The sequence below is a fragment of the Manis javanica genome, chromosome 6 (genome assembly GCF_040802235.1).
Source record: "Manis javanica isolate MJ-LG chromosome 6, MJ_LKY, whole genome shotgun sequence".
In the NCBI taxonomy this organism is placed as follows: domain Eukaryota; kingdom Metazoa; phylum Chordata; class Mammalia; order Pholidota; family Manidae; genus Manis; species Manis javanica.
Window position 1 is genome coordinate 144709172 of NC_133161.1, and position 120680 is coordinate 144829851.

At 49.4% G+C, this 120680-nt stretch overlaps 12 protein-coding genes and 1 pseudogene across 26 annotated transcripts; 6 read left to right on the forward strand and 7 right to left on the reverse strand.

Moving 5' to 3' along the window:
* Positions 1-297: 297 nt before the first annotated feature.
* On the reverse strand, positions 298-9869 carry HINFP (histone H4 transcription factor). Its single transcript, XM_073239626.1, is given in 14 exon segments — positions 298-1000; positions 1003-1048; positions 1050-1093; positions 1095-1299; positions 1806-1930; positions 2025-2163; positions 2269-2389; positions 2477-2554; positions 3089-3241; positions 3422-3533; positions 3775-4004; positions 5449-5639; positions 9521-9646; positions 9752-9869. Coding segments are annotated over 12 exon segments (1620 nt in total). The 5' UTR covers positions 5630-5639; positions 9521-9646; positions 9752-9869; the 3' UTR covers positions 298-814.
* A 1482-nt stretch (positions 9870-11351) lies between these two features.
* On the reverse strand, positions 11352-22123 carry C2CD2L (C2CD2 like). Of its 4 annotated transcripts, none has more exons than XM_036992863.2 (14): positions 21434-22123; positions 19351-19446; positions 18861-18980; positions 18579-18689; positions 18372-18488; positions 18177-18288; positions 17926-18034; positions 17157-17221; positions 16943-17070; positions 16678-16852; positions 15855-15956; positions 15584-15720; positions 15212-15497; positions 11352-14194 (listed from the first exon to the last, which is right to left on the reverse strand). In XM_036992863.2, exons 1-14 carry the CDS (start codon positions 21785-21787, stop codon positions 13983-13985), a joined length of 2124 nt encoding a protein of 707 aa, XP_036848758.1. In that variant the 5' UTR covers positions 21788-22123; the 3' UTR covers positions 11352-13982. The 4 variants fall into 4 exon arrangements, with proteins under 4 accessions (XP_036848758.1, XP_036848757.1, XP_036848756.1 ...); XM_036992862.2 differs by having other exon boundaries at positions 15584-15717; positions 15855-15959; XM_036992861.2 differs by having other exon boundaries at positions 15855-15959.
* Positions 22124-23802: 1679 nt separating this feature from the next.
* LOC108390906 (large ribosomal subunit protein uL5-like) lies at positions 23803-25201 on the forward strand (annotated as a pseudogene).
* Positions 25202-26886: 1685 nt separating this feature from the next.
* DPAGT1 (dolichyl-phosphate N-acetylglucosaminephosphotransferase 1) lies at positions 26887-31712 on the forward strand. 4 transcript variants are annotated; one of them, XM_073239631.1, is made up of 10 exons: positions 26887-26903; positions 27007-27117; positions 27298-27495; positions 27774-27894; positions 28068-28281; positions 28526-28672; positions 29756-29840; positions 30195-30383; positions 30699-30786; positions 30950-31712. In XM_073239631.1, exons 3-10 carry the CDS (start codon positions 27335-27337, stop codon positions 31238-31240), a joined length of 1296 nt encoding a protein of 431 aa, XP_073095732.1. In that variant the 5' UTR covers positions 26887-26903; positions 27007-27117; positions 27298-27334; the 3' UTR covers positions 31241-31712. The 4 variants fall into 4 exon arrangements, with proteins under 4 accessions (XP_073095732.1, XP_017505726.1, XP_073095731.1 ...); XM_017650237.2 differs by lacking the exons at positions 26887-26903; positions 27007-27117 and having other exon boundaries at positions 27125-27495; positions 30950-31105; positions 31182-31712; XM_073239630.1 differs by lacking the exons at positions 26887-26903; positions 27007-27117 and having other exon boundaries at positions 27125-27495.
* A 76-nt stretch (positions 31713-31788) lies between these two features.
* On the forward strand, positions 31789-33709 carry H2AX (H2A.X variant histone). Its single transcript, XM_017650240.3, has 2 exons — positions 31789-31924; positions 32080-33709. The coding sequence occupies exon 2, from the start codon at positions 32508-32510 to the stop codon at positions 32937-32939; it is 432 nt and encodes a 143-aa protein (XP_017505729.1). The 5' UTR covers positions 31789-31924; positions 32080-32507; the 3' UTR covers positions 32940-33709.
* Positions 33710-33927: 218 nt separating this feature from the next.
* On the reverse strand, positions 33928-40887 carry HMBS (hydroxymethylbilane synthase). 4 transcript variants are annotated; one of them, XM_073239632.1, is made up of 14 exons: positions 40777-40887; positions 38368-38421; positions 37959-38031; positions 37546-37595; positions 37407-37462; positions 36931-37008; positions 36651-36728; positions 36452-36527; positions 35583-35696; positions 35334-35372; positions 34973-35092; positions 34694-34747; positions 34463-34549; positions 33928-34375 (listed from the first exon to the last, which is right to left on the reverse strand). In XM_073239632.1, the coding sequence occupies exons 2-14, from the start codon at positions 38401-38403 to the stop codon at positions 34202-34204; spliced, it is 1035 nt and encodes a 344-aa protein (XP_073095733.1). In that variant the 5' UTR covers positions 38404-38421; positions 40777-40887; the 3' UTR covers positions 33928-34201. The 4 variants fall into 4 exon arrangements, with proteins under 4 accessions (XP_073095733.1, XP_017505731.1, XP_017505730.1 ...); XM_017650242.3 differs by lacking the exon at positions 40777-40887 and adding an exon at positions 40531-40662; XM_017650241.3 differs by lacking the exon at positions 40777-40887 and adding an exon at positions 40531-40662 and having other exon boundaries at positions 38368-38424.
* On the reverse strand, positions 40530-51463 carry VPS11 (VPS11 core subunit of CORVET and HOPS complexes). Its single transcript, XM_073239629.1, has 17 exons — positions 51245-51463; positions 50522-50666; positions 50290-50425; positions 49795-49958; positions 48944-49191; positions 48018-48219; positions 47467-47618; positions 46674-46860; positions 46185-46331; positions 45859-46047; positions 45604-45765; positions 45241-45380; positions 44950-45152; positions 44653-44824; positions 42785-43007; positions 40777-42650; positions 40530-40682 (listed from the first exon to the last, which is right to left on the reverse strand). Exons 1-16 carry the CDS (start codon positions 51433-51435, stop codon positions 42486-42488), a joined length of 2826 nt encoding a protein of 941 aa, XP_073095730.1. The 5' UTR covers positions 51436-51463; the 3' UTR covers positions 40530-40682; positions 40777-42485.
* Positions 51464-57244: 5781 nt separating this feature from the next.
* Positions 57245-68443, forward strand: HYOU1 (hypoxia up-regulated 1). Of its 2 annotated transcripts, XM_073239627.1 has the most exons (25): positions 57245-57424; positions 58279-58376; positions 58626-58719; positions 58888-58966; positions 59096-59250; positions 59362-59438; positions 59734-59915; positions 60124-60239; positions 61277-61469; positions 61685-61819; positions 61970-62052; positions 62140-62272; positions 62447-62634; positions 62849-62987; positions 63482-63542; positions 63682-63761; positions 64165-64350; positions 64487-64659; positions 64779-64866; positions 64979-65101; positions 65271-65404; positions 65545-65629; positions 66268-66556; positions 66838-66891; positions 66990-68443. In XM_073239627.1, the coding sequence occupies exons 2-25, from the start codon at positions 58286-58288 to the stop codon at positions 67049-67051; spliced, it is 3000 nt and encodes a 999-aa protein (XP_073095728.1). In that variant the 5' UTR covers positions 57245-57424; positions 58279-58285; the 3' UTR covers positions 67052-68443. The 2 variants fall into 2 exon arrangements, with proteins under 2 accessions (XP_073095728.1, XP_073095729.1); XM_073239628.1 differs by lacking the exon at positions 66838-66891.
* Positions 68444-74073: 5630 nt separating this feature from the next.
* SLC37A4 (solute carrier family 37 member 4) lies at positions 74074-80331 on the forward strand. Of its 2 annotated transcripts, XM_017650246.3 has the most exons (10): positions 74074-74720; positions 75260-75599; positions 76453-76685; positions 76955-77198; positions 77710-77868; positions 78101-78186; positions 78692-78805; positions 78998-79063; positions 79397-79535; positions 79638-80331. In XM_017650246.3, exons 2-10 carry the CDS (start codon positions 75452-75454, stop codon positions 79802-79804), a joined length of 1356 nt encoding a protein of 451 aa, XP_017505735.1. In that variant the 5' UTR covers positions 74074-74720; positions 75260-75451; the 3' UTR covers positions 79805-80331. The 2 variants fall into 2 exon arrangements, with proteins under 2 accessions (XP_017505735.1, XP_017505736.1); XM_017650247.3 differs by lacking the exon at positions 78998-79063 and having other exon boundaries at positions 74075-74720.
* Positions 80332-80996: 665 nt separating this feature from the next.
* On the reverse strand, positions 80997-83811 carry TRAPPC4 (trafficking protein particle complex subunit 4). The gene is made up of 5 exons (XM_073239636.1): positions 83443-83811; positions 83113-83287; positions 82387-82490; positions 81622-81748; positions 80997-81363 (listed from the first exon to the last, which is right to left on the reverse strand). The coding sequence occupies exons 1-5, from the start codon at positions 83615-83617 to the stop codon at positions 81285-81287; spliced, it is 660 nt and encodes a 219-aa protein (XP_073095737.1). The 5' UTR covers positions 83618-83811; the 3' UTR covers positions 80997-81284.
* A 90-nt stretch (positions 83812-83901) lies between these two features.
* RPS25 (ribosomal protein S25) lies at positions 83902-86083 on the forward strand. The gene is made up of 5 exons (XM_073239638.1): positions 83902-84124; positions 84360-84455; positions 84989-85172; positions 85847-85950; positions 86040-86083. The coding sequence occupies exons 1-4, from the start codon at positions 84122-84124 to the stop codon at positions 85939-85941; spliced, it is 378 nt and encodes a 125-aa protein (XP_073095739.1). The 5' UTR covers positions 83902-84121; the 3' UTR covers positions 85942-85950; positions 86040-86083.
* CENATAC (centrosomal AT-AC splicing factor) lies at positions 86051-93242 on the reverse strand. Of its 4 annotated transcripts, XM_073239635.1 has the most exons (11): positions 93001-93239; positions 92700-92863; positions 92193-92291; positions 89575-89641; positions 89437-89499; positions 89034-89098; positions 88777-88882; positions 87792-87822; positions 86557-86646; positions 86349-86481; positions 86051-86260 (listed from the first exon to the last, which is right to left on the reverse strand). In XM_073239635.1, the coding sequence occupies exons 1-11, from the start codon at positions 93118-93120 to the stop codon at positions 86185-86187; spliced, it is 1014 nt and encodes a 337-aa protein (XP_073095736.1). In that variant the 5' UTR covers positions 93121-93239; the 3' UTR covers positions 86051-86184. The 4 variants fall into 4 exon arrangements, 3 of the variants coding, with proteins under 3 accessions (XP_073095736.1, XP_073095735.1, XP_073095734.1); XM_073239634.1 differs by having other exon boundaries at positions 86051-86481; positions 89437-89487; positions 93001-93242; XM_073239633.1 differs by having other exon boundaries at positions 86051-86481; positions 93001-93241.
* Positions 93243-99903: 6661 nt separating this feature from the next.
* Positions 99904-107859, reverse strand: FOXR1 (forkhead box R1; the record flags this gene model as incomplete). Its single annotated transcript, XM_017650205.3, has 5 exons — positions 99904-100252; positions 101112-101338; positions 101574-101824; positions 101922-101996; positions 107556-107859. Coding segments are annotated over 5 exons (1206 nt in total), but the record flags the coding sequence as incomplete, so codon positions are not given.
* Positions 107860-120680: the final 12821 nt, after the last annotated feature.

Sequence of the window (120680 nt, forward strand, 5' to 3'; positions counted from 1 at the left end):
ACTTGTTCTCATCCGGGCTGTGGCTGTGCTCAGGGCTGTCTTCCTGGTATCTTCCGACCCACCCACTCTGCAGCGCCGCCACTGCCCACTTGTGGCCTGTGCCTAGGACTGCCACAGAGATGGCAGATGCTCTAGATATGGAGAAGCTCACCGACGCGGGCGGGGGTAGGCAGGGAACAAGAGAACAGTTAAAAACAAAAGTAAACCCTAGTCCCTAGAAGAGGAACAAGCCTAATTATTCAGCAACTCTCCTGGGCAGCTGTAGCCCCTTATTACCTAGTTAACATAAGAAATGAGTAATAGCCCAAGTGTTTATTACCAAAAACTGTTACACACACACTCAGTGCCTCCAATCCCATCCCTGAGGATAAGCATGAAAGTCCTTGGGGTTGCAGGAGGAACCTTTCAGAGGAAAATGGCTGCCTGACTCACAGTGCCTTGGCTGGCTGTGAGGAAAGGGCCCTTGCAGGAACCAATTACATGTCACACCCCTGGACCTAAGGACGCCTAGAGATGGGAATGGATGCAAGTTACCTAAGGATTTTAATCACTGCTCCATCATGTCCAGGAGATACGGTCAAGCCTATTGGCCCCTCCACAAGAACACACACAACCAGGGGTCCAAAATCCTCAAAGTATCCAAACTCTTCAGGATCCCCACAAATCACGGTCTGTAGAAAAGGGAAGGCCTTCGGGTATGCCAAATGATGCAAGTTGGGTCCAGAGTGGACCACACTGCTACCGGGACCGGGACCGCTGCTAAAGGCATCCATTAGCAAGGGCCACCCACTGGGGGCGCTGCCACCAGCCCAGCTCAAACCCCAGAGCCTTGGGTAGGAATGGTCAGGTTCTGCAGCTTCCATACCATCTGGACTTCTGGCTCCTTGGCTATTTCCTGAAATTTTTCCACAATGACCCGGAGCAGGGCTTGAGGGCTGGGCTGGGGCGCAGGGGATTCTCCTGGGGCTTCGGACCGCACACAGCAGACAATCGCTCGTCTGCTCGCTAGCCTTGGGTATTGGTCTGATTCACCACGTGGGTAATGGAGTGGAGTGTCCTGAGAGGCTGAGAGGGCTGTCCTCTCACCGCCCCCCTCCCTCCTCTTCCTCTTCAGCTTCGTGCTTGGGTCCTGGATCCCCTGACACCGTTTCCAGAAGGATGCCTTGCAGGCCACTCTCACTGAGAGACGCTTCCAGGCCTGACCCCTCTTGGGGCTGCCGCAGCAGCTGCTGGGTCAGCTCGACACTCTCGTAGCGAACCAGCTGCAGCCGCATGTAGCCGTCTTCATGTTCCTTGTACCTGGTGAAGCAGGAGCACAGAGGGCAGCAACGGCAGGCAGGGAGGGTGCAGGAATGGCTTGGGGACTGGCAAGGTAAGGGACGTATACAAGACGGAGGAAGCCCCAGGAATATTAAGTGATGGGCACTGAAGACAAGGTTTTTATTGGAATATACAGAAGACAGAGGGAAGGATCATTACTCAAAATGTAAAATTTTAGGTAGAAACCTGCAAGAGGGAGGGAGGAATGATCTGTTTTGGAGAGTGGGGGTGTCAAAGGATTTATGAGAAGGCCATGGACTGCAGACAGTATCCTTAGGCTCTGGCTACAAGACTTCTGGCACCATTTACTGGAGTTGGCATAGTGCCTTGGATGGCAAAATCAGAAAACTTAACTTTTGCCCCTATTCTCTGGGTTCCTTGATGGAGATGGTGGACATCAAAGCACCATTATATTCAAGGTTTTTAACTTATTGAAAATGTATTTTAAAAAATCTGTGTGAATCTCAGGAAGGGCTGAGACATACCGAAAACGGGGGTGCCCTGAGGGCCACTTGAACTGGTGCTTCTTGCGAAGGTGCATCGTGAGGTTGTTGCCCCTTGTGAAGCACTTGTCACACACGTGACATTTGTACCTTGGCTCTAAATCTCCCTGATGGGGAGGGAAGAGGAGAGAGAATGAGAACAGCTCTTCCTCCCAACTCCCCACACCTCTGCAGCTCTCCCCCATCCCCAGCTCCACTCACTTCATGCACTTTTCGGTAGTGGGACTTGACAGAGCAGAGGGATCGAGCGCTGAAGCTGCAGTTTGCAAAATCACACCTGTATGCTGGCTCCTTGCTATGGGTATCAATGTGCTTCCGAAGGTCAATCAGATTCTTGCAGCTGCCAGGAGAGGTCAGGAGGGTTGGAGGGCATGGGGGGCCCGGGAGGGCATGAGGACCCTGGCACACACAAGTTTGCTGATTTCTGGTCCCTGGCTCCCCTCACCTGTAGTCACAATAGTCACATTTAAAGGGCCGGTCCTCACTGTGGCGAAACCGCATGTGGTTTTGGAGGGAGGATGGCAGCGGACAGGTCATGTCACACAGAGGGCACTTATAGTGGTTCACTGAGAGAAGCAGAGATGAGGCTGTGATCTGCGGGCAAGAGAAACCTGGGAGGGTGGGCGAGGAGGCTCAGCGCTCTGGCTACTCACCATGGTTACGCATGTGGTCCCGCAGCAGCCGCTCTGTGGCAAATCTCTTGGAACAGTGAGAACACTGAAAGCGTTGCTCTGGGGTGGGGCAGGCAGGAAAAAGGGTGGGTTGTGGGGGTGGCAGAGAGGCAGAGAGGAGAGAGCGACCCCAGGGAGGGAACCTTCCAGACAAAAGCGAACCACCCGAGGAGGGAAGGGTAACTTAGAACTATGGATGGACAAAGCATGGTGGAAAGAGCATGGGTCTTGGAGTTGAGAACCTGAATCAGAATCTCGGCTTGACCACTTACTAGCTGTGTGATCTCAGGTAACTGATTTAACCTCTCTGAGCCTCAGTTTCCTCATCTGCAAAAAGGGGGATAAGCCTACCTCATGGGGCTGTTGTGAGGATTCACTGTGGTAAGAGGTACGGCACATGGTAGGCACTGAATAACAATATCTAATGACGCTGAAAATCTGAATGAGCAGAGTCTGGGGCAAGTAACTGAGCCCTAAAGGTAGATGTGGCCATGTTGCATTACCTCCAGTGGCCCCCTTGCTGAGAACAGACCCCCAATTCCCACCCCACCCAGGACAACCTGCACCCGCCCCCCTTCTTCTCTGAGTGCTTACGATCCAATGAGGTCTGGCGACGGATGTGATCGAAGAACTTGGTGTTGTTGGCGAACATGCCCCCGCAGGTGGGGCAGGCCACCACCTTCTCCTGGGTGTGGCTACGGAGGTGCTCACGGAGCTTAGAGCGGCCTTTGAAGGTGCAGGCACAGCCTGGGAGGAAGGCCCCGTGAAGCCACAGACACAAACCCCCCACAGTAGGTTCTGGTACCCCCAGGTCTCTCCAGCCAGCAGCCAACCCTGCCCAGCAGGACCGGTCCCATCCCTAGCTGCCCCAGCCCCTTAGCACTCCTAGGGTCTCTTTAAAAGCCAGCAGTTAACGAATGGCCCTACCTTTCCAGCCACACAGCACCACGTGGTTGTCCTTGCCAAACGCTTGGTAGTCACAGCACAGGGTGTGCGCCTCCACATGCCGATAGAACCACTCAGGATTGTCGAAGGAACTCTGTGCCAGGAGCAACTTGGGGTAAGGCTGAGGGTGGGTGGAGGGACTCTCACCTCCACATGTCCAAAGGGGGCTTCTCAGCTGTCTCCCAAATTGACTTGGTGGGGATAGCAAAGTGCGGGCAGGGAGCTACCCAAAAATGAAAGAGACACACTAGCAGGGGCCTCGGGAACACAGGGTGTCCCTGAGAGAGTCAAGGCATCTTGAGTAAAGATCCCCAGCTTCCTTCTACTCCTACTACCTCACAGTGCTCCCACAGACAGAGGAAGTGATCAGGAATGTCTGGGATGAGGTTGCGGCTCTGGAAATCCAGGACACAGGGGCTGAGTTCGGCCTGGTTCTGCAGGGCCTGCAGCCCCCACTGCTTCAGCTTGGTGTGGTAGCAGTGGAAGTAGACATGGCGGACGAGGTCAGCAGAACTGTCCAGAGAACAAAAGCCACATTCCTGCCACAAGCAGGAGAATTCTTCCTCTGCAGAAAGGGGGTTAGAAAGAAGAGTCGGATACTTTCCGAAGCCCAGCTCTCTTTCCACCTGTGGCACTTTGCAGCAAGTGAGGAGGCTGAACTCTGACCAAATTACCAGGAGTCCACTCAGCAGATACCAATATTTAGTGGCCACCTATTATGTACCAGGCACTGGGGATATAATAACAAGAGAAAAGAGCCCCAGACTTGCCCTTGAATAGCTTTCAGTCAGGGAGACTGACTGAAACTGAATACTCACACGTATAAAAATAAAATGGCAACTAGTCCTAATGTCCACTAAGTGGGGAGGGGGACCTGTGGTACTATAAAATAGTTAACCAGAGGTACTTTGACATAGACAGGGATGTCCTGGAAGTGTCCCTGTGTCGTGATCTGAAGAGTGAGTATCTGTAAACTCGGTGGAGAAGATGTGGGCTAGGCAGAGGGAAATGGGTGTGCAAGGCCTGGTGCCGGAAGCTCGGAGGCTGCAGGTGTGGCTGGTGTGCACTCCTCTGGCCCTGAGTTTCTGCTGTTAGCTGAGCAGATGCTGCCTCCCAACCTGGGACACCTTCCATTCCTTCCCGTCAAACCCTAAGTCGTTCTTCCCCCCATATTCTGCCCAAGACCTGTCTTCTCCAGGAAGGCCCTCAACAATTCCAATTTATTTCCTAGCTCTCTAGCACCTCTCTCTAAGCACCATATTTTCCATGTTTTTAGGGGTTTACTTGTTTTGAAAAGTAGATACTTGAAAAAATATAATAATCCAACTTCTCTTTTGATAAATATTACCTGACTTTCAAAATAATCAATTACAGTTCATAGTTACTAGGCTGAAAACAGCACTTGAGGTGGAGGAAGGAGAGCCACCTCTCTGCTTCCTGTAGAACAGAGGTTTTCAAACTGCTGCGACCTATCGGTGGGTGGGGAAATCAGTTTAGGCAACTGCAAACCACATTTTTTAAAAAAATGATGAGAATAAGATAAAACATTTCAGAGAACATTCAATAAAGGTAAGTACTATTTCAACTATTTTTAACTTTTGTGAATGGGTTTGTAATGTAAAATGTATTCCCCACTGGTGGTTACAGTGGGAAAGAAAAAAAAGAGAGAGAGAAACTACCGGAGTGAAAAAAAGCGGGTTGTCAACTTGTACACATGATCCTCTTACAAAAATAAAATCATTATTTATCTAGTTTATGTATACACATGCAAAGTCAGGAAAATATTCACTAAAGTAATGTCAGGAATTGCCTCCTGACTGCAGGATGGCACTCATTCCATGTATCCTTGTTGGATGAGTTTTCCATATAATGAGTCTACAATGTTTTATAAACAAAGAAAGGCACAGGGAGAAAGTAAACCACATTCTCCCAGGCTGCCTTCTCCCTCTGGGGAAAGGAAGTCAGGTTTCCTCCTTCCCGCAAGCTCTCTGCCCACCCTGCTCCCTTACCCAGCAGGTCCTCTTCCTCCTCCTCCCCGGAGCCGGAGCGGGAGGCGGGCAGATGCTGCTGCAGGTGCTGGGTGATGTGCTCGCAGAACTCCTCCACGGCCCAGCACACAAACGAGCAGGCCCCCCACTCACACTGCAGCTCCAGGTTCTCCTTTCGGGCCACTTTCCCAGGGGTCGACATGGCCTTCAACCTAGAGGAGGATGAAGCCCACGGCTGCAGGATGCCACCCTAGTGCCATGGAAGGGAACAGCTGGGCAGGCAGCCTGCCTAGAACCAGCGGGCATTTTTCCAGCGATGAGAGAAACCCTGTGCTTTTTCAGTAAGGATAGAGTAACAGTTCCTCAAACCCCTGGCAGCTGCCTGGTATTCTTGGGAAGGGAGAACACCAGCTAACATCACTGAGCATGTGCCAGGCACTGAGCTAAGAACCTTAACAGACATTTTCTCATGAAGCTTCAGAGCAACTCGCCAAGAAGGAATGATTCCTACGGAAGGCAAAACAATGCTCAGGTTCAAAGAGAGGGCTTCGGAGAAGGACAGGCTTCAAATCCAAATGCCTGTCAACCACCTACTAGCTGTGTGACCTTGGCCAAGAAACTTCACTCTCCTACCCCTGAATATCCCCATCTTCAAAAAGGGGAAAACAAACCTTTTGGTTTTAACTTCACACTTAACGATATACCAAGTATACTAAAGTATATGCCAATGTACTAAAGACTTTACATTGTGTCACCGAATTACTACCACCACCCTACGAGGTAAGTACTATTTTTAACTTAATTTATAGATAAAGACCTGAGGCTCAGAGGTTAATTGGCTGGCTCAAGGCCGCACACTAGTAGTGTGGTAGGGTCAGGTCAGGCTGACTCCAAAGTCCATATGCTTTCTAATCCACACAGCCTGCAAATGTGGCCAGAAGTTCCTTATTTCTTACTGAGGCCTGCCATTAAGTTCCCCACCAGACTTTTAAAGTGCCATACAATCTGCCTTTGTATAAAAATGTCTGTTAAGCTTCTTAACACTGGAAGAGGCCGTATCTGTCTAGTTGATACCTTAACCTCAGATGTATGCAGGGCTCAGCATGCTTAGACAGTAACAACAGCTGTTGAAGAAAGCAGATTCAAAGACTAAAGGTACTCAGTAAGAATGCGGCAACCTCCAGGCGCTCCCCTGAAGGTTCAGATTCCAGAAGGCTGCAGTTAAGCCTAGTAATCTGCCCTTTCTACCTTAGCACCCCAGTTCTGATGCAGGCAGTTCCAGCAGAGCTTGAGGAACAATAAAAGAACAGTTTCCCTCATTAAAACAAAACACAGGATGGTAGAGAACTCTGCAAGAAAAAGTTCAGAGGGACAGAAGACACTACGAGGCCTGGACTCTGGCCCCCAAGGGTCACCTCCTTCTTGAGGATTCTGATTCTTGCTGCACTAGGGTGGTGGACCCTGGAAGGAAGTGGGACATTGCTCCCTCTGGCCTGTGTGAGACAGGTGGGAATTCTGCAAAAGGCCTTTCCTACCTATTGAGAGGAGAAAACCAGGCAAATACAAAAAAAATAAAACCTTCATGCCTCCAAGCACAAGAGCCTACTATACCTAACTGCTTACCAGAGAAACCCTTTTCAGTCCACAGCCTTTGCCCCTCCTCAGAAAAGCCAGTCACCTTTGACACTCTGGGTGTACCTAGGGTTGCTGGGCTGCTCCTGGACTAACAGTGAAGTACTATTAGGAGAAAACGGTGACTATTTTTGTAATGTTGGGGTAGGGAAAGGTTTCCTAATTCAGACCTACCATCCCAAACTTCCTCTGACTCTACTACCTACAGAATCAAGTCCACTTAGTATGGCAGGCAAGGCTCTGCTCCAATGGGCCTCAACTTTCTTCTCCCGAAGTGGGGTAAGGGAACTAACATGTACGGAGGGTCTATCACCTGTCAGCCCTGTCATGAGTCCTCTTCCAAACTTCATTTCATTTGGTATAGGAGCCCTGATTCTAACCCAACAAGTATGCTCTTCCCCGCACACTGTGCTGTTTCTCTGGCTTCTCTCTTGTCCATTCATTCCCTCTTCCTCTCTGATCCAATCATCTTCATCCCTAAACATACCACCTACTCCTAAAACCCTGTACCTAGCAACTTCTTCTCACCCTTCAAGCCCAAATGTCCCCTCTTTGGTGAGCCCTTCCCCAGTTTATCCAGGTACAGCTGGAATATCCAACCACCTGTCCCCCTCACACCCTGTACACACTTCATTACAACGGAATGGAATGTCTGTCTCCCCTAGACCAGAAAGGGGGTTAGAAAGGGGGTTAGAAAGGGTTGGGACCATCACCTCATTACTTCCCATTTCTGGCATTAGCACAGAGCTTTGTACTCTCTGGGTACTCAGTAAATGTCAGGATACAATCACATTCCAGGAATCCTTCCTAAACTATCCCACCCCTCAGGTTACTTTACCTTTGCCTCTTGGTTTTACGGCAGGCACAGCTACCACCTGAAAATCTCAACCCTATTTGTATGCTGCCCATGGTCACTCACAGTCATTGTGTGTTCTATTCTCATATATCCAACTGGGCAATATTAGCTGCTGATGAGCAGAAACTATATGACATCTGTCTGTGTCCCAGGACTCTGCTCAAATATTCTAAACACAGGCTTGTTGCTATACTGGTTAAGGCCCAAAAGGCAAGCTGTCCAGATGTCTGAAATGATTTGGAACTTAGGCAAAGATCTCTGAATCTCTCTTTCACTGTCCCCCATCCTTCTTACTTTCTTTCCCTGGGCCCTGCTTGTTTCTACACCAGGGAGCTGTGACACAGACTATCCAGTCACTGCTCCCCTTTCTGTGGGCAAGGAAAGCAAGTGAGGCAGCTTACATACTGGAGGCTGCACTGGACCAGTTGTCAGAAGACCTGGGTTTAAGTTTCTTGTCTCGATTAGTTTGCTCTGCCTAGAATATAACAAAACCCGTTAAGCCTCTACCATATTTCAAGCGCTGTTCTAAGTATTTTATATGTATAAAAACTCATTAACAACAATCCTATTGAGGCTAAGTACCATTATCATCGCACTTCACAGATAAGATGGGCCCAGATAGGTTAAGTCATTTACCCCAAGGTCACAAAGCTAGGCTGTGATGGAGAAGTAATTCAAAGCCAGGGAGATTGGCTCCATTTTCCTCCTACATCTGCCTGTCGTACCTCTCCTTGTCTGATTCCCTACCCCCATAGAGATTGTCTCTGTATGCATAATACCCAAAACAGCTTCCTCTGATAAGCTGTGAGCTCCTAGAAAGCCTCGCCTGTGTCCTGTTCAGTTCAGTGTTGCAGGACCAACACACACCTACTACAAGCCCTTTTAAGGTAGATCTAAAGTTTATTATTTTATTTTTGGAAAAATCACCTAGCTTCTCTGAACCTGTTTTCTTAAATGTAAAATGGGTTATCTAATGTCATAGCAACAAGTGATGGAGTCAACGGATTGGTTGGAAAGCTCCAACATTTACTAGCTATGACCTTAGGAAACTTACTTAAGCCTCAGTTTCCCATGTAGCATTAGAATAATTATGCCTGTCTCACTGAACGGATTTATGGACTAAACTAGATAATGGATATTAAAATTCTTAGCATAACACCGCAAGAACTCAGCAAGTGTTAGCTATTTGTTTCCTTGTTTCTGAAGCATGAATTCTACAAAAACGTCAACAAAAGGACAACCCGAGGGATTCCTAACACTATTTTAAAACCAGGAGTCAGAGGAAGACACAATTAGCAAACACATAAGAGCAAAAATAGTACCACAAGGGACCGAGTGCACCCTGAGTGGGGTTCAAGAGGGACTCAGGTCCGGAACCTTCTAAGGGCTCACAATTTGGTCGAAGTGCTAAGACTCTGATGTGTGACTACAACGACCAAAACAAAGCGCCCGGAGAGGGAAATGAGGACAGAAGTCCCAGTAGGCAGGCGAAGCAGGAACGGCCTGTCCCTAGAGGTGGGGACCGGGCCCCTAGGAGAAAAGGTAGCAGACCGTCTAGGGGGGGAAAACCCTGTCGCTGCCCCGCAGGCCTTCCGGAGTCCTTACCCCTAAGGCGTGGAGGTGACCGTCTCTCTGCCGCAGCGAAGGCCCAGACGAGCGGGCCCAGGGAGGGTCGAGTCGGGGTTGGGGGCCGGGGGCACTGCGGGCGCCAGGCAGACCAGAGTGGCTGAGCTGCAAGAAAAACCGTCGCGAAAATGACTGGCGCGAAGCCCGGTCTCGGCGGCCTGCCCAGAGCGCCCCCCGTCGCGACGCAGCCAAGCCGGTACCCCAGCTTACCGACCCTCGCTCCCGGGTCCCGGCTGCCCTCTCCCCACCTCGGACCATCTCCGGGAGGGCGCCTGAGCGACGGCTAGCGACAGCCAATCGCCGCTCTCGGATGCCCCTAACAGCCAATGGCCTCTGTGACTGACGGAACCCGTGCGCGACCAAAACACGGAAGGGGCGGGAATAGGGGGCGGCGGGCTGCGGGGAAAGGTAGTACTGCTGGCGCCGCGGGGCTCCCGGCGAGGCGCAGGCGGGAATCCCAAGGGCCCGAGTTTTTCCAACTGCGCAGGCTCGGTGCTCGTTTTCCCCCCCCCACCCACTCGCAACACACACACCCGGGCACCCGCAGGACCGGCGCTGGTCGCCCTAACCCTCTTGCAATTTACTGCGTCAGCTGTCCGCGTGGGTGGCGATGGGATGAGGAGGCGTGCGAGTCTGGTTGCCCACAGCTGCCCGCCCGGCTCGGCCCAGACCGGGGTATACCACCTCTATCCTTCACCCTCTTCATTTTATTTCTTAAATACCGATATTCCCCGCCGTCCTCCCCCACGCCTGTGCTTCCTCTGTGACCAGGCTCAGTGAACCAGGTCATCATCCATCCACTACGTCAAATCAAAAACGGGCAGCCATCCCTGATTGCCAAGCCCTGTGAATTCTACCTCCGTTTAAACACAGGCTCTCCCCAATTCATCCCGCGTTCTTAATCGTCAACGCCCCTTTCTAGTCTAACGACGACGTCCAGCCCAGACGTCTACGTGAACCTGATTCCATTGTGTGCTCTTGCTTCCCTCGAAACCATTCTCCACGCAGCACTCAACGTGATTTTTTTACTAAGAGAAGATCCGATCACCCTGCTTTAAACACTCAAACGGGATTCTGTTGCTCTCAGGACAAAAGCCCAAAACCATGCTGAGGCTTTCTAGACCCTTCAGCATCTGGGCCCTGCGTACTTCAACCGTGTCTTGAGTCCTTCTCAACTTCACTTTCGGCTAGTCCAGCCCCGAATCTCTTTGTTTCTCCACCATACCTAGCCTCCTTCTCCCTGTCCTGCCTTCTACTTGCCGTTTCCTCTGCCTGGAACAATCTTCCCCCTCTCCCCTCCCACATATATATTTGACTGATTCCTACTCATTCTTCTGGTCTCAGTGAAGATATGTCTTTTTCCAAGAAGTTGACATCCCTTCCCTGTATTTCCCCATGACAGCTCTATCATGTTGTACCGCATTTGCCTGTTTACTTGTCTGAATTCCCACCAGACTTGGTTGAGTGAAGAAGGGCAGGGATTGTAAGTGATCTTCACCTTTATAAACCCAGCCAGCCTAGTGGCTGAAACTCAGTAAGGATTCCAGGCAAATTTGTTAAATGAATTATGTGCCTTACATTCATTGGAATTGGTATATATCTTACTGTTATATTTGTCTGTATTTTCTAACCTAAACACAAGCCCATATAACTTACAGAGTCAGGAAACACATTAAATGTTTGATATAAATAAAATGAAATTAAAGACACCGTTAAGAATAGTAAAATCAAGTTCGTGTATGAAGTTTGTTACTAACAACAGTGAATTACAGCTTTGTCCCTATTTTAAAATAGGAGTTTCAAAACGTAATTCAAAAGTAACAAAAATATGTTCTCACTTTTATTCATTCAAAAGTACAGTTATATTAATACTTCGCAAAATGCCAACCTTATTCTAATTCATATTTACACCACTGGAGATAGCTTTTAGCTTTAATTTAGCAATTTTATGGAAAAAAAAAAGTCATTCACAGAACAGTGTAGAATCAAACGATATTTTACAGAGCAAAAATTTCAGAATAGCTCTGGGATCCACACATATGTTTCCAGAATTTGAGACAGTGTCTGTCTAGCATAGTGCACTTCCATCTCAATCTGCTTCTCTTGAAAACAGACCACAATTTTGGCTGGATAATTCAGATGTATCCTGAGATTTGTTCTTTAAAAGCTGCCACGAAGACTTAAAGTATAATTCATACTTATCAAGAGCTGTGAATATCTTCTGAAAGTATAAAGTGGATAAAATTGATTATATTTTGTAGTTCATTTAAAATTCCCAATTTTTGACATGTGATCAGGCTCTTTACTACAAAATATGCAATTCCATTGCTCTCTGGGCAGCTCAGCAAAGGAAGCTGTGTACAACTTCCAGTTACCATTCACTCAATCCACAGGTCCAGTGGGAATCTGGATACCTGCCCTCTCAACAAAAGTTTCCTGTGAAATTTCAAGTTCGGTGTGTTTGGCTATCTGGTTATATAAACTGCTCCTCTGTGAACCACTGAGTTGCATTTCTCAGATCAGGTGAAATAGCCTGATAAATCTCTGAGTTTTCATGACCTAGAGTTGAGCATACTGCTATATACAAATAACCAAAAACCCATACCCTGCCACTTTCTGAATATCCCATACTCTGTGACTGGCATGAAGAGAAGCATGGGGGAATATCAACAATTCATGCCACCCACACAAAGGCATGTACCCTGATTCCCCTGTGATGTAGGTGAGTCACAGTGGCAAGGCTGGAAGTGACCTGAATGATTATCTAGGCCACCCTTGTAGAGATGAGGAAGGTGAGGTCCAGAAAGGAGAAGTGGTCACTTGGTGTGTCTGTGACGCACTCAGGTTTTGTGTTCCTGGTCCAGTGCTGTCTGACATCCTGCAGCAGCCTGCCTGGTACACGTCCTGTGTAAGGTCCGAGAGCACAGGAACGAGGGACAGAGAGTTTGCTAGTATCCATACTCCCTGAAACTTGCCCACATTTAGGAATGAGACTTTTTATTATGATGAAACCCTTGTAAGACTTCCCCTTCCCAATGTGGCTCTTCTGAGGCAACTGTTCACATTATTCAGCACTGACTATATGCCAGCAGAGTTCTAAGAGCTTTCCTCATTTACTTCTCGCCCATAGCCGAATTATAGCGATTATAATCCACAGTCCCTATTTTACAGATGAGAAAACTGAGGCACTCTGAGGTTATATAACTTGCCCAAGGTCACACAGGTAGTTGGGTTGAGACTGAAATCCAGGCAGTCTAGATCCAGAGGCCATGCTCTGGCCTCCATTCTATCCTGGAAGGAGCAGCCCATTCAAGAAAGGGAAATGAAGATGCTGTACTAGCCCACTGACTTCTTTTCCTGATTGACTTCTTCTGCTACAACTTCCCCCTCTAAAGACTCTTGCTCTCCCATACTCTCCCTTCATGTCCCTTCCCCTCTGCAGGAACTTAGCAGATCCAGTATGTGTATCACCTACACCACATCACTATCTGGGCCCCCGTCTCTGAACCGCCCACTGTCAATGCCACAGCCTTGCTGATCACTCACCTTTCCAAGGATAGCCAGTTGTCCAGTTTATAAACTCCAATTTGACTTTAATTTAATAAATTAAATTCCAAGCCATCACACAGCAATGGACATCATCATCTCCTAACATACAGAGGTGCGGCCCTGCTTTTGCTCCATCATCAATCATCACACAGTCTTTAAATAAAGCCCCTAAAGCCATCTCTGTGGAAGGCTTCCCACCAAGCTCCTGGCTCCCTCCTTCCAAAAGAGCCACTGCTCACAGAGAAGGCATCAAGTACAAAAATGGTAATAAAGAGGGAGGGCAGGATAAGGAGCATGAGGGGAGGCAAGGAGGTGGGGAGTACCTGCCCCCCATCCCGGGCACCGGCCCGGCTTCCTGTGAGCTGCCAGTGTCCTCAGAGGCAGACATAGGTGCTGGTCGCAGTGGGGACCTGAGGGAGGCATGGGAACTCCGTTCCAAAGGGAACTGCCTACCCTCCTGCGACAGGAAAGAAGGGTCACCTGGGAGACACCCTCTCTCACCTGTTCACTGAGGGTCCTAGATCACACGTATAAATAGAAAAGAGAATAAATAAGGGAGGAAGGATCAGCTGAGGAGCTGAGCACCCTGGGACTCCCCTGCAGGGCCAGTGTCAATAGCAGGCAACCGGTTCTGAGGAATGCCCACACATGCCAAGAGAGAGCCCCCCTCTTCCTCCCAGCCACCCACTCCCTCTTCTATGTCCTCAGCACAGGTGCCCGCCTCTCGTGTGCTTCCCGTTGCAAGTTCCCTTCCAACGGGCCCCACAGCCCAGGGCAGACAGGACTTGCCTGGCCCAGGCTATTGGGAACCCAGGAGGGGAATGGAAGGGGATGTGTGCAATGGGCAGAGAGGACTCCCGCCCATTCCTAGTTCTGGAGGCGAGGAGGGCCCTCAGAGCTGGGGGCTAGGGTTGCCATTGGCCTTGGGTTTGGATTTGAAGGAAAAGCGCTTGATGAGGCGGCGAGAAAAGCTGCCGGCCTTCTTCCGGACACTGGGCGCGGCTGTCGTGTTGGAGAGGTCGTCATGTGACTGGCTCAGGCCGGCTTCCTTCTGCCGGGGCTTCCGCCGGAAGATGAGCTTCGTGCCACTGCGCAGGAAACTCACTGTGGGAGAAGAGGGGAGGCTGAGGCAGAGAAGAGGGGAGCAGCAGGGATGGGGCAGGGTGGGGGGCAGACAGAGGACCAGGGATGGAGGATCGAAGACGTGGAACAGAACAGTCCCTGGGCCTGGAATCCAGGCATCCTTAGGAAAGAAAGTGGAGACAAAACATGCCCTTCATCCTTCCTAAGGAAAACTGGTGGTGCTCATGGGATTCTGGGCGCACTCTCGACCAGTGCCCCTGAGGGGGAATATCAGGGGGCCAGCTGTTCTGTAAGGTCAGACTGATGATTGGGCCACTTCACTGTGGAAAGGCAAGGGCTAAGCAGAAGGTGTTCCTAAAGCCTATAAAGCCTTGGAGGGACAAAGTGGGTTGACAGCAGCTCATCGGCCAAATTCCAGGATGGGAGCAGGAAGCAGTTTGGAATACTCCAAAGAGGTAAATTCAGGAGCAGTCTACTAAGAAAGGTGCTTATACAACAGGCTTTGGACTCGGGTATCTCATTATCCCAAGAGGTGATACAGGCTTAAATCATAATTAGATAAGTACATTTGTGGTTGACAGACTCATTGGCAGAGTGATGAAAATGAGGGCAAGCCTCCCATTCTTAGACATGTCAAGTGCCACAGCCATCCACGGACTATGCTCGAGGGACACTTCTAGGTGGGCCCAGGGGAGGATTCCTCATACCCAGGGGAGAGGGTACAGGATGAAAGGGAAGGAAAAAAAGAAGAAAAAGAGAAGTAAGATCTTTAGACCCAGGAAGAAAGAAAAATGGAGGTAAAGGTAAATAGCTCGGCATCCCTTCCTATCACCCATGCCTGTCAGATCCAAGCCAGGACCTGAGGCATCAGGTTCTCCCTCCTGACTCTAGGATGCCTGAAACAGGCTAGGAATGGTGACGATCCCTTGTGGGGGGAGAAAGGTAAATTGGCTTGTGGCTCCCATGACCCTGAGTGTCCAGCAGGACCCAGGTCAGGATACTGGATATAGGGGGAGGAGGCTACTAATGTCTCCCCACCTTTGTGGTCCTTGAGGCTGCGGGTCTCCAGGGCACCAGTAGACCCTGTTTCCGACTCGACATCATCCACAGATGGCCTCTCGGAAATGTCCGAACGTGTCGTCTCATCTGCTTCCTGAACACTCGTAGGGCTGGAGAGGGCATCTAGAGGTCCTGGGGACGTGGCTGGTGGGTCTGAGGGAGGGGAAGAGGGACCTCCGCTGGTCCCTGCCTCATCCTGCAGTGAGGTTTCCAGGGATGCTGCATAGCCCAGGGACAGTGCCAATTCGTCCTGAGCAACAGGCACCTGGCAGGAGTGACACGTTTTAATGGGCAGGAGTGACCCATTAGGGTTTTCTCCTACCCCAGCTCATCCGCCCAGAGTGCTGTTACCTTGGAAACACCAGAGATGATGAGAGTGCTACGCTTGGTGGGCGTCTTCCTGGCGGCCCGCCCGCTCGGCTCAGTCAGCTGGCGGATCGCTGTCTCCGCTACAGGGTCCAAGCCGTTGGAAAGGTGGCTCTCCCCTGCTGGGAGTACAGAGGATGGGTAACTCCTTCCCGACTCCTTCTTGGACTTCGTCTCCTGGGCCCCACCCAAAGCGGTTTTTGCTTCTGGTGCCCTGATGCCAACCAGCACTCACACTTCCCAATTCCCCACTCACGGCTGCTGCTGTGGGAGGCACTGCTAGGGCCGCTGCTCTCACTCAGCACGGTTGTTGTCTTCTCAGTCACCTCCACCTTGGACGGGGAGCGGGAGGGGGAGTCTGCTGGGTGGGGGAGGGTCAGTGAGCTGGGGGTGCTTCAGTGTGGCCCCCCCACCCCTACCGTCTTTGTTGAGATGCAGATTTCAGTTGACTCAGAGACCAGGGGTGACTAAGGCATGATTAGTCATGGGGGTGATTAAGATGTCATGGGAACAAAAAGACACAATTGGAACCAATGGGAGTGTGGGAAAGTGCCATAGGGTCCGCTGAGGCTGTGGGAAGATGCCATGAAAATATTGAGTGTGCACAGAGGCACAGAGGTCCACAAGAGGTACGGGGAATTCCATGGGATCCCTGGTGATGGGAGCGATATCCTGGGGGGGGGGCCCTAGGAGTGGGAGAAGTACCACGGAGGCCACTGGGTTTGGTGGAGGGGCCCCAAGGGTGCTGGCGGCTTGAGGCAAGAGGGAGGGACAATTAGGCACTCGGGGCTGGGGAAAAGGAAGGGAAGAGACCTGTGAAGAGACAGAAGGGGACATGCGGAAGTGGCAGGGCAAGGGTCCTGAATGAGGGGCCGGTAGATCCAGGGGGAAGAGGGAGGGACAGTTGAGGAAATGGAGGGATATAAGGGAAAGTTTGAGAGAGACAAAGAGAATGAGGAAGATGTGGCTAGAAAATGGGGAGTTGGAATTAGGGCTTTCCTTGGCTTTTCCCTGTCCTGCCAAGAATCTGTAGTCAGGAGCCCTGGGTAGAGCTGGCCTCCCAGGCTCCTCCTCTTTACCTAATTTGCCATCTACACGGGGCCGGGACTGGACGGTGGTGACCGTGGTGACAATGGTGCCATCGGGCATGATGGTCCGGTCCAGCTCAATCTTCTTGGTAGGTGTGATGCTGGGGCGTGGAGTGGAGGGGGTGGGAGTGCCCAGGCTCCGGGGGGAGCCCTCCTCATACTGAAGCTGCCAAGGGGTGGAAGAGCAAAAGGGTAGGGCCTCAAAGGCTGCCCTTCCCCTCGTCCTCCCGTCTTCCCCCAGGGGTCGGCTTCTCACCTCCACTGCTATGGTGGCCGCCAGTCCCAGGCCTTTCCCTGGCCCAGGGGTGAGTGGGCATACCTGTCTTCGGGACAGTGGTCTGGAAGGGGAGCCCACAGACAGGGTGGCCTGGCCCAAGACTTCAGCTGGGGAAAGGGCGGCATGGTGAGCTAGGCCCATGACCAGGCCCGGCTTGGCACCCACCCGGAGGTGCTTCCTGCCCCAGACTCACTGTCTCCACAGCTGCCGCTCCTCAGCACTTTGAGGGTCAGCTCCCGGCTCTGGGGGCCCAGATCCCTGTAGCCAAGAGGAGGGGCGGCAGGAAGGAAGAAGATTAGCAAACTGAGTCCCCCCAAGTTGATCATGGGCCAAAAGCAGAGAGAGATGTGCATAAGTAAGATGGAACAACTGCTCCAATCAGATTAATTCCTGCCTTCCAAACACTCCCTCTTCCCGAGAGAATGGGACAGGGCTTAAGTAGAGATGATGCTCCCCAGTGGAGCATTCAAGTCCCCCCGTGGTGCTCCCCACCCTGCTTTCCCCATGTCTCTCTCCATGTCAAATTGCCCTCTTTCTTTTGCTCAAGCTATTCCCTCTGCCAACACTTTCCTCTCACACTCTGTTGAAATCCTACTCTCACTCTAAGGTGTGATTTAAATGCCACCTCGTCTACGAAGCCTACTCCGATCCTTAGCCCCTATGAGAATTAATCTCTCCAGCTAGGTGCTCCCACGACACCTTACGTAAACCTTCTCTGGAGCACTTCTATCATCTTCTCTATGTACATCTGCCTCTGCCTGGAGAACTGGGAACAACTCAGGAGTAGGGGTGTCTCCTCGTCATGTTTGTATCCCCAGGACCTAGGCCAGGGCCTGGCACACAATAGGCGTTCACACCAAGGTTTACTGAAAACAGTCTGATTCATGCCAGGGTGATGCTGACAGTTTGTTCCTCAGTCTGCCCAAGAGAGTAGGGGTGGGGACAGGGGAGTCGCTCCTTACAATGCCAGGTCCTCGGTCCACTCCACCTGGGGACCAGCCTTCACGGGCTTGGTCCACTTCTGCTGCATGGGGTCGTCGAGCTCAGCTACACAACACAGTTCCCCAGGGCCTGTGATGAACCAGAAATTTTAAAAAGCTCAGATCAAAGACAGGAAGCCACTCAGGAATAGGGAGGCTGTGCCTGTGGCAGAGGGGCAGGCAGCACCTGCGACCAGGACTTCGGCAGTCTCCCAGCTGCCTCCAGCTCTCACCTTCCAGCTCACTTCCCAGGTGGGATGCCTGAAGCTGCCGCAGGAATAACCGGGTCAATCTGGGCATGGCTGGCTGGGCCTGAGCCACCATGGGTGGCTTCTCACTGGGTAACTATGAGAAGGAGGAGGTAAAAAGAACAAAAGTGTCCCAGGGACAGCATGCACGCCAACTGTTTGCTTCAGGCACCTACTCACCAGGCCTCCCGGGGCAGAGCAGGCCTTGAGGCTGACCATCATGGCGGGCTGGGTGCTGACTATGGCGTCCCTGATCAGTTCCTCAATAGTGGAGAGCTCCACTTGCTCCTCACCTCTCTGCATGGAGAAGAGAACAAAGAGGTGGCAGCCCCCAGAACTGCCAACCTCCCCTGCTCTGCCTCTCCTCTCCCAGCCCTGCTCCCTTACCTCCCTGGCCTGCAGCTTGGGAAGCACCGTCAGGCTGAGATCGGGGCGGTCAGTGAAGGCCCAGGATACAAGCAGCCCCTCATCAGGGATCTCCTCCAAGCTGACTTCCAACTGGGGACAAGGGACAAAGGGATTGGGCTGACTGGTCCCAACTACTACTCCTACTTCTCTCAACTCCCCAGGACCCTCCGTTCCAAATTCCATCCCAGAGAAACCGACCGGGAAAGGCTGAGGCAACGGGACCACCCCTTGCCCAACTCAGCTTCCTACATCCCCATCCACCTGTGTTAGTGGCAGTGTCAGAGTGACGTGGTAGGTCTCCATGGAGACGGCAGCGGGGGACTGCTGGGTCACAGAGACTGGGAACATCACCTCCTCAGCCAAGAGCTGGCAATGCAGCACCTGAGGCCAGCGAGGGATGGAGGCAAGGAGGGTGAGGCGTGACTGAAGGAAGGGTGCTCATCCCTGCCTTGCCCTTAGCAGACCCCACCCCATTCAGTTTTCCTGGGACTTCACTTTCTCAGCATCACAAACCCATAGGAGAATCTAATAAAAGTCAAACACTTCTCTCCAGAAACAGATACACACACGTATACTACATTTTGCATGTAACTCTAGTGGGATTCTCAGACCTCCTGAAGCCAATCCTTAGATCCCTAAGGCATTCAAAGACTTCAGGTTCACAGACTTCAGAGAAGCCCCAGACTAAAGGGAACTCTTGGGATCAGATCCACTCAGGCCTTAAAGAAGGCAGTGCCCATCAGACCCTTACCATGGTGTGTTCTGATTGGTCTACACAGGTCACATGGCTAATGTTGGCTCTGGGCGGGAGTTGAGGCACCTCCTCAAAGGCGATTTGGATGGAACTCTGAGGGAGCAACATGGGCATAGGATCAGGTCTCTAGAGCTTCCTACTGCAGGGCTGCCCTACTCAGTTGCTGGCTGGGCCCTGGCATTGCAGAGGACTCAGCTGTAGGTTGGCTTCCGGCCCCTCCTTGGCTCAGGGCTTTCCGACAGGGAGTGTTCTCCTCCAGCCATGCCTCTCCAGGGACCTGCAGCTGCTCGGGACAACGGGGGCGCTAGACCACTTCCGAACCGAGATCACCTTGATTCCTCCTGGAATACCCTCTCCTCCCTCCACCTTCCTCTTCATTCCCCACTCTACCCCCAAAGAAAGTTGTGCATAGAAAGACAATAATGATGATGTTGTTTGCCACCTATATGTAATAGCTGGGCAGAGACACAGTGAGCTATGGCTGAAAGTGGTAGGGACACTATATTCACGGCAAGAGCTGGAGAAACGAGACTAAGCCTTCCAGACAAATAGGATGTGGAGGTACAAGAGTGCAACTCTATTCATATTTTTGGAAATAAAGACTAGCTCAGCATGGCCTTGGGGAACTTTACCAGAGGGACTGGGAAGAAAAGAAAAGCAAGCTCAGAGAACTCAGGAGTCCAGGGACCTGCGTAATTCTGCAAGGTAGACAGCAGGGTTGTGTTAGGGAGCAGAAAACTGCCCTGTTTAGGTCTTGAAAGAGCTTCCTAATTCTTCCACCACAGTGGATGCAACCTACTGCAGGCCCATCTGGAGAGCAGGATGGGAGGAAGAATTGAGAAGCAGGCACAGACAGCTAGTAGCTCTTCCGTGGGTCGTGGGATGGAGGAAGCAAATCCATGGGGCTCATTTGCCTGCCAAACCAGGAGAAGCCAACTTTTGTTGCTGTCTTACTCCAAACCCAGGACCAGAGATAAGGGGAGATGGATGCTTGGAACCCCAATCTCCCCACCCCCTGCAAGGGAGGCCAATGTCCAGCTGAGTCAGCCATCCTAGGGAGTCACTCCTGACCCAGGGACAAGGTACAGGAAGAGCTGGGTGGAGGGGTGAGTTCAAGGTGTAGACTAACAGATGCCAATCTAGCTTTCTGCTGGCCAGCTGGCAGGGGAGACAGAGCAACTTCTTGTGTGGCCACTTCTGCTTCCAGGCATCAGAGGAGCTAGCTGGTAGAGCAAAAGCCCTCAGACTAGTGGTAGCTGTAAATGGAGAACCCTCTGAACCAAGGGGCTGATGGACTGTGATGGCAAAGAGAGATTACTGAGTCAGGATGGGAGGGGACCCCATGAGAGGGCAGCCTCTACCTCCCACCCCACCTCAGTCTTATGACCATGCTTCCTGCCCCACTTCCTGGGAGACCAGATGCCCGTGGTGCAATGGAAGGAAGTAGGCTGGGCTGGTTTGTGACTGACCCTCAAGGGGCAGCAGCTTCATGCTCATCTACTGGGAAGGGCATGGATTGTCGGTCTGCTCTCCACCTGCACACCTTTCCCTTGAAACATACACTGCAAGCATCATGAAGGATGTGTTAGACTGTAGCAGTGGAAATACTGAGGGGTTTAGGGGGCGTGTAATTCAGGCTCCTTGGGAATATGTCTGATGACACCAAGGATTTGAGGCATCAAATATTAAAGGGTGTGGCGGCATGAGGACCAAGCAAATTCCTTATGCAGGTGCACAGGTCTCCCTCCTACCCTCCCTCCCCCAACACAACCAACACAAGGTTAGGCGGAAGTGCCCTCAGGCACAGGGATTAGCGTTGCTATGAGAACAGCAACTTGTGCCTGGATTTGGAGCCAGAGAGTACCTTGATCACAAGAATAGAATATTGAGGACACAGCAGGATTTCTACAACCTTCAGCCTCACCTGCACTCTTTTCTCTGACCCCAGAGAGGAAGCAAGCCATGGGTTTCCCCAGGTGGTCCCCATGCCTGCCCATGCAGCCCTCCTGGCTTGAGCAGTCCCTCCTCTGGAAGGAAGGGCTTAGTGAGGGGACTACCTAGGTGTCCCTGTCCAACTCACCCCGTCCCTGCAGGCCTGCTCATTCAGCGCTCGCACCCAAGCCCGCTGCCAGTTCTCCCGGAAAGACTTGAAGGCGAAGAGCGACGCCAGGAGGCCCCGGACGCCTGGCTCCTCGGGGGCTCCGGCCCGAGACGGCCGAAACCGCAGCAGCGAGCGCCACACGCCCAGCTCCCGCAGGGGGCCCCCGGGCTCGGCAGCGAAGGCGGGTCCCGGGCGCCGGCTCCGGTGGGCCCGTACCAGCCACAAGCCCCGGGCATACTGCAACAGCCAGCCCAACACCGTGAGCACCGAGGCGGCGAACAGGATCAGCAGGGCCGCCCAGCCCACGTCCCGCTGCACCCAGCCCAGATCCATGCTCCGCGCGGGCTCCGGTCCCGGCTCGGCCTCAGCCGCTGCCCCGGGGGAGCATGGCCCGGGCGGGCCGCGGGGCGGAGGCGGGCTCCCCCGGGGCTGGGCGTGCGGGCTAGGGGTCTTTCCGGGACTGGGTGCCCGGGACTAGTGGATGCCACGGATCGATGAGAAGACTCCTGCACGTTCGCGACGCCGGGGTCCCTCTCCGTGGCCCGGGTCCCTCCTCGGTTGACCTGGCAGTCCGACTAGGGTGAGTCGCCGGCCAGAGCCAGACTCCTCCCACGGCTTGAGCTCCGCCAGACCTCGTCTGCAGAGGCGCGGGGGCTCGCGGACCGGCACCGGCTCCGGAAGGGCTGCGTGCGCAGAACTGACACTGACAACACGGCCGGCGCACCGCCCCCACCCGCCCTTAAAGGAGCCGCACCCGCGCGGGGCGGGGCTTGGGCTTTGGCGCCGGAGAGGGGCGGGAGGACCACGCGCGAGGGAAGGAGGTTCTGGGATTGATAACAGGCAGCACCTATGGCCACCACGCCCATGCTGGAGTCGGGGTAGTACCCCTTCCCCGAGGTCACGGCAAGAGTGGGCAAGGGTAACTTCGCCCACCGGAGATGCCGCTTCTGCCTTCCTCTTAGATATCTATCGTTTGGCTATCTGTGGGGTTCAGGGGGTGACCCTGTGGATATTATCGCCCCCTTCTCGAAACAGCCCTAGGCTCAACAGCTTCTTAGTTCCCATTTCCTGACCCAAGGTAGGCCCTGGGTGAGTAGGTGCAGAGAATCCCTCCTAGAGAGAAGTGCCTGGCCGAGATGAGCTGACACCCACCACAGAGAAAGAGGCACCCAACCTGGTAGAGGTTGAGAGTAGATTAGGAATATTAAATCTCTTCCACCCCCCTTCCCAAAGGAGCTAGGGCCCAGGAACACCCAACTAACTTCCTCGCTCGCTCGTGTGGGTTTGTTCTGGAGATACTTCCCAACCCTGGGGCTGCTTCTGTTTTTAAAAATAATATATTTCCATAGTAACAGCTCCTGCTTAGGGAGCACGTGTTGAGGGGGTGGTGATGAGGAAGGAGCTGGCAGCCTAGCACAGGACTATCCATAGATGCAGCCAGAAGACCCTACCATCCAAATAGGTGACATCCTGAGAAGCACCCCCAGAATGATATTGGTACTTCCCTTTTCCTAGATTTAAGGGAGTGGATTCCATCCCTATAGGACAGGGGCTTGTTATTGCTTTCCGGAGAAATTGCAGGGAAATCCTGCAAAAGGATTCAAAGGAATCCCCATTCCCCCAAGAGGCTTTTCTTTTCCACATGTATTTGGCAAAGTCTTCAGCACACAGTCCCTTCCTTAGGTAAACAGGGGAACATTCAAATCTCTCCCAGATCTGTCCAGTAGTCTGAGGAATGAATACATTGGAGTAAACAATACCTTCCCAAGTGTGGGGTTGCAGAGATTGGGAGAACCTGCCAGGTGAGCGACAAGGTGCCAGAGCCAGAGGGGGCGGGAGGGTAGCCTGCAGCATCCCTGGATTTTACTGCAAAGAATGATGGATGCAGGGGTGACGGGGTAATCTTGCTATAGCCCTGCCTGTGCATCATCACTGGACTCCAAAAACAATGGAAGATTCTTAAGAGTGTATGTTTCTAACCTTTACGGAAGGAGAAAACATGAAATGGAGGGAGGAGAGGTCAGGGTCAGCATGCAGGGATGCAGGAGGATGCAGTCAGTGGACAGAGCAGCTAGGGCTCGGGGAGCAGGTTACGTGGGAAGTTGTCCAGAAGAGCACTCTGCTCCCAAGAGTGCTTCCTCAGGAACCTCCCCCGGCCTCCCAGGGATCTCATTTCTCTGTGTTCCTGGATTTCCTTCTTCAGCTCCTTCACTGAGCACTCGGTCCTGTGCTGCAGATACTGCTGCACGGTTCAGTCTTACACGAGTCTCCCTAGTTAGTCTCCCCAGTCTTCCTTCTACTTGCTATTTACACCTCTAGCATTTATTTCATTCGGCCTTACAGTCTCACTGGTCGTTTCTACATCGATGTTCGTGCTCACCGGGAAGCTGTTTAAGAGTGGGGCCCCACTGTTCTCCACCATGGCGGATCAAGGTCAAAAGGAGAATCCCATGTAGGAATTTCACATCCACGGGGTCTGCCTCAACATCTGTGTTGGAGAGAGTGGAGACAGACTGACTCCGGACAGCCAAGGTGCTGGAGCAGCTCACAAGCCAGACCCCGGTGTTTTCAAAAGCTCAGTAGACCGTGAGGTCCTTCAGCATCAGGAGTGATGAAAAGATTGACATCCACTGCATAGTCCGAGAGGTCAAGGCAGAAGAAATAATGGAAAAAGGTCTAACGGTGTGGAAGTATGAGTTAAGAAAAAAATAACTTTTCAGATACTGGAAACTTTGGTTTGGGGATCCAGGAACACATTGATCTGGGGACCAAATAGGACCTGAACATTGGTATCTGCAGCCTGGACTTACATGTGGTGCTGGGTAGGCCAGTTTCAGCATCGCAGACAAGAAGCGCAGGACAGGCTGCACTGGAGCTAAACACAGAGTCAGCAAAGAGAAGGCCATGCCTATATGATAGGATCATCCTTCCTGGAAAATCAATACTCATTTCTATCCAAAAGGCCAATAAAAAGTTTTCAATCAAATGTTCAAAACAAAACAAAAACAGTGGGTACCTGTCCTACTCATCTCTCTTCCCTCCTTCAACAAAGGTGCTTTATAATATGCTGAAGTAGACTCCTTGGGGGAAACTGCATTTATGTCACTTTGTGTCCCCATAGTACTTAAATTTCCCATGACACAATAGGGATTTTACAAATTCTTTATAATTGTCTAACAAAAAATATTCCATTGTATATGTAACCACTAAGAATTTCTATATTGTTCCCATCTTTAGAAAATTCATTCATTTCAGCCCAATGGAATGGGTGATACTGGAGCTTGCTTTCACCTAACAACTTTTGACACACTTACAGGGGAAAGGCAGGAAAAAAAGAGTAACTCAACTGCCTGGAAAGAGCCCCAGATATGGTAATACAAGTATCATAGCCTCCGACTATACAAAGCTGTCTCATGGGTTTTCTAGGCACTGTGAAACCGTTCTGGAACAGGTTGGTTGGGCAGTCAGACTTACTCTCGTGCCTTGGTCTCGCTCTCTGTGAGGCACTCCTACTGGGAGATGCACATCTCAGACACTGTCTTCTCAGCCCAAGAAACCGGCAGAACCCAGTGACAACACACCTGGTCTATAAGTCACAGGACCAGTCTCAGTGTTCAGGCAAATGTTTTGAACTTTTACCAGAAAAGACAAAATTGCAAGTGTAGCCAAGTCATGTGTGTGTTTGTTTCTCCTGATAGTCTGACAATCAACTGGACATTTGTTATCATGGAAACAAAAACATTCAGATTATATGACAAGTTATCTAAGTAACCATGTTCTGATGGTAATGTACACTGGATGATGAATCCCTAGTGCTGCGTCTTTGAAGAAGTTCCCCCCCACTCCAGTGCAGGGAAGAGCTGATGATATCTGGATAAGAAAGAGACAGAAGTTCCCAATACGAGGCTGGGAAGGAAGATGTATTAGGATTGACCTCCAAATAAAAAAGGAAATAGATACAGACTGTCCCTCAGGTCTCCAGGGAGTCTCAGCCTGCTCCTGATCAACAAGATAATCCATGCAGGCTCCTCTGGGGCTCCCACAAGCTCCTCGTTGCCACCTGCTCCTGGAGTCTCACTTGCCCTTCCACTCTTACCACCTGCTGAAATCTTTGGAGATTATACTCTTCTGCAGTGTCCTCTCACTTCCCCTGGTTGCAACTAATTGCTCTCTGCAGGTGCTCCTAGTGTCCTACTTACCTCTTTCAGACCCAGATTCATCATGTGTGATGATACCTTGCAGACAGATTTCTGTGTGTCCTTAGCCCCATGAGAACACCCTGTGGAAAAAAAACACTTGCCTCTAGGGAGTTTCCAGTCTGAGAGGCACAAATGTGCGCGCGCGCACACACACACACACACACACACACACACACACACACACACGGAAAAATAATACCTGTGGGATAATAAATACTGAAAAATTAGTGGAACACTATCAAGTAAATTACTGGAATTACCTTATATATTTGTAAAGTATATTTTATACATATGTGTTTTTTTTTATTAGAGCCGTCTCCAAATAGAAGGGGTATTTCACACATGGTTTTGAGAGACAGGAGGGACTATCTTTGGCCTAAAAAAGTCAACCAGACCCTGACTCCTAGAGCAAGTCATTTTTGAAAGACTGGACGAAGTGTCAAGACACTTGAGTCGTCTCTGAACTCCCTGGTCGTGATTCCCTCTCTGAAGAAAGTAAATTATTTGCCAGAGAACGTGTGGATGAACGAAAGAGAATGAAGATATTGGTGAAACTGTTCCTTGCAAGGAAACAGGTGCTAAGCCAAAGGCACCTGGAATAAGAAACCTGCCTGGGGGTTCTTCCGGCTCACAGGAAGCCATGTGTGGGCCTGATCTCCTGCTTCCTTAGCTCTTTCCAAGGCCTCAAGCCTCACGTCCTCGGTTTGGGAGCTTAGCACAAAGCAGTGACCCAGGACGGAGGAAGGTCATGTACCGGGTTAAATCCAAAACCTGGGGACACTCCCAGCCCCGTCAGTGGGGAAGTGCGCCTCTGGGTTGCCCGGCAACTAGCTACTACTGCAGGTGCAGAAGACGAAGGAAAAGGACCTGGATCAAAGACAAGAAAACCCTTAGAGTGAGAGGGGCTTTTCAAGTGTCTACGCTTCAGAGTTCACATCATCTTTTAAATCGTAACTGCGTTTCCGGGAACTGAGTAGTGTTTACCTTGACTTCCAACTACATTAGCAACACGTTTTCTTACAAGCTAGCGCTGCTCCTTGTCCTTGTCCCTCATTCCCTCCCCGCGCGCTCCCAGTGGCCATCTTCCCGGCTCCAGGGGCATCCGAGTAAACTCAGGCTACTGGCCCTTTAAACGTGACCGGGGGCGGCCTACCCCGCTGAAACTGACGTGGAACCCGGAGTGGTCGGCCTCAGACACGTGGTACGGGAGGCGTTCATCTTGGAACTGGGCAAGGAGTTTTTCCGCCTCGGTCTGTACGTTTTTAATACGATGTTAGGAAAATACCCGCTTTAGTTTGTCATTCTTTAATTGCTTTTCTAATACTCTCGTGATAACTCAACCCTCCAATATAGGATGTGGTTCAAAATAGCACGTCCCAGCTCGGATGCCCTTATTAAAAATGGTTGCCGCCGCCTTCTACAAGGACAATTGCTCCGCTAACCTGATCCGGGAGGAAACAGTGGGTAGGCAAATACAGTGGGGCAGAGCCGAGGTTACTTTGCAGAGGCTCCCGGGAGCCCCGGGGGCGGTTCCTGTCAGAGTTGTTGGGATTTGCTTGGACTGGTGTGGAAAGACCCAGCCTGTGGGGAGCGGCCACTCCTTGCTGCAGAGGGCTAAAGGTTTCTGCCCACCTTGCCTGTTAGCTAGGGAGGCGGCCGAGCAGGGCCCTGGCCGGGCACTATGTGGGCCTTCCCGGAATTCCCGATGCCGCTGCTGGTGAATTTGATCGGCTCGCTGCTGGGGTTTGTGGCCACAGTCACTCTCATCCCCGCCTTCCGTGGCCACTTCATCGCCGCGCGCCTCTGTGGCCAGGACCTCAACAAATCCGGCCGGCAGCAAATGTGAGTGGCAGCACATGGGTCCCGGGCAGGGCGGGGACGGTGCCTGGAAGGCTGGACTGGGCGCAGAGACGGAAGGGAGCGATCAGCCTGACTTTGCGAGGTGAAGGGCAGAAGCGGTTAGCATTGGGCACGAGGATGGGGGCCGGGGGGAGGGAAGGGACACTCGGATGCATTAGGGACGCCAGCCGTGGTGGTGCCCTTTGCCCGCGCCCCAGGGAGGTTTCTGTACTGCCTGCCCCAGGGAGTGACACGCCCCCTCTCCTCCTACTCCTTCACAGCCCAGAGTCTCAGGGAGTGATCAGCGGTGCTGTTTTCCTTATCATTCTCTTCTGCTTCATCCCGTTCCCTTTCCTGAACTGCTTTGTGGAGGAGCAGTGTAAGACCTTCCCCCACCATGAAGTAAGTGGCTGACTGGGGGCACTTGCCTGTGGCTGGGGGCCGGGAGTTCCCTGAGCGAGTTGGGGTTACTTGGGTTTGGGGGTAGAGGCTGAAGAACGAACAAAAAGGAGTTCTTGAAAGGAAAGGTGAGGTGGGAGCGGGCTGGAGCGGTAACCTGCCCGAGCCTCCCCCAGTTTGTGGCCCTGATAGGTGCACTCCTTGCCATCTGCTGCATGATTTTCCTGGGCTTTGCGGATGATGTACTGAACCTGCGCTGGCGCCACAAGCTGCTGCTGCCCACCGCTGCCTCACTACCTCTTCTCATGGTCTATTTTACCAATTTTGGCAATACCACCATTGTGGTGCCCAAGCCCTTCCGTCCCCTTCTTGGTCTACATCTGGACTTGGGTGAGTAGCCCTGTAGCGGTCCCTGTAGCGCCACTTCAGGGCACCCTTTCCCCGTGAGATAGCCAGCACAGCATCCTTCCCGGTGCTCCACATTTTCCTCCAAATGTCCCACTTTTGTCCTGTATCTTTCCCTTGGCCCTTCACCCTATCCTCTGTCCTCACCGCTTTTCTTAAAGGAACAATATCTGTAAATCCTCATTCTCTTAGTGGCACTGCTTCTTTTCTTACTGCCTTCTCACTCCAGGCATCCTGTACTATGTCTACATGGGGCTGCTGGCAGTGTTCTGTACCAATGCCATCAATATCCTAGCAGGAATTAATGGCCTAGAGGCTGGCCAGTCGCTAGTTATTTCTGCTTCCATCATTGTCTTCAACCTGGTGGAGCTGGAAGGTAGGTGGGATTGGGGGTAGGGAGAAAAGAGAAGTCTGAGTGTTATGCAAATTGCTTGATACCTGGCTTTGGCAAATTCAGAAAAAAAGCAGTATTTGAGTAATTATAGACCATAAGGGAAGCTATGTACTGTGCAACTAACAACTAAGATTTTTTACATGTGAAAAAGAAAAAAAGCAGCCCTATCACTTATAATTGGATTGGCACTAAAAGTGATCTTCTCCTGTTGAACATAAACAATTGCACAGACCCTAAAATCAGACACAGTCCCTCTGTGACCATGATAGAGTGAAACAAAACCCATGCCCCTTCATAATCAAGTCTGAGCTTAGGCAAAACCACAGGGACACTGTGCACCCCACAGAAATGACCAAGGTACCCCTCTTCTGGTTAACATGAGTGATCTGCTTCCTTCTGGAACTCAGTTCCTCCTGCTTCTCAGATAAGAACTACTGAGATGCTCAATCGTAGAATTATTGCTGCCGAAGCACCCAATCCAGGCAAAACTCTGAACCTTTGCATCCTCAGAATCACTTCAAACAAATCCTATAACATGTCTTCCCAACATCCCTTTACTGAGGCATCCCATGGTTCCCCATAGTGTATGGTCTCCAAAATCTCCCTTGTTACAAGTCAACAAACTGAGCTCTGACTGGAGGTATGTTTCTGGTGGTCTTTGACTGATAGACCTCAATGAGTGCTTATCAAAGCTAAGCATTTTAAAAAACATTATCTCATTTAAATCATCAGCCGTATTTTTTACAGATAGGAAAACCGAGGGCTAGAGAAGTTAAATGTGTTATGTTAAGTTCACACAGGAAGTAAAGCTGGTATTCAAACCTAGGTCTGAATGGTCTAAGCCAAATTTAAGTGAGTAACTAGTTTAGGAAAGGGTCATGAAAGAGGTGGAATATTGGGAATTGCCTTGGTGAGACATAGAAGAGGTAGTGGGTTCTTAAATGAGACTTGGGAGGGATGGACCCTATAGCTTGGTACAGAACTTAAGAGAAAGACAAAAATAGGACCAAAATACACAGGGCAAGTGGCCACCAACCTCTCCCTCTTTCTCTTTCCCCTGCCAAGGTGACTATCGGGATGATCATGTCTTTTCCCTCTACTTCATGACACCCTTTTTTTTCACCACCCTGGGACTGCTCTACCATAACTGGTAAGTAGGCCTGTGGGTAGGGGGACAACTGTTGGAACGTGTGACAAGTATGGTCCTGATCACGACCTCTCTCCTCCTGGAGAGGCCAAAGCTCTGCATCCCTATGATGATCGTTTTCCGGGTTGGTAATATTCTTAAATTGCTTTCTACCCAACTGTAGTGGGGCCAGGTGCTGTGGAACCTCTGGGAATAGATGAATTCAGGGCGTTGGGTCCTGGAGAATTGCTAAGAGAGCTGGAGTCTCCTCTGAGCCAGAACTAGGGTCAGGGTTAATCTAGTGCCCAGAGTGTGTGATGAGAGAGAAAGGATTGGTAATGCCTCTTGCTCCTGGCTCAGATCCTCTCCTCCACACAGGTACCCATCACGGGTGTTTGTGGGAGATACCTTCTGTTACTTTGCTGGCATGACCTTTGCCGTGGTGGGCATCTTGGGACACTTCAGCAAGACCATGCTACTCTTCTTCATGCCCCAGGTGTTCAACTTCCTCTACTCACTGCCTCAGCTCCTGCATATCATTCCCTGCCCTCGCCACCGTATGCCCAGGTAGCTGCTTTGGGGCTTGAAAGGGACATGGTAGCCTTTTCGCTTGGGATGCATAAAGCTAGCCTTGTATATCTGCTGTGCACAGAGAGTGGGCCCAAAGAAGGGCTAACTTTCCATGTGGTTAGCCCTTTGTAACTACAGAGCACATCTACTGACATAATCTCATTCAGTGCTCACAGCTGCTCTGATGATCACACCACAGTAAGCCAGAAACAGCTCAGTGACTCCACATTCAGTGCCCTTCCTATCAATTAATCACGGCAAGGAGAGTTCATTGAGTAGTGACCCTCACATAAAGCTCTCTTCCCCCCGCAGACTCAATACCAAGACAGGCAAACTGGAGATGAGCTATTCCAAGTTCAAGACCAAGAGCCTCTCTTTTTTGGGCACCTTTATTCTAAAGGTAACAGGGTAACGAGGTAAGGCTCTAGGCCACCATCCTGAATTCAGGGAATGGGGAACCTAGGCCTGCATCAGGTCCAGGGGGAGTTTGGAAGCATTAAGCAGATCCCTGTTCCCAAAGCATGGGTCTTAGCTGAAGTTCTCTCCACTTCTGGCCGTTTCAGGTAGCAGAGAGCCTTCAGCTAGTGACAGTGCGCCAGGGTGGGGATGAGGACAGCGCTGTCACTGAGTGTAACAACATGACCCTCATCAATTTGCTGCTGAAAGCCTTTGGGCCCATGCATGAGAGAAACCTGACACTGCTCCTGCTGCTGCTACAGGTGTGGCTGGGGAGGAGTTTACCCTGCTTGTCTCCTTTTTTCCGTGGTTCTGACTGCAGTCCATTTCTCCTTGCAGACCCTGGGCAGTGCTGTCGCCTTCTCCATTCGGTACCAGCTTGTCCGACTCTTCTATGATGTCTGAGTCCTTTGATCATTGCCCTTCACTTCACAGTCTCCAGGGTTCCTGACTCAGGCCGATCCCTTTCTGGACCAAGACTGCCTCCTGGCCCAGGCCTCTTCCACCCTTCATGTCCTCCAGATTTGGTCCTCGGCATTCCATTGCTCCCATGATACCGATATTTTGGGCCTTTCTTGCCCGTCTAATGACTATTGATTGGCCTTTGCCTATTGCTTTCTTCAAGTTGCTGCTTTCCCTCTCCAACCCTCTCTGCACCCTCCTGAGGTGGGATTCACAGCTTTTGTGCAGTTATCCACAACCCTACTCTCAAGGAATATGTTGGGCCCAGGGACAGAACTCTGGCTGGGGATAGACACACAGGCTCAAAGATGACTTGACATTTGATTATAAATTAGGGATTCTGATTATGGAATGGAGAAGACCAGGGAGCCAGGTGCTCCCAGTGGTGACAATAAAGTGTTGCCTTTTTCTTGTTGTTCTTGTAGGTGTATTTACTATAGGGGCATTTTAGGGTGGATTGGGTTGGTGGAGGCACCTCCCAGGAGGATGCCGATCTCTGCCCCATCCTTTTTCTTCCAGTACACTGGGCCCCGTCTAGCAAGAAGTGAACAGAAAGAATGGAGACGATAAATATTGAAATCCTGATACTTCAGGTGGCATGGAGGGCCGTAAGATTGGAGGTACCTGTTCTCTTGTATGGGATTGAACTTTTAGGGGGTCTCATTTTCTTCCCTTTTTCGTTCTTCCCTTGCCAAATTAAGAGAAGGGAGTAGGGAATGACCAGACTTGGGGGGCCGAGTTGTAATGTTAACCCCCTTTCTTTTAAAAATCCCAGGCCACACATATTTCCCAGAGGCTCTTGAGGTGGCTTCAAACTTCACCCGCTTTGGCTTCCGGTTCTGGTCTCCGTCTGTGGCGTTTAAATCTCGCGCGCTTCACATGGATTGGCTACATCAGGGAGTGTTTGGCTTCCTGCCCGCGGCCACCCTTCCTCGCCTTTTTCCCCGGGCAAAAGGTTTTCAAATTTGACCAATCGGCGAGCACGCTCCCTCAGTGGAGGCGCGTTACCGAAGGGTTAACCGCAACCAACCGGAGGCGGGTATTAGAGAAAAGAGCCAATCAGACGGGCGCGGGGGTGTGCCCTGGGGGGCTTATAAGGGCAGCACTCGGGCGCGCGCGGTAGCAGTTGGACTGCGGCGATCGGTCGTGCGTTGGTGGTAATTTCTGCTGATTGGTCTTCACACCCCTTCTACCTCGGGCAGTATGTCGGGCCGCGGCAAGACTGGCGGCAAGGCCCGCGCCAAGGCCAAATCGCGGTCGTCGCGCGCCGGCCTCCAGTTCCCAGTGGGCCGGGTGCACCGGCTGCTGCGAAAGGGTCACTACGCCGAGCGGGTCGGCGCCGGGGCGCCGGTGTACCTGGCGGCGGTACTCGAGTACCTCACGGCCGAGATCTTGGAGCTGGCGGGCAACGCGGCCCGCGACAACAAGAAGACGCGCATCATCCCCCGCCACCTGCAGCTGGCCATCCGCAACGACGAGGAGCTCAACAAGCTGCTGGGCGGCGTGACGATCGCCCAGGGAGGCGTCCTCCCCAATATCCAGGCCGTGCTGCTGCCCAAGAAGACCAGCGCCACCGTGGGGCCGAAGGCGCCCGCGGGCGGTAAGAAGGCCACCCAGAGCTCCCAGGAGTACTGAGCGGCGTCCCCGCCGCCCCCGGCCGCCCGCCCTTCCTATGCCACCACAAAGGCCCTTTTAAGGGCCACTGCAGCCTTCACGGAAAGAGCTGGGCCTGGACCACTCGGGGCCCGGGACGGGCGGCCTCGGCGCTCCCTCCCTCGGGCTGCCGCGGCCGCCCCTTCCCGCCGCAGGCCCCGCGGCCGCTTCCTTTCCGCGGAGGGCGGGGGCTGGGGGCGCGGCCGCCCTCGTGACTCAGCCGCCCTGCTCTCGGGACTGCTGACGGGCTGCGGAGACGCCGCGGCACCTCCCGGAAGAGTGGCGGGCCGCTCCGAGGCAGGGCCGGCCCCGAGCGTGAGTGGGCGCCGCCGGCCGCCGGCGTCTGCTGCCGCTTCCGCGGCGTGGTGCTTAGGCCGGTGCATTGCGGACGTACGCTGAGCGCCAGGCTTTGGCGGGAGAGGAACCCTCCACTTGGTTGGCCCTGGCGCCCCCTTTGCTGCCAAGCCCCGGGGCTTTCGCAGCGCGCGCGGCCGCCTGAGGAGGGGCGCGGGCCCGAGGCCGATCGGCAGCCAGGCCCCCGGGCCTACCCCCTCGCCCCGTTTCCCTTCCAGCAGCTCACCTGGCACGCCCAGCACCGAGGTACCAGCACAAGCCCGTTGCCCGCTGTCCGGACTGAGCCTATGTTGGCCTCCGAACTGGAATTTTGCAGCTATCTTACCCAAGACTTGTTCCTTAGGTATTGGGGAGTTTCAGAGGGACTAATTTTGTTTATTAAAGGTTTTTTTTTTTAATGTGTCTGTTTTCATTTTGGAAGAGTTGCAGGATTCACGGCTTTGTAGACTCCCTGAGGGGAGGGGGAGGGGGAGTATCTGCTGTAAGAATCTGTAGTTAACTAGAGGGGCGAGTCAGGATTTTAAGATTAAGACTTGACATTACCTGGGAGACTATTGGGTTTAGCAGTAAATGCTTTTGTGCTTGTCCTTAGCTTTACTGCAACCACACACAAATCTACTTAAGAGCCGGTTTATTGGTAGAATTGGTTTACATTCAAACAGCTGTGGCTTGGGCTTTTTCTCTAACGAGATGACACCCCCTTGCCCCACCTACTGCAGAAGCAAGGCAGTCACCAAGGCCGCAAAGGCCAGGCAAGTCCTGGAAGTCTGACCCTGCAGTTCAGTCCCCTGGAGCAACCACCTCTGAGTTAGCAGTGAGAACGGGGCCCTGGGGGCTGGGGCGCAGGCCTGGGACAATGGTAACCCTGGCACCTGTGCCCCACACCCCAGTTAGTGGGCATCATTAAGTTGCCGTGCAACATCTAGGATGTTCTTGGCTCCTTTGTTCAGCAACAAATTGGCCAAGCTGATGCCCAGGTTCTCAGCAGCCAACTGGGCTTCTCGTGGAATTTTTCGGGCAGTGATGCCCACCAGCTGTGGGTTATCCTCAGGGCCATCTTCATGCTGGGCAAGGGAAGGGGGCAGAACTCAGTGAGCTGGAAGGGGAGGTAACACCCAGGTTTCTTTCTTGCCCTCTCCCTCACTCAGCACCTGGGCAGGGACCTGGATGGTGGTCTGCATGGTCTCCTGCATGCTATCTGAGCCATCGAGACTCCACACTCCTCCAGTCAGGTACAGCTGGGAAAGAAAAGCTGCCTAAGCATCTTCCGAGAGGGAAACGCGTAGGAACCCAAGCCCTCCTTGTTGGCAACTCAGGATGCACAGGGAGATACACCACAGTCCACCCGTCCCCCGCCCTCCCACCCATCTTCTCTGGCTTACCTGCCCCTCCTTCAGAGTTGTGTGCACTGCTACTGGGACACTGCAGCCTCCTTCCTGCAAGAAGAAGCTCCCCCTGTGAACGCCAAGGACTCAACAACAAACTGTGGCCCTCAGTGATACCAGACCCCCTGAAAACAACTGAAAAGTAGGCAGGGGCCTTGAACTGGGTCCTGTCCATACATTCAAGGATGAGTTACCTCTATAAACAGCATGAGTTTGAGAAAACTGCCCACCACCCTTCCCAACTCCCCGAGGCTCCACCCCTCCACAGGTGCCTACCAGGTGCCTTAGGAAGGCCCGTTCAGCAATGCAGCAAAGCAGAGTCTCAGGATCATGCAACACACCCACCAGATCCAAGATGTCTTGGTCCTTGGCTCGGACTTCCACACCCAGGGCCCCCTAATGGAAAAACAGCCTATAATATCAGACCAGATCTTTCCCCAACAAATGGAGCTAAGGATGGGAACTAGCCCACTTCCATCTCCCAGGACCTTTTGGGCAGAAGCCCCCCGCAAGACCTGCCCCTCCTTGGAAATGTTCATGCTGGGAGAAGCAGATGCAGAAGGCATGTGACTAGCTTTTTGTTTGAGATCAGAAAAAAATGGGCACATCAATACATGGCTTCTCTGGTCAAACATACCTGACCCACAGCATACATGCATTCCTCTGGGCGCAGGATCTGTGGGGGCAGAACAGGCAGTCAGAAGGGTGGACCCGGGGCTTCCTTAACAAAGTCTGGGTAGGCAAAAGTGAGTCTGACCTCTGATCCCCAATCTTCCCAGCCTGGGACTCATTTCCAGCTCATCATTTTAGAGGCAGGGTGTTCCAAAAACAGAATACAGGCAGGAAAGGGATGATTAACTGGGGAGGGAGTAGAGGCAAGCCCTACCTGCCCCACCCGGTTATGCCAGCCCATGCGCTGCAGGCCAGCTGCGGCCAGGATGATGGCACTGAACTCCTGCAGCTCATCCAGCTTCCGAAGCCGCGTGTTGAGATTCCCTCGCTGTGGAGAGATGCTAAGGACCACAAGCGCTGTGCAGTCTGGAGCCCCATGCTGTTCTCTGCCGGAGTCCTTCTCTGGCTATCTGATCATCATTCAGTTTTCAGCTTAATGATAACAGCTAACACTTAGTTCATACTTATTACATGCCAGACATTGTTCTAAAGTGCTTACCATGTCAGTTCATTTAATTTTCACAATCTTATGAGGTAGGTATTATTATTGCCTTCATTTTACATATGAGGAAAATGATACAGAGGGGTTAAATAACTTGCCCAAGGTTACAAGACTTCTTAGAAGCCCTCCCTGACTCCTGAATCTGTCCAGCTAGAAGCTGTCAGAGAATTCCCTATTTTGAGCATTAGAGCACTTTGCACATGCTACTGTGCACATTTTATTTTATACTGTACTATGAAATAAAAATGGAGGCACTCTCCATCCCCCTGACACTGAAGTAATCATTGCTCAGTATCACTCTGTATTATCGATGCCTGTCTGTTTCCAGGAAAAAAAAAGTAAACTATGTAAGTAGGGACAATGTTGCTCTTGCTCACCATTATCCCTAGTGCCAGGCACTTGCTTGGGGCTAAGAAAATATGAAAGGATTATGAATGGATGGATGGGTAGGTAGACGGGAGGACAGACAGTCCACTGGCCCCACAGCCTGCTTCCTCTGGAAGCACCGTCCACTCTCATGACTCCCAGGGCCCTTGACCTCAGCTCCCTCCTTGGCTGCTACCCCTTCTCTAAAAGGATACAATACTCTTGAACTCCAGATGTGGGAACTTTCTCTGCAGCTGGGCTGCTCTCCGCAGGGAGCTGGTTCCCACCACGCTGCTCAGAGACGTTCAGAGTGAGGCCCCAGCCTAGGCTGTCCCTATTCCCTTCTCTTCCCACTCCTCCCAAACCCCCACCTTCTGGGAATCCTACCAAAACGCCTGGTCAGGCCCCACTCACCTCTTCTCTGGCAAAGTTTCTAGGGTCTTCCCCACAAACTTGGGGTGAAAGACAACAGCATCGTAGGGATTCTCCCGCCTAGGGGCGGAGGGAAGGGGAAGATCTCCGTTCAGGTCACTTCCCGGCTCTCTTGAAGGCCAACTAACTCGCATTTTCTGGGTTTCCTGCCTCGCTGGACGCTCCTCAGGGCAGGGGAGACAGCCCTGGAGGCGGAGAGTCCAGTCCCAGGGGAAAGCAGAGGCAAGCATGGCGCCTGCCCCCTGCCTCTCAGGACTCTTACTTGCAGATGGCTCCAATGGTGAAGCCCGGGGGAAGCACCGTGGGCAGGTCCTTCAGGGAGTGAACGACCAGGTCTACTCTAGAGACGTGGGAGACGGAGACAAGGAGAAGGGGTCTGAGCAGCAGGTCCCCCTCCTCTCCACCTACTCCCCTTCCTATTTCAGTGGTGAAACCAAGAGCAGTTCCTGAAGCAGGCCTTTCAGAGGCCCGGGGACTCAGAGACCCACTCACCTCCTATCCTGTCCCCCACCAACTCCCCAACAGCATCCTCCAAACCTCTGGACCTGCACCCTGGGTAGCCAGATGGTTCAGAACTAGATCACTTTCCTTCTCTGAGGCCTAAAAAACCCACATATGAGCCCCCCTCTAGCCTATCCAAGGGTCTAAGCCCAACAGTCTGGCTGATACCCAGGTCAGATCACACTGGGTCCCAGCAAGAGACTGGGAAGGGGCCACACTCTCCTGTCTTCCACTTACTCATTCTTTTCCAGAGCATGTTCCAGCTCCTTGGTAAACAGGCTCTTCTCTCCGATCTGCCAGGCAAGAAAAAGCCTCAGAGTGAACCTCCTGAGAGAGGGAAAGGAGCGGGAAAGGGTTGGAGGAGAAATGCTGTTACCTTAGAGAGCGCAGTATCGAGAATCTTGTCTCCTGTGGTGGACATAGCAACTGAGGAGAGAGTCAGTCAGTCAGGCACTCATTGATCATAACTTCCTGAGCACTGTGCTAAGATTAATGGTGGGCACAGAGGCACAAAGCCTTAGTCTGTACCCTCTAGGCATGTACGATCTAACAGGAAGACCAGACACACTCATAAAAAGATCCAAGGCAGAGATGTTAACTACCAAGCTAGCCCATGCCGACAGAGCTGGAGGTCTTCAGAGGAAAGGGTCCTCCAAACCAGGGACGGCCAAGAATTCTCAGGAGCAATGGGCCCAGGCTTTGGTCCTGGGCAAAGCCAGAAATGCTGTGTTCTCCTCTCCAGTGAGCAAAAACTCCCCATTAGCTTTCAATCCTGCCCAGAAAACTCACTGATTTCAAACTGCAGGCCTGGGTATAAGGCTTTCAGGGCTGCCACCACACTGTCCGTCTGTATGTGAGCCAGCTGGGGGCAGAAATTTGGATTAGTCCTGTTGTTCCTTGGCCATTACCCGGAGATGAGACCTTTACAGGGTCAGGTTCATCCCAAAGGGGCTGGAATCCCTTCGAATTCAAGGCAAGGGGTCCAGCCTGGGAATCCTCTGCACCCCAACAACTTCCCCAGCCCAGGGATATCTGGCCACAGAAGGCAATCTGCCATTTGGCATGGGACCTAACACCCAGCCACCCCATCTCCTCCATCCCTGAGGTGCTGGGAACTGATCCTCTGGGTCCCGCAACTTATAATACCGTGAGCACAGAACTCTTCCCACAACCCACCACAGCCAGGACCTACACTCACCTGGCTTTTGCGGGTACCCACGCGAATCACTCTCATGTTTGGGCTGTTTTCTTCCTGCTGAAAAAGTCCCAGGTCACAGTCCCCTCTGTTCCCTGTGTTTCTCAACACCTTGTCCAAGAACCAGAATTACCAACTTGTAAGAAAGGAACCTCAGACCCTGACCTATGGCTCAGTGTGGGCATATATTCCAAGACTAGTTCCTTTACCTTCCTTAGTACCTTCTGCCCTCTTCACAGATCCAGAGACACAGAGCCCAGAGGGAAGTGACAGTAGGACCTGCTGTCACTGCAGCAATCTGGATACTGAGCCCTGAAGACCACCCTGCCAAAGCAGAGGGAGTGCTGCACAGTCAGGTGGGTGAAGAGATAAGGCCCATCAGCCCAGCCACAGGGAAGGTGCGGCCTGCTGCAGACGCAGGCACGGCAGCTGGGGCCATACAGGGGGACTTGTGCTGAGTCACTAAGGACGAGTTCAGCATTCACAAGACAGCAGGCATTGCAGAAAGCTTCAGGTGCAGAAAGCCACCCAGATGCCAAGAGCTACCCCAGAGCTGCCACACTGTGTATCCCCTAGTCTGGCTGGAATGTACACATTAAAGGCTGGGGTCAACAGATCTGATGTACAGCCCTGCTCAGCCTCTTGGCTGGGGGACCCTGAGAACAGCATCCCGCCAGTACCTATTTATTCATCTAAACAATGAAAACATTTGGACGCAAGTATCATCTGCCTCTGATGATCTGGAGACTAAAAGGCTTAGCGGCATAATGTCCATTCACCAACATTACTGCACCAGGTTTCACCAAGTCAAAGGGACATGCCTCTTCCTCCTGCCAGGGTACCTTGAACAAAGGTATTCAGTGCCAAGCAGGTAGAATTGGGTTCTTCAGTCTGAGGTCCTATTTCTTTGCAGATTAGACAGCAGCCACTGTAGATACTGTTCATTTTCCCTCTTCTGGGATCTTCATCCCACAGAGTTCTTTTGCAGGCAGCAATCTGGGCCCTCAGGTGCTGGAGGAAGTGACAGCTGACTGCTCTTAGACTCTAGTTTGCTCCACTGCTATCACTTCAGTAAACAGACCCTGGGGACCCTGAGAAAATTAGGCTAGGCCTGAAATGCTAGACATGGCCACTGAAATTCTATGACAGGGAGCCCAAAAAGAGGATTCTAATGTCCCCGAAACTGCTAGTTTCAAAAAATCTCTTAATTGCATTGATTCAGCACATTTTCAAATCAAATTGTTTCATTAAAAATTTGTTAAGCATGTGTATGCTAGAGCTAATTCTTTTAATCTTCGTAACAACCTATCAGGTAGAAAGGACAGGCACCTTTAGGACCATGTTACAGAAGAAAAGTCTGGCTCTGAGGAGTGAAGTGACTTGCCCAGAGGCACACGGCTAGTAATGGTCACAAGCTGGAACTAGAATGCAGATCTTCCTACTCCTAGTCCAGTGCTTGGGAACGCCTGCAGTGGCAAGGAATCCCTCTCACCAGCTCGCTGGGGAACGAGAGATAAGCAGCTGCTTCATCTCTTTTCTTATCTCGGGCTGGCAGGGGCCTCCATTAGCTCTATAGTTTGCATCTGCAGAAGCCCAGAGCTCCGGGCAGGCTTCGAATAGGAAGGCTCAAGGTAATAACTCAGTGGTGTGTCTCAGCTGGGGACTTCGACAGTAAGCTGGGGCAGGGTGACCGCTAAAACAGGCAAAGGGGAGGTGTTTGTGTGCATTTCGGAGACTTGGGGGTATGCGCTCCTCTCTGGATCCAAAGTGGAACATATTCCCGAAGGGGCCGAATCCCACTTCGGCCCAGTCTTGTGTGAAAGGATCCGGGAATAGCACGTCGTTTTGCGTAGAACTTTCCCGGGCTGGGTCACGCTATCTAGACCGGTGGATGCCAGGCCTGGCGGAATCCCACCCAGATGCCCGCACAGATGAGGGTTTGAAACCGTCCCTCCACTCTTAACCCCACCCCCACCCCTCAGAGATTTCTCCTGTGCCTCCTAAGCAATACAGCTACTGGCCCTTTAAATACTACTCCGACCAAAAAAAAAAAAAAGACAGGTAGTCGTTCCGACCAATAGAAGACGGAGGGTAGCAACCTGGGGCCAATCGTTGCCCCGCTAGTCCGGAAGACCAAGTTGCGAAGGGCACCGGCTCGGAACTCACCGCCGTTGGGGCCACGTTGCCGCTACCAGACATGACTGTGCTTAGGGAGTAGACCAGAGGCTGCAGCCAAGGTCCTCCGGGATCCGGAGAGGCAGGATCCAGCCCCGAGCACCGCGTGCCCAAGCTCTTCCTGCAGCCTCGGACTGCGGCATCTGCCAAGGGCCCTAAGTCACTTCCGGTGCCCGCCCCCAAAGGAGAGGCACCTCCCCCTGGGCGGGAATTGGAATGACAGCGAAGACTACTCACACTACAGCCCGATTCCCAAGCTGACGCAGGACGCTGGGTTCCCGTTTGCCCGGTCTTCCTGGCTTGAGACCCAGTCCTACCCACCGTTCATTTCTTTTACCATACCTTGTCCTGAGCCAAGAATACTGATGGTCAATAGCTAAGATAGGCTCTCCTGATTTACCCACGAGGTCCTAGTCCAGTCCCTTCCTCCCACCACCCCAGTGGATAGTCAGTTAAGCCAAAGTTAGCAGTGCCCAAGAGGAAAAGGATATCAACCCTAAAATGATGCGTTGGAAGTAAAGAGTCCTTGAGCAACTTGCCCTAACCCCCCCAAACTGGATTCAATATCTCTACAAATAAGAGAACTGCTCCAGAAAGCAAGTCATCCTGAATTCTATAGCGTTGTCCCCTGAACAGTGGCACAAGCAATTGGTGCAGCTCATGCGGTACTTCCTTTGCTCTATTAGAACTTAGCTCTGCTACAACCCTGAAGTAGGCACCATTTCTGTAAATGAGGAAACTGGTTTTAGAGATGAAAGGTCATGTCTAAAGACAAATAACTGTTAAGTGGGGGGGTACCAACACATTATTGTTAGTGGAAAAAGTGCTTGTTAGAAACAGTGCGTTAGCCTCTAACGTTACTATGTATTGCACCCATACGCAACTATACAAAGCACCGGGGCGTCCATTCACTCCTTAGGCCTTCATAATAGCTATACAGGAAAGGTATTATCTATAATTCCTAATGTAACTAGGAGCCACACTTAGGTCAGCTGATCCAAGTCTGTACTCAGTACTAACAGTGTATTCTGCTTCTATATACTAATTAAGCCACAATGTACAAGTGACATTCAGTTAACCCCACAGGAGCAATTATCTGACAGGCAATGTAACCCAAATTACCCCTAGACATTTAGTAACACAAACCTCACCTGACAACTTCAAAGAGGGAGTGAAATACTTCAATAAAGGCTCTTTTACCCTGCTTATCTCCTAATCCTGAACAGAGCACACACTAACCTACCCACTATGAAGGCAGACTTCAGGCCGAGGTTCCTTGCCACAATCTGCCTCCTGCTTGAATACTGTCCAAACAGAACTATAGAGATCAGCCAGGCTAAAGAGCAGGTGGTGTTTGGAGGACCTCAGTCCAGGCTGCTCTTAGAACCTGGGCATTAAGTCTTCTGCAGAGATTTTTCAGTAAATTGGACTCAACTAGATGCCATAAGTCCCATCCATTACTGGAATGAGGTCGCATCAACATGACTTTAAAGAACTCTGCAGGCAGGGAAGTGGAGCTCTAGGAAGGCAGAGGGTAAGCAGTACATTTTGCACAGTTAAGAATCACCAGTTAAGTCCCAGAATAAATCCTTTAACCCCCAAATCACGTTCTTTTATTTATAGACTCTGGGAGCAAGGACCCAAGCACAGCCTGGTGCTCTTGGGATACAGAATAATGCAGCTATTGTCCACACTCAGAGGTTCCTGAGGCGCCCTCCTCCACTGTCTGGAATTATCTACACTGCTCAAAAAGTTAACAGGAGAATGGTAGGCTGGCCAAAGGAGGAGGCAGGAAAAGAAAGCCCCATTTAGTCCTGAGGGCGATGGCATCAGATCAGGGTGGAGTTCTGGGCATGCCTCCCTGACTCCTGTGCAAGAGTCCTGCCTCTGTCCCACTGTGTCCCCTCTGCTATGTCTCCATTATCACACCCCTTCCTACAAGCAGCTTAAGTGCCCCTCCTGGAGTGCATGAGCAGGTCCCGCTGCAGCCCAGTCTCCAGGCTTGCTGTCAGCCTGGCAGTGGGAGGGTCGGTCAGCAGAGTCAATTTGTTGAAGACACCTCGGCCAAAGTAGTCAGCAATTACAGAGAAGCTGTCATTGGAGCACTTGAGCTGCAGGGAAGGAGGAGAGAAGAGGAATCAGAAGTGAAGTGCTCATTTCCTAAACGAAGAGGAAGAAAGGAAACAAGCCCCCCAGGGCTCCCGTGACTCTGTTGAGTGGGGTCCACATCTATCCCACATCCCACCTGGTGCTGAAACTGATCATGGAGATCCCGTTTCTGTTCCTGGGCCCGGATCATATCCATGACCTTCCGGTTTTCGGGGAGGCAGGTGGGGCAGTCAGCATCACTTTCTGAGTAGCTCTCAAAGCAGTGCTGGTGGAAGGAGTGGCCGCAGAGAAAGTGGACTGAGGGCAACTCCAAGGCACTGTTACAGATGCTGCACTTGGTCTTCTGGAAAATCTTCGGACTACAGACAAGGGAGACAAAGGAGTGGCAAACAGTGTGGACAGGGTCAAGAACCAAGTGGGGACAGAGGCAGCTGCAGTCGAGGAAGGACAGGTTCCTGTTAAGGGACTTCAAGGCCCTGTTCTTGCCACCTAAAAGGGGCCAAATAAGGACACAGGCCCCGGGTCTGCAGTGAGTCTCAGCTTGCTCCCACCAGGTCGAACTGACCCAAGGGGGTATTCTTTTTCTCTTTCAATTTTCACAATTGCGACCAAATTGTTTCTCAGATCTTTACTCAGACATAACCCTTCCCATGGGGACTTTCCTGGCCACCTCATAAATTACACACACTCCTCACCCTATTCTCAGTTAATTTTCTCCTTAGAACCTACCACAGAAGATAACATTTTGCTTATTTAACATGTTTACAATCTGTCTCTACTTCTACAATGTAAGTTCCATAAAGCAGGGCTTTTTGTGCTGTTAAGAACAGTGCTTGGGACATAATAGGGGCTCAGTAAACATTTGTGGAATAAAGAAATTGTTCTCTACTAAGTATTTTACAATGTTGATGGCAGATTAAGACTTTAGAAATTAATGTTTACTATCAATATTTCTACCTTATCCACTTTCTATATTTTCTAAAGCAAAATTTTTCTGGATGGCTTCCAACCACAAAATAAATGTGTTTAGAAAAAGTAAAATACAGGCATATACAGCATACCTCACTTAATTACACTTCACTATTGTGCTTTGCAGATATTGGTTATTTTTTTTTTGTTTTTTACAAATTGAAGGTTTGCATCAAGCAAGTCTATGGGTGTTATTTTTCCAATAGCATCTGCTCACTTCATGAACATTTGCTCACATTTTGGTAATTCTTGCAACATTTCAAACTTTTTCATCACAGTGTTTGTTACGGTCATCTGTGATCAGAGATCTCTGATGTTACTACTGTGTGTGTTCTGACAGCTCCGCCAACCGGCTGTTCCCTATCTTCACCCTCTCCTTGGGCCTCTCTATCCCTGGAGACACAACAATATTGAAACGAGGCCAATTACTAACCCTGCCATGGCTCACAGTGTTCGACTGGAAGGAAAAATCAACTAATGTGGCAAACTTCATTACTGTCTTATTGTAATAAATTGTCACAGCCACCTGACCTTCAGCAACTGCCACCCTGATCAGTCAGCAGCCATCAACATGGAAGCAAGACTCCACCAGCCAGACGACGGACTTGCTGAAAGCTCAGCTGGTAGTTAGCATTGTTTTAGCAACCAAGTATTCTTAAGTTTAGGTATGTACATTATTTTTTAGACATAATACTATTGCACACCTGAGAAATTACAGGATAACATATATACAGCTTTATATGCACTAGGAAACCAAAAAATTCATTTGACTCCTTTATTGTGACCTTCGCAGTAGTCTCGAACCACAACCTCTCTGAAGTGTGCCTGTACAGAAAAAAAAGTATCTACTACAAGATAATGTCCTCCAAGCCCAGCAAATGATGATCTATGCACTAAAGCGTCCTGTGGAATTCCTCCGTTCAAGCAGATCTCCAAGAATGAAACGCTCCAACACCTCTATGAAAAGTACTTAGTGACACCCTGCGAGGAATAAGGTGATCCGCGGCCCCCTCCACATATCCGGACGCCCAGTACCTCGCCTTGAGCTCCTGGATCTCCTGGCGGATGCGGGTGGTCTCCTCTCGGTACCGCCGGACCTGGAGCTCATCCTGTGCAATCTGCTGGCTCTGTTTCTGCAGTTTTTGGACCAGGTAGTCCCGGATGACAGACAGGGTGGCTGTGGAGTTGTGGGCCAGGGTCTGCACCACTGAGATCGGGGTCCAGAAGGAAACAGGACAATGAGCAAGCACTACCCTGGACAAAGCTGAAGGGCCCCTGTCCCAGGGCTCGGCTGTCAGCAGCCTGCACTCACCACCCTGACCTCCCAGATACCTAGAAGGGGTGGCATGAGGTTCTTGCTCTCGATGTGCTTAAGCACAGCCGCGACGTACTCCTTGCAGTCCTCCTCCTTGCGGGCAAAGTAGCTGAGTGCCTGTTCCCACAGGGAGGGCTCCTGCTCCCCATGGCGCTCACAGACGGTGACCACCTGCGGGTACTGCTCGTGCTGCATGTGGTAATGCATGATCTGCTGGAACCTGCAGCCAGGGCAAGGCACACCTCAGAAGGGCCCCTGGGAAGCTGCTCGGATCCTTCCCCCTTCCCAGAAATTCCCCGGACTCTTACAGCTTCCCCTGTTCATAGAGGTACAGGACTCCATCCTGGAAGTCATGCATCTGGCAGAGGACAAGGGCCTTGTCAAAGACATCGCAAAAGCGGCCACTCTTCAGCAGGGAGATGGCCTCTGCGTGAAGCTTCTCTTTGACCTAGGGAAGGAGGAGAGCTGCTGGACACAAGGGAAAAACCGCAAGTCTCTTGGAACAAGGCAAGTCAACCACCTTCCTTTAGCCCAATTCCCTCTTCACTGAGGACCATTTAGCCCCCTAGGGTGAGGTGTTTTTAGTCTAAAAAATGCAGCAAAAGGCAGATACAAAAGATGGAGGAACTGTTTTTCCTCCAGCACGTCTTGCGGCTCCTGCCAGGCCTCACGTGTGGGTCCCTCTCATGGGCCCAGTTCTGCAGTCGTAGCTCTAGGAGCGTGTCATAGATGCCCTGCGGTGAGTCTGGCTGCACTTCACTCATGTGCTCTAGGAAAGCTTTCAGCTCTCGTGGGTTGTTGGCAAAGATGGGGATGAACTCCTCTGAGTTGGCCTGGGGGGAGAGAGGAGGCTGAGTGGGCTTGATGCTCACGAGGCCCCGAAGGTGATCCCTGTGGTCCAAAAGCCATTTCCCCTGAGGCCTCACCCTGCAGCCTGGAGACTCCCTATCGCCTTGGCCTTCGAGGCTAGGCTGATAGTCAGTACAAAGTCCCTTCAGCAACTGGGTTGTCTGCTCTGGTATATGGTGCATGAGGATCTTGCCATAGCGTTTCATGTTGCTCTCTGCCTGCTCAAAAGGCAGCTTGCCGATGTACTGAAGAGCTTCCTGATAATTCTGTGGAGAGGTGAGGGGCAGAATAAGCACATACCCCTGCCTCACCCGCCAGGAAGTACCTGTACCACTGTGCCATTCCAGGGATGTCCTGAACAAGAACCAGGTCCTGCCTGAGTCAAGAGTCCCTGATGTCCCACCTTGATGTCCTCTAGCTGGATCTTCAAGTACCACTCATGATGTGCATGGTTCTCAGCCAAATAGAGGGCATGGGAGTAGTAGCCAGCCTGCCGGAGCACCTTGATGGCTGTTTCCACATCAAAGTGGACTTCACTTTCACTCTTTGTCTGCCAAGGAAACATCAGACGAAATCATTCACAGAGGGATTGTAGATTGGGAAGGGAAAGGAAACATGCATTTAATTCTAAGACCAGATTTTTAAGATAGTAATAAAGTCCATGCTTTAGAAAAACATTGTATTATCCAGCTTCCCAAAGTTTCTAAGAGCCAGTGTCTTCCTCTGCCCCTACTATTAGAGGGACTCCTGTGAAGACACAGGACTCTCCCAGGGCTAGTTCCCTGGGCTTCGATACCATGGGAAGTCCTGGCACCATAAAACAAGGGCCCTGGGGGGGCCTCCTCCTCCTCAGGGCGACCCGGAGGGAACGCCCACCACCACCACCCTGCACCTTGATGAACTCCTCCAGCTTCGAGCTGTCCTTGAGCTTGGTATAGCAGTTGAGCAGCAGGGTGGTGTGGTCAGCGTTGGCCAGAGATTGCCGGTGCAGGGTCTGAAGATAGGCAGTCAGGTTGTGGATGCGCTGGGCATCCAGGAACTTGCGGATCACATAGGACGGCTCCAACTTTCCAATGGTTCTAGGGAGACACATGCATCAAAGAGCATCTGGCTCAGAGTACTTCTCAAACTTTCGTGTGCATAGGAATTGCTGGCAGATCTTCTTAAAATGCAAACTCTGCTTTGGCAGGTGTGGGGTGAAGCCTGAGACTGCATTTCCAACAAAGTGCCAAGGGATGTTCATGTTACCACACTGGACCACATGAGCAGCAGGGCGCCAGAGCTTAAACTTAGCTGAGAACAGGAATCCTAGAGAGACTGGTAAAGAGGCTAGACAGGTTCCTAAAACCCTTTATTAGGGCAGACAATTCCAAGAACTAGTGCCAAGGAGAGAAAGAGTGGAAGCAAGAGATGAATATTCTTTTCCCTTTAAAACATCAGGTCAAAATGGATATTCACAAAGGCCAAGCTAAAGTTTAAAATAATGGGTACTCATCAAGTGCATCCTGGTCATGTAATATTTTTGACTCTAAATATTCCCTTTTCAGTAAGGTATGGTGTCTTTTCCCTTTAGGCATCATGGTTCCTGCAGTTTCTGGTAGAGTTCACCCGACCCCAAGGTTTTAGCCTATCTGGCTGCCTGGCCCTGCTCTCTGAGCTGTATCCTAAAGAGCCTCGAGACTGACCGGATATACTGCTGGACAGCTCCGTCATGATTGCCCTTGCTGTAGAGATGGTCCCCATACTGCATGAAGATCTGGGCCAGCCCATCACTGTCCAGGTGCTGGCTCTTGGCCAGGTTAATCGCCATTTCAAATAGATTCTTCTTAAACAACATCTGGATGGGGAGAGAGATTAGAAAATTGGTAGCAACAGTCCTGAGAAAACACCTTCCCAGAATATACCCACAACACACAAGCCACAGAGTCCCCAAGTTCTGATCTGCCTAGATCATAGGGTGAGACCTCTCAGATTCCCCCAAGACCAATATCACCTCCCCTACAAGGCTGTCTGCAGACACAGTGGACCTTGACAGTGAGCTCAGGCTCCCAGCCATTACTTCCCTCTAAGGCCTCACCCCAGGCAACCTGCCTTGTAAATTGTACCCTAAGTTGAGCTGAGTTCAGGCTGTGGTCCAGAGGGAAGGAGACACCCTGGCCTGGGAAGACTTGGAGAGCCTGTTCCTACAGCTGCATCTGGGTGCCTGTGGCCAGCTCTGGGAACCTGGTGGCCTTGCCTCCAGTTTGGTCTGGGTGTCCTTCTCCTGCAGTGCGTGGACCCGCCCATCCCGCGTCAGCACGTACAGGGAGCCCCACTCAGCAAGCACATCCACTACGTCCTCAAAGACGGCGCTATAAGCTATGAACTTGTTGCACAGGTCATAAATGTTGAGAATCTGCTTGTCGGAGTTCTGTGAGTCCCTGCTGGTGAACTCTGACCTGTGTGGGAAAGAAAAAGCACCTGAAATTTGTATCACCTCTCTCTCAACTCTCCTTTATTTCCTTTCCCATGACAACTTTGGTGCTGCCCGTTCCACCCAGAACAAACCACTTCCTTGGCCCCTCTAGGAGCTCATCCCATAACACCCAGCATTGTGCTGATAGCTGTAAGAAGAGAATGTACAGACCTGACCTTAATCTTCAGGATCCTGTAATTAACATACACAACAGATTTAAAAATTAAATATACATTCAAACATCCATTCATTTAACAAATAATTAGTGGCTGGTGTATGTAAGACACTGTGCTTAGAAATGAATGAAAAGGAACTAAGATCTGACATGGGTGACTTCCATCTTGCAGAAGACCCTGCTGTCCCTTCCTGGTGGCTCGGAGGAAAAATACTGTGTCCTTCCCTTGCCAATTTCTATACTACTCAGTCCCTGGTTCCTCTGCCCAATTTATTTTGACCAAAGAGTAAAAAACCAATATCAGGCCTTAAATTCACTAGAGCATTCTAGAGCACCAGGGCTGCTCATCAAATTTCTGCAGCAAAACACACTTTTCAGTAAAAATATTTTAAATGAGTTCATGTGTAAGCACAACCTACATAAAACCAGAGTAGGAAACTGACAGGATCTAGGCATTAGGATTTTAAAATCAGTATAATTCTGAGGAAAAGTCTAGCCCCCTCTCCCTTTCCCTTCTCCCTCGAGTCCTTACTTGGGGGAAACCTTCCGGTCACGAGAGACAACGACAAGGTAGCCTCTAAACCAGTGGGCAATGAGTTTATGGCCCTCAAACGCAAAACAGGGTCCACGTTCATCAGGCTGGTACAAGTAGACACACTCATCCCCAGCCACTATGAACTGCAGGTCCTGAGAAGGGTCGCTGAGGGCTGAACAGTGCAGGCCACAACCATGGGTGTCCAACTCCACACGAGGGTAGTCCTTTCCAGAAACTATGTAGGACTGTGAAAATTAAGAAAGGGATTAACAGACTGCCTTTGAGGAAGTGGCATCTAAGCCTTCCCAAAGAAGTTCCCATCTCCATACCTGCTCTCTCTTAACTCTTACCACCCTACGACTTTCCCTGGCTGCTTGCCTTCTCCACTAGCCATCACCCATCTATTAAATACATAAGCAGGGACCACATTGTCTTCATCTGTGTATACTATCACTACCTACTACAGAAATCTTGCATATAAGGGAAACGCAATCATCTTTTACTGTTTTATCAAAAAGCTGCTCCTTGGGGGGGAAAAAAAACTACTTCTAAGAGTAGACTGTTAACACATTAGGAGCTCCAGAAACCAGAGAAGTAAAGCAACTTGTCCAATGTCACTCAACAAGTTGTTGGAAAAAATTCACATCTTTTATCACAAGCCCAGAGTCTTTTCCTAAGTCTAACTCTTCCCAGTCTCCTAAGTGAAGAAATAAAATATTAAGCTGGGCAAATGAATCAAGGTTATATGATAAAAAATTTTAAAATTCTCCCTCTCTTGGCAGTTCCTTCCACTAGTCCCCTGAGAAGCCTTTCCTGCCTGCCCCTAATAGTGGAGACCTCGATCTTACCTGAACATTCTCAGTTGTCACAACAAACAAGTGAGTTGTCTTTCCTGCTTGGCGAAAGGCCAGTCCAGTAACAGGATAGTTGCCCTTGTGCAAAATCTGTGTCTTGCTGTGCCGGTCCCGGGTGATATCTCCTTTGTTCAGTGTAACACTGCCATCGGTGAAACCTTTAGGAGACCAAGAAACAGCACTTCACTGAAGCTGAAAAGGTCAGGAAGCACAGAAGGGGAAAAAGACCATTTGAGGCACTTGTTAGAAGTAACAAGCTTTTTCCTCAAACCCAACTCCTCCAAAGGGTAACGCTGAAGATCAGTACTCGCTGACTCGTTTTCAAAGAACAAAACTAAATGCTTTCCCCTTCCAAATTTTAATATCTAAAAGGCTTCAGTTCAGTACAAAGAGGTCTCATGAAAACAATGAGCTGCCGAAGCAACTCTTGAAAAAAATCTGTAAAGTATCATGGATTGTTAACTTTGCCTTTACCTTCTTTCTGCTTACCAATGGCCATAAAATTGAGATTTTCGTGGACAGTCAAACAAGACACAACAGTTGGCTCTGTTCCTGGTATGGCAGGGAAGATCCGAGTGCAGAGTGGATTGCCACCATCTCTCTTCTCCAAGTTCCAGATCTTTACCTGTGGACAGACCTCAGATATGTGAATGTAGTCACCTCCCCACAACCAACCACTCCCAGGCTTCTGAGTCTTTCCCATCTCTTTCCTAGGACTCACCAGGGGGTTGATGCCCTCTTCATCCTCACCAACAGATGCCAGAATATTGTGCTGCTTCAGCTGGTACAGGTGTGTCACCCGTAGTTTGTAAGCCTGGAAGAATGTAAGCTGTAGGGAGCGGGGCAGGAACCAGATCTGGCCTTCCATATGTGCAGAGTAGTCAAGGAGCCTCCTTTCCAAGGAGACACTTGTATTTACACAAGAACCCAGAGAACAACTAATATACACAGCTTTGAAAATTTTTCCAGGATTTCTCCACATATTATCTCCTGGGGCTCCCCATCGCTGATGAGATTTAAAAAAAGGCCAGTTTAGTGGCAGCAATAGAAAGAACAAAGCAACAAACTCCTGGTCTCGTTTACCTCCTCACCCACAATATGGGGCAGAGGAGATGACACCTTACCTATTCATCTTTTAAAGCCAACTTGCATCCCTTATTTTGATTGATCTTAAAAATAACCTTGCAAAACTGGTATCTTACATTGCTTTTACAGATGAAGAAACTGACCCCAGAGGGGGTAACTAGCTAGCCCAGGACTGCTTTGTTGGCAACACGCAGAAGAAAGGGCTTCCTTCTCTCTCTCCCCTCAGCCCACTGAAGGATGTCTGAGCGCCCATCTAAAGGACAGTAGCACGGTACACGAAGCCCTCTGGCGCACATATTCCATCCCAGCTGGATCTCCTCAGGGATCCGGGGAGGGAATAAACAGCTACAGAGGAAGGATATCTCCAAAGACTAGGCTCCCTCGGCCTGAGTCACAGACAGTGATGCCAGGAGGGAGGCAAAGGAACTTGGAAGTAGCGAGGCCAGACACAGGTGCGGCCCCGGGAGTCGCCCCATCACTGCCCAGCGGCTCCTTCACCAGCTCCTTGTCGAAGAATACGAAACGCCGCCACTGCAGGTAGGCCGCCATCTTGGCCGAAGACCCCACCCCTGGGGGAGGTCACGTGAGACCATCCGCGATCACGTGACCCGGCAGCGCGCAGGAATCTGGGCGCACATGCGCTCTGGAGTAGGGGTGACTGTGCTGGTGGGAGAGCGAGCTGGGGGGCGGGAGGGAGGTTTCCGGCCTGGCTCCTGCTCCAGGGTTGGCGAACTTGCCGATCTGACTGCGCTGGCTAAAATGTTTCTGAAAAGCTGGACCCTTCGCCTCTCTGTTTCTTCCTTTTTTTAAGTGCGCGGGCACTGAGGGATCAAGGAGAGGTCACGCGCTTTGTGAATTGTAATCCCCTGTGCCTAAGTGAATCTCGTGCTACCCTAAGTGAACCAGTGTACATGAAACTGGCTTTTCAGCTGTAGGAGAAATAAAATTAGAAGTTTGTGTCTGTCATCAGATACAAATTATGAACCATAGGCAATATCTTAACATTCAATTCGTGTCCCGCTGTTAGTGTGTGGCACATAATACAGACCTGAAGCATGGTTCTTAGGAGCTGGGAAATACTGATGGGACGGGAATTCCCAAGAACCTGGGCTTTCTTCTTTCGGCAGTGGCAGGGTATAGATCATAAGCAGAACACAGCAAAAGGCCTGGAAGTAGCAGCTCTGAGAACTGAGTGATATGGCAAATGTCTAGATAATACATGGCCATCTACTTATTCCCAGCTCTGGCTAAACCAACCGTTCCGGTGGAAAACTAAGTGTACTGTTTGTGTGCCACAGTGAGCTATGTACAGGAGTGTGGTACAATGTCATTATGAGATAGTATGGGCGCATGATAAAGGGGTCAACTGGTTCGTATTTGTGGGGGCTTTTTGCGTCCTTCCACCACACAGATTTTCAATTTCGGAGTATTTTACTCGTTATTCCAAGCAGCCATAGTCCCCAGAGCAGGGGCTATCTATGTCTTGCTTCCCATAAACCAGGTTTAACAGCCTGGTATGTGCTACATGTTTGGGTGCAGGAATGAACGTGGATGATTTTCCTCTTATCCCCTCATCTCTTCAATCTGGTTGACAGGAAAGGTAATATCCATCTATCTAAAGAGATAAATGATGTGCCACCATCAGGCACACAGATTTCCTGACTTCAGATTTCTTCCCTCTTTACCACACAGGTACTGAAATTGCTTCGGGATCCCAAATCATGGGCAGAAGCACAAATGGGGAGTCAATTTCACCTGCTGAGCTTATGTTCCATACTACTCATTAGAACTGTTAGTGTGTAAGACTGAATACGTTAAAAGAAGCAATATGAAAGAAAAGAGATGTGAAAAGCAGAATGACATCTTTGTTGTTGACTTAAGTGCGCCCCCTCCTGTGCAAGGGCAAAGGCCCAGAGTCTCCCTCTGATGTTTGAACCTGGTCCTGTACCCATTGTGTCTTCTTAGGGATGAAGGTACAAAGATTGGCCTGCCAGAGCGACCCACAGCACCTCTTCAGACTTACTGCCTTCCTGCCTTTTCTCCTTTTGACAGATATGTATTGAGTACTCACTATTCCTGGAATTGAATCATATGCCCACAATATAAATATGAACATGCCATGGCTCTTGCTCCTTAGGGAACTCAACCACCACCATAGAGGACACAGAAAGCACGCACAGTAACCAGCCCTTAATTTTCTGCAGCAAGTTATACCTAAGTTTTCACTTTTCATAGACTCTTCATAGAACCTATCTGCAGAAAGATTATCATCTCTGATGAGAAAGGAGTCTCAAAGAGGTTCAAGTGACTGTTTCAAGGAAAAACATCAGTTCTTTGGAAGTAAAACTGTTGGGGGAGAGGTGTTGTGTGTTTTCCTCAGTTCTTGTCCGCAGTAACAAAGAATTGAAGGTCAGAGACAGTACTGAAGCAGAGTAGAAGTTCCAAGTTACTTAGAAAGTGCACGTGACCTCAGAGAGAGAGGAGGCACTGAAAAGTTGGGTGTTCCCCCTTTTAAGGATTTTTCAGGAATATGAAAACGGGCTACGGGTGGGGACTTAAGTGGCCCCAAATATCTTTGATGAGACATTGTTTCTTATCAGTCCTCTAGGTAATTCTGCAAAATTAGCTTAACACAAGAAATTTACTGCTTTGGTCCCCTCCCAGGATAGCAGCTGCCTGGTTTGAGCATATCAATCAAGACTGTCCTTTTTCCAAAGTGGGCAGTTATTTGTTTGCTAAAGAGTACATTAAGAATCTTTCTTCTTAAACTTCCTGGGTTTTTTCAAAATGCAATTTTGGTTTTAAGGTGGGATCTCCCTGTCTTTATTATGCTGTTTATAGGTGGGCCTCTTAGCAGGCTAGAATAAATCTTACAATGATCTATTGACACAATGAAGACTGGGCTGTGCTCAGATACTTCTCTTTATCTGGGGAATATTCAAACATTCAAGGCCAAGTTGCTCCTGACCTTTTGAGCTTTAATTAACTCATTTACTGAGTCTTTTCTGGTTTTCCAGTTTTAACTGGTTAACCAAGTCCTTTCCAGGGCGCTTTTACTGACCTTATTCTCTTGCCACCCCGCTCATATCTATTTTCCTGCCTAACAAAGTTAGGCAACAACTTCAGTTCCTTGAACCTTTAATCAGCCGGTTTGCTGGGGTTTGCCGGTAGGCTACGCTTGTCAGAACATACACAAAGGTTGGTCTTTTAGTTGTACTGTCTGAATCCAGGAACTGTCAGTATAGTAGGAAGATAAGCAGGTAAACTACACAGAAAATGATTACATGTACAAATTCACTTACAAATTCTGCACACTTAGAACTTGAGTTCTGAAGGGTCTAAAGGTAAAGAAGCAATTCAAATCTTTAGCTTGAAATTAAAGAGATCACAACTCAGAATTAAGAACTGCCTAGCAATGCCCTCTTTTCCCATCCACAAACTGCTGCCCATGAACTTACAGTGGTCATATCTACCGGAACAGAACAGGAACACTTCTTGTTCCAGCTGCAAACTCTTTTTTTGTTTGTATTTTTTTTTTTTTCTCATCTGGCTCTCTAGGTGAAACCCACTGGAAAGTCTGGTTTTTTTCTCTTAGCCCCTGAAAAGGCTAGCAGCAGTTTCCACTTTGGGAGCAAGAAATTCAACCTAAAATGATCCCAGAGCTCTTACAGCACAAGAGAGCCCAGGGCTCCAAAGCTACAGTGAAAAAGGAGAAAGGAGCAATTAGCTGATTATTGATTGTGAAAACCTGGCTTACGAAAGGGAAAGGAAATTCCCCATGAACTTGGCAAAGCACTTACCCAAGCTTTTAACACTGCAGTATGCCCATGTTTTAGTTTTATTTTTCTAGATTGACAACAAAAACAGTAAGAAATTAACAAATGCATATTTGGGGCTTAGGATGTCCCAAGCACTGCGCTAAGCCCCTTACACCCTTTAATTGTATACACCAAACCTGTTAGGCATGTACCAGCATGGCTTTTTTTAATCAAACGTACATTGTAGTGGTTCAATAGTCCCCATCCTCCCAACCCCGCTCCTGCCTACTCCCCTCCCCCTTGGTAACCACTAGTCACTTCTCAGTGTCTACAAGTCTAACAGCACGGCTTTTGTAATGATGTGTAAACTGAGGCTCAGGAAAGCTAACTTGCCTAGGGTCACACAGGTAGGAAGTGGTGGAGTTGAGAGGCAAAACCAGGTCTTGTCAAACTCCAAAGTCCCATACTCTGGGTGCTCAATTTATTATTTTTTACAATACTCAAGTCCATAAATTTGTAAGTCTCAGTGATGTTTGCCCTGATCAACATTGCCCTCAGCTGATGATGTAACTGGCATGGTTTTTAATGCGTGCATATGCCAGGATTAATGTGTCCACTTTAACCTTCTATCAGGTTGGCACATGTCCTGCAAGAAAGCAACTTCTTCCCTTGGGTTCAGCACAGTGGGGATACAGTCCTCAAATGTTATTAACAAGTTACTCCATAGGTAAGAACTAATGGATTCAGCTGCCTTGGTCAACTTAAACCAGATATTGTACAATAAAATTTCCCCAGTTTTACAACTTGTTCTTGTGAAACACTATTCTTCTCTCTGATGGGTGAACACAATAGGTAACTCCCCAGAGCCCTTGCACCTGCTGCACCTCCCACAGGGACAGACACTCAGGTGGAGAAGTGCAGCTGCAGCAAAACTGGGCTCCCACCAACAGTTTTCTGAGGTTGGGAATTCACTTAGCAGCAGGGGACACTGACTTTTTAAATCTCCCAATTTGCAGTCATTCAACAGGTTTTTAGTAACTATTTGTTTCCCAACAGACATATGATTTCTCCAAGGACAAGAAAAGGTCGTCCCCATCCCTGGAATCCCAGCACCTAGCAGTTTGCATATGACAGGGGCCCAGTAAATGTTAAAATGCATATTGTTTGAAATGGAAGGAAAGAATCTACCCTACCAGATAGTTGGCCAAAGTCGAGTCAATTATCAAGAAACAAAAGGTTTCTCTCTAATAAATTGAAATGACAACTAAATATCCATTATTATGACTAAGCAACCCCTATGCTATGGAATGTTCTACAGCAAACAACAAGGTGAATCTTTCTTTACACATTGATACTGAAAATTCTCCAGGACTTGTTAAATAATCAGGAAAAAAAGCAAGTCGCAACAACTGTACATTTTATCATTAAAAAAAAAGTTCCATGTTTCAAGAGACAAATGTTTATATGTAAATACAGCAGAAAAGACCTGGAAGGTTGCACACCATGGTGATAACAGCAGATAACTCCAGAGGAAACAGGTTAAGGATGGTATCAGAGGGAGGTAGCTTTGTCTAGAATGTGTGAATTTTTTTCAAGACTGCATTTGTATATTATTCGTGTAATTTAACTGTTAAAGTTATGCTAATTTCTCTATTTTTTACCAGTTTCTCCACATGAAGACTAAACTACCTTTAAAAGGAAGAAAAATATATCTCTTCCTGGTTCTGCCAGTAGGCCCACCTTCTAAACAGACACCCGACTACTGTCTCCCAAAGCATCATGAAAAATGTAGGGAAAGGAACAGATAAGTGGTGTGTGTGTGTATCTTCTTCAAGGACTATTCCATTTCTACGGGGCTGTAAAGCGGGGAGTGGGGAGCGCCAAATACCTAAGGTGACCTGACGGCAGCAAAGAGAAGGGATTTAACCGAACAATAAGGCGGCGCGGCGCAAACATGATTAACCAATTAAATAAAAGTGTTCTGTATGCAGCGTTTTTCAGATTAGAATATTCTTTCCCATACAAACACGGGTTAGAGGAAGGCGTCCGGGCCAAGTTCCGCCGCTATTACAAGTGTTATCTCCGACCCATCAGCGAACATCCCTTTTGGTGGCTTTAGTTTCCTCCGTGAAACAAAGGGGGGTTGGGGTGGACTGAGCCTGAAACGCAGCCATTCTCTGATTTCAGGCCAAAGCCCAGGGCAGTTTTCGATACCAACCAGCAAGCGAACGTCTCTCCTGCGCGGCTGCGGAGGGGATGCGGGTGCTTCCCACTCCTAGGCCACGGTTCCCCAGGTGACCGGAAGAAGAGCTCCGAGTGCGGGTCGCTCCGGGACGGGTAGTGAAGCAGCCATCGCCGAGGCCAGAAAAGTACCGCGAGCGCACCGGCGCGGCCGCTGAGCCCCCGTGACGTGGTCCAATCCGGGCGCAGCGTCGGCAGTTTTTCCCCCAGCCGGTGGACTGGCCCCTGAGCCTCCTCCCAGGCAGGGGCCGGAGACGGAGGGGAGGCGGGCCTTAGGACGTGGCCCAATGGGAGCGCACGTCAGGGCGGTGGGGGGCGGGGCCTGGCGCGCGGCGCAGGGCCGGCCGGCAGAGGCTCCAATGAGCGCGCGCCGCGTCCGGGGCGGCTGGTGCGCGAGACGCCGCCGAGAGGTTGGTAGCTAATGTAACAGTTTGCAAACCGAGGGGAGTTGTGAAGGGCGCGGGCTGGGGGCGCGCTGCCGACCTCGTGGGTACGTCCGCCGCCGCGTTTGTCCCAGAGCTGTGGCCACCGGAGCGGAGGTAAGAGGTAGCGGGGATGGGGATGGGGATGGCGATGGCGATGCGAGCCGGCCACCCATCCCAGAGGAGGCAGCGTGCTAGCCCGGGGGCGGGTCGGTGGTGGGAGTGAGGGCCGCGCGGACGCTGGTGCGCCTGGCCCCGCAGCTGGGTCCCCGGGGCGCCCCCTCGCCTTAGGGGGAGGTCAGGACCCGTTTCCCGGAGTGGGTGCCACCGCCTGCGTCAGGTTAGGCTTAGGTGAACTCGGGGTACTCGGTTGCCGCCCGGCGTGGAGCCTTACCGTTCCAGGCACAGCGTCTGTATAGACAGCCGGGCGGGGGGTGGGATGGAGAAAGGGGGTGGGCAGGACAATCTGAAGGAATGCTGAGGAGGAGACAGGCCAGGCCCTCTTTCCATCCCAGTCTCCCCAACGTCACCATCTTTCAGTTCCCGTCTAAGCCCGGCCTGGCTTTCACTTGCCAGTGGGGGAGCTCCAGGTGTGGGGAGGTAACTGAGCTCTGGGCGGGGATCCCTGGCCGCACCCCAGGTATCTGATAGTAGGGACAGTGCTCGGGTGTGCCACTTACTGCCTATGCAGTGGAGGGAAGGCTCTGGTCTCCTCCTGTCCTGTTACCTTCCCTGTTTAGGAATGTAACATGCCATGGCTCTTGGATGGACCCCAGGGTCGTTTGTGTGGGCACTTCTGGGGATGAATTAGAGTGCTTGGTCCCTATCAAGAGGGAGGGGAGGAGATGTAGGCTGCTCTGCCCTGGGTACGAAAGGGGTACGTATGGATCTTAGAGCTTCTCAGTTCTGGGATGAGGTTCTGTCTCCTTCATTCAGGACATCCAGTTACAAGTGTTTTTCTCCTCCCCCAGGGGCACTATGGCAGCCACCGGACGGAGGCAGAGACCACGGAGGCAAGCCTGTTGGGCCTTCATGGCTGTGCTCTTGGCAAACCTGCTGGCACTGACTGGTGTGTACTCCAGCAGAGGGATCAAGAAAAGAACAAATGAGTGAATGATGAATGATACATGGTGGGGAGAGGGAATGAGGCTCTCGGTTGGAAACCTCTGGATTCTTGAGTTGCTGAATCCAGTCCATTGTCTTTGTCTTTTGCTCTCTTACCTTTTCCTGGTAAGATGGAAAACTGTGCTCTTTAATTAGAGAAGACTTGGGAAGGTGGGAGAAACGGGGCTAGTTGGTGAATCTGTTTCCCTTTCAGACACGCTGGCAGTGATGTCTGTGGACCTGGGCAGCGAGTCCATGAAGGTGGCAATCGTCAAACCTGGGGTGCCCATGGAAATTGTCTTGAACAAGTGAGGGCGGCCCTAGTGTGAGGGGTGGGGAAGGAGGATGTCTGGCCTTCAAGCTGGTGTGTGTTCTTTGTGATGCCCACAGCCAACTTTTGGCGCCTGAGGGATCGATTGTATGTGGGTGTCTGCACACTGCTGTAGATACCAGGACCCAATGTCTCTTTTCCTCAGGGAATCCCGGAGGAAAACCCCAGTGACTGTGACCCTGAAAGAAAATGAAAGATTCTTTGGAGACAGTGCGGCAAGCATGGTGAGCTAGCAGCCCACCCCTTCTCAGAAGCAGTAGGCAGATGAGAGGACAGATCCCAGTTGCTGATGTAAGACGTAGGCGGTGGGGGCTGGGGAGCCTAATATGCTGCTGCTCCTTTACCTCCTTCAGGCCATCAAGAATCCAAAGGCAACGCTGCGTTACTTCCAGCACCTCCTGGGGAAGCAGGAGGATAACCCCCACGTGGCCCTTTACAGAGCCCGTTTCCCAGAGCACCAGCTAGGCTTTGACCCACAGAGGCGGACTGTGCACTTCCAAGTCAGCCCGTGAGTGCTCTTCTGGGCAGGGCCACCCAGCAGGCCTGACGGGCTCCTCTGGCGCGTGCCCACCGTTGTCCTTGCCTTAATGCCTGGTTTTCCTGCCTCCCCCCGCCCCAGGCAGCTGCAGTTCTCCCCTGAGGAGGTACTCGGCATGGTGCTCAATTACTCCCGATCCCTGGCTGAAGATTTTGCAGGTGAGTGGCCAAGGTGGGCCCGGGGGTGGCCAGGTTCCCTAGGGTCTCAAAGGGGGGCAGTTTTGCCTCCCAGGGAAGGTTTGGCAACGTCTGAAGACATTTTTAGTTGACAACTGGGGAGCTGCTGCTGGCATCTAGTGCGTAGAGACCAGGGTGCTGCGAAATGCCCTGCTATGCATGAGACAGCCCCGCAAAACAGAGTCATCCCGCCCAACATGTCAGTCATGCCGACACTGGGAAACCCTCACCTAAGGTAGAGGCCAGTGGGAACCCTGTTGTGTCATCCTGTCTGCAGAGCAACCCATCAAGGATGCTGTGATCACCGTGCCAGCCTTCTTCAATCAGGCTGAGCGCCGAGCTGTGCTGCAGGCTGCTCGCATGGCCGGCCTCAAGGTGCTGCAGCTTATCAATGACAACACCGCCACTGCCCTCAGCTACGGCGTGTTCCGCCGGAAGGATATCAACACCACTGCCCAAGTGAGCCAGGGAGGAACTTGTGCCCAGACTTGCTGGGATGCTGAGGGTGGGGGCCACTTGGCTTGTTTTGCATCTTGTTTGCATGCCTAACCCTGGACAAAAATGCAGCAACAGCCACCTCTCAGCCACTGTTGCTGCTGCTTGGACGCAGGCAGGCACCCTGGAGCTGGGTAAAGGTCATGTGACAGTGGCCTTGATGTCTCTGCAGAATATCATGTTCTATGACATGGGCGCAGGGAGCACCGTGTGCACCATCGTGACCTACCAGACAGTGAAGACGAAGGAGGCGGGGATACAGCCACAGCTCCAGATCCGGGGAGTAGGGTGAGTGGGTGCCGGAAGGAGGGCCACTGGCTGTCCCACCCTTGGTCGGGGTTCTTTTTGGAGGGGTAACTGCCTCCCTTCCCTGCTCCGTGCAAGACTGCTTTCCTGTTTAAAGTATCACTCATCACGGGTTACCTCTTCCAGAGAACAAAGGGAAGGTGGAGGCAGGGAGGACACTTTGGGGAGCTGGGAAGGCAGGGAACTTCCTGATTTTTTTTTCCTCTTGTCATTTCTAGTTTGGCTGTCACTGCCAATGTCTCACTCCTTGAACCCATTCTTTCCTCTGCATCTTTACTACTCCTGCCCTAGTCCGAGCTGCCATCGCCTCTTGCCTGCAGAATTACAGGAGATCTCCCCGCCGCAGTGTGGCCTCCGTCTGGTTTTCTCCATGTCGTAGCCAGAGGGTTCTTTTCAAAATGCAAACCAGAGTATAACCTGATTCTTGAAAAACCCTTCACGTGCTCCGAACCTTTGCCTTGGCCTGAGCTGCCGTTCCGGTGTGGGCTCTTGACGCCTCGTCCCTGACGCCGAGCCCCTTGCTCTTTGAGCTGCAGCCGTGCTTGTGTTTGGCACACGCGCCACCCTCTCCCCCTCCTCCGAGGCTTTGTACTCTTCCCTCTGTGTAGGATGTTCTTTCCCCTTCTCTTCACCTGGTTAACTCCAGCTCACCCTTCAGGTTTTAGGCATCTCTTCTTCACAGATCTTCCCCTCACATCTCTAAATAGCTAAAATTTCTTACATGTCTGTTCCAATGACATTGTCTGTATAACACGGGGTGGTTCAAATTTCTCATTTGTTACTATTGGATTGCTAGATTGTTTGATTGTAAACTCCTTGAGAAGCAGGGACCCTGTTTTTTTCCTCTCAGTTGCATCCCCAGAGACAGATACGTAGTCAGTGCCCAGTAAGTGCAGCTGAGTGAATGGACCAGTGAACTTACTGTGAGGTGTCAGCTATGTGGGGTGGGTCAAGTTCCTGGTAGCTGAAGGGACCCCAGTATTTCCTCACACTTTTCCCTGTTGCCCTCTCCTGAACAGATTTGACCGCACGTTGGGGGGCCTGGAGATGGAGCTCCGGCTGCGTGAGCACCTGGCTGGGCTTTTCAATGAACAACGCAAGGGCCAGCGAACAAAGGACGTGCGGGAGAACCCCCGTGCCATGGCCAAGCTGCTCCGTGAGGCAAATCGACTCAAAACTGTCCTGAGTGCCAATGCTGACCACATGGCACAGGTGCCCACGTGTGGCTGGCTGGGGGCAAATATTCCCACCCGGGGGTAGAGGGCCCCACCGCCCTGAGCTAGGCTGTGCCTGTGCCTGGTGTGGCGCCTCCCCTCTTCCCATGGCCCCTGCCAAGCACGCAAATTCCCGTTCTGTTGGTTTCTGACCTGCCCACCTGGAGAGTGGGACCTGGGCAAGAACTCTCTCATTTCCTCATCCTCCCCCAGATCGAGGGCCTCATGGATGATGTGGACTTCAAGGCGAAAGTGACTCGAGCAGAGTTTGAAGAGCTGTGTGCAGACTTATTTGAGCGGGTGCCCGGGCCTGTGCGGCAGGCCCTCCAGAGTGCTGAAATGAATCTGGTGAGGGGGGTCCTCAGGTGGGCGCGGGGTGGGAGACAGTGGGGCAGAAGGTGACTAAGCGGCAGGGAGGACGGAGCAGAAGTGGTGAGGGAGGAGCCGGTGCTGAGGAGAGCCGACCAGTACCGTCCATTTCACATTCTTTCTCTGCAGGATGAGATCGAGCAGGTGATCCTGGTGGGTGGGGCCACTCGGGTCCCCAGAGTTCAGGAGGTGCTGCTGAAGGCTGTGGGCAAGTGAGTGGGGGCTGGGGCTCCTGAGCTGGGAGAGGGAGGCCGACGGGGACTCCGGAGAAGACGGGCTGATGCTTGGGACCTCCACAGGGAGGAGCTGGGGAAGAACATCAATGCGGACGAAGCCGCCGCTATGGGGGCTGTGTACCAGGCAGCTGCGCTCAGCAAAGCCTTCAAGGTGAAGCCGTTTGTCGTCCGAGATGCAGTGATCTACCCCATCCTGGTGAGTGAGCCTGTACGATCTGGTGGGGACAGCTCCCTGTACTCCCAGGCGTGACCTGCCCTGCTGTCTGCTCCGGCTTGTCCCTTGGCCTTTCTGCCCACTGATGCCCCCACCCACCCCTACCCCTGGGCCTGCTCTGGTGGTCTAGTGTGCCTCCCTCTGCCTGCTGTGTAGGTGGAGTTCACAAGGGAGGTGGAGGAGGAGCCTGGGGTTCGCAGCCTGAAACATAATAAACGTGTCCTCTTCTCTCGGATGGGGCCCTACCCTCAACGCAAAGTCATTACCTTTAACCGCTACAGCCAAGATTTCAACTTCCACATCAACTATGGTGACCTGGGCTTCCTAGGGCCCGAAGATCTACGGTGAGGGGGTCAGGCAGGATGGGAGCACCGCGAAGGGAGGCTTTGGGGCCCGCAGGGCTGACAAATAGGAAGCAGGCTGTGGGGGTGGGGGTGGGGTGAGCATCTTCTCTAGAGGGTGCTTCCCTCCTCCTGAGGGACATCTCGTGCCAGGAGGCCGTGGGGTCTGGAGCTGGAAGTTCAGTGGGTCCCCCTGAACTGCTCTCTCCTCCACCAGCGTATTTGGCTCCCAGAATCTGACCACAGTGAAGCTGAAAGGGGTGGGTGAGAGCTTCAAGAAGTATCCGGACTACGAGTCCAAGGGCATCAAGGCTCACTTCAACCTGGACGAGAGCGGTGTGCTCAGCCTAGACAGGGTGAGAGGAGGGGGCTCATACTCGTGGCGGGGCTGGGGGTCCTGGGGGCCAGGCCCCACCCCTCTCCAGTAGAGGTTCCACGTGGCACTAGAACCTGAGAAGCGCAAAGGGTTGGGGAATTAGCTCTAAGCAAAGCCAGCCGGGATCTGGTCTGGGCTGTCTCAGGGCCTGCAGGTAGTTGTGGACCATGTAGATTACCGGAAATGGTCCGGAGAGTTAATGTCTTATGGAACATGCTGTGGGGCATAATGGCCTTTTCTGTTGTGAGTGAGGTGCTGGGCTCTGCCGGGAAAGAAAGGAGCATGAGCCTGTCCCCAGGGGGCTTGAGGTCAGAGGGAGTGGAGGTGACTTGATCCAGGAGCTCATAGGAGGAGGCGGGTGACAGCACAGGGCAGCATAGCCGGGAGCCGCGTGTTGTGTGTAAGCAGGCACCCACTCCAGCAGGAAAGGATGGGTTAGCAAAGCATTTCTTCATCCTGAATCCCTGTTGTCAGGTGGAGTCTGTGTTTGAGACACTGGTGGAGGACGGTCCAGAAGAGGAATCTACTCTGACCAGTAAGATGAGTGTGCATATGAGTGTGAGAGAATATGTGTTGGTGCGTTTTGGGGAGGCGGGCGGGCCTTGGCCTTGGGTAGGAGGTGGAGTCGCTACTGTGGTCAGTTCCCTTTGAATCTTGTGCTTTTTTCCTTCTAGAACTTGGCAACACAATCTCCAGCCTGTTTGGAGGTGGTACCACACCAGATAGTAAGGAGAATGGTACTGACACTGTCCAGGTAAGGTCAGGAATGGAGCCAGGGAGCATGGAGAATGGTGTGTGGGGCCAGATAGTGGCAGCAGAGGCAGGGAATTGGGGTGGGCATCCCAGCTGCCTAAGATTTAATAGCCCTTCCCTTCCCCCTTGCCGGCTTAACCATACGCTCCTCTGGACTCTGAGCTGGCCCTGTGCTCAAGCGCCAGTTCCCCTCGTCACCAAGCACTTGTCTTTTGTCCAATGGGCTGCCTGGCCCAAACAGCCGGCTGCCTGTTTCCAGACAGTTGTCAGCTGTCTAGCCCGAGCTGTGGTGTGCGGCCTGCCCCTTCAGAGCAGAGCCTGGGGGTCTGGCGTGACTGAGCCAGTTCTGATTCACAGACTGCTGGTGAGTGTTATCTGTGGGTGTGTCTGTGACTGTTTCCCAGGAGGAAGAGGAAAGCACTGCCGAGAGAAGCAAGGATGAGCCCGGAGAGCAGACTGAGCTCAAGGAGGAGGCTGAGGCCCCAATGGAGGATACATCTCAGCCCCCAACCCCCGAGCCTAAGGATGATGCAGTTCCTGGGGGTGAAAAGGCCACAGAAAAAGAAAATGGGGAAGAGTTTGAGGCCCCGGTGAGCTGCTAAAGCCAGTCTGGACGCGAGGTTAAGGGAGCAGATGCCTGCCTTGTTTCCCAGCCCCTCAAGCCCTGCCACTGGAGAACAGAAGGGCCTAAGCTTTTCCTGACATCCCTATCTTTTTCTCCACCAGAAGCCGAGTGAGAAAAAAGAGGCAGGGTCTGAGGGTGTCCCTCCAGCCCCAGAGGAAGAAAAGAAGCAGAAGCCTGCCCGGAAGCAGAGGGTGGTGGAGGAGATTGGGGTGGAGCTGGCCCTCCTGGACCTGCCAGACCTGCCCGGGGATGAGCTGGCCCGCTCGGCGCAGAAGTGAGTGAAGACCGCAGGCACCTGTGTGCAGGGGCGGAGCCCTGGGCAGGAGGGCCGGCCGACCCAGGGTCAGCATTCAGTGCACCCAGCCCCCGTTCTTGCCTCTCCTTTCCCCTCAGACTTCAGGACTTGACGCTCCGAGACCTAGAGAAGCAGGAACGGGAGAAAGCTGCCAACAGCTTGGAAGCGTTCATCTTTGAGACCCAGGTTGGAGGGCTGGGAGGCACCCCTGCTGTGGGACCGGTGTCTGGACAGGTCGGGCCTGCGGGCCTTGTCCCTGGGACTTGCTGCATGCTCGTTTGTGTGCGCACCTCCCTAGGACAAGCTGTACCAGCCCGAGTACCAGGAAGTGTCCACCGAGGAGCAGCGTGAGGACATCTCTGGGAAACTCAGCGCTGCTTCCACCTGGCTGGAGGACGAGGGCTTTGGGGCCACCACAGGGGTGAGGGGCCTCCCTGGACATGCGAGTGGGATGCGTGTCACTCCTTCCGACCCTGGGGTCAGAGAACATGAGGAGAGCTGGGGGGTGAGGCTGTCAGAAAGGGTACGGGCTGGCTCCAGGATTGTCCTGCCGTCCCTTCAACTTCTCTGCCCACCCCCACCCCCATCAGATGTTGAAGGAGAAGCTGACTGAGCTGAGGAAGCTGTGTTATGGCTTGTTTTTCCGGGTGGAAGAACGAAAGAAGTGGCCCGAGCGTCTCTCTGCCCTCGATAATCTCCTCAACCATTCCAGCATGTTCCTCAAGTGAGCAGCCCCTTCACCCTTTCTCCCTTGTTCAGTCCTGCCAAGCCCACCCACTCTCATTCCTATCAGCTTCTCCTTCCCATACCCACACCCCAGGCCCGTCTTCCTCTGGGGGCTGATTATCTCCTCTTGGCTCCCAGGGGGGCCCAGCTCATCCCAGAGATGGACCAGATCTTCACCGAGGTGGAGATGACAACGTTAGAAAAAGTCATCAACGAGACCTGGGTAATGCCGTACGGGGCACTTAACCTGGTGAGGCATGCAGTGTGGGAGGGGCGGAGACGTGAGACCCAGCAGCCTCTGCCTCCTGGCCTAGTAGTAGGGACGGCAAAGGAGGTCTGTGTTTGAGGCCATGTCTGATTAGTCCCAGACAAAGACAAGGGTCACAGCCATGAGCCATCAGACGGAAGAGCCACAGAGCCCATCCCCGTGATGTTAGAGAAAGCTGCTTTGAGGAGCTGGGACTTGACCTAGACTCAGAAAGTGGGCCAGGGTTTAGACAGGTAAGAAAGACTAATCACGTGAAGCAGAAACTGTTTGGATATGGAAGGGACCTTTTTGAACCAAAGCTTGGAAGTGGAGAGACAGGAAGGGAACATATCAGGAGGTTCTGCTGTGGTCTGTCTGAAGTTATGGGATGTAAGCCAGAGACAGGTAGTTTGGGACTCCCTGTGGAAAGCCTCAGATGCCATTCTGAGGAGTCTCCTCACCCCTTTGGGCTGACCCCCAGGGGGAACAGAGTGTTTTAAGGTCCGAGGGAAGAGCCCGAGGCCAGTCGGGGGAATGTTTCATCAGGGACACACATGTCTGCTCTCTACGGACACACACGGCTAGCTCTGAGCCTGTCCCGGCCTTACCCATAGGCCTGGAAGAATGCAACCATGGCTGAGCAGGCCAAGCTTCCTACCACGGAGAAGCCTGTGCTGCTCTCAAAAGACATCGAGGCCAAGATGATGGCCCTGGACCGCGAGGTGCAGTATCTCCTCAATAAGGCGAAGTTTGCCAAGCCCCGGCCCCGGCCCAAGGACAAGAATGGCACCCGGGCAGAGCCTCCCCTCAATGCCAGTGCCAGTGAGCAGGGGGAGAAGGTCATCCCTCCTCCAGGCCAGACTGAAGATGCAAAGCCCATTTCAGAACCCAAGAAAGAGACCGGTGAGTTGGAGAAACTTATGGGGAATATGGACAACACTTAACCTAGGTGTCAGCAGACTGGCACGCATAGACTGGATGGTGGCTGTAAACGGCCTTTATGTTTTTAGAAGGTTATTTAAAATATGTATATATGTATATATATATATGCAAGGAGATAGAGTGTGGGCCACACTTCTCAAGAATTTACTGCCTGGCTCTTTACAGAAAAGGTTTGCCAACCCTGCCATACATAGTCCCTTCGTCCCTTCTGCAGAGGCTAACCTATTCCTTCCCCAAAGCAGGATCTGAACACACTGACGCCGAACCTCTGGAGTTAGGGCCAGGAGCAGGCGAGAGTGAGTCTGGGGGATACCAGGACGCCCGAAGGATCTGGGGGAACAACCTGCACAGGTGGGTGGTGCCACTGACCTCTGCTCTCCCCACCTCCCAACAGAGTCGGAACAGAAGGAGCAGCCCACAGGACAGAAGCAAACTCTGAAGAATGATGAGCTATAACCCCACCTCCTGTGCCCGTTCACCCCATGCCCTTCTCCTGTCACCTCTATTTATTAAACATCTCGGGTCCGGGGAGGGTGGGTCCTGCCCCTGCCCTCCAAGGCTTCGGTTCCTTTTGTCTCACCAGTGAGTGGAGATGGGGAGGAGGGGAAGGAAGGGGCGGCTCACCAGTTCCTTCTGAAGTCGTTCTGTGGTTAAAACTGAAATTGTTCTGTTCCCGGTCCCACTGCCTGATTCCCTACCCATCCAGGCCCTAATTTGGGAAAAATCACTGTTATGTCTTAATTCTTTGCCGGTGGGTAGATGAGAGAATGGCCGTCAGTGGTTGGCAGACTGGGAGTGGGAAGGGTGTCCCCGGGTGTTCGAGTCTCCAGGCCCCCCTGGTCATTCTTCCCTCCTCTCTTCCACCACGGTCACGCGGGGCCAGCATCTGCAGAGCCTTGGTCTCCAGGTTTGGTTTCTGAGTGCCTATTGATGCTCTTTTTTTCCCAATGTTCTTGCCCTAAAAACCCTCATCCCCATTGATTCCTCTTCCCAGGGGTTTCCTTGGCTTCCTGTTCCAAGTTAGGCAGGTCTCTGCCTCTTGCCCAAGGCCCTGCCATCTGGACTGGCTGAAAAATCTAGATAGATTCCCACTGGCACATTCACCCCTCGCTCGCCAGAATAGGCAGGGAGGAAGTGCTGAAGGGAGTCCAGCCACCTCTATAGGGAGTGAGACGTGGAAACCCGTTAGGGGTCCCACCTGTGGAAACCTTGGCCAGGGAAGCTGCCTGGAGTGGCCGGCTTGGGCTGCCGGCCTGTGCAGACACTGTCAGAATCCACGTGTCCCCAGTGGTGCGGTGCTCTGCATCGCTTTGTCCACCTGCCCTTTCTCCTTTGTTCTGCGCTCCTGGACTTAGCCTTGCCCTTGGCCCCCTGGCCCGTGGGCTGACCACAATGTGCTTTCTACTGTGAGCCCCTGTCCCCAGACCCTAGGAAAGGGAGAGACTGTGGTGTGAATGTAAAAATGCCACCTCACTCTCTGAGGCAGGCCCTGGGGCGCAGGAAGAGGGGACTGGCCTGCCTGCCATTCATGTGCTGCTCTGCCAGGATGGTGCTTTGCACCGCGCTGACGCTGGGGAGCCTGTCCTCCGGTGTTTCCATCTGTAGCAGGAGCCAGGGCTGCCACCCAGCTCCCAGGGCAAGGGGAGCCTGCTTGTGTCTGTCTTTTGTCTTTTTCTCCTCTTTTTTTTTTTTTTGCCACATTGGCAGAAAGACATAAGGGTCCTTCCCATCCTGAACGTTTGAGTTCTTTCACTAGCAGTTGAAGCTGGTTGGACAGGTTTGAGTCAAGTTGTACTTTGCTCCATTGTTAATTGAGAAACTTTCAATAAAATATTCTTTTCTACAGTTTTTGTGCTATGATTTTTTTAATGTGTTTATTTCCTGAATATAAATAATGCCTGTTTACAGTGACTGCAATGGGGTGTGGGGGGTACTCTAGCTCCATCCATGTTGTTGCAAATGGTAGGATTTGTTTTCTTACGGCTGAATAATATTCCATTGTGTATATGACTGCCTTACTCTTTTTTTTTTTTTTTTTGGTATTGTTAATATACAATTACTTAGACAACATAATGGTTACTAGACTCCCCCTATTATCAAGTCCCCCTCACATACCCCATTACAGTCACTGTCCATCTGCATAGCCCATTGCTTTTACACCATCAGTGCAGATGTTAATATTCTTTTTAAAAAAAGGCAAATTACATCTCATTATTTATGAAAATAGGTTTGACCTCCCTGACCCCTTAAAAGATCTTCAGGAGTCCGAAGATGGCACTTTGCACCACCTTAATCCAACTAGGGTTTAAGTGGATTTGATTGGACTGTAGCCTTGGGAAGGTTGATACATGTTTATCCTTCTTCCTAGAGTACAGTCCCTCAGGAGTCCTGACTTAATGCCCAGGCTGGTTTCAGGATGCCTTTGAACTCCAATTCTGTTTTCCCGGACCCAGCAGGCTCCTGAAAGCTGTAATGAGCCTCCCTTCCACTCAGCAGCTTCTTTTGAATTGGCAAATACCTTGAAGATGCAAATACCACCAAATATTGGGCTTACTTCACTGGTTTTCTCTTCACTGGGGATCTTGACTCCTGCGGCAGACTGACTGCAAAAAATAGCTCAATTCTTCATCCACAACCTTTGTAGTGTGGTTTTCAACTCCTCCCATCAAGAGGTAGAGTCCGCTTCCCTGGCCCTGAGATCTTGGGTGGTCTTAGAGCTTTCTTTGGTCATTAGAAGACAGAAGAAGTAATGTTGCATCATTTCAGGAACTAGACCTTCGGAGGCTTACACACTCCAGTTCTGTCTCAGACCTTTGCCCCTAGAATTGCTATGAGAACAACATAAGCTACTTTACTGGAATTTGCAAGACTCCATGTTGCAGAGAGGAGCTGTCTGCTCATCTGGGCCCATCTGAGGCCAGCCAACCACCAGCCAACCCACCTGCTGACTGCGGACACAGCATCTGAGCTTGGTTTGGTTCAGGAGAACTATCCAGCTGACCCAGAGACTTGTGAGCCACAATAAAATGCTTTAAAATGTTTGTATAATATAATGCTTATTGTTTTAAAGTTGTGGGATGATTATTTACATAGTGTTAACTAACTGCAAAAGCTCGTGGATAACTTGATGCTTTGGTAGCTCTCTGATATCTTCACTTATTTTATATTTTTAATGGCTCTTCTATTTGTTATTGGCAGGAGGATTGGTCTGGAACAAGCTAGTTTGACATTACTAGAAGCAAAACGTCCTTGATGACTTACTGTTTTTCCTCTTATTTTCATGAGTCCTCCTTTATCTTTTTAAGGGTATTTAGTATATTGATTTTAACTCCTTGGCCCACCAATCTGCCTTGTCTATTGTAGGCTTTATCTTATATTATAGTTTCTTTTTAAATTGCCTAAACTTTCCTCCTTGAGCTCATACTGCCCTGGAGATATTTGCCTCCCTGGCTGGTGGACTCACAAGGAAGGGAGAACATTCCAGTCCTGGCATGTGCCCCTCCTGATGAATCGGGTTTGTGATGGGAGGAGGGTCTGACATGCACAGCAGAGATTTTTCTGATATTAAAGTTGTACAGAGTAGGGCAGCTCCCTTTGGGGAGCTCTGTTCCCCACTTAGAATCACTTTGCCTTTCAGGTTTTGAGGTGATGGAGTTAAACCAGGATCCAGCCAGTCTGTCTGCCCCTGTGCTGAAAGCTGACAGCCCACACTATCAGCATTCAGTTGGCTGCTGTCTTCTGCCCTTACACAGCAGTAACATGGTCAAGCAGTGGACTGCCCAAAGCGGTGGTCAGGGAGAGTGTGCTGGACACCTAAAAGCTCTCTCCATTTGCAGTTCATGATTCTCTGCCACTCTGGGCTGCCTTCTACCACCTCCTACCACCTCTACTCCAAACACACCAGAACTCTATCATCCATTTTCCAGGAATGCCTCTATATTCTGATGTCAGTGTGACAGGTCCACCACCCTCCCTCCTACTTAAGACTCTGGGTTTGGGTGGGTGCGAGGACCAGCAGCCCTTGTTACTTCTATCTTGTCAGAATAATCTTCATTATTATTATGTTTCAATGTAGTCACATCTATTGTGATTTTCATGGTGATTATTTCAGTTGTTTTTAAGATTGGAAAGTACTTCCTCATCTAGAGACAAATTCATTTGTTTTATTTTCTGAAATAGCACTTTGAATCTATCTGAGGTTTATTCTGTTGTGGGATGTGCAATAGAGATCTCAATTGTTTTTTTCTAAAGAGCTAAACAATTATCTTCCACCTTTTATTTATTAACCCACCCCTCCCTCCATTGATTTGGAATATCTTCCTTATAATAGTTAAAATCATATTTGCAAGAATCTGTTTCAAGTACGTCTTGTTCCTTTTAAAAGCCTGGCTATGCTCAACACCACGTAATTGCCTTAGAAGTGGTAACATTTGGCAGTGGAAACTCTCCTCTTTGTTCTTTTCTTTTTGGCCACGTTTCTTACTGTGAGGCTTATTTCTTCCTTCCCATGATCTTTAGAATCTATTTTTTCCAGTTTTTCAAGAAATCCTAAATGAGATTTTGACTGGAATTGTTTTACAACTCCAAATGAATTTGGACAGGATAGACATTTGACAGTATCAAAACTGTAGTTTCTTTTTCAGCCATGTAGCATGATTTACATTTACTCACATTAGCTTTTATTCCTCCTTGGTAAAGTCTGCCTCGGTTTTCTGGGATGACATCATCTCGTTGCCTTTCCTTACCTTTCTTGGGAAACAGAGTGAGAAGACTAGTGGTGTTTGAGTTCCTACTATGACCTGACCATCAGATGCTTTACAATATTTTCCATTTTTTTTACAGTGTTTTCTCATTTAATTCCCACAGCCATGTTGAGGTGGATTTTATAGTCCATATTTTGTTTGAGGGAACTGAAATGGGAGGAAACAGGGAAATACTTCGCATGACCTGAGACTGAAAGGCGGTTCAGGATCATACCTAAGTTGGTGCTGCAGGCACTGAAGCCCTGTTAAACCCTATTTCTGGACCGTTTTTAGGGTCAGGGGTCTCTGTTTTTACCCATGTGGCTGAGCAAAACTTTCCCAGATTTTCTAGCTTTGGCTGACCTCCAAGACCCACTCCCTTCCCCTCCTAACCAGCTAGTTGCACCAGCAGTTTTTCAAGGCAAGACTGCAGTATTCGCCAGTTCCCTCCCTTGTAGGAACTTAGCACTTCTCATTGGAACTAGGGCTCTGCCCACATTCCATCCTTCCATCTATTCCTCCTCAGTGGCAAATAGCACTTTGTATATTTCATTCCCTCCTCTCAAAGTCCTTTACTCTGTAAAGAGTGTTTATGCAATAACAGAAAAAATCAAGATATAAATGTGTTCAGATGGTGTGAATGACTGCTACCCTAGTAATTTAAGGAGCATATGTTCTGTACCAAACACTAGCTGGGTACAGTGGTAAAGGGGCTATAGTCTATCCTCAGGGAATTTATGTAGCTGGGGAGGGTGACAAGCAAACAGACAATTTCAACTCCATGGAAAAAATCACGATTATATTTCTATATTCTAAAATATATATGTATACACACATATGTACAGAAAAGAATAAACATGGGGATTCTTTGATTCCCCCGTGCGCTCAGGAGCTTGGAGTTCTCCAGCAAGTTCTCTAACTGTGAGTCACTTTCAGAGTCTTGAGGACTTTCAGGGGCAGGTGAGCCATTACTGTCCTCCTTCTCCTCGTCTCTGGCGGTACCATTCTCTCTGTCATCGATCTACCTCGCTGAAGCAAGACTGCAATGTCATCCATACCTTCCGGATAATTTACTATCCATACTGTCATGATATTGAGACCCAGTTCTTAATTTCCTTGTCTTCTCAATCTGCTGCCTCCCAATTCCTAGATCCAAGATCTTCTGGGGAGGCTGGATACGTCACCCCTGTGTGGACGGGACTCCCTGGCAGTACTCATTATTTCTGGGACCCGAATGGGAAATGCAGAACCCACCCACAGTTCTCATCAGCTCCTGCACAGAAGCCCGCAATCTGTGCCCCGCCAGAGCAGTGCCAGTCCAGAATGCCTCGTGGAAGATTTTCAAACAGGATTATAGCAAAGTAAAGAATTAGGATAACTACATGCAATGCATAATCCCTGATTGGATTTTGGATTTTAAAACTGGACTAAAAGACATCTTTAGAAAATTTTGAGATATTTAAATATGGACTATGTATTAACAAATACATTTCTTGAATATGGGAACTGTTTTTCAGTTATGGAGAAGAATATCCTTGTTCTTAGGTCAATACAGCCTGAAATATATGGGGGTGAATTTCACAATGTTGGCAACTAACTTTCAAATGCTTTAACGTCAACTACATGTTGTATTTACACAGAGATATTAGGGAAACAGCAAGATATTAACTTTTCAAGAGGTGAAGAGTATTCTTGCAACTTTTCAATAGGTTTGAAAATTTCTAAAATAAAATGATAGGAAAGTGAACTTAATCTGAGTGGTGATTACAGGGGCATTAACATACATAAAAAATTGAGCTGTATACTTACGATCTGAGTTTGTTTGTTTTTTTCTCTGTGTTGAAAATAAGTTAGGGGAAAAAAACTTAAATAGCTCCCTGTTCCTATTCAGGTAAAGTAGGAATTCTTTGGTCTGGTTTTGGAGAAACTCATTTTCCTGGTCTTCTGATCTATCTCCAATGAAAGTGGAGTGCCTGATACAGAGAAGGCTGTGACTCCGTAGATACTTGTTGAATTATGAAGCTCAACCATAGTTGTGCCATTTAATCTCACCTCCATCTCCTCCCTTCTGACCACCTCCCCACTCTAAAAGATCTTGGCTCTAAATTTTGGAGCACTTAAAATTCTTTCAGGATTCTCCTGGGGTCTCTGCGAAAGCGACTATCTATATTTTCTGAATTCTTATCTAAATCTTCTGTTGAGTCCTCACAGGGAACCTATAGGGTTGGTAAGAAACTGAGGCTCATAGAGTTATTCCCCAGGTCACACAGAATGTCGTGGGTACAGGATTAGAATTTAAGGGTTACTCCAGGCCAGGTACTTTAAACGCACCGTCTATTTTGTTTTACATCTGTCCCCAACAGTGGGTCCACAAGTTAAATGTTTAAATTGTGGTTATTGAGGACTGCATTAATTTCTAACAGAAAATACTGTGTTCTTCTACAAGACCTTTCCCAGATTGTGAACAACTAGGGAACAGTGATTGGTAGTGGGAGGCAATCACTAAAAAATGGTTTGTTGAAAGCCATCAGTTAGATAAAGGAACATATGACCCCTTCACACTGGTCCCTATGGGGCGCTGTCCTCACCCAGGGACCAGCGCGACCCGCAGGCTGACGCCTAAATCCTGGCGGCTGGCGGCGCTCGGGAAGAACTGGACCGCGCAGGAGGCCCCGCCCCACCCTGGGCCCCCGCGCATGCGCCGGCAGGCCCCGCCCCATCCTATTCCGGCTCCCTCCTCGGTCCGGGTAGTGAGTGGCGTGCGGGGGAGGGGCGCCGCCCGAGGGCGGAGCTCGGAGAGAGTCTCCCGTCTTGGGGCTCCCTTGTTGGAGCCCGAACCAAGGTTGCCCCAATTTCCGATACAACTCGGAGCTGTTCCTGCGGCTGCCTCTTCTGGGGTGAAGGCCAATTTCTGTGTCTGGGGCCGCCGAGGCGCTGCCCGTGGCCTGTACACGCCTGCACCTATTGCCGCACCAGTCCAAGGTCTTCGCTCCTGCGCCCGGGCCCCCGTCGGTTCCCAGCCCGCGTTCGATGCCCTGGGTGGCTTGAGGACACGCGGCTGGGCAGGTGCCGACAGCCCGCCGCCTCTCTCGTCCCCCTTCTCGCCTGCCAGCGCCACCCTGCCCGGCTGAGTCACTCGGCGCCCGCAGCTAGGGCCCCGGGAGACTACGTGCGTTCGCCGGCTCCGCTGGCACCAACGCCTTCTGCTCCAATTACTTTCCCAACCGAGCGGAAAAGCCGGGGGCATGTCGTCGGGGTCCGGGGAAGCAGGGCGGCTCGGCACTGCCGCCTGAAGTTCGCCGGTGCCCAGTCCCTCCCATAGGTCAAGTCCCCGGCCGTGCAGCCCCCAGCCAGCCTGAAGGGAGCCACGCTGACGTCACAGGGTAAAGGGGTCCCGAGGCACCTACTACGCCTCGATTCCAGCCTCTAGTGGGGCTTTCGGTGTGACACTGTGGGGCCTGAACTGGCAGGGTCCCCTTTGCTTACAATTCTGCCAACTGTCAATAAACAGTTGCACCAGTGTGTGCCAAGCTTTGGGAGTGACAGGGCTTGAGGTCCGCTCTAGAAGCAGTGGGGACTTGGCAGTGGGGTTGCTGGGGGATGTGTCTGATTGTGTGTGAGCAGGAACTGGCCCAGCACCTACAGCAGTGCCTGGGAACCAGCAAACCCTCAATAAACCTTCACTGAATGAATGAGATGGTGGGTAAAGAGGGCAGCTGTACTCATCCCACCCCTGCCTCCCCTGGGCTCACGCAGACAAAAGTAATTAGGTCGAGCCTTTAATCACAGTTGGCTTCGCACTCAGGCAACAGAGAAGAGCAGGAAAGGGTGCTGGCCTGGCTCACAGGCACTGCCTCCCTCTGAGACCCTCTCCAGCCCCCACAGCTTGGCCGGCAGTAATCTGTTTTCTTGTCTCCCTCAGGACACTGGGTTCCCTAGGAGCCGCCCCAGGCTTAATGATTGTCCAGAAGGTGGCTATAAAGGGAGCCTGAGAGGCTGGCTGGAGGAGGGAGCAGAAGAAGCCTAACTCAGCAGATCTGGGCCCAGGGAGCTGCAAGTAGGATCTGTGGTCAGAGGCTCGTGTCCTGGCCAGTAGGGCCTGCTCTCTTCCACCATGGCAGCCCAAGGTTACGGCTATTACCGCACCGTGATCTTCTCAGCTATGTTTGGAGGCTACAGCCTGTACTACTTCAACCGCAAGACCTTCTCCTTTGTCATGCCGTCGTTGGTGGAGGAGATCCCTCTGGACAAGGATGACCTGGGTGAGCCCTGGAAGGGCAGGGTGGTAGGCCCAGGGACACAAGACCCACAGGACAAGTCGGGTGTTCGTGGCGTATACAGGCATGTAGTGTGTAGAGTGTCTGTGCAGCAGAGGCTAAGGGGCGGTCTGCATGTGCCAGGTGAAGAGGTTCTGAAATCCATGTACGTGGGTGTGGGTGAAGGACTATGAGTGTGGTCTATGCGTGTCCAAGGAGGGCTGTTTTTCTGATGTCTGTGTGCCTGTGACTCATATGTGCTTCCAGAGGCACTGCTTATTCTGAGTGTGTTTAGGGGGTTCTGAGCATGATTTCCTTATCTGCGGGCATGTGCTAAGATGGCAGGGTGAGTGCTAGCCACTGACACTGTGAGCACTGGGGACCTCATGGGGACTAGCAGGCTACATTTGGGAGGAGTAAGTCTCTCTGAATCTAAGCCTCGCCCCATATTCAGAGGTGGAGCAAAAGAACTGCCAGAGGCCCTGGGTTGGCATGCAGGGTGAGGGGGAAATCAGGCATATATATATATATAAATCCCAGGGAGGGGATCTGCCCTGTCCTGCTGTCTTCTTGCCCCATGACAGTTGCAGCTGGAACTCTCCAAGAGGCTGAGAAGTCATGGGTCAGCCAGGGGCTAGGGCTGCTGGTGAGGCCCGGGGAGCACAGGACCCCATGAATGAGCACAGGATTCCAGCACGGGCTCCTCCTATGCCTCCTGGAAGGAACCTGTCTCACCCTGCTGGGCACCCCTGCTTGGCACCCCTGCGTGCCTGACCTGATCCATTCCTCCAACTGTCCGGTGCCCTTGCCCTGGCCCTAACCCCCCAGGTGGCCTGCCCCCTGCTCCCTTCCCCTGCAGGGCTCATCACCAGCAGCCAGTCGGCAGCCTATGCCATCAGCAAGTTTGTGAGCGGGGTGCTGTCTGACCAGATGAGCGCTCGCTGGCTCTTCTCTTCTGGGCTGCTCCTGGTCGGCCTGGTCAACATAGTCTTTTCCTGGAGCTCCGCAGTATCTGTCTTCGCTGCTCTTTGGTTCCTCAATGGCTTGGCACAGGGGCTGGGCTGGCCTCCATGTGGGAAAGTCCTACGGAAGGTGAGTGTCTGCTTCCAAGGAGCTTGTTTAGATTGACACAGAGGATACCTAATGGGCCTGTGGGACTTCATCTCCTATTACTTGTCAAGATATTTTAGGAGCCCAACATGGTGGGATCAGGTGGCAGATGAGGGAATTGGCCCCACCCAGTAGAAGCGTCCTCTCCCTCATCCCTGTAATGTGAGCCTCTGGGTCCGCCCCACCTGACCCCCACCTTCAACATGGACTTTTGAACATGACTACCTGCTCTGTCCCCCTCTGCCCCACAGTGGTTTGAGCCATCTCAGTTTGGCACTTGGTGGGCCATCCTGTCAACCAGCATGAACCTGGCTGGAGGGCTGGGCCCTATCCTGGCAACCATCCTCGCCCAGAGTTACAGCTGGCGCAGCACACTGGCCCTGTCCGGGGCACTGTGCCTGGTGGTCTCCTTCCTCTGTCTCATGCTCATCCACAATGAACCTGCTGATGTTGGACTCCGCAACCTGGATCCCACCCCCTCCAAGGGCAAGAAGGGTGAGCACCTGCCCAAGCCAAGGACCACTGGGCACCTTCATTCATCATTCACTTGGCAGACTTTCACTGGAGACTGGCTGTATGCCTGGCCCTGTGCTAGGCAATGAATGTAGGGGGAGGGATGGCAATGGAGGTGAGTGGGGAGTAAATAAAATGTCATCTCAAGACACAGTCAAGTACCAGATGAGCAGCCGAGTCAACAAACGCTATGACTCATGTTACGTCCTGGTCCTTGACAGCAGAGCCAGGCTTCCCTGTCCTGTCCTGGCTGGACTGCATCCTGAGCTGCACTGGCTTGAGAGCCTTCCTCCCCCCACCTTGGTCCTCAGCCTCTCTTTCATTTGTGGAGGCTTGAAGGGGAGGGAAGGACAGAGCAGCGGGCAAGGAGATGCCTTTCTGTTGACCCCTGGCTGTGCAGATGGACCCTGCCCCTGTGGCTGGTTGGCGTGCTGGGGGCTTGGAAGGGGGCAGCAGGAGCAGAGCCTGAGGCCTGTCCTCCCCTGACCCCCAGGTGGGCGGAAGGAGGAGAGCACCTTACAGGAGCTGCTGCTGTCGCCTTACCTGTGGGTGCTGTCCACTGGCTACCTTGTGGTGTTTGGAGTAAAGACCTGCTGTACCGACTGGGGCCAGTTCTTCCTCATCCAGGAGAAAGGGCAGTCAGCACTCGTGGGTAAGAGGAGTATTGGCACAGGGCTCAGGAATCAGTGCTGGGGGTGGGAAATTGAGGCCTGTCTTCCCTTTACCCCCCTTTCCTCTTTCCCTGAGGCAGGTACTTCTCAGGCAACTGTGGCCTATCACCTTGGGGACCCTGTGCCTCTCTGGGTTTAAGCCAATCTGGGACAACCCCGCTGTGTGACACCCTTCCACCGTTCCTTTCCTTCCCACCACAATCCCCACTGCAGGGAGCTCCTACATGAGTGCCCTGGAGGTTGGGGGCCTTGTAGGCAGCATCGCAGCTGGCTACCTGTCAGACCGGGCCATGGCAAAGGTGAGTCGGCAGAAGGGACAGGAAGGAGGTCCCCTTTAAATCTTCCCAGCGTGACTGGGACAGGTACCAGAGAGCCGGGAGCCCTGAGGCATAGGCAGGTTGGCAGATGCTGGTTTAGGCTGGGTACAGTGGCAATGGTTCCAGCCTCCTCTTTGCTAGGGATGTGAAGATAAAAGGTGCTGGGGAAGGGTTGTACCTGATGTCAAGGACAGCCAGAATTTCTCAGCATAGCCGTGAGCTTCTCCACAGCCCCAGGAAAACTGGGTTTGGGGAGGTACTGGGTACAACTTGCCAACACGTGTTACAAGCCTGTCCACCTTGTTGTGGAGTTTGGCCTCACAACATTAACAAGCCAGGTCCCAGGGCCTCCCAGAGCTGCCCTGGGCCAAGAAATGTGGTGGAATTGCCAAAGACCTGTCAGCAGGGGCCCTGCTGTGTCAGAGTCCAGGGGTGGGGAATCCTGTGCTGTGCCCAGGACCTGACATGGCTGGGACTCTCCCCACAGGCAAGGCCCTCCCTCTACGGGAACCCTCGCCATGGCCTGCTGCTGTTCATGATGGCTGGCATGACAGTGTCCATGTACCTCTTCCGGGTAACTGTGACCAGTGACTCCCCCAAGGTAGGTAAGGAGGGCCTGGCCCAGGGCAGGCACAAGGATGAGAAAGGACCCCTGGCTTCAGCCTGGCCCCAGCCTTTCTCTGCCTGCCAATTTCCTTTTCCACTTGCTGGGACCTCAGCTCCCGCCCTCTGTGCTTTGAAGCCCCTCCTAGACTCTGGGCCTAGTTTTCTTCTCTCCCCTGTGCTCCTCTAGGATGTTGCTTTCTGGACTCCAGCTCTTCATCCTCTCGCTGAGCTCACAGGCTTTACAGAACCTGAGGTGCCTCATCTCTCTGGCTTTCCTCCTGGTTTGCTTTACCTCCGTCCTCCCCACTCTGTCTTGCCCTCGGCCAGTCCAGCTTCACAGGTTCTGAGACGAGGCCGCGTCTAACTTGTCGGGATGGCTTCTGTACCTCCACCTGCCCGCACAGGCTCCTGGGTTGGCTCAGTGTGGCACCCACTCCTCTGTCTCCGCACTGGGAAGTGGGGTGTGGGAGGCCCCTTACTGTCTCCTTCTACACCGATTTGTTCTGGGGCCAAGCCCTCTTGGGACCCTGGCAGGGGGTAGATAGGTAGGCTTTCTGACGCTACATGCCACCTCACTGCCCTGCAGCTCTGGATCCTGGTGTTGGGAGTCGTGTTTGGTTTCTCCTCTTACGGTCCCATTGCCTTGTTTGGAGTTATAGCCAACGAGAGTGCCCCTCCCAACTTGTGTGGCACCTCCCATGCCATTGTGGGACTCATGGCCAATGGTAAGTGGTACCCCCTTGCACACAGGCCAGCTAGAGGTTGGGGCAAGCACGACTGGCTCCAGCCTCCCAAATGATTTGGGTTCCTCCTTTCCTCCCTGACAGTGGGCGGCTTTCTGGCTGGGTTGCCCTTTAGCACCATCGCCAAGCACTACAGCTGGAGCACGGCCTTCTGGGTGGCTGAAGTAATCTGTGCAGGCAGCACAGCCACCTTCTTCCTCCTACGAAACATCCGCACCAAGATGGGCCGAGTGCCCAAGAAGGCCCAGTGAGAGTGCAGGCTCTGGAACATCCTCTCCCACCTGTGGCCTTTCCCCCTGTATGGGGCTGGGGGAAGAGACGGGGGCTGCTCTGGCTAGCACTGAACCTTTGACTTTCCTGTTCCTTTTCCCTCGCCCAGGTGGCGTTGGAAGTGATCAGTGACTAATGAGGTCCCAGCTCCCCATCCTGTGCTCTATTTAAAAGACCACCTTTGTTCTTGGACTCCCAGCAGCTATTTCCTGCATTCAAACTGGAAGCCCCTGCGATCAGGGAGTCTCCTGTAACCTCCGGCCCCCATCCTGCCACATCCCCCACCCGAAGGCTCCTCCTGCCGCTGTAGGGCACCATGGCCCATGACTTCTGTCCTAAGGCCTCTCAGCAGGAACAACTGCTACTGCCAATACCTCAGACTCTGGGGAAGAGAGCAGGCCATCCCTCTCACCAATACCCTGCAACAATCAGGGGTGTTGTGTAGGTGGGGTGGTGGTGGGGATACAAAGATTTGTTATAGAAGATTAAAACTAGATTTGATACTAAATACAGCCAGCAAGTTATTCTTTCAGTGGGGATAATTAAAGCCATAGGCAGATTTTTTAGGAGATACTCTTCAATACCTGCTCTTTCTACCCTAAAGGGAAAGACTTCACTTCCCTGGAATTGAAAGCTGACATGGACTCCTTTAAACGCATGTCTCCTCTGCCTTTACTTTAACATTACAACTCAATGATAATGTTAGAGATGAAGTTAGTGGGTGTCAGGCAGATGAAATCATTTGGAGGGAGGTGGTGTAACAGTGGCTCAAGGACCATGTAGCCAGGAAGCCTGGGCTCCAACTCAGATCATCAGTAACTAACTTTGAGACTGAGGCACAAAGAGTCTGCACCTTGCTAAAGCTCCATCTATAATACCCCTGAGCTTTAGGTGAGGATTAAGTGAGATAACACGATAAAGCCTGGCTGCTAACACTTGATAGATGTTTCATCATGACCATTGCCACCACCCACCACCACCACCACTCCCCACCCGAAGTCAGAAGCAATCTTGGAGCTAGACCCAAGGCTCCTGATTCAAAGTCCCATGTTCACTCATTTATGAACATGTTTTATTTTCTACCAGAACCTAGTGTCTCATTTTCCCAGAACTCCCTTACTTCCGTCTACCTTCCTGAGCCCTTCCCCACAAACCATCAGTTAGGAGAGCAAACACAGATCGAAGGAATGTTTATTACAGCATGTATGGGCCCACTTCGTCCATAAATAAATCTGTACAGGGTTGGGAAGTAGGACCATGGTAAGTACAGGGGGGAAGACAGCATGGTATTAAGCCCCAGGGACCAGTACATGTAAACAGGCTCAGCATCCTCCCATTTTCAAGTGCATTAACAAGGCTGCTGGGCTCTCCTTGAAGTGGAAACAACAGGATCCCTGCTGCAGGATCTCTGCAGAATTTGGGGGTGGGGGTAGGGGTCGAGGGGTCCATTGCAGGTTCAGATTATGACCCAGGTCCAAAGGTTCCAGCCTTTTCTGCCACTTCCAGGGCTAACTTCAGATTCTGGTCAAACAGCTCACACCTAGGCCAGGCCCAGGAGGCACAGATAAGGACAAAGCGTGAAGCCTGAGGCTCTCTTCCCACTTTGGCTTCCAGAGCCAGTGGAAACTACTTGAAGGATGTGAACCCCAAGGAAAATCTTTAGTTTCTCAGAACAGTAAGTGGTTAGACAGTTTTATTTAAAAATAACTCTATGACACTTCAAAATAACTTTGGAGAAGAACACACTAGAAGGGGCATGGAGGTTTTGACCAATACCTAGGGAGTGGGACCACCTTACCTGATGGGCATTTCCAGGGAGTAGAAAGGATTCTTGAGGGCAAAGTCCGAGTAAATCTCATAAATCTTTCGGAGAAGAGAATCTATTCCAGCTTGCCTAGGATCTGCCAGCACCACAAACTTGATCCCTGGAGAGTTGGTTACCAAAAGCCAGGAATGGTTACCAAAGAAGAGAGTGCAGCAAATGCCATCCTATGTTTGTACAGCACTTTCAGTTTGCAAAGCACTTTCATAAGCACATGTTTCTTATTCTTATTGTTCCATAAAGCAGGAAAGGCAAGATTTTGAATGTATAGGTGAAACCAGAGAAGTGAAGTGACTTTACCCCATCACCCAGCTGAATGAGAGACTAGGCTTTGAATTCTAGCTCTGTCACTTCTGGCTTGGGGGTCCCTGGGCAGAAAAGTGCCAGGCATGGGGGGCAAACTCAGGCAGTTCAATTGTCTGCATTAAGGGAGTAAAGCAGTGACACTAACAATCCAAAGGGCATTTTCATTTGGCACTCCACCTTCCAAAACGTGTGCAACATAACAGTAGGTGAGTTCTACCTGTGCACAGGCTAACCAGGGTTGAGCGTGCTGGGCGATGTGGACAAAATATCGGTGTTAAACACTGGCTTTGCATTCACGAAACAAATAGACAGGTCTGTGCAATTGTCACAGAAGAACTAACCACCATCCGTCCTTGCTTACTAAAGCTGTCTTTGGTCAGTCCTTTCCCCCAACCTGCCCCACTGCATCCCTCTGGCCTATCTGGAGGTGCATACCTGTCAGTGTCTGGAAGCAGTGCAGTTTGAACGTGTCTGTCTCCAGCATCTCAATGCCTGAGCTGCCCTGTTCAGGAGACAGCTGGGAGCCGATTGCAAACAGCCTATTTGTAGAAGAAGCAAAGTTGGGAATGCACCCCACTGCTGTAAGGGAGGAGTGCTTCTCAAAACTTTTCTACTGAAATGGTCTTATCTGCTGAGGAATTCACATTATAGCCTGAGAGAGAAGAGGCAGTGTGAACAGCCTAGAAACACTATCAAAATTTCTTTAAGATTCATTCAAATTCTGCATGTATTTTACACTCATACTTTAAAGCATTTCACATTGAAACTTTTGGGTAAATTAACACTGGGAATATGTGCTATAGTTACTGACCCACGGTATAGGTCAATATAGTTACTGCTGGGTGCTTTGCATACCCAGCACATCTCCTACCATAGCTGCGCAGGAAAAGACCTTAAAGATCATTTTGTTCAATTGCCTTAAAGATGAAAACACTAAGGCTGAGAAGTCTCTGACTTAGGCAAGCTCCCACCACTGCCAGCATTACCTAAAAGCTAGTCATACTGCATCAGTTATTTTTCTTCATGTAACACAAGAATTGACAACTTAAGTAGAGAAAGGTAAGCACTGCCGCTCAGGACTGCCCGCAAAACCATACTAACCCTGCCAGCCGAAGAGCCAGGCGCAGCCTAATAGGCACTAGGAAGGGTTGTGGGACTTACGAGTGGAACATGGAGGCCAGCATGAGTTTCTCATTGGAGGTGAGGCGGGGCCGGCCAAATCGAATCGACACCGGGTAATTAGCAGGGTTGCCTAGGTACTCCAACACCTCTTTCCCATCGGCCGTGTACTTGCCGTTCACGTCCACGCCATTGATGGCCAGAACTGCGTGGCCCACTGCAGAGGCGAGGCCAAGGATCAACCAAGCCCCAGCCTGGTGATTCCGCGCAGAGCACAGCAGACCCGGCCCTACCCGCGGGACCCCCACGCGCAGACACACCAGCCCAGTTCCGCGGCCCCAGGCCCCGACCCCCAGCCCGAGCCTAGCCCACCCCGGATGCCGTCCCGCTGGCCGAAGGCAACCAGCACACGCTCGTCATGTAGCTTAAGCAGTAGATCAAGCGGGTAACTGAATGTTTTCTCTGCCTCGGCCCGTGGAGCGTAGCTGTCCAACTGGTAAATCAGGCCGCCAGCTTTGTTCACCACATACACACTAAAGATCGCCATTGCAGGAGCCGCGGCACCGGGACGGGAATTCGGCTACTTCCTGGTGGCCCCACCCCCGGAGCCGCAGTCACGGGTCGTAACCCCCGCCCCGCTTTCTTCTCCAAGTCCTGGCGCGGCCGGCTGCGGCGCTTGCGCACTTGAGGCAAGACGCTTAGCTGAAATGCCGGTAGTTGTTGGGGTTTGCCAATTGTTTTCCGTCTCTCTTTCCCGGTTAAGTGCCAGGAAATAGCAGCGTGTGCCTGCTTCACAACTAGCGGCAAAGCCTGACAAAGCGGAGACAAGAATCCAGGCTGCGCGGATCGGGACGGGAACCCAAGTCCTCCACGCCGCTTCCGGCGAGAGCGACAGGGCCGCGCCCCCGGAATTCCTCCACGAGGCCCCGCCCCCTGCTCCGGAAGCACTCTCGGCGACTGGAGGGTTCTGGGTCTGTTCGTCAGCGCCCTTTCCTTTTCGTCCGACATCTTAGTGAGGCTCCTGTGGTAACGCTGCGCTCCGAGCGTCGTTATGGTGAGCTCGGGAGTGAAGCCGGCCCGGTTTTGAGAACCGGGCGGTGCAAGGGCCCGGATGAAGGCGGCTTCGGAGGGGGAGCTCCCAGAACTTCCCGGCTGCTCCCCAGGGGTGGCGGAGGGTTGCTTCACCCATGTGCTGCGGTAGTGAAGTTGGGGCGGGGGTGGCGGCGCCGTAGTAGGGCGAGCAAGGGGCTGCCTTAGGACCTGGTTGCCTTCCCACTTACCTTCGACAGCCGCCCAAGGACGACAAGAAGAAGAAAGATGCCGGAAAGTCGGCCAAGAAAGACAAAGATCCAGTGAACAAATCTGGGGGCAAGGCCAAAAAGAAGGTAGGAATGCGTCCCCCCTCTTAAAGTGTGAGGGAGACTAGGGGCGCGCATTCAGTATCGCTGTAGTAATTAGTGATAGAAACAGGCTTTAAAGGTTGTGGGGTCTAGAGTCGGGTTATTAAGAGTTTGCGCTTTCCTTACCATTCATGCCCTTCCATTTGAATGGGGAGGTGCATACTACTTGGAAATTAAGTGTGTGTGAAGCATGTGTTATGTTATTTTAATTGGTTTCGTCGAACCCGGCCGCTAACAAAGTTTAAAGATGTGTCGTTTTACAGTCTAATGTATCTTTGATACCTTTAACGGTAATTATTCTCGTTTGCTTTATATCTTGGCTTAAAAATTATTTGGATATTAATTTGCAGAATTTCTGCAGATCCTGAATCTCTTTGGTTTCTGCAAGGCCCAGGAACAGAGCCACTCTCAGTATGACCCTGCACGGTGGAGATTTCTCTGACAGATTGCTTGGGAGAGAGAAAGTGATTCGTCCAGGAACACTGACTCTTCCTTTTTGCTTTTTTTTTTGTGAGCAGAAGTGGTCCAAAGGCAAAGTTCGGGACAAGCTCAACAACTTAGTCTTGTTTGACAAAGCGACATACGACAAGCTCTGTAAGGAAGTTCCCAACTATAAGCTTATAACCCCAGCTGTTGTCTCTGAGAGGCTGAAGATCCGAGGTTCCCTGGCCAGGGCAGCCCTTCAGGAGCTCCTTAGTAAAGGTGAGGGGTGCGTGGTGCTGGCGTGCTTTTGAGCATTAGATTGGTCGGACCATGTTGCCCATCTTGTGTCTTTATTGGAATTTTAAAAGAATAGGTGTAGGCCGACTAGTAGTAGTTAGTATTGTAATTCTAACATGTTACCCCTAGGACAACCCCTTAAAGCAGGGCTTTTAGCAATTTTTGTGCTCTAGGACATCTGTGGCAGTTGGGTGAAGCCCTAGGATCCCTTATGTTTTCAGGTGAATAAATATGTGAAATTACAGAAGAAACCTAACTATATTGAAATATAGCTGTCAGAATATTAAAAGCCTTTATAGTAAAGACAGTTTATATGTATGCATTGGATTAAAAAAACTGGTGACTCTTATTTACCATAATTCACATTAGCATAAATGAATATGAATTTTTAAGCTATTTGAAGAGCTGTGGAAATGGTGACTTGCAGGTTGCAGTGAAGTGCAGTGAGTGTGGTCATTCCAACAGCAGGTCAATGGGCCCCTCCTTTAGAACACGTAGTAGAATTAGATTAGATTACCACCAAGAAGTGTAGGCATACCTACCTCTGACTTGACTCTTGTGTGCTCAGATTCAGCATTTGGGGAAGGGATTTAATAAACTCAGTTTCTATTGTCTGTATTCTAGTATTAGGTGAAAACCTTGTCCTTTCTCCCTAGGACTTATTAAATTAGTCTCAAAGCACAGAGCTCAAGTAATTTATACCAGAAACACCAAGGGTGGAGATGCCCCAGCTGCTGGTGAAGATGCATGAAATGAAAAGGTGAGCAGGGGTTCCTAGAGTGGGAAGTATGTATCCCCTTTACAAGGCTCAATACTTCTGATTCTCACACAAAATTTTTTTTTTAACAGGTCCCACCAACTACACTTCGAAAAATAAAACTTTATTAAATCAAGTAAGTGGTATGTCTGTTTCCTTAGAAAGGCAATTACAGAGGATAAAAGCAGATACGGGTTTATTGACTTGGTTTTGAGCTGTGTGGTCGTTGGAAAATTATCAAGAAACCATAGGATTTTTTCCCTCACGTGACTGCTGTTTGTTCCTTGCTGCAGCTTCAGTTTTGAATTGATGCCTGAAAGGAAACGGGGGTTTTAAGAGGATGAAGGGTGAACTCTCCAAAGGGGTGGTGGGTTGGGGTTCTTCCTGGCATTGGACTCAACCTGGATTGCCAGCGGCGTCCATTATTCCAGACCCGGCCAAAAGAGGGTAGCCAGCCTACACTGGTGCTGCAGCTGTGATCAAAGTTGGCCCCAACTCTGTCAGGGGGGAGTTTCTTCAATTTCTGTTTTTCCTCTGCAATTATCAACAGTTTTATTTAAGTGGGAATATTTAAATAATTTACTACCACACCTGAATTAGTTTACGTACTTTCTTTAAGAAATTCTTCATAGGAGGGTCCTATTTGTTGGTTCCCAGAACTGTATTCCTCTTCTTGGACCATCCAGGGAGGTGTAGCACCTGGAAAAGGAAGACTTGTTAAGCAGAAACTAAGGCACTCAATTTTCTGACCTGCAGGCTACTATAGAAACATGCCCAAGCTATAAGCTCATAACTGATTGAGAACTGGGAATGTTCAAAAGCCAAACCCAGGAATTCTGGATCATGGGAAGTTAGGGCCTTGGGCAAATTTAAAGCAACATACCTTACATGCAGTGTGGTGGTATTAGCTTTATTGAGGCATCACTGATACATAACAGTAGACATTTAAAGTGTACAATTTGAAATGTTTTGAAACCACCATATCAATATACTGAACATTACCTTGGTGTATCCTTTTGTCCTTTAAAAATACTTTATTCCTGTACTTCCCTATATATCCCCCCTTCCCCAGCCCCAGGTGACTGCTGATGTGTCTTAAGTTGCTGGTTTATATTTCCTATGGTTTTACATAAATGGAGTATCGTATGTACAGGCACACTTCCTTTTATTGCGCTTCACAGGTACTGCGTTTGTCCCTCCCCCCAAATTGAAGGTGTCCCCACTCTGTCCAGCAAGTCTATTGGCACCATTTTTCCAACAGCATTTGCTCATTTCATGTCTCTGTCATGCTTTGGTAATTATGCTGATCTGTGGTCATGATTACCAATCACTTGAAAGCTCAGATGATAGTAAGGTTAGCATTTTTTTAGCAATAAAGTTTTTACTTAAGGTCTGTACATTGTTTTTCAAGACATAATGCTATTGCACACCTACTAGACTACATTGTAAACATAACTGATATGCACTGGGAAGCTGAACAGTTCATCTGACTGGAATCTGAGGAACGCCTGTGCTCTTTTTTGGACTGGCTTATAGTTATTTTGGGATTTACCTGTGTTGCATGTATCAGTACTTCTTTCTTGAGTACTATTCTGTTGTTCATTTAGTGGGGCACATTTTGATTGTTTTTATTTTGGGGCTGTTACAAATAAAATAGCCACAACAGTTTGTGCACAAGCCTTCATGTGGACGTGGTTGCTTTTCTCTTGGAATGACTGGACCATAATGGTGGGTGTATATTCAGGGTATTAAGTCCTTCATCAGATAGTGCTTCATCTTAACCCGTTCTATTCCTTAAAAACAAATGCCTCTTACTGTTTGAGAAACACTGCCCTGGGCCTTACCTGAGTGGATGTTACCAATTCCTGGTGTATCCTGTAGTTGGGAAAGAAAAAACAGCCGAGGTAAGGAAACCAAATAATGATAGGAATACTTCTAGCTAGAGAAAGGGAAGACTGCAGGAGGCGCTACACACTGCGCAGTGCTCGCGTGGCCTCTGGCTGACGTGCAGTCTTAAGAGCACAGTAACTTTGAAAGACGGTCCGTCCTCAAGAGATAGTCTTGGTAGTGGAGATGGCGAAAGTGGAGCACTTAACTACCTGCCAGGTAAATCTGCCCTCAAAGAGCATGCATATTGTTGAGGAAGATAATTAAGTTTAAATCATACAAATTACATTCACAGCTTTTTATGTGACATTTCATCCATTTACAAGAGAGAGGACCTGTTCAGATAGGCCTTCCATGAAAAATAGAGGACCCGAACTAACAGCTGAAGGAAGGTTAAGTGTGTGCATTAAAGAAATGGCAACTATGTGCAGGGTCAGGGAAACGCACAGTACGGCTGGTGTAGAGAACAGACGAGGTGAGGTGATGTTTGGGACAGGATTTCACGAGTAGTAGAAACTGCCAAGGGTGAACAGAGGCCAAACTTGTATTCAGGAGTTTAAACTAGGACAGACATACTCTTGACAAGATGTGGGAAATGAAGGAGGGTATAAGGATCTTTCTCTATACTTGGAAATACAGGAGTGCTAGGGGTTAGTGACAGGTGTCTCTGGGATAGCCGTGTGTCCTGTATTCAGCTAGAACTGGGAGTTCTGCCGAGGATGAGGGTTAGAAGTTGGTACTCCTTGGCAGAGGAGCAAGAGGTATGGATAAGACTACAGAGGGCGAGGAAAGTCTGAGAACAGGGTACTGTGGAACTGCAGCAAAAGGGAAAAGCCTGCAGAGAAGACTGCAATGGTGGGAACAGGTAGAAAAACCAGGAGATGGATACCTGGGGAACCTAGGGGGCACTGGCCCTTTTTCTGGCTGGCTTATCCATTGTACCTGATGGCCAATGAATGTCAGAGGTTGTCCTGTCTCCATCCAATCAAGGTCTGGGGCCGGTGGCAAGTCCAAATATGAGGGCAACTGTGAGGTGGACGCTACTTGGCTGAAAAAGACAAAGGAGCCAGGCTGGCAGCTGAGGTCCTTGACCCGTGAGGATGGCAAAGATGTGATCTGTTCCCGTTTCCCAACCAAAACATTGGAGAATATGCTAACACATGTCAAACTCCCAACAAGAGATTCCCTGACAATGTTACCTGTTGGTCCCTTTCCAGCTTCCAGGTGCAGAAGAGCCCTCTTCTGGGTCTGGCACTGCCTGAGGCTGAGTTTGATTCAGGAAAAATAAATGTGTCTAGAATGCTTAGAAGTCTGCCTAGGCCATGCTCCCACCCTCCAGAAGAAACAAATTGGCATATGGAGAATAATACCCATCTTGCAAACTCTGCCCTCACTCCCAGCCCTCCCCACTTCGTCACTGACAAGGCCTGCCCCCGGGGCACGGGGGCGCAGGTAAGGGAGTTCAAGTTGAGCAGATGCGGTGCTGGGTTCCGTGAGCTTTCCTAGAAGAGTTCGCAGGTGAACTGCCGCGCCTGGGAGAACCCCGGGTCACCAAGGATCGTGGGTTTGGATACTGCTTTGGCTCCTCCGAGGGAAACCAACCTCTAAGACGGACCGGACCACCTCCTGCCGGCTGTGCTCCACTGCACGGATCTGAGCGGCCATCTGGGGGGGAGAGGCTGCTGAGATGGCGGCAAGACCGAGGGGCTGGGTCCTCCAGAGGCCTTGCCTCTAACTCACCTCTTTGATCACCTCATCCTCTTTTTCCTCATAGGAATCCAAACCTTTCACCATATTTTTCTTGAATCTGAAAAGAAAAAAAGGCAAGTTAGCCCAGAACCCCAATTCTTCTGAATTGTGAAAAGACCCTCTCAGTAAGTCATTTATTTAAATTTTGAATAATTTCAAACCACCAGAAATGAAATAGTGCAACAAAAGTCTGTGTACCTCTTACCGAGATTCACTGTTACCATTTGCCATACGGAATTCACTTCTTTGCTGTATACACATTTCCTTTTTGCCAAAACAAAAATGGGTTTAGGCCTTCATTAGTCTTAACTCTACATATTTCGGCAGGCATCTAGAGGGCAGGAACAGCCTATGAAACCATTACCACACTTCAGAAACTCAGTTATCCTTTCTGGTGTTCAATCTGTCCCCTGTTTGGGACAATATCAATATACTTGCAGTTCTAGCCTAAAATACACACAAAAGGTGTGAAAATAGTATCCATACCTCCATCAGCAGTAAAACTAAGCAAAGCTCAAGATTTCTTTGCAGTCCTTTTAAGTCCTCAGAAAATGTCTTTATATGGGTGCACAGTCAGAATTCTGTATTCAAGTTATTTCAATTTTCTTTTGTTATCAGTCTGACATTTAAGATAATTTGTCTTTGTAATCAATTTTAGAATTTGCTTTCTGGGCTCTGATGAGGCACAGGGCCTTCTGCCCTACCCCTTTCAGATGACAGCCACATGCTAGATTGGGCTTGCTGGCAACAGACTGGCCCATAACTCTTAATTGCAATCACCTGGTCCTTCTGATTTCACTGAGTTCCTTTTTGATGTGTGGGACAGGACCTGGGGAGCCGGCACTTTGGGCTTTCTCTTTTCACTATCCATCCATATAAGTAATTAACTAAATCTACAAGTGGCTTATTGTGTCTTTACTCATCAAGTCAGTCAGGCCTTGCCTTGAGTGTGTGAGCTTGACACAAGGTTCAAAAGTCAAAACTATACTTAGAAGATTTAAAGAATCCATCCTCATCCTCAGTTATTACCTTTTCTGCTCAGTTACCCTTTAGTCATCCACCAAAACCCATGAGGAGTGAGTGCTATTTGGCCTCAGTTTCCTATGTCCCAATCTGAACCAAAGACTTGAAGGCAAGGTAGTGGGATTTAGGCATTTATCATTCCCTCATTATCCTCCACACTAAGTAGAAAGGAATAGATACCTTAAGTTTTTCTGTAACTTTGGCTCTGGGACCCTCTTGGGTTCCACACCCCATAATTTCAATATGGTCCCAATAAAAGTGGTGGTGTGGACAATGAGATACCACATCACATCAGTTAGGATGGCCAACATCGAAAAGACTAGAAACAACACATGCTGGTGAGGATGCGGAGAAAGTCCCTTCTACACTGCTGGTGGGAATGTAAATTAGTTCAACCAATGTGGAAAGCAATATGGAGGTTCCTCAAAAAAATAAAAATAGAAATACCATTTGACCCAGGAATTCTACCCCTAGTATTTACCTAAAGAAAGCAAGATTTCAGATTCAAAAAGACATACACACCCCTGTGTTTATCTCAGAAGTATTTACAATAGCAAAGACATGGAAGCAACGTAAGTGTCCATCAGTAGATGAATGGATAAAGAAGACATGGTACATATTCACAATGGAATACTATTCAGCCATGAGAAGAAAACAAATCCTACCATTTGCAATATGGATGGAGCTGGAGGGTCTTATGCTGAGTGAAATAAGCCAGGCGGAGAAAGACAAGAACCAAATGGTTTCCCTCATTTGTGGAGTATAACAACAAAGCAAAACTGAAGGAACAAAACAGGAGACTCACAGACTCCAAGAAGGGACTAGTGGTTACCAAAGGGAAGGGGTGTGGGAGGGCGTGTGGGGAGGGAGGGAGAAAGGGATTGAGGGGTATTATGATTGATACACGTGGTGGTGGTGGTCACGGGGAAGACAGTGTAGCACAGAGAAGACAAGTAGTGACTCAGTGGCATCTTACTACATTGATGGACAGTGACTTCGATGGGGTATGGGGGGACTTGATAATACGGGTTAATGTAGTAACCACAGTGTTTTTCATGTGAAACCTTCCTAAGAGTGTACATCAATAATACCGTTAAAAAAAAGTGGCAGTGTGAGGCTGCCTGTGTCCTCTTTTGAGGCAGTCAGGGCTCTGTGTGCCTGACTTCCTCTGTGCTGACTAGCTTTCTGCACTCGTTTCTCAGGGTCCTCCAGAGGCCAGTTAACACAGAGTCTAAAGCTATTAAAAGTGGGCACTAGGTGAGCACTAATTTCTTGCACACCATGAAAAACCTCTTAGATTTCTAAAGGACCTTACTGTTCTCTGTGTCACACATTGCAGTAGCTGAATTGTTGTGTTTGCTAAATACCTTGTAAATCCCACCCCCCAACTAAATTGTAAACCTTTCCTTAAACTCTGTCATACTTATTTTGTGTTCCATATAGTGCCGAGAGTGATGAATGCTATGATGGCAACAGATATTCATAAAGTCCTTCCGGAACTTTCCAGTTAATAGAGGAAGCCCCAGTGTCTCATACAGACCCAGAGATCCACACTGCTACTTAACCTTTTATGGCCAGTGACTTACCGTGCATAATCCTGGGGGGAGATCAGAAACTTCTCCTTCATCTGGTACTCAGCCTTGTTTTCCCACCAGAATTTGTTGGTTGCCTTCTTGTGCTCTGGGCTGAGCATGGAGAGGACTAGTAAGCTTAATGACAGATTACAGAATATTATGCAGATATCTAGACCTTATATAAGTAGTGCAAACTGACATCTGGGTTTCCGCCTCTGGGCCAGACTGCGAGAGCATGCTGTGACTAGTGTCTTCCAGATCTCCAGTCTCCCTCTTCCAGTAAAAGTGTGAGATCTGAAAGGTGATGGCTGGTGACTGGAGGCCAGCTGCCCAGCTGGCACTCCCAGATAGACCGCCACCACTGGGACCACGGCAACCACAGGCCCCCTATTCCTCAAAGCTGGCAATGCCTGTAAAATAGCTCAGTCCATCCACCCTGATCAAATCACAAAAGCGTTCTTCCTCGCACCCACCCTGCACCCTGCCACGAATGTATGCGACCCCCGGCTGGGATCTCACCTGGCCAGATGCTCCAGCAGCCCCCCGTGCAGCACGGTCAGGTTTCCGTGGCTCAGGTGTTTCCGCACCTCGCGGCCGCAGCACAGGCACCAGACGCATCGCTCGTGCTCAGGCACGTAACGCTCCACCCGAGCCGCGCGGACGGCCTTGCGGGCGGCCTCCACCTGCGGCGGAGAGGGTGTAAGGGGAGAGGCCAAGCAGGACCTGGAGCCGGAGCCCCGAATGTCCCCTCCTCGGGCCCGCGGGCACTGCCGCATCCGGCCCCACAGTCCTTGGCGCCCTTACTGCCTCCCGTTCGCACCTGGGGCTGAAGCCGCTCCAGAGCCACCTTCAGCTGTCGCTGGTGCTGGCGACTGTAGACGTGCCCGCGACCACAGAAGAAGGTCTGGCGGCACAGGGGGCAGCGCTCCGCCGGCGCCATCGGCCCAGCACCCGGGTATCCGCTACGGGGAGCAAGCCGCCGCCATCCGGTGACCCCTGACTCCTCGAGGCGGGGCGAGCCCAGCGGCCCCCGCGGTCCCCGGCGGGGGGCGGTCTCCACTGCAAACGCTGCTGCGGCGGCGCGACTCCGCCCCCGGGCTCCGCCCCCTCGGCCGGCAAAGCCCCCCCCCCCACCCGTCCTGGGTCCCCAGGGGCCGCCGGCGGAGCCGAGGCGCTGCCCGGCAGGTGCGCGGGAAGAGCGCGCGCCACAGGTGGAGCTGCAGGACCGCGGGCCCCGCATATGCCCGGGCGTTAAATCATAGCTAGTATTTATAGGGTGCTCACTGTGCGTCCGGAGCTCTGCGTGAACCACCTCACTTAACCCTCCCGGGAGCCCTGTGTGGTGTACTATTATTATCGGTATTTTACACGGGGGAAACTGAGGCAGGGGAGAGGAAGTAACTTTGTGGGAGGCCGCACCTTGGGCTTCAGTGCTCTTCAGTGCCAGCTGGCCGTAGGAACCCGTGCTGCGGCGGCCTTAATCTAAGCCCTGATCACAGTCATACCCCCACAGCGTGTTCTGAGCATTGTTCCTGTAAAGCTGGAAGGGGAAGCCATAAAAGGTGCAGAATTAGCAGCTATTTTTAATCTGTAAACATGCTAATCCAGTGAAATTTGCATTCTTTACGAGTCACTTCTCCTGGAATGGACAGCCTTCCTGTTAGTCCTGCTGCCCTAAACCTTAGGGCCTAAGATGAATTGCCCCCTTACAGAGCTGAAATCCTGGTCATCTCTGACCCTAGTGCTCCCCCAGAAAGCCTGGGGCCTAGCCCAGACCATACTTACAGGATGTGCAGACAGCTGGCACAGAGGCCCAAACTTCCCTTCGATCCATTACCAGTGCTGATGTACTAACTGGACGAGCAACGACGTCTGTGGGTGTACACACAGTCAGCTCTGCATGATCCGGGCCCAGAATGTAGCCAGCCGCCCCTTCAGATTGTGATTCCCTGTAGGAGCTTCCCTCTGGACTCAGACCTCCGCCAGATGTGGTCCATCTGGATGACCTTGGGACACTCAGTTCCTTGACCTCCTGTCATTCCCCTGGCAGGGTCAATCCTGGACTTTGTCCACCCAAACTTGTTCCTTCTCTGAATTCCAACTCTCAAATTCTCCTCTGACCACCATCTTCCATCCTCCCATGTGGCTCAACCTTCCATCTGGTCTTTAACTGCAGGGAGACCTCTGTTCCTAAGGTAAGAGAACTGTTCCTGAGAGTACTCTGATCCATCACCCAGAAAAATATTCAGCATCTGCCACCTGCCAGATGCTTTGTTCTAGGCCAGTGGCTTTCAAAGTGCGGCCTTTAGGTCAGCAGCATTCGAGTGTGAGAGCTTGTTAGAAAGGCGAATTCTTGGGCTCTGCCTCGGACCTACTGAATCAGAAACTGTGGAGGGGGGCCCAGGAATCTGTGGCTTCAGGAGCCCTTCAGGTGATTCTGCTGCTCAGTCAATTTTGAGAATCACTGGTCTAGGTCTTAGGTCCTCTTGGCTTCATTTTACCCACTGGACCCCGGGAATATTTCCATCACACTTTCATGGCAACCCATTACTTCATGTGACCTTCCCAGACCTCTCATTCTGTCAAACCCGGACTGTGGATCAACTCAGCCATCTGTTCCCTCATTTGTTCCAAAGCCGCTTAAAGCAGCTTCACTATCTGCTTCAACTTCTAACTTCTTAGTCCTCTGAGATTTTGCTTTTGAAACTGTTTCCCTAAAGTTCTCCACCACCAGGTATTCATTCAGCTGCTGTCTAAACTTGCCTGGTATGAAATGGAACTCAGTATCTTCCTCTTCAGCACATCCCCTATCTTTGCCCTTCCAGTGAAAGACACTACCAAGCTAAAGCCTAGAGGCTTGAGGCGAGTTATCTTTGGCCCTTTTATTCAGCCCCATATTCACCCTGCACAAGTTGTCTTACTGAATTTCTGATATGTTTGAAGTCTGTTCTCTACTTTCTATACTCATAGGATAACCTCATTTCAATACTCTTGTTCTCTTGCTTAGATTCGTATACAATGTTTCTAACTGGTTTCCACGTGTCTGGTCTGTTCTGGCTCCATTTATCCAGACTGCGGTCTTAAGAAAGTCCCTAAAATGACCTCTCTGATTAATTTAATGCCTCCAACTACCTCCTGGAAGAATTCAAACTCCCCAGCATGACTTTCAAAGCCTTTAAGGATGACTATTGCTGTTCGACCTATACTTTTCAAGACATCTGCTATGCTTAGGCAACAAATCTATACATATGAACGTAATTTCTGTCTTATTCAGAGTCATACTGAACATATTGGGGTGGGTTTTTTTGGCATAATTAATCTACAATTACATGAGGAACATTATGTTTACTAGGCTCCCCCCTTCACCAAGTCCCCCCCAAACCCCATTATAGTCACTGTCCATCAGCATAGTAAGATGCTGTAGAGTCACTACTTGTCTTCTCTGTGTTGCACAGCCCTCCCTGTCCCCACCCCCTCATTATACATGCTAATCATAGTGCCCCCTTTCTTTTCCCCACCTCTTAGCCCTCCCTTCCCACCCATTCCCCCAAGTCCCTTTCCCTTTGGTAACTGTTAGTCCATTCTTGGGTTCTGTGATTCTGCTGCTGTTTTGTTCCTTCAGTTTTTTCTTTGTTCTTATACTCCACATATGAGTGAAATCATTTGGTACTTGTCTTTCTCCACCTCGCTTATTTCACTGAGCATAATACCCTCTAGCTCCATCCATGTTGTTGCAAATGGTCGGATCTGTTTTTTTCTTATAACTGAGTAATATTCCATTGTGTATATGTACCACTTCTTCTTTATTCATTCATCTACTGATGGACACTTAGATTACTTCCTTATCTTGGCTATTGTAAATAGTGCAGCCATAAACATAGGGGCACATCTGTCTTTTTCAAACTGGGCTGCTGTATTCTTAGGGTAAATTCCTAGAAGTGGAATTCCTGGGTCAAATGGTATTTGTACTTTTTTGTTTTTTGAGGAACCTCCATACTGCTTTCCACAATGGTTGAACTAATTTACATTCCCACCAGCAGTGTAGGAGGGTTCCATATTGGGTTTTTTTACCCCCAAAAATGTATTGTGGATATCTTTCTATGCCAGTACATAGAATATGATATTAAATACTATCTATATACACATGCCAAGATGCATCAAGTTGTATACTAAGATTTGTGTATTTTATTGTACATACCAATATGAAAAAAATGCAATCTAGGCTGCAGAGAGTTCTGGGGAGACCCCAAGTGAAAGATGCTAATGACCTGCTCCCTCCACCCACTCCTCACTGGCTGTCACACAGAATTTAGCAACCAGATGGTCCAGGAGGAGACAGTAACCACAGAGCAGCTCCAGGTGGATTAGGGAAAGGCAGTTTCCGATTTGTTCCAACCCACCGCCTGCATGTGTCTGTCCCATCTCTTCCTTGGCATGAGTCAGGTTTCCTTCCCATCTCTGCTCTTCCTCTGCCCCCCAGCCCCCACCTCTGCCTCCACCTCTGCCCTAGGAGCATCAGCAGCTGCCTGCAGAGCAAGGCTGGCTTGGGGCACATCTGGAGAAGTGCTTGCTGTCGTTTTCCAGGCCTGGAAAAAAAGACCAAGAGCTAATGTCTCCTCCTGCGAGAAGCCTTCCCTGGCTCCTCCAGACAGAGGTAACTGCCTCTTCTGTGCTTCCAGAGACTATGCAGTCCACCTGTTAGAGAAGTTATTACTGTTGGGACAATTCATAGCAAACAGTGCATTTCTACTACCTCACAGGCGCCATGCTAGGCTCTGGGGCTTGGATGTGAACGTGACTTACTCTGTTGCCCACACTGGCTGCCAGTGTCACTGTGGGTGAGCACTGCTGAGACAGGGACTATATTTTGTATGTTGCTTGGTTCAGTGGTCCTCTGTGGTACCAGCCTTACCACCCTAAGAATAGAGCAAATATTTTGTAAAACTGTCTTTACCACCCTGGAATGAATGTACTGATAAAATAACCTACCCACATGTGTAATTTTAAAAAGGCTAATATAACACTTTAACTGTAATATAACAGAAAAACGGAGAGGAATGTATGATGAAATAAATATATTTCAATGGATAAATGTATTTGAAAACATGAACTAGTTGGAAATTTTCACATGCTTATAATGAATGGCTTAGATGTAAGACATGACATTCAAATGAATACTGAAAATACTTTTTCTTTATATTGAAATAACAAACGTTTGCACATGTAGAAACCCCGAGTACCAACAGATACAAACACAGGCTGACACAGGCATGTGGAATTGGTGAGTTAAGTACCAGGGCGGCCTTGCCGTCTGTGAAGTGATTTTTCGAAATGGCAAACAACCCTTGATAAACTTCCAAACCAAAAAAGTACAATCTTTTTTCATTTTACATAGTAGTTACATTCCTAGGAAATTTTGTATACATTAAAATGATGCAACGAATACTTTCTTCTTAGGTTCTTGGCACAACTCATTATAAATGGCCTGAAGTATGAGGGTCAGTTCATCAGGGTGAACGACTGTCTGCCTCCTGCCGCAAGGTTTGACTACCAATGCTTGTAACACCCCTAAATCCTTGCAGCAACCACAGAACCCCTTAGAGTCAGCGAGAGCTCCTAGTTCAGCACTGTTAAATTTCTGGCCTGCGTTTGGGAATGAATGAACAAGCTGGATCTCCAAGAGCACAGGGGTGGCGATCAAGAGGTGAGTGGGGTGGGATTTCGTGTCTGTTACCAAAATGTGCACATCAAGCAAATGAGAACTGGGGTCATTGTTCAAAGGCAGAGATTGTGGTCTGGTAGGGCACGGTCATGCTTGTCAGGAATACCATGTTTCAGAGACCAGCGGGGAGGCAGTGGGATTTCACAGAAAGTCAGGGAGTGAGAGGTGAATAAGTGTACAGGAAACGAAGGCTACTCCTCAGATGTAATGGCCATCAAAGCGAAGACATAAGAATGAGAGTAACACTGCCTGCTCCTTGAGGTGGTATATGGATCACATCTACAAATGCACGTAGAATGTCTGGTCCAAGGACTCAGTGTTGATATGCCAGACACCAGACTACACATTTTCCATTGTCCTATTTAATTCTCAAATCAAATCCAGGTGTACTTTTAATATCCCCATTTTGCATAGAAAAGAAACTGAAGTGTAGAAATGTTAAGAAAATGTGTGCTGAGGAAGACCCGGTAAAGGACAAGCTATCTGCAGAGAAAGAGCAGAGCTGAGAGTCCGAGATCGAAAATAGAAGTGTAGCAATGGTGAGGTCCAGGCTACCACCCAGAACTGTCAAATGCTGAAGGTAGACCCAGGCCATCATTAGTCCACCAGCCTCCTGGAACAGGGAGGAGACGCCCCCCCAGATTCACAATGAGCATAATAGCTGCCGTGCAGTTTCTGCTGCGAACCAGGTTCACTATGCACACTCCACTCCATCCCATATGTTCTCCGCTCAGGTACTAGAAAGAGGCATTATTAACTCTTCCTCCTATCAGGACACTCAAGCTCAAAGAGAAAATGCCTGCCCCCTCTGGAGAGAAGTGATGCCCAGTCCCTTGTGGGACAGGAGTGGGGGTGTCTGAAGGGGGAGCCATGTTTCTGTGCAGGCTGGGCAATAACAGCAGACCAGGAGAGGGAATGCAAGTGGTCATCCCACCCCCTGGGAAATCCAGTGTCACCAAGCCCTGTCTGAATGTCTGTCGCATCCTGATGCAGCTCTGAACCTTGTTCCTTTCTCACTTGTTCTCCTCAGACCTGCGGCTGCCAGCTGGCCCTGCCCTGGATGCCACGTCCACAACCCACAGCAGTCCAGCCAGGGTCTGAAGCCTGTAAGGGCTCTTAGTCCACAAGCACTCTGGCTTCTCCAGAAGGCCTGCCGGGGGAGGGGCAACAGCGCAGGCAGGGGCCACACATCTGGGCCCTGGAGACTTTCCATTCACCTTTCTCGCTGCCCCTTCTTGGCCTCCCAATGAGGGGACGTCTTTCCTTTAGCTGTCCCGTAAATGATGTTTCCCTGGGCTTCTCTTTGCTGTCCCCAGACAGTCACATCCACTCCTGTGTGTGGTGCTTTTTTGGGCCTCTGGCAGGGCTGGCTGCTACAAGGTACCTTTGCCCAAGACTATCCACATAGTCTAGAAAAATGGGAGCCATCCCAGGATCCCAAAGAGGGTTGGGTATTTTCTTCCTGCGAGGAAGAGCATGGGCTCCGTTTGTCACGCGGCTGACAACCGCCGCATTGCCTCTGAGCCCATCAGCAGCAAGCGCTGGCTTCCACCTCCACCCTCATCCCCGGCCCCAGAGACCACACACATGCCAGGCTGCTGCAGGTGACTTTAATAAGGTCTGGGCTGACTCCTGCTTCTTGGCCTTAAAGGGCAAAGAGGAAGGGCATCACCTCTGTAAGAAAAGAGAGTCAGAGGCATTGATCTGCCGTGGCAGTTACTGTTCCCTAAGCCTGGAACATTCCCCAGCAGGTGCTCTACTTCTCTCTAAGGCCCCAAAGTGACTTGGTCTCCAGCAAAAGAAAAAGCCCCCTTTGTACATATCCTCTCACACCATGCTCCTCACACTGTGTGGTCACCATTTCCCGAGGCTGCTGGGCTGTGACTTGTTTCCCCACCAACTCCCTGAACCCCAAGTCCCATGCTTGGGTGTGGGGCATCCCTCTTCTGGCAGGCACCCCTCGCCCCCAGGGCCTTACACTACTGCTGTCTTCTCCCCTTCCTACAGAAGGCACCCCGTGGTGTGACCCAGGGTTCTTCCTTGCACACTCAGCCCTGGGTCAGGACCTTGGGGTCCCCTTGTCTTGCCCCATGTGGGACAGGGCCTCACACCTGGCTGGCTCATGCACCGCTGGATACTTTCCGGCCGAGTGGAGGCCAAGGTGCGGGCCTCCTTTGCAAAGCGGCGGTGCCCCTCCTCAGTCAACTTCCAGAGGCAGGACCGTGGCCGCGTGCCGGCCCCGACCTGCATGCTGACCGGCACCTTCTCGAAGGTATCTCGGAAACACAGATTGTGACGGACCGTATTCTTCCAGCCTTCTGGAGCCGTCCGGAAAAAGGGGAAGTGCTGTCTGTGGACAGGGCAGAATGGTATGGAAAGGCGTGGGTGAGTTGGGGGCTGCCCTATTCTTGAGAATGTTCTCCCCTGGGGGCAGGAGCCTCAGTCCTTAATGGCAAGGAGAATGGCAAGCAGGCCTAGACCCGCTCTTTGCTGACTGAACCCATGGCAAAACCTCGGCCTGGCCCCAAGTCTCCTCTTAGCAGCGCAGCCTGCTGCCCAGGCTCTTCCTCCTGCGAGGGCGCAGCGCGTTGGCGTGCAGCGTGTACGGAGCGGAGGCAGGCCCACCGACTCCAGGGAGGAAGCCTGGTCGAGGAGGGACACCACTTGCGAATTAATATACAGAGACCCTCCTGCTCTGGGAAAGAGGCCTGAGAAACTCCCTCGCACTCCCGTGGGCATGACAATGAATGCTGTATGTGAGTCCCTCCTCGGCTGGGCGCGCTGGCCGCAGCGGTGCCCGGAGCTATGCAGGCAGTCCGGTCCAGCCAGTGGGAAAACGTGAGCAACTGTTGGGGAAGCCAGGTTTTGATCCTGGGTAATCTGGGCAGGGAGGGTGGGAGAACTTATGACCCAGGTGAATTTATGTTTTAAAGAACTGATATAAAAATTGGAGTTTTTTGATGTGAACAGGGGCAAGGGGTGGATATCTTCCTGTACGTGTGATGTGTAGACACCCATCTGGGGACAACCCAGAACCAGCGCCTGGGCTGCGGAGTGCTGGGAAGGCACTTATCCTTTCCGACCCAGCAGGGAACGGAGGAGATAGCAAGCAGCCCAGGGCAGACTGGAAGGTATGAGACCAGGGAAGGGACTACTGGAAGGTTCCTGAACCCCTCCCTTCCCCTCCTCACAGGGCCCCTGGCACATACTGAGTGAAACTGTAGATCTGCTGCACGTTGAGGCCACAGGGGGAACTGTTCCTTAATGCCAGTGCAATTAGGTGGAAGTAATTGAGTGGTGGCCGGGACCAGAGCCTCCCCTCCTGGCTGCTGGCTTGCCGAAGCCTCCACCTCTGGAGGGGGACCCTTTTGTGCGTGGACGGGAGAGCCACAGAGGTGCTGTCTTCCTGGTCCTTAGCCTCCTCCTCTTCTGTGAGCTGGAGGAGACAGAGCAGGAGCTGATCCCGACTCCACAGCCTCTGCCCCAGGGGTGCAATGGCAGAAGGGGTAGCGGTCCAGGGCCACCGTCTGAGCTTCTCAACCCAAGGGTACAGCTCATTTGGGGGCCCATTAACCTTTGTTATTCCTAAGAAAACAGAACTCTGACTTGTATCCCTGTGCCCACCCTGCCTGCAGCCCCAAGTCTGGCCCACACCCCCCAGAAATCCCTACCTCCCAGTTGCAGGGGCAAGAGGCAGACATCTTCGGAGGGGAAGACTGCTCACTGGAGGAAGGTGGCAGTGATTCCCCCTCCATGGCCCCTGAGCAGTTGGCAAAGTCTTCCACTTTTGAGGGTGGCTGAGGGGAGGGGAGTGCCCTTGTCAGGTCCTCCCCCTCGCCGGGTTCTGGAACTTCCAGCTTCCCAGGGGGAAACACCCTGTTGGGGTTCACCCACATCCACAGGTTGGGCTTAAAATCCGGGCCTGTGGAGAGAGGAGGCAGTGCGGGCCACAGGCCCCTGGCGTGGGTGTCCAGCCCAGGCACAGCGCCCAGTCAGAGAACTCACTCCCCTGTACTCACCATCCTTTTCAAGGTTGGGTTTTTTTCCCAGAGGTGATTTTGGTGGCTTAGCTATTTGGAGCCTATATCGGGCAACTGTCAAAAAGAAAAACAAAAGAGGGTAAAAATGCCCTAGGATTTCTGTGGCAGCCCCATAATCCGGGACCTGAAGATTTCCCTGGGAGGCGGCCGTGGGCCCTGCCTGGGCAGTTATGACACCACATTCTCGGGCGTTCCTGACGCACCTGACCTTCTCATTCTCCTCAGTGTCCTTCTAGCACCACGTACACTGTCCCCAAAGATGCCCGAGGCTTCAGTCACCATCTATAAACTTAGGGCTTCTGAATTTTTACCTCTAGCCCTTAAGCAGAGCTGCCTCTGGGATGTCTTTACTTGGACAACACACAGGCACTTCAAACTCCACATTTCTAGAACTGAACTCCGTCTTCCTGCTCCTCCTCCTGTATTCTTTGTCTCGGCAAGTGGCACCACCATCTAACTAGCTGTTCAGGCCAGAGTCTTGGAAATCCTTCTTGACTTCTCCTTCCCCTACAGTCGCACTCAGTCGGTCACCAGGGCCTGCCATCCTAGTCCAAGCCATGATGGAATGGGCCTGTTGATCCTCCTTTCTTTAACTGATCATATTGTAGTTTGAGGGCTCCTGCCAGTGTTAATCCAATCTTGTCACCCTTCTGCTTAAAACCTCTTCATGGCTTTTCAGTACCCTTGGGCCAAATCTAAATTCCTTGAGACAGCTGACAAGGCCCTGGCCGCTCATCAGTGCTGAGTCCTTCCTCCCTGGCTCTCCGCCCTTCTCCAGCAAACCACCCTCTAGATCCTAGGCCTCCCCAGGAGCTGTTTCCATTGCCAGAAACACTCCCCTCTTTCTGTTTGCCTAGTTAATTGCTACTCATCCATCAGGTCTGTTTAGACATCTTTCTAAAGCAGCCCTTGTCTGACCACCTGTCTGAACACTCCCACAGCACACATTTTCTTGCAATTATTTACTTAGAGCCTATCTCCAGGTCTGTCCTGTTTGCTGCTTGGTACATGGGAGGAGCTCAACTGAATTGAATGAATGAATGCATGGTGGGTTAAGAGTAAATCAAATGTATATGAAAACTTTCTGCTTGACTCTATGCCATCTCCTTGTGGTTAGGGGGAACTATCTACCCACCTCCACACACACATATGAGTGTTGTCATATTACAGATGAATCTCGGTTTGCCTCGAAAATGATATACCTGTTGGAGAGCTCAGCGATTAGGAAGGATGCCTATTACATTGTTAATGTTCAACAGAGTATTTGAAAAAGGAGAAAGTAGCAAGAGATATAAGGTTGGAAAGAAGGCAAAACTACCATATTTTACAGAAAAAAAGATCAACATTAGAGCCATACAAAATCAATATACAAATTATTAGAACCAATAGGAGTTCAGCAAGTTTGCTAGGTATAAAAGCAACAGGCTAATTAATACTATTTCTCTGTGCCAGTATTAAGAAACTGGGAAATACAATAAAAAAAATACTGTTCATGATAGCAACCAGAATTACAGTGTCTAGGAGTCAACCCAAAGAATGACCTAGACACTTATGGGAAAAAGATGCAATCAGTATTAAGGCTATAAAACTTGAGTAAGTGAAGACACATTATACATATTTTCAAAAAGCCAATTACTCTCAGATTAAACTTTGCATTGTATGCAGATATAATACATAAAAATTAAAAGGTTCTGAATAAAAATCACGAGCCAAAATAAAAAGACAATGATAAACCAGAAAAAAATTTTCAACTCATAAAGTCTTAATCCTCTAATAAACAGATAGTCTATTTCTTATTGATTTGCAGGCACTAACATAAACCTATAAACAGGCAACAGACATGAATCAATATTCACAAGATACCTGAGTAACTAACACGACCCTCAGTGTCACTACTAATAAGAACACAACAAAATAATGAGAGAATACTTACATCCAACTAAAACAATTACAAAAACAGATAATACCAATTGTTGACAAAGATGAAAGGAAGCAGAATCCTTTATTACACTGCAGATCTGAATTGGTGCTGCCATTGTGAAGGACTATAATTTACTACACTTACTGTGTACTCCTGGGTATGTATATTCAGTTAATACATGAATTTATAGACTAATCTTCATTGTTACTGTCATCTACCAAACTCTGGGGCCCTCCCCCTCATTTAAAGGAGTTTAGCTCCTGGCTCACTGTCACTAACACAAACACTACTCCTGCCTTAAATCTAGGTTAGGTGTATAGGTGAATCTCCTAATAATCTGGCTTCTCGGTTTCTTGAATTCTTCTCATCCAAAGGTTTTGTCTTCCACCCTACTTTAGGCATTTTTTCTCATGGCTATAACCTAAACTGATAATGGCAACCTCTCTATTTTGTGCTCCACATAAAAATGCATCACCTCCGTCTTTCCAGCTAATTTGCTCTCAACTCCAACCACCCTTTGTTACCACTGATATCACCAGTCCATTGATCCGTGGCTTTAGAGCAGGGTTATGGTTTGGCCAAGCAAGTGCTCCAAAGCCATAGAAGGTCAAAGTCATTGACAGTGTATGTAAGAGAGGCCACGTGTGACCAAGGGATTCCCAGTGAGTTAAAGGGACAACATCCAGGAACTGAGAGCAGTCAGAGTGACAGGAACAACAGACTGGCATGGTGGCCAGTCTCCCTCCCTGGCACAGTGCCCTGGGGCCTTTTCAAGGACAATCCTCTCCTCTCTTTTTGTTATTTTTTTGGTCTCTATTGGGTCATTCTCATCAGCATTCAAATATGATGACAATTCTCTCATTTTATTAAAAAGAGCTTTTGACCCTATTTTCTGTGCTAGGCCACTACTCCAGATTTTTGCTTTCCTTTGAGGCAGAGCTCCGTGAAAGAACTGCCTGTACTTTCTGTCCCCGTTTGCCTTCCTCCCACCCTTGACAGTCAGGCTTTCCCCTCCACCCCTCCACCCAAACCACTATCGTCAAGGGTGCCGATGCCAATGGTATCTTTCCGGTTTGCTCAATCCAGCCATCAGCACCTCTCCCCAACCGCTCCTTTCTTGAACACTCTTCACTTGTTTCCAGGAGACCACCATCTCTTGGTTTTGATTCTCAATGGTCTTTTCCTCAGTTTTTGCTGGTTCTCTCTCTGGTCTCCAGTCTCTTTACAATGGGATGCCCTGGGGCTCATCCCTGGGTCCTCTCTTTTCACACTTCTAAACTACCATTTATCTGCACCAAAGACTCCAATTTTTTATGTGTAGTTCACACCTCTTTCTGGTACTACAGATTTAGATACCCACCTGCTTACTCAACTTTTCTACTTGGGTACCTAAAAAGTATCTTAAATTCAGCGGTCCCATACAATTCTTGCTCTTTCTCCCTAAAGCAGTCCTACCAGAAGCTCCCTCCACCCCAGTACAAGGCAACCCTATCCTTTGACTTGATCAGCCAAGAACTTTGGAAGAGTCACTTTATAATCTCTCTTTTATAACCACAGATTCAATCCATCAGCGAATTCAGCTGGGTCCGCCTTCTCTGCTACCACCCCAATGGCCCAGGCAATCACACCTCCTGTCTGGATTACTCTAGGAGCCTCTGACTAGTCTCCTGGCTTCTTTTCCCTACATTTGCAATGTACCCTCAACACAGTAGCCATATTGATCTTTTCAGAATATGGGTTGTGGGTAAAACTGCACTATTTCCAGAATCTCTCACCTGGCTTTAGTACATCTCCATATCAACAGGCTCCTAAAGGGTGGAGAGAAGTAGTTCACTTCCATATCAATGGGTAATTACCTGGGCAACAGAGGGCTTATTTAAACCTGAGAGTTTTGGGGGAGGAGCATTTGCTTGCTTCTGCTGGAGCAGGAGAGAGATCCTGTCCCCAGAGGGCTGTTTGTAAGCAATAAACGGGTTTAAACTTTATTTCTTCCTCTGACTGATTTCGGTTTCAGCTAGGTATTTTTCCCCGGGATTTCCTCTCCCTGGAGTTACATGGGCCTTGCAGGATCAGTTACATAATTTGCAGGGCCCAGTACAAAATAAAAATGAAGGGTTCCTTGTTCAAAAATCTCAAGACAGTGATAGCAGAGCATTAAACCAAGCCCAGGCATCCTGTGCAACTACAGAGGTCCCACACTCACATAGCTGGCCGCCAAGTTACTCCTCTGCTCAGAACTCTTCAACCACGCCGTATCTTACGGGGAAGTCAACCCCAGTCCCTAAAGCAGAAGAGGCGCTCCTCCTGATCTCTGCTCTAACATCCTCTGAGCTCTCCTCGTCATTTACTCTGATCCAGCTTCTTTACTGGGCCTCGGCCGCTCCAGGCATATTCCTTCCTTCAGGCTTTTGTGCTGGTTATTTCTTCTGTCTGGGAAACTTTTCCTCTAAATATCCTCTTGGCCCCCTTTCTCACCTCCTTCAACTCTGCTAAATAGAAGACTCCCAATGAAGCCCATTTTAAGCCCAAATTTAAAATGATCTTAATTTAAAACCGTAGCTACCACCACCTCCACTCCTCCATTCCTGAGCCTTCTATGTCTTTCCTTCCCCCATCTCAGTTACCATCTTATACTGTGTGTATTTTTCGTGTGGATTGTCTGTCAGCCCCCAGGAGACTGCAAGCTTCATGAAGACTTGTCTGTTTTGTTCATTTATATTTTAGGTGACTATCCAGAACAGTGCCTGGCAAATTGGAGGTGCTCAATAAATATTTCTTGCATCAGTGAAGACATGGGAATGTCCATCAGCATTACTTATGGTAGCAAAGAGTTAGAGGCATTGTAGGCTTCCATCAGTAAGGAGAATTAAAATGCAAAAGGTAGTTTATGCTGATGATAGAATAGGACACAGCAGTCAGAAATAAGGAACCGGGTCTGCATCTAGGGACCAGAAGAGCTCAGACACAAGAAGTGGAAAACAAAGCAATAAGCATTATGTAAATGAAGGTCACCTACAGACACAAAATAATGCTAAATGATTTTCAAAGATAACAGATCTAAAGACATTGAATTGATTAGGATAGATACATGGATAGGAGGTGACTGAAGTAGGAGTGGCCATTGAAGGGGGAAAATGAGTTAATTCAACTACCTTGGCCCCAACAGACCAGCAATAATGGGCCAGGAACCATAAAGTGATGACCTCCACTCTCTGCACTTGAGCTCCAGAGGAAGAATGCATTTTTAAAGAACCACGACGTCCAACCATCCATTCGGCAGTTACTGAGCACCTCTGGGTGTCGGTAATGTATTTAGAGGTGGGGATAAGGCGGAACAAAACTGGTACTATTTCATTAAGTGAAAAATTAGTAAAACAGGTAGTGCGCCAAATGGCGATAGGCGTCTTGGAAAGAAGGCCGAGGAGGCCTAGAAAGCCCTGGGAGGGGGCGGGGTGGGTGCGTAGAGTGGAAAGGCGCCGTGCCGGGGCCTGACCCCTGCGCTCCGCGGGCTTTCAGTCGAGGCCACCGCCCAGGCGTCACCCGGCCAAGTAGGGGGCTGGGGGCTGGGGCGCCGGGGCTCAGCGGAGGGGGGCGCAGCGCAGGCAGGGCCCCCGCGGGTGCGGGGAGCTGACGGCCGGCGCCCCACGAGCCCCCCGGCGGCCGCCCCTCCCCCTCTCCCCCCAGGCACTCACGGTTCTGCTCGGCTAAGGGCAGGTGCGCCGTGGTGGAGGCCAGATAAGACTCGGTCCCCAAGTCCCAGTCCAGCAGTGCCGGGACCTGGCCATGGAGGCTGGCCCAGAGGTCGAGGTGTTGGAGTTTCAGGTCCACCTTCAGGGTCAGGAGAGAGAGGGAGCCCAGCGGAGGAGGGAGAGGAGGGAGAGACTGAGGCGGGGGCCTCGGAGCCACGTCCTCAAATACCCGGGCCCTGATGGAGTCAGGTCGGAGGCCGCTCAGGTGCGGCGAGTCCCCATCCGACGCCTTTAATCGCCTCTGGCCTCAGCTGAGCACTTAGATGGCTTTCCTCACCCGCTACGCTTTCATTCTGGGGTAGGAGGACCTCAGGGGTCCCGAAGGGAGGTATCTCGGGCCCCCTTCCGCCTCTCCATTTGACCAGAGCCCTTGTTTTATCTGGCAGGTTCGTTTACCACTTCAGAATGATCTGGCGATGGTCTTAATAGCTACTTTCTAGAAGTCCTGATAGATTTAATGGCTTATCCAACATCGCATCTGCAGGACGGAGACAGGATTGTAAGCGTGATTTTTCTTCTCTCGTTTATTTATTCTTTTGTTTGTTTTTACATATTCATGTATTTATTTAAGATACGTGCCATTTTTTATAGAAACGTGCATGTGTGTACTTATAATTTTAGTAAGTATTTACAGGTTATTTTCCAACAGTATGACAACAGTATATGAGAGTATCTATCAGGTTCCCCATATCCTGGCAAGCAATGGATGGTAACAATAAAATTTGTTCTGTTTTTGTCTACTTGAGGAGTGAAAAATGGTATCTCATTGTTTTACTTACATATCTCTAACTACTAATAGATTTAGCATATTTTAAATTTTTATGTAGTCAAATATATATTTTTTAAATGGCTCTTGTGTTAGTGAAGTTTTTTTTTTTGAGAGGGCATCTCTCATATTTATTGATCAAATGGTTGTTAACAACAATAAAATTCTGTATAGAGGAGTCAATGCTCAATGCACAATCATTAATCCATCTCAAGCCTAATTTTCGTCAGTCTCCAATCTTCTGAAGCATAACGAACAAGTTCTTACATGGTGAACGAATTCTTACATAGTGAATAAGTTCTTACATGGTGAACAGTGCAAGGGCAGTCATCACAGAAACTTTCGGTTTTGATCACGCATTATGAACTATAAACAATCAGGTCAAATATGAATATTCATTTGATTTTTATACTTGATTTATATGTGGATCCCACATTTCTCCCTTTATTATCATTATTATTTTTATTTTTAATAAAATGCTGAAGTGGTAGATAGACGCAAGATAAAGGTAGAAAACATAGTTTAGTGTTGTAAGAGAGCAATTGTAGATGATCAGGTGTGTGCCTGTAGACTATGTGTTAATCCAGGCTAGACAAGGGCATTAAAACATCCATGGATGCAGAAGATTTCTCTCAAAAAAGGGGGGTTGAGGTTCTAAGCTTCAGCTCTGTTGATTTCCAATTTCTCACCTGATGGCCCCCTGCAACTGTGCCTGTCTTAGGTTGTTCCTCCCTTGAGGAATCTTACCCGTCTCTGGCTAACCAGTCATTGAAGTTTTTTTTTTTACTGCAGTTATATAATATCCTAAAATCATAATATTTTTACCGTATTTTTTCATTTAGCTCTTCGATCTACCTGGAATTTATTTTTGTACCTAGAGTGAATTTATTTTGTACCTAGTGTTGTGTACCCAATGAGACAGGAACCTGTGTTTGTATTTGCTACACTAATAACCAGTTTTGCCAATACTTTTTAGTCCACACAGAGTTGATACTAACTCCCCCACTAATTGCAGTCCCATGAGACTGATATCAAAGCTGTAAGACCTATTTATTTGTTTATTTAAATAGAACTACCAAGTTAGCCAGAATGTTATGTTCCTCCTTGAACACTTGCTCCCCAGTGGAAAACCCTATATGGGAAACTGAACTATTAAACGCTGCTTAGGGGGGTTAGGACTAGAAAACAGTTAAAAATCTTAGTGACTATTGTTAGAAGTCTATGACTGCCTTTGGTATAATAAAAAATAAGTATTTTGTCTTTGTTCCCCATTCAAAAATCCTACACCCTGGAATTCCCTGATAGAGGAGCATCTTTTGTTATTTATAATGAGACCCTTTCCACCACCCCAGAGTTTATGTTAATAAGGTGAGTTATGGTGGAGCCCCTAGTTAGCCTCAGGATGAGACTGGTCAGCAGAAAGGCCAACTGATGAGAGGGTGGGAACTTTCAGCCCCACTCCTGAAAGAAGGGTGGGGTGCACTGGCGACTGAGCTCTCTAAACACGCTTGAACCAGAAGATTCTGAGAGTTTCAGAATTAGTGAGCACACCCAGCTCCACAGGTACAGAAGCCTGTGTTCATGATCTTTCTGGACCTTTCCTTATGCACCTCTTCATCTGGCTATCCATCTGTATCCTTCCAAAGGATGCAAAGGGTATGTATAATATCCGGTGTGAATCTATGTGTCTTCCTGAGTTCTGTGTGCCATCCTAGGACATTACTGAACTTTAGGAGGATGTCATGGGAAGTCCCAATTTATAGCCAGTTGGTCAGAAGTGCAGGAGGTCTGGAACTGGTGGCTGGCACCTGAAGTTGGGGTTAAGCTGTGAAGTCTTTGACACAGCTGGTGTCTTTTTTTTTTTTTAAGGATCCATGCTGCCCATCACCTTTCATTCAGTAATTCTTTTCCTATATGGAAATCTTCATTTAGATTCTTAATTCTTGCCTTCAGTAAACAACGTGTCAGTTACGGGAGGGCTAGTGGCATGCAGGTGAAAGATGAACAAAATTCCTGAGTGTGAACCAAAACGTGAGCCATCCAGGAGGCAGTGTTTTGAGGACGGTTTCAGAGCTGAGAAAGACAAGTAAGGCAGCAGATGCGCCTGCCGCCAGGGGTGGGGCCGCGGCCACCCGCTGCCGAGTTTCCTCTATTCTTCTGTTTTTAATTGAAGTATAGTTGATATAATATAATAATAGTTTCAGGTGTATAACATGGTGATTGGTCATTCATACACAAGATGTTCACCGCAGTAAGTGTAGTTGTCATCTGTCCCCGTTAAATGGTGGTTTCGAATTTTTTAAAAAGTAATTTTAAATTTACAGAAAAATCCCAAGACTACTAAAAAAAAAATCCCTGGATTCCTAAATCCTGTAATTCACCAACTACACCAATTATTAACATTTTATCACACTTTAATTTTTTTCTTCATTTATTATGACATATTATTCTTTTCTGAACTATTTGAGGGTAATATGCGGACATGAAGCCTCTTTACCCATAAACACCTCAGCATGTTCCCTCAAAACAGGATATTGTCTTACATAACCAAAAAATCAGAAATGAGAAAATGATCAAAATTAGAAAATGTAAAACATGATTCAATCCTTTATTTAATATACTGATCCTATTCACATTTCGCCCGTTGTCCCAATAATAAATACCCTTTATATATATTTGTTTTCTGGTCCAGGACCCAGTTCAGGGTCATGCAGTGCATTTAATTTTCACATCTCTTTAGTCTCTTAATCTGGAGCAGTTTCTCAGCCTTTTTAATCTCCCATATAGTGACATTTTTGAAGGGTACAAACCACTGACTTTGTAGAATGTCCCTTAGTTTAGGTTTGTGTTGACAATTTTTCGTCATTAGACTTAAGCACTTTTGGCAGGAATACCACAGAAGTATTGTTTCCTAAGAGGCACATGTCAGTTTGTCTCATTATTTGTGATGTTAGTTAACTTCAGTCACTTGGTTTGAAGGTGTCCACCAGGTTTCTCTACTGTAAAGTTACCTTTCTTCCCCCTTTTGTGATTAGTAAATAATTCATGGGGAGATAATTTGATACAAAATCCTGTTCCTCATGAAGCCTGGGCCCACTAATTCTAGCATGCATTTGGGATTCTTGCCTGACTCAGTCATTACTATGGTGGGTGTAAAATGGTTTTTCTAACCCTGTCATTCTTTTCCATTTATTTAGTTGGCATATACAGTAAGGAAGAGTTTTTCTTATGCCCTATTTGTTTGTTTGTTGTCAGTATGGACTCAAAGGATTCTTACTTTATAGGGTGGATTATAGTTCATTACTATCATTATTTGTTGTAAACCCCAGACTGCCCCAGATATTGGCCAGCCTGTGAGCTGGCCCCCTCGGAGTCCTTTGCGCATTCAGGCTTCCCCATCGGAACCCACCAGCCCTGTATTGTGTTGCCTGTGTCTTATCTATTAGACCAGAAACTTTGAGACTATCTGGCCCTTGGAGACTCTCAATAAATGTTTCAACTACAGTGAAAACAATACTTTTGATGAGTTTGTTAGGACCCTTCCTTAATACCAATAATAGTAATTTTAATAACTTCCTAATTATAAAAATAATACGCATTTGATATGGAAAACTTAGAAATATAGAAAGCACAAAGGGAAAAACAATAAATCTAAAATCATTCTTTGTATCAACCGGAGATAATAATTGATTACATTTTGATGTATATTCTAATTTTTTTCCTTATGTTTCATTTTTGTTTTATATATATATTTTTTTCCTTGTTTTTTTATTTTATTTTATTTTATTTATTTATTTTTTGAGAGGGCATCTCTCATATTCATTGATCAAATGGTTGTTAACAACAATAAAATTCTGTATAGGGGACTCAATGCTCAATGTACAGTCATTAATCCACCCCAAGCCCAACTCTCGTCAGTCTCCAAACTTCTGAAGCATAACGAACAAGTTCTTATATGGTGAACAAATTCTTACATAGTGAACAGTACAAGGGCATTCATCACAGAAACTTTCAGTTTTGATCACACATTATGAACTATAAACAATCAGGTAAAATATGAATATTCGTTTGATTTTTATACTTGATTTATATGTGAATCCCACATTTCTCCCTTATTATTATTTTTTATTTTTATTTTTATTTTTTTTAATAAAATGCTGAAGTGGTAGGTAGATGCAAGATAAAGGTAGAAAACATAGTTTAGTGCTGTAAGAGCAAATGTAGATAATCAGGTGTGTGCCTGTAGACTAAGTGTTAATCCGAGCTAGACAAGGGCAATAAAACATGCATGGATGCAGAAGATTTCTCTCAAAACAAGGGGGGTGAGGTTCTAAGCCTCACCTCTGTGGATCCCCAATTTCTCACCTGATGGCCCCCCTGCGACTATGCCTGTCTTAGGTTGTTCCTCCCTTGAGGAATCTTACCTGTCTCTGGCTAACCAGTCATCTTCCGGGGCCATACAGGGAGATGTAAAGTTGGTAAGTGAGAGAAAGGCAATATTGTTTGAGAAGGTTAGCTTTTTACTTCTTTGCAGATTTATGCCCTGTGGCTTTTATGCCCAGTATTTGTCTTGAGGTGTTTTTACCACTTGGAAGAATTATGATACTCGGTAAATTCGATATGAGGCACGAATTGTATTTAAGGGTTGTAATTAGGAAGGAAGAAGAAAAGCTATAGAGGTAGCAGACGGAAGAAAACATGGGAAGATTGATTATTTCTTTGACATATCTTCTTGTAGAGTAACTTAAGCATGTATAGGTTTTAAACTACTAATTAAATTGCATACACACATTAACATAATAGGAATACAGTTACATAACCAAAGCAGACCTATAATTACCAGCCATCTCCAGTGAAACCAAGAAAACCAGTTAGGCACCCTAGGCATTTGTGAAAACTTATCTATGATAAGGTGGATATTGTCCAACTGAACTTGAACAGTCTGAGAGAAATCAGACAAATTAAAACAACCCATTCCTGGGAACTGTTCACATCCCATATGCTCTTTTAACAGTAGATAGTCTGTAGTTGTAAGATTTTGGGGCGCTACAACTTGTACTTCTCCTAATTCTTGGTTGAGTTCCAACAGTATAGATCCAGTCAAATTTGTTGTTTTACTGGAAGGACAGGCCAGCTTAGGTATCTCCTTCTTCATTCCAATGGCAAGTCCAGGAAACGGTGGGATGGATGCAGCTACAACTGCAGCATTGCCTGGATCTTTGTGGAGGTTTTTTGATGATCATCTTCTGGTATGAGTCTTCCAGAGAGTGCTGATGTTGGAATTTCTTCTTCATATCGTATCTTAGTTCATTTTCTGGGTAGCCAAATTAGGCTTTGATCCTCTGTATAAACACAAACAGACCCTTTGCCCACACTTTGATATGCCCTTTATACCATTGTGTAGAACTCATTGGAGGTCACCACACAGGAACTGCTTTTTTTTTTTTTTAAGAGAAAGGAATATTATCAGAAAAGTGTACATCCATAGCTGATCATCTGACACCCTTTAAGTGATCAAAATTAAGGATATTTAAAGCATGCGTTAATCATTGATTTACAGTTAGTTTTATCCTATCAGGGAGTAATCCCCCTTTTCATTCTTTCTTTTTTTTTGTTATCTTTAATCTGCACTTATATGAAGAATATTATGATTACTAGGCTCTCCTCTATACCAGGTCCCCCCTATAAACCCCTTTACAGTCACTGTCAGCAGCATAGCAAAATGTTGTACAATCACTACTTGTCTTCTCTGTGTTGTACAGCCCTCCCCTTTCTCCCAACCCGCCATGCATGCTAATCTTAATACCCCCCTTCTCCCCCCACTTATCCCTCCCTACCCACCCATCCTCCCCAGTCCCTTTCCCTTTGGTACCTGTTAGTCCATTCTTGGGTTCTGTGATTCTGCTGCTGTTTTGTTCCTTCAGTTTTTCCTTTGTTCTTATACTCCACAGATGAGTGAAATCATTTGGTATTTCTCTTTCTCCGCTTGGCTTATTTCACTGAGCATAATACCCTCCAGCTCCATCCATGTTGTTGCAAATGGTAGGATTTGCCCTCTTCTTATGCCTGAGTACTATTCCATTGTGTATATGTACCACATCTTCTTTATCCATTCATCTACTGATGGACATTTAGGTTGCTTCCAATTCTTGGCTATTGTAAATAGTGCTGCAATAAACATGGGGGTGCATCTGTCTTTCTCAAACTTGATTGCTGCATTCTTAGGGTAAATTCCTAGGAGTGGAATTCCTGGGTCAAATGGTAAGTCTGTTTTGAGCATTTTGATGAACCTCCATACTGCTTTCCACAATGGTTGAACTAATTTACATTCCCACCAGCAGTGTAGGAGGGTTCCCCTTTCTCCACAGCCTCGCCAACATTTGTTGTTGTTTGTCTTTTGGATGGCAGCTATCCTTACTGGTGTGAGGTGATACCTCATTGTAGTTTTCATTTGCATTTCTCTGATAATTAGCGATGTGGAGCATCTTTTCATGTGTCTGTTGGCCATCTGTATTTCTTTTTTGGAGAACTGTCTGTTCAGTTCCTCTGCCCATTTTTTCATTGGATTATTTGTTTTTTGTTTGTTGAGGCATGTGAGCTCTTTATATATTTTGGACGTCAAGCCTTTATCGGATCTGTCATTTTCAAATATATTCTCCCATACTGTAGGGTTCCTTTTTGTTCTATTGATGGTGTCTTTTGCTGTACAGAAGCTTTTCAGCTTAATATAGTCCCACTTGTTCATTTTTGCTGTTGTTTTCCTTGCCCAGGGAGATATGTTCAAGAAGAGGTCACTCATGTTTATGTCTAAAAGGCTTTTGCCTATGTTTTTTTCTAAAAGTTTTATGGTTTCATGACTTACATTCAGGTCTTTGATCCATTTGGAGTTTACTTTGGTGTATGGGGTTAGACAATGGTCCAGTTTCATTCTCCTACATGTAGCTGTCCAGTTTTGCCAGCACCATCTGTTGAAGAGACTGTCCTTTCCCCATTGTATGTCCATGGCTCCTTTATCAAATATTAATTGACCATATATGTTTGGATTAATGTCTGGAGTCTCTAATCTGTTCCACTGGTCTGTGGCTCTGTTCTTGTGCCAGCACCAAATTGTCTTGATTACTATGGCTTTGTAGTAGAGCTTGAAGTTGGGGAGTGAGATCCCCCCTACTTTATTCTTCTTTCTCGGGATTGCTTTGGCTATTCGGGGTCTTTGATGTTTCCATATGAATTTTTGAATTATTTGTTCCAGTTCATTGAAGAATGTTGCTGGTAATTTGATAGGGATTGCATCAAATCTGTATATTGCTTTGGGCAGGATGGCCATTTTGACGATATTAATTATTCCTAGCCATGAGCATGGGATGAGTTTCCATTTGTTAGTGTCCCCTTTAATTTCTCTTAAGAGTGACTTGTAGTTTTCAGGGTATAGGCCTTTTACTTCTCTGGTTAGGCTTATTCCTAGGTATTTTATTCTTTTTGATGCAGTTGTGAATGGAATTGTTTTCCTGATTTCTCTTTCTGTTGGTTCATTGTTAGTGTATAGGAAAGCTACAGATTTCTGTGTGTTAATTTTGTATCCTGCAACTTTGCTGTATTCCGATATCAGTTCTAGTAGTTTTGGAGTGGAGTCTTTAGGGTTTTTTATGTACAATATGATATCATCTGCAAATAGTGACAGTTTAACTTCTTCTTTACCAATCTGGATTCCTTGTATTTCTTTGTTTTGTCTGATTGCCATGGCTAGGACCTCCAGTACTATGTTAAATAACAGTGGGGAGAGTGGGCATCCCTGTCTAGTTCCCGATCTCAGAGGAAATGCTTTCAGCTTCTCGCTGTTCAGTATAATGTTGGCTGTGGGTTTATCACATATGGCCTTTATTATGTTGAGGTACTTGCCCTCTATACCCATTTTGCTGAGAGTTTTTATCATGAATGGATGTTGAATTTTGTCGAATGCTTTTTCAGCATCTATGGAGATGATCATGTGGTTTTTGTCTTTCTTTTTGTTGATGTGGTGGATGATGTTGATGGATTTTCGAATGTTGTACCATCCTTGCATCCCTGGGATGAATCCCACTTGGTCATGGTGTATGATCCTTTTGATATACTGTTGAATTCTGTTTGCTAATATTTTATTGAGTATTTTTGCATCTACATTCATCAGGGATATTGGTCTGTAATTTTCTTTTTTGGTGGGGTCTTTGCCTGGTTTTGGTATTAGGGTGATGTTGGCTTCACAGAATGAGTTTGGGTGTATTCCCTCCTCTTCTATTTTTTGGAACACTTTGAGGAGAATGGGTATTATGTCTTTTCTGTGTGTCTGATAAAATTCCGAGGTAAATCCGTCCGGCCCAGGGGTTTTGTTCTTGGGTAGTTTTTTGATTACCGTTTCAATTTCTTTGTTCGTAATTGGTTTGTTTAACTTTTGTGTTTCTTCCTTGGTCAGTCTTGGAAGGTTGTATTTTTCTAGGAAGTTGTCCATTTCTTCTAGGTTTTCCAGCTTGTTGGCATATAGGTTTTCATAGTAGTCTTTAATAATTCTTTGTATTTCTGTGGAGTCTGTCGTGATTTTTCCGTTCTCATTTCTGATTCTGTTGATTTGTGTTGATTCTCTTTTTCTCTTAATAAGTTTGGCTAGAGGCTTATCTATTTTGTTTATTTTCTCAAAGAACCAGCACTTGGTTTCGTTGATTTTTGCTATTGTTTTATTCTTCTCAATTTTGTTTATTTCTTCTTGATCTTTATTATGTCCCTCCTTCTGCTGACTTTAGGCCTCATTTGTTCTTCTTTTTCCAGTTTCGATAATTGTGATGTTAGACTATTCATTTGGGATTGTTCCTCCTTCTTCAAGTGTGCCTGGATCGCTATATACTTTCCTCTTAAGACCGCTTTCGCTGCGTCCCACAGAAGTTGGGGCTTTGTGTTGTTGTTGTCATTTGTTTCTATATATTCCTTGATCTCTATTTTGATTTGTTCATTGATCCATTGATTATATAGAAGCATGGTGTTAAGCCTCCATGTGTTTGTGAGCCTTTTTGTTTTCTTTGTAGAATTTATTTCTAGTTTTATACCTTTGTGGTCTGAAAAATTGGTTGGTAGAATTTCAATATTTTGGAATTTACTGAGGCTCTTTTTGTGGGCTAGTATGTGGTCTATTCTGGAGAATGTTCCATATGCACTTGAGAAGAATGTATATCCTGTTGCTTTTGGATGTAGAGTTCTATAGATGTCTATTAGGTCCATCTGTTCTAGTGTGTTGTTCAGTGCCTCTGTGTCCTTACTTATTTTCTGCCTGGTGGATCTATCCTTTGGGGTGAGTGGTGTGTTGAAGTCTCCTAAAATGAATGCATTGCAGTCTATTTCCCCCTTTAGTTCTGTTAGTATTTGTTTCACATATGCTGGTGCTCCTGTGTTGGGTGCATATATATTTAGAATGGTTATGTCCTCTTGTTGGACTGAGCCCTTTATCATTATGTAGTGTCCTTTATCTCTTGTTACTTTCTTTGTTTTGGTGTCTATTTTGTCTGATATTAGTATTGCAACCCCTGCTTTCTTCTCGCTGTTGTTTGCCTGAAATATGTTTTTCCATCCCTTGACTTTTAGTCTGTGCTTGTCTTTGGGTTTAAGGTGAGTTTCTTGTAAGCAGCATATAGATGGGTCTTGCTTTTTTATCCATTCTATTTACTCTGTGTCTTTTGATTGGTGCATTCAGTCCCCATTTAGGGTGACTATTGAAAGATACGTACTTATTGCCATTGCAGGCCCCTTCGCGAGGTGCTGGGTTCTCACAGGTGTGGATGTGGTCTGGATGTTGTCCTGTGTCCTCTGGTCTCTATTTTAGGAAGAGTTGTCTTTGTTATATTTTCATAGATATATGTGGTTTTGGGAGGAGATTTCCACTGCTCTACTTACTCCGCCATCTTGGCTCCGCCTCTCTGTTTTATATTTTTAAAAAAAGTTATTGTAATGCATTCACCCTTCTATAGTCCTTTTCAAGTTAGTCTATCATTTAAGAATGTTTATATCATGCAAACCATATTTCTGATAAGGGATTAACAACCAGAATTTATAAAGAACTCCTACAACTCCCACACACATACAAAACACCAGTTTAAAAATAGGCAAAGAACTTGAACAGACATTTCTTATGAAAAGATGCTCAACATCACTAATCATTAGGGAAATGCAAATAAAAACCACAATGAAATACCCCTTCACACCCATTGGGATGGCTATTATTAAAATAAAGAAACAAAACACAGAAAATAACGAGTGTTGACTAGGATGTGGAGCAATTAGAACCTTTGTGCATTGCTGGTGAGAATGTAAAATGGTATAGTCCCTGTGGAGAACAGTATAGGCCATATCATCCAGCCACCCCACTTCTGGGTATATATACCCCAAAGAACTGAAAACAGATATCTGTACACCTATGTTCATAGTAGCATTATTCACAATCATTAAAAGGTAGAAACCACCCAAATGTCCATCAACAGGTGAATGGATAAGCAAAATGCGGTCTATGCATACAATGGAATATTACTCAGGCTTAAAAAGGAATAAACGTCTCATACATGCCACAACATGGATGAATCTTGAAAACCTTATGCTAAGGGAAATAAGCCAGATGCAAAAGGACAAGTTTTGTCCGACTCCATTTTTATGAGGTACCTAGAAGAGCCACATTTACGGAGTCAGAAAGGAGAATGGTGGCCAGCAAGGGCAGGGGAGGAGGGAATGGGGAGTTAACGTTTAATGGGAACAGAATTCGTGTTTGGGAAGATGAAAAAGTTCTGAGGATGGATGGTGGTGATAGTTGTACAACAATGTGAATGTACTTCATGCCACTGAACTGTACACTTAAAAATGAAATTAGTAAAATGGTTTAAATAGTTAATAATACAATGAGTAATGGTATAATAAAATAGTGTTATGTTTATGTTGCCCCAATTTTAAAAATATTTATATCAGTCACTTCCAAACTTTGCTGAGAAGTGGAATCTTCTGAGGATCTTTAAAGAATACTGCTGCCTGGCTCCCATCCCCAGTCATTCTGATGCTGGGGGGGTATGGCCTAGGTGCTGTGGTTTTTAAAAGCCCCCTAGATGGTTTGAATGGAGGACGTGGTTTGGCTCCCAGTCTGATGCCCCTCCCACTTCATAAAGGTGGGCTCCCAACCCTCCCTCGGCTGGTGCAGCCAGGGTGGAGAAGCAGAGCCCGGACCTTTCTCTCTGTAGGGCACAATCTCCCTGACCCTCTCCCCTGACTTGAGGCCCCAGCTCAGTTAGGCCCACCCAAACTAAGAAAGGCCCCATGTTCACCTCCTCTCTCTGTTTTCATAGCACTTATTTACATACAAACATTTTGTATTCCACTTATTTCCTTGTTCACATTTTGGGGAGTCTGTCTTTTCCTCTAAGTTCCATGTAAGTTCCGTGACTGAGGAACAATGTCTATTCACTTCTGTTGGCACCTGACACATGATAAATGCTCAGCAATGTCTATGGAATGATCATTGTTTTTCTGTTGCGTTGCGTCCCTCTCCCAGGCTCTTGGGTTACTCTGGAAAAGGGTCATTGAGACCATTGTTCCAGCATCTTCTAACTCTGTCATTTTTTATTGTTTTTGAAGAATTTTGACACTTTGTCAGCCCCCTCCTTCTCTTCAGGGGCTTGTTCCTTCCTCCGTTCATTCAGCTCCTCATTAAGTATTTCTTGAATACCTACTATGTCCCAGGCACTGGGAGCAAAGTGGCTGCTCTCCAGGCACGTACAGTTTAGTGGGAAAGACAACTGAATCATCACACAAATGGACGATCGTAAACCGTAGTAAAGGTATGAGAGGCAGGATGGGGAAACCCAGTCTTACGGGGGATGGCGGTCAGAGAAGGCTTCCCTGAAGAAGCTGGTTAACTAAGCAAATAGGAATGGGGTTAGGGCAGTCCCAAGAGCAGGCCAGGCATATGGAATAGTCTGTGCAAAGGTCCTGAGGTGAGAGGGAACACAGGACAGTGAGAGCTGAGGGGTGGTTGTTATGGGAGAGGGCTGACCTTGGAGGTCACCTTGGAGATTTTGGTCTTTACCGTAAGAGCCAAGCGAAGACCACTGATCCTCACAAGGAACGCATACTGGAGAGGACACAGGTGAACGAGGGGGGCCGCTCCTACTTTTCTCCCTCAGTTACCAGACTCTTGTCCCCTCCACCCAGGGCCCTTGTGCTTCTGTTTTCACGTCCTGGAGCCCCTTTAGCCTATTCTTCGCTCCCCACCCCGATGCCCTGTCCGTGGGGCTCGCCCTGGTGGC

Coding starts and splice junctions, on each gene's coding strand:
- C2CD2L (XM_036992861.2), bottom strand. CDS start 21,787: ATGGATCTGGGCTGGGTGCAGCGGGACGTGGGCTGGGCGGCCCTGCTG. Junction 15,498..15,583: donor TCATCTCTGGTGTTTCCAAG/GTAACAGCACTC, acceptor CACTCCTGCCAG/GTGCCTGTTGCTCAGGACGA. Junction 14,195..15,211: donor CAGCCTCAAGGACCACAAAG/GTGGGGAGACAT, acceptor CTTCTCCCACAG/TGAGTTTCCTGCGCAGTGGC.
- DPAGT1 (XM_073239631.1), top strand. CDS start 27,335: ATGTGGGCCTTCCCGGAATTCCCGATGCCGCTGCTGGTGAATTTGATC. Junction 29,841..30,194: donor GGACTGCTCTACCATAACTG/GTAAGTAGGCCT, acceptor TCCTCCACACAG/GTACCCATCACGGGTGTTTG. Junction 30,787..30,949: donor TGGGCACCTTTATTCTAAAG/GTAACAGGGTAA, acceptor TGGCCGTTTCAG/GTAGCAGAGAGCCTTCAGCT.
- H2AX (XM_017650240.3), top strand. CDS start 32,508: ATGTCGGGCCGCGGCAAGACTGGCGGCAAGGCCCGCGCCAAGGCCAAA.
- HMBS (XM_036992866.2), bottom strand. CDS start 40,563: ATGTCTGGTAGCGGCAACGTGGCCCCAACGGCG. Junction 35,373..35,582: donor GGCATAACCGGGTGGGGCAG/GTAGGGCTTGCC, acceptor CTGCCCCCACAG/ATCCTGCGCCCAGAGGAATG. Junction 34,748..34,972: donor GGGCCTTCCTAAGGCACCTG/GTAGGCACCTGT, acceptor TTCTTCTTGCAG/GAAGGAGGCTGCAGTGTCCC.
- VPS11 (XM_073239629.1), bottom strand. CDS start 51,435: ATGGCGGCCTACCTGCAGTGGCGGCGTTTCGTATTCTTCGACAAGGAG. Junction 50,426..50,521: donor AAGAGGGCATCAACCCCCTG/GTGAGTCCTAGG, acceptor GTCTGTCCACAG/GTAAAGATCTGGAACTTGGA. Junction 45,153..45,240: donor CTCTATGAACAGGGGAAGCT/GTAAGAGTCCGG, acceptor CCCTGGCTGCAG/GTTCCAGCAGATCATGCATT.
- HYOU1 (XM_073239627.1), top strand. CDS start 58,286: ATGGCAGCCACCGGACGGAGGCAGAGACCACGGAGGCAAGCCTGTTGG. Junction 58,720..58,887: donor ATGGAAATTGTCTTGAACAA/GTGAGGGCGGCC, acceptor TCTTTTCCTCAG/GGAATCCCGGAGGAAAACCC. Junction 61,470..61,684: donor ATGCTGACCACATGGCACAG/GTGCCCACGTGT, acceptor ATCCTCCCCCAG/ATCGAGGGCCTCATGGATGA.
- SLC37A4 (XM_017650246.3), top strand. CDS start 75,452: ATGGCAGCCCAAGGTTACGGCTATTACCGCACCGTGATCTTCTCAGCT. Junction 75,600..76,452: donor TCTGGACAAGGATGACCTGG/GTGAGCCCTGGA, acceptor CTTCCCCTGCAG/GGCTCATCACCAGCAGCCAG. Junction 79,064..79,396: donor CAGGCTTTACAGAACCTGAG/GTGCCTCATCTC, acceptor ACTGCCCTGCAG/CTCTGGATCCTGGTGTTGGG.
- TRAPPC4 (XM_073239636.1), bottom strand. CDS start 83,617: ATGGCGATCTTTAGTGTGTATGTGGTGAACAAAGCTGGCGGCCTGATT. Junction 81,749..82,386: donor CTGCTTCCAGACACTGACAG/GTATGCACCTCC, acceptor CCAACTCTCCAG/GGATCAAGTTTGTGGTGCTG. Junction 81,364..81,621: donor TCCCTGGAAATGCCCATCAG/GTAAGGTGGTCC, acceptor GGCCTGGCCTAG/GTGTGAGCTGTTTGACCAGA.
- RPS25 (XM_073239638.1), top strand. Junction 84,456..84,988: donor GGGGCAAGGCCAAAAAGAAG/GTAGGAATGCGT, acceptor TTTTGTGAGCAG/AAGTGGTCCAAAGGCAAAGT. Junction 85,173..85,846: donor TCAGGAGCTCCTTAGTAAAG/GTGAGGGGTGCG, acceptor CTTTCTCCCTAG/GACTTATTAAATTAGTCTCA.
- CENATAC (XM_073239633.1), bottom strand. CDS start 93,120: ATGGCGCCGGCGGAGCGCTGCCCCCTGTGCCGCCAGACCTTCTTCTGT. Junction 92,864..93,000: donor TGGAGCGGCTTCAGCCCCAG/GTGCGAACGGGA, acceptor TCTCCGCCGCAG/GTGGAGGCCGCCCGCAAGGC. Junction 89,099..89,436: donor TGGTCCGGTCCGTCTTAGAG/GTTGGTTTCCCT, acceptor AATCAAACTCAG/CCTCAGGCAGTGCCAGACCC.